We start from the raw sequence: 144,179 nt of genomic DNA on the forward strand, positions 1-144,179 counted from the left end.
AGGGAAAAACAAAACTCTGATTACAGTGATAAATGGACAATTGGAATGGGAAAACAAATTCTATTTTAGAATAGTGTGTTAAATACTTAATTACAGCATGCAAATTAAAGGAAGAATATAAAAAAATAATTCCAGCTAGTACAATTTGGTAAAAAAATTCACAACATAAAAAGCTAATTTGTAACATCAAAAAAAAATAAAAGTAGAAGAGTACAAGGATGGAACCTATATAGGTGAATATAAATAAGTTACTATTAGCATAAAAAAAGACTACCTTATGTATTAGATGTTTTGTGTAAACCTCATGGTAACCACAAAGCAAAAATCTAGAGCAGAGCAGAAACATGAAACATAAAAAAAGGAGAATACACAATCACCATGGAAAACCACCAACTTACCAAGGTAGACAGAAGTAGAAGGGGGTGGGGGGAAAGGCAATAGAGATATCAAATAACCAGAAGGCACAAGATGAAATAGCAGTAGTAAGGCCTTATATATCAATAATCACCCCAAATACATATGTATTGAATTTACCAATCAAAAGGCACAGTAGTTGGATGGATTAAAATAAAAAAGACTCAATTATATGCTGCCTACAGGAGACTGATTTCAGCTCCAAAGACACATATAGTCTCAAAGTAAAGGATGGGAAGGGAACAAAGGGAAACCCAAAGTAGGTAGGCCTAGCCATACTTATAGCAGACAAAACAGACTTCAAGCCAAAAAGAATAATGAGACAAAGAAGGTCATTATATAATGATAAAGGGGTCAATAACATCAAAAAGATTTAGTAATTACAATAAAATATATGTACTCTCAACACCCAAGCACTGAAATACATTAAGCAAATACTGTCAGATCTCAAGGGAGAAATAGACAACAATACAATAATACTGGGAACTTCAATATTCCACTATGAACAATGAATAGATTGTCCAGATAATCAACAAAGAAACATTGGAATTGAACATTTTATAATAAATGGACCTAACGAACATATACAGACTATTCCAAAGCAGTAGACCACACATTATTCTCAAGTGTTGTGGGCCAGGACATTGCTTTTTCACCCATCCTGGACCATGACCTCTGTGGTTGGCATCCACCGAAATGAAACCAAAGAATATCCACTCATAAAAGAACTTCAATTTACAGCTTTTCCACCCAGAGACTGAATAAAGCAGTAAACTGAATGAAGTCCATTACTCATCACAGAATCAAAAAGGTAAAAGATGAGCTCCTCAAAGGTAATCCATAATTTATCAATTTCATACATCAGTAAAACCCTTATATCTGTAGAGCATAAAAGACACTCAATTTTTGTTGAATTAAATCACTTAACAGACCCAATCCTTCATTTTATGTATGAGAAAACTGAGGTCTGGAGGCATTTACAGACCACTGTGTCACCAGAGTGACAGAGCTGAGATGGGGATCCAGAAGACCTGACTTGTAGTCTCCTCCTCTGCCACTGTGTCTGTCTAGGCAGTGACAGTCATGACTTGAAATGCAGTGCCAGTAATATTTGTATTCAACACCTGTCAACTGGGTCAATATTACTTCCATGACTTAATCTTAACTGCCCTAAAACATGGCAGGAGTTTCCTAACCCCTCTTCTTCCTCATCCCACCAAATAAACCTATTGTGGACTCATCTACTTTAATATACTGACTTAGTTGTCCAAGTAAATAACTAAGAAATGGGTGAATTTGTGGTCCAAAACACCCAGGAGAGCATGGCTTGGCCTTCATATTCAATGTTCACTGGATGAGCTTTTATTGACTTTAACTTGTGTAATATAGATAAATATTTCACCAATAACTAAAATTTAGTACATATTTCCAGTACTGACAAGGTTAGGTTGTGACATAGTTACCGTATGGAATTTATTGTCCTGCAAATCATGTTCTGCAATAAAATGAAAGACTGCAAACTTTAAGAAATTGTAATTTTTGGTAAGGGATTGATCCTTTTACCCAAGGCAGCATAGTTCTCAGTTCATCTTTCTGAGGAAATTACTAAGAGTAATTGAATATTTGGTACATATTCTAATTCCCTGATATCTGACAAGGAAACAAATGACCCTCCAACTTCAAGGAACAAAACAACATATATAAATTATACAAGCAACTCCCTTCTTTCTATCTGTCCTCTTAGATCAATATACGACCTGATTGTAATATAAACCCTTTCAGATTATAAAACAATAAAAAACACCATATTTCACAGATCCACTTGTTAGAGTCTCCTAAAATTAATCCTTCCTGATATTTTTTTAATTCCTAAAAGTAAAACATACACTGAAAATTTCTGAGAAATAATGTGAAGTTTTATAAAATATTATAAAGCACTAATTTCATGACCATATATCTTTTTATTATTATTATTATGTTCAGTTAGCCACTATATAATACATCATTAGTTTTTGATGTAGTGTTCAATGATTCATTAGTTACGTATAACACCCAGTGCACATCGCATCACGTGCCCATGTACCCTAACTTTATAATCAACACTTCATCCATTTTTTCTTTTTCTTTTAAAGATTTTATTTATTTATTTGACAGAGAGAGACACAGTGAGAGAGGGAACACAAGCAGGAGGAGTGGGAGAGGGAGAAGCAGGCTTCCCGTGGAGCAGAGAGCCCGATGCGGGGCTCGATCCCAGGACCCTGGGATCATGACCTGAGCCGAAGGCAGATGCTTAATGACTGAAACACCCAGGCGCCCTCATCCATTTTTTTCAATAAGTACACATCTTAAAAATATATTTGACTTTCACTTTGTGGAGCCAGATTTTCTTCCCTGGGCTAAGCCATGTGACCTACTTGGGACCACTGGAACTTAGTGGAAATTATGCAGAGGTTTGGAAATTACTTATGCAAGTGAGCTTGCTTGCTTTTGTGCCTTTCATTGTTATAAACAACCTCAGGTAAGCCTGCTGGACCCAAAGGTAACTGGAGAAATGCAGAACAATGTTTCCACAGAAATGCTCCTCCAGCCCAGCTCAGAACAGATCAGAGTTTAAAGTCAAATCACAGATACATGAGAAAGTCAACTGAATGGCAGCACATGGCTTAGCCCGCCCTAGATTGGAAGAGTCAATCAACCACAGACCTTAGCAGGGAACCCATAACTTGTGGCAATGTCTTGCTTCATCTGCCTGTGTCAGTGGTACCAATTCAGCTTGTGGTGTTAAACCATTCCCTGTCCCAAACCTGCTGATAGGAACAGGCCCAGTTTGCAACAACAGCAATAACTGCAGAACCCAGACTGGCTGACCTAATCACCAACCCACACCAGGAGGCAACAGGTGAACCCCTCTTCTTGCTTTATTCCCTCTCCTGGTGCTTGACCTGGCAACATGTGCTTCTACATCGAGGGGCAAAAAGCAGTAAAGCCCTAGTGTCTTTGGCCCTGACTCAAAGGCAGGGTGCCATCCATACCCAGACACACCTGCATCTCCACCTAGCAACAGAATATGATCCAGGCATTCCACCCAGCACCAGCAAGGAACCAGGACTAGAGTCTCCTGACTCTTCACCTAGGCCCTGTGACTCCTGCCCTGTATCTAGCAGTACAGGGAAACACAGGTCAGCACTTCTCTCGTTCAGTGACACCAGGAGAGATAGACTGGGAAACTCATAAGCACTGGATAATTGGAGATCAGAGGAGCAGAGATATCCTCCATTTTGCAAGTTCATCATCCCTCAAATATGTAATATCACCAAATGACAATGGCAGGAATCCAAGTAGGCTTCAGATGCTAAACTTAAATAGCTAGAAGACTCAAACAGGTTCTAACATAAGCCCAAAAGCCCAGTATACACTTGTAAATGACTCATCATACCAAGAACAAGGAAAATTAAAGAAATGAGAAGTCAATCAACCAATTTCAATACTAAGACGAATCAGCTGTTGGAATTATCTGCAGGTATTATAAATCAGGTATTACAAAAACATGCCAACAACAAATTATAAATAACTGTAAAAATGTAAAAAGTGAACTTCAGTAAAGAAATGGAAGTTATAAAAAGAACCAAGTAAGAATTACAGTGTAAACAACAATAGCTGAAATAAAGCTATTAATATGTCCAAGAGAATCATGATGGCTTAACACTAATGAACATTATGGTAGATCAATAGAATTTACTCAACCTAAATAAGAGAGCGAAACTAGAGCAAAAGATAAAATGAGCAGAACTCAGGGATCTGTAACACAAAAATAAAGTACATAACATTAGCATTACTGAAGTACTGGAAAAAGAGGATGCAGAGGGGCGCCTGGGTGGCTCAGTTGGTTAAGCGACTGCCTTCGGCTCAGGTCATGATCCTGGAGTCCCGGGATCGAGTCCCGCATCAGGCTCCCTGCTCGGCGGGGAGTCTGCTTCTCCCTCTGACCCTCCGCCCTCTCATGTGCTCTCTGTCATTCTCTCTCTTTCAGATAAATAAATAAAATCTTAAAAAAAAAAAAGAGGATGCAGAATGTGGGATTGAAAGAACACTTAAAGAAATAATTGCTAAAAAGTCCCCAAATTTAGTGAAGGCCATAAGCTTATGGGTCCAAAAAAAAGGAATAACCCAAAGAAATCCATGCCAACACATAAAATCATAAAACTTCTAGAAACCAATGATAAAAAAATAGTAAAAGTGGCCAGAAAAACGACAGTTCCCATACAAGAAAACACATTTGAATGAAAGTGGATTTTTCATCTGAAACCATGGAAGTCAGAAGAAAGTGGCATCTTTTTCAAGTCCTGAAAGAAACACCTGTCAATCAGGAATTCTACACTCAGCAAAATTATTAAGGAATATAGAGGATAAGCTAGGAAAATCTGTCCCTAGAAATCCTACACTTAAAGAATGGCTGATGACATCACCTTCATGGTGGCCTAAGATGTCCATCTTTTTGTCCCCATTTCTAACAACTAAGTGGGCCTTTGTCCACAAGAGTGCAGCTGGGGGAGCTATGGGATGCAGGGACACATGGCGAGGGACCTGTGCGGAGGTTCCCCCACTGTGCATGTGGTAATCAGAGCACAGACCTCAGTCTGGGCTGCAGAACCAACAAGAGCTGGCAAAACTGCCCCCAAACTCTTGGCTGCCATCCGGGAAAAACTGGAGAGTGCTGACTCAGGCAGGCAACCTCGAATGAAACAGACTCTGCAGAAGTCCAGCCTTCCCGAGGGGAGACGAGAGTGTTCTGATGGATGAGTTTGAATACACTGGACAGCATAACGAGAAATTTTGCCAGGACTGCCCTTTCCCCGAAGAGCATGGCATTAGCTGAACCCGCGAGAGATGACCTCTCCCACGGCAGGGGCGAGCCCTGGTCACCGCCACTGTGTGGGACACTGCTCCAGACACCTGCTTCTGTCCAGCAGCTCCCGAAGCCAGGCATGCAGGTGACTGGAAGGAGGGAGGAGATAAAGAAAGATGCAGAAGGGCATTAAAGGGACACAGTTCCTGCTCACGGGCCTCCTCAGCAGGAAGCCGACACCTGAGCCCCTGAGTGAACCTCACGGGAGGATCCTTCGCAGGAAGGGCCCTGAGTGACCCTCACATGAGGATCCAATGCAGGAAGGGCTTCTGAGTCAACCCCCAGTGAGGATCCTCAGCAGGAAGCCCAGCCCAAGCCCCTCAGGGAACCTCACGTGAGAAACCCTCCCCAGGCCTGCCAGTACTCCCAATGCCACGTATGTAAATGCCCCATGTGTGAACGTGCATCTTCCTTCATTCTGAGGCCAGCTCCCTGTGTGTGCCCCTGAATGCAGTAGTGAGAGTGAGCTCCAGGAACATCAGACCAGGCTCTGTGGGCAGGTTAGAAACCACAAACCACACTGTGGAGTAAGGACAGGTTTTCAGAAACCAGGTTGGTTAAAACCAAGAAAGACATAAAAAGCTTACCAATTCTGCCACAAGGGGAAGCAAGAAGTGTGGAGTGATCCGTCCATAGAAAATCAGAGAAAGCCACACATCTAACAGGACCAACAGTGTATCCCACTGCCTAGGAAAGTTTTCAGAAGGTGTCTGCTACTTCAGAGGAAAAAAGTAAACCAGCAAACAAAAATTGCAAGGCACATGAAGAATCAAAGGAAACCTGTCAATGCCAAAAGCTAATACTAATCCTCAAGTAATTAAACTTAAAGACAGAAAATGTAGCTTTCTACCAGATACAGAATTTAAAATAGCTGTTGTGAGGGGCACCTGGGTGGCACAGTTGGTGGAGCATCTGACTCTTGGTTTTGGCTCAGGTTGTGATGTCAGGATATGAGATTGAGCCCCATGTGGGGCTCAGCACTCTGTGCAGAGTATGTTTAAGACTCCCTCGCCTCTGTGCCCCCCCCCATGCTCTCTCTCTGAAAGAAATACATAAATTTTGAAAACAAAATTAGCTGTTTTGAGGGAACTCAAGAGCTACAAGAAAGCAAAAAAAAAAGACAATTCAATGAAATCAGGAAGACAATATATGGAAGAATAGTACTTTTGCAATGAGACAGAATTCATAAAAGAGAAACAGAAATTCTGCAGCTGAAGATTTTAGTAAGTGAAATGAACAATGGAATAAACAGCATCTAAAGCAAAGTCTACCAAATGGAAGACAGAATTAGTGGGCTACAGAATCGGAACTTGGAAGTAACCCAATCAGGAGAAAAAATTTAAAAATAAATAAATAAAAATAAAAAAACAGAAAAGGAGTGAAGAAAGACTACAGATGTATGGAACACTAACAAATAAAATGTACAAATAGAATCACTGGAGTTCTGGAAGGAGAACACAAGGGGGCAGAATGTTTACTTAAAATAATAATAATAATTTTTGAGAACTTATCAAACCTGTGAAGACAACTGGACATCCAGGTTCACAAAGCTAATAGATCATCCTATTATATCAATTCAAAACAACCTTCTCTAAGACATAAAATGATGAAACAGTCAAATACCAATGAAAAAAGATAATCTTAAAAGCAGCCAAAGAAAAATATATTGAAACCATGAGGCTATCAGTGGATTTCTTGGCAGAAACCCTAAAGGCAAGAGAGAACTGAATGGCATATTCAAAATGTTGAAAGAAAACAATTTCCAGACAAAACTGCTCTATCTGGCAAAGTTATCCTTTAGATACAAAAGGCAAATAATTTCAGACAAAAGTTGAGGCAAGTTCATCACCACTAGATGTGCCTTGCAAGAAATGCTGAGGGAGTTCTTCAAGATTTTGCTTTATCAACTTAAGTAAAGGAAAAAGCATTATTTTTTTAATTCTTATTTTAAATCCAGTTAATTAACATGCAATGTTATATTAGTTTCAGGTGTACAATACAGTGATTCAACAGTTCTGTACATCACCGACTGCTCATCACCAGTGCACTCCTTAATCCCTATCATTTATTTAGCCCATTAACCACCCCCTTCCCTCTGGTAACTATCAGTTTGTTCTCTACAATTAAGAGTCTGGTTCCTGATTTGTCTCTATTGTTTTTCCCTTTGCTTGTTTGTTTTGTTTCTTAAATTCCACATATGAGTGAAATTTCAATGGAAACAGTGCAAGTGAAAAATAGTATTTTCTTTAAAGTACTAAATTTTTAATAATAAATATGGAATTATTGATCTAGCAAAGTTTTCCAAAAACAGATGCAAATACAGAGACTTATTCAGTCATACAAATGCTAAAATAATTCATCACACACGAAGTACAAGACATTTTAAAAGATGTCCTCCAAAGGGGAACCTTCTTACACTGTTGGTGAGAATGCAAACTGGTTCAGCCACTGTGGAAGCAGTATGGAGGTTCCTCAAAAAGTTAAAAATACAACTACCCTATGATACAGCAATCGCAGTACTAGGTATTTACCCCAAGAATACAAAAATGCCGATTTGAAGGGATATATGCACAGCAATGTTTATGACAGCATTATCTACAATAGCCATAGAGCCCATTGACTGATGAATGGATGACGTGGTGTATATACAATGGAATATCACTCAATCATCAAAAATAATGAAATCCTTCCATTTACAAGGGCATGGATGGAGCTAGAGAGTATTAGGCTAAGCAAAGTCAGTCAGCCAGAGAAAGACAAATACCATGATTTCACTCACATGTGGAATTTAGGAAACAAATGAGCAAAGGGGAAAAAAGAGACAGGCAAGCCAAGAAACAGACTGTAAACAATAGAGAACAAACTGAGAGTTACTGGAGGGTTGGTGGGTGGGGAGATGCATTAAATAGGGGATGCTCCTGGCTGGCTCAGCCTGTTGTCTGCCTTTGGCCCAGGTCATGATCCCAAGGTTCTGGGATCAAGACCCACATCAGGCTCCCTGCTCAATGGTGAGTTTCCTTCTCCCTTTCCCTCTGCCCCTGCTTGTGCTCTCTCTCGCTCACACTATCTCTCTAAAATAAAAAATATATATAGGTCATGGGGATTAAGGAATGCACTTGTGATGAGCACAGGGTTTTATATGGAAGTGTTGAATAAGTGTATTGTACCCCTGAAACTAGTATTACACTATATGTTAACTAACCAGAATTTAAGTAAAAACTTAAGAAAAAAAATAGACCTATTTTGTTAATCGTTTTATGTGCACTTGAGGTGAATTCTACATTTTGTTGTCCTTGGATGGAATACTGTAAATGCCAATAAGGTCAATTTGAGAAAAATAAAATATGTTCTCTAATTTTGAGGAAACTATAGCAGATAGAGGTCAGGATCTATAAAAGGAAAGAATGAAAAACAAGAAAAGTAGAAATAACTATATTTTAATATTTACATATCTTCAGAAAACAATGGGATGTTTAACACAAAATGAGTAATATAGTAATGTGGCTTTTCTAATTTAAGTAAAAGGGAAATGTGTGTCAAGTATAGGGCAAAATCCAGAATATGGGGAAATGGAAGTAAATTACTTGCATTCTTTTTAACTGTACCTGAAGTAATATAATATTACTTGAAATTAGATTATGAAGGATGAAATATGTGTACTATAAACATTTTACCTAAGAATCTATCAGGCAATAAAATGTAATCACACAAAATATTTAATCAAAAACGAGGACAAAATAATAGGAAAAAAGGAAACACAAAACACATAGGTCAAATAGAAAATAAACATAAATGTGGTATATTTAAGTGCAAATATATCACTAATAACATTAAATATAAGTGGCCCACGTGACTCAACTAAAAGACAAAGGTTGTTGGGGCACCTGGGTGGCACAGTTATGTGTCCACCTCTTAATTTCAGCTCAGGTCATGATCTCAAAAACAACAACAACAAAAAGGTTGTTAAATTAGATAAAAATAGACATGATAAAAATAAATATGACCTGGAGTTCCTGGGTGGATCAGTTGTTTAATCATCTGAGTCTTGGTTTCGGGTCAGGTCATGATTTCACGGGTCTGGGCCTCAAGCCCTGCATCGGTCTCTGTGCTCAGTGGGGTGTCTGCTTAAGATTCCCTCTCGCCCTCTGCCCATCCCCCACTTGCTTGTTCACTCTCTCTTAAATAGATACATAAATCTAAAAAAAAAAGTTTAAAAAATAAAATAAACAAATAAACATGACCCAACTATATTCTGTCTATAAGAAACTCACTGTATAGAAACAAACTTACTAAAAAGAAAAGGATGGAAAAATATACCATGCTAATACTAATACCCGAAAAGCTGGTGTGGCTCAGGAATAAAGGGGGCCATTTCAAGATGATCAAACAATTTATCAAAAAAAAAAAAAAAAGAGAGTAATCCTAAATGTTTATGTACTGAATAGACAAGATTCAAATACATGGAGGGAAAACAAAACAAAACTGATAGACCTGGAAGGCAAAACAGACCAATCTATGATTACAAATATTTCAATATCTAGTAATTGATAAAAGTACGAAGATGAAAGTCAGTGAGGATACTGTAGACTTACACAAAATTCTGATACTTAGTAAACATTCCACAAAGCAATGGCAGAATACATAGCTTTCCCAATTTTTCATAGATTGTTTACAAATAGACATTTTTTGCCATAAAATTAAGTGACATGAGCCAAATATAAAGCATTGATCTAGTTTTGATCTTATTTAGCATGAACCTACTGAAAATACCATGAGATGATTAAGGAAATTTAAATAGTTACTGAAATATTAAGGAATGATAGTTAACTTTATTGGCAATAAAATTGTGGCAGTGGTTTTATAATTTTTTTTTTTATTTTGTAGATATACAATGAAATACTTAAGGAAAATATATATTGAAGTACCACCTTACAAACATATTGTTTACTATTATTATTATTTTAATCTTCTGGTTTCCCTTAGCCCGTAGTCAAAAGAAGCCTGAAACCCAGAACTTCATATTGACAGCTGACAGAAAGAGCTCTAAGAGAAGCCATGTATTTCTGTACTGAGAAGTGAAATACAGTACCGTTCAGGTCACAGTGAGTGGGGGAAATTTTTTTTTTTTTAATTTTCTTTTTTGTCCCAGTGCCTAGGCAATCCTGCAGCACCAGTGCCAACAATGCATGTAAAATGGGATACAAGCAGAACACTTTTCTTTGAATACAGGATCTCTGATCCCAATAGTATGGGAAACAAGCGTTCCTGCTGGTCTTTTGTTCCACATTCTCTCATTGCTTGGAAGGGAGACAGACACAGTCATGGGAAGTGCACATCAGAGCAAGGTAACTAAAGTCCCAATTACTAGTAAGAAAACCAGGAAAAAACCCCCTAGGAACATAAAAATGGTGCAGAGGTAGCTGAGATAAGCGAGCAATCCCATGAATTTGTGTATAAACTAGGTTCATATCTGGGCTGCAGATGCCTGAGTCTAAAAGTAAAGAGAATATCCAAATCTCTTAGAACAAAAGTATGCAGAAAACTGCCCCAGAGTCCCAATCATCCACACTGATTCACGCGTGAGATAGATACCATTTTCATTTTATTTTTTTAGTCATGTTAATCACCATACATCATTAGTTTTTGATATAGTGTTCCATGATTCATTGTTAGTGCATAACACCCAGTGCTCCACGCAAAACATGCCCTCTTTAATACCCATCACCAGGCTAACCCAACCCCCCACGCTCCTCCCCTCTAGAACCCTCAGTTTGTTTTTCAGAGTCCATAGTATCTCATGGTTCATCTCCCTCTCCGATCCCCCCCACTTCATTTTTCCCCTACTACCTTTTTTTTGTTGTTAATATATGTTTCAGAGGTACAGGTCTGTGATTCATCAGTCTTACACAATTCACAGCACTCACTATAGCACATACCCTCCCTAATGTCTATCACACAGCCACCCCATCCCTCCCACCCCCCACCACTCCAGCAACCCTGTTTGTTTCCTGAGATTAAGAATTCCTCATATCAGTGAGATCATATGATACATGTCTTTTTCTGATTGATTTATTTAGCATAATACCCTCTAGTTCCATCCATGTCATTGCAAATGGCAATGATTTTTCTATGCGCCACTCCTAAATAAAGTGGCTACCACAGTTCTTGGTGTGCGGCAAAAACTCAGAGGGATATGGTTCAAGCCGCGTACCATACCAAGAGAACAGATTCATATCTCCCTCTCCAATCTGACCTCTCATAGGAGCCAAACTCCCTTTCCTCAATGTGCCTGTGATCATATGCTTTTGTACTAGAAGTACCTGTGTTCACCATTAAAATAATAAGTCGGCAGGCACAGCCAAAGACCCAGCAATCCAGCTTCTGAAAACGTATTCTGCATTGACTTGCACATGCCCAGATGTGATGGACAAAGTTGTTCATCACCACAATTTCAGTCACAAGAGACCAGGCACAATGCAAGTACTTCCCAGTAAGTGTTTGAGTAAACGTAGATTTTTTTTTTATTGGCAAAATGGACATTTTATTAAAACTAAAAACAGCTTTTCTGCCTCAAAAATACCAATGCAAAAAACCATTAAATGCAAAGGGATCATTCTGGACTCAAGGAGTAAAAAGGTGTGACAATCAAGTGTAAAACATGATCCCGGATGGGGAAATACAACTATTAAGAACATTATCGGGACAACTGAGAAAATGTAAACACTCACTAGTATGATAGCATTCTATCAACAGCAAATTTCATGAAATTGTGCCATGACTACATAAGCAAATATCCAAGTTCTTAGAAGACATATGAAGAATTTAAAGATAAAGGAACATAATGTTAGTCACTTACACCTAACTCTCCCCAATAGTTGATCGAGAATAATCATCTATGTCTTGTGTCTGTGTGAGTTTACTGGCTCTGAATCCCGCCTATACATTTAAATAAACTGTGAGCTCTGTGGCGCCCTGCTGCCCAGACTTTCCAGGTCATTACCCAGAATCCTGGGAGTGGGTCCTGCGCATCAGTGTTTTCTACCCTTTCTAGGTTATTCCAAGGAACAGCCACGGTTGAGAATTGGTGACAGAAGTACAGTCATGGAGCTCCTGGTTGATTCGCATGGGTCTACTCTCACCTACTCTTCTCGCTGTCACACTTATGAGGTGTGTGGTTGCTCACACCAAAAGTCTGGTTCGCACTGCTATGCCCCAACCCACACCATCATCCTGAAAGCTGTGTAGAGTAGAAACTCCGTGAGCTGAAGGCCAGAAAGCTGGGGCCTCAGCCACTTGACGGCCTGGGAAAGTCATCTCACTCCCTGGAACTCAGTTTGCTCCTGAGTAAAATGGGGAATCTTTGTTCTGCCTACATAAGCAGGCTGTTGTGAGGCTGACAGGAAATGAACACCAAATTGCTTTGGATACTGGAGAGAACCATATAAATATGGTTTCAGGATATCTGGAGCCTCAAGTTTCTACAAAACACACTGAGGGAGAAAAAGCAAGCTGCAAATGGCCCAACCAGTAGGACATCATGTCGCAAGTCCACACGTCCAACCCAAGACCGTATTGCATCTCCAAGAGTCATAAAACGTTTAATAGGTACACACGAAGGGACAGGACCTGCATGAGAATCATGACCACACTTGGGGCAGTGGTAGCTGGGGAGAAAGGGAAATGCAAGAAGGGAAGTGTGTCCAGAAAGATTACACCACATTCATGTTTTTTCCTCCAAAAAATATTACATCTGAAGCAAGTATGGCAAAGGGCAGCCACCTGATAAAACTGGGTGGATAAATCAGGAAGTACAAAAACAAAACCAAACCCCTGTCGCTTTCCTCTACTCGGTTGCAATGTCATCGAAGACATCTTTGCATGCTCAGCACATGATAGGTCTTTGCTAAGTTGTGAGAAGATAAGAATGAAAAGGAGGAAAGAAGGGGGGGACTACACACATGAATTGGGGAGAAGGGGGATACACACACATGCAACAGGGAGAAGGGGGGACCAGACACATGAATCGGGGAGAAGGGGGGACCAGACACATGAATCGGGGAGAAGGGGGGACCAGACACATGAATCGGAGAGGAGGGAAGACACATATGAACTGGGGAGAAAGAGGGAAGGGGGGGCACACATGAATCGGGGAGAAGGGGGAGAATGGGCAATTCACCTGGATAAAGTCACTCTCAAATATGGGTATATTCTTCAGTAGCAGGTACTCTCCCTTGCCCAGAAGCTGCTGCAGCTTTTCCATGGAGCTGCTGAACATGGAAAGAATATGGCAGCTTTGAGTGCTGCCATCTGGTGACTCCATGCCGCTCTTCAGGGCTCCCTTGCACTAAGACACCTGAGAAGAGGAGGCAGGTTATTTCTTGTCCCTGTTACTTAGAATGTCTCCCTAGCGCCGCCGCCCAACCCCTGGCATGGAGTTAACACATCCTGCCATGGTGTGATTTAGACACAGTGGTCCTCCGCGCAGATGTGGCCTGCCCCGGTTTGTGAGCAGTTAGCAAACAGTGCCCGTGTGGTACCGGAGGAAGGCGCCCTTTGCTCTCGGCCGAGGTAGACCAGCGCCAGGATAACTACACAGCTCAGTAACCACAGTGCAGGCCAAAGTGTGGACCCTTACCCTCGTTCCTCAGCCAGCTTGGGCAGTAAACAACCTCTACAACCTTGTGGACGCCTTGCTGACTCCTGACTCTCAGAAACTCCAAATTTTCGTGCCCCCTCAACGCCCCCAGGCCTACAACAGTTCACTACTTCCACCATGGATTCACTGCATCCAAGAAACGTGGCCATCACTTCTAAGCAAAGACAAACCACTTGATCTGAGCTTTTCACTCACTCTACCTTCTGGAAGCCTCTCCATTTACACCACTGTCCCCTGCCTCCTTGGTCAGGGTCAGGGTCAACCCCACGCTGACCCCAGTCAGGTCCCTACTTTGGTCCAGGGTCCCACGTCCTAGTCAGGGTCCGTGCTGTAAGGTCGTCTCCCACAGCCTTCCTGCGCTCGCCTCCTGGGGGGTTTTCACCCTGAATCCCAGTCCCGAGGAGGTTCTCCCCCACCCCCTTCCAGGTGTCTCCTCCCCGGGGCTCTCCCACGAAGCAAAGGTCAGGCGCACTCAACCCTGGTCTAGGTCATGGTCTTGGCGCGGCTACCCCATTGTCACTACCCGCGCAAGGCACCCCCTCCCTGGGCCCCGCAGCCCCGTGGAGGGGACTGAGGCTGATCCCGTGGCCTCTGGGTGGGCACAGCGAGGCTGCACCAGACCCGACCTCTGCGATTCGAGGTGCAGCGGCCGCCCCAGCTGCCGCGGCGCCCCTCCCCCCCCCGAACGCGCTCCCCACCCGCGTGTCCCGGCAACTCCCGTCTCCCCGCCCCCGCCCAGGCTGCCTTTCAACTCTGTCCATTGTGACCTGGAGCCGTCATACAACACTGTGTCCTCATCCCCAACGCCGACCCCTCAGAAAGCGACATCACTCCGCACAAACACCAACCCACGACGGAAACCGCAGCAAAAGATGCGCAGACGCAGTCGCTGCTCCCTCAGACAAAGGGTAACCCTCCGCGGACGGACGGGGAGAGCGCATGCGCGGACACCACCAGCACCAAGTCCGTACGCTGCTCTTATGTTCAGGGACACGACAGGAGGCGGGAGCGCTTGCGCAAAGGCCGCCGACAAAGTGCTCGCCCCTTTAAGGGTGGGCCAGCAGGAGCGCAAGCGCAGTCTCTGCCTACCCGGAGCCTGGCGGTCAGAGAGCGGTAGGTCCGGGGCGCATGCGCACAAGTAGACTGCACAAGGAGCGGTTGGGATGGTTGGTGCTGGAGGGAGCTGGAAAGGGAGCGTGAGCCGGCTTGGTTTTACAGAAAAGGTGGGGGAGAGGTGCTCCCGCCCCGTCTTTGTCTCCTGCTGGTTTCCATCTCCTCGCATTGTGCACTCAAACTGCAGCAGGTAACCAATGTCAGCGTTCTGTGACCATCTCAAGTAAGGTAAAGGAAATCTCAAACACAGGGACAACCAGGAAAACCAGTAAAGTGAAAGCATGCAAGCAGTGTTTTTGAACAATCAGATATGATAGAAACAATGTATTAAGATGACTTCAGGGTCTTTCTGGTGTCTGTGTGGAAATCAAAAACCCTTAACTTGTACAAAGTGAACAAATTTTACCTTGTGAAGAGCAAGTATTTGGGAGAACTGCTGGCAAGAACTCATAGCCCTTGTCCTTTTTTTTTTTTTTTAAGAAAATCAGTTGGCTTTTTTAACACAGTTTTAGATTTACGGAATTGAGAAGATAGTTCAGAGAGTTCCATATATCTCCCCTCTCAGATTTCCCTCTGTTATTAGCATCATGCTGTAGTGTGGTGTATTTGATTAATGAATAAATATTGGTATATTATTATTAACTAAAGTCCACAGTTTATATTAGATTCACTCTGTGTTGTACACATTAATGGGCTTTGACAAATGCATGTCATATGCCCATCACTACACTGTCAAACGGAATAGTTCCACTGCCCCAAAAATCCTGTGCTTCAAATATTTTATTTTTCACCTTTGCCCTGAGCTCTTGGTGATCACTGATTAGATAGATAGATAGATAGATAGATCGATCATTGGTATTTTTAACGTCTCTGTGGTTTTTCTTTGTCTACAATGTCATATCATTGGGATCCTTACAGTATTTAGCCTTTTTGGAGTAGCTTCTTCTCAATTAGCAGTATGCATTTTAGTTTCTTCTTTTTTATTTTTATTATGTTATTTTAGTCACCATACGATACATCATTAGTTTTTGATGTAGTGATCCACAATCCATTGTTTTCGTATAACACCCAGTGCTCCATGCAGTACATGCCCTCCTTAATACCCACCGCGGGCTAACCCATCCCCCCACCCCCCAACCCCCCTCCCCTCTAGAACCCTCAGTGTGTTTCTCAGAGTCCATAGTCTCTCATGGTTCATCTCTCACTCCGATTTCCCCCCTTCATTTTTCCCTTCCTTCTCCTAATGTCCTCCATGCTATTCCTTATGTTCCACAAATAAGTGAAACCATATGATAATTGACGTTCTCTAATTGACTTATTTCACTTAGCATAATCTCCTCCAGTCCCATCCATGTGGATGTAAAAGCTGGGTATTCATCCTTTCTGATGGCTGAGTAATATTCCATTGTATATATGGACCACATCTTTATCCATTCATCTGTTGAAGGGCATCTCGGCTCTTTCCACAGTTTGGCTATTGCGGACATTGCTGCTATGAACATTGGGGTGCATATGGCCCTTCTTTTCACTACATCTGTGTCGTTGGGGTAAATACCCAGGAATGCAATTGCTGGGTCATAGGGTAGCTCTATTTTTAAATTTTTGAGGAACCTCCACACTGTTTTCCAAAGTGGCTGTACCAACTTGCATTCCCACCAACAGTGTAAGAGGGTTCCCCTTTCTCCACAACCTCTCCAACATTTGTTGTTTCTTTCCCTGTCCATTTTTGCCATTCTAACTGGTGTAAGGTGGTATCTCAATGTGCTTTTGATTTGAATTTCCCCGATGGCTAATGATGATGAACATTTTTTTCATGTGTCTGTTAGCCATTTGTATGTCTTCTTTGGAGAAGTGTCTTTTCATATCTTCTGCCCATTTTTTGACTTGATTATTTGTTTTTTGGGGGTTGAGTTTGAGAAGTTCTTTATAGATCTTGGACAGCAGCCTTTTATCTGTAGTGTCATTTGCAAATACCTTCTCCCATTCTTTGGGTTGCCTCTTTGTTTTGTTGACTGTTTCCTTTGCTGTGCAGAAGCTTTTTATCTTGATGAAGTCCCAAAAGTTCATTTTTGCTTTTGTTTCACTAGTTTTTGGATATGTATCTTGAAAGAAGTTGCTGTGGCTGATGTCAAAGAGGTTACTGCCTATGTTCTTCTCTAGGATTTTGATGGATTCCTGTCTCACATCGAGGTCTTTCATCCATTTTGAGTTTATCTTTGTGTATGGTGTTAGAGAATGGTCGAGTTTCATTCTTCTGCATGTGGCTGTCCAATTTTCCCAGCACCATTTATTGAAGAGACTGTCTTTTTTCCATTGCATGTTTTTTCTTGCTTTGTCAAAGATTATTTGACCATAGAGTTGAGGGTCCATATCTGTGTTCTCTATTCTGTTTCATTGGTCTATATGTCTGCTTTTGTGCCAGTACCATGCTGTCTTGGTGATCACAGCTTTGTAATATAGCTTGAAATCAGGCAACGTGATGCCCCCAGCTTTGTTTTTCTTTTTCAACATTTCCTTGGCGACTTGGGGTCTTTTCTGATTCCATACAAATTTTAGGATTGTTTGTTCCAGCACTTTGAAAAATGTCATTGGAACTTTGATTGGGATGGTGTTGAAGGTATAGATTGCCCCGGGTGGCATAGACATTTTAACAATGTGTATTCTTCCGATCCATGAGCATGGAATATTTTTCCATCCTTTTGTGTCTTCTTCAATTTCTTTCATGAGTGTTTTGTAGTTCCTAGAGTATAGATCCTTTACCTCTTTGGTTAGGTTTATTCCGAGGTATCTTATGGTTTTTGGTGCTATTGTAAATGGACTTGTTTCCCCAATTTCTCTTTCTACAGTTGTGTTGTTAGTGTATAAGAAAGCAACTGATTTCTGTGCACTGATTTTGTATCCTGCCACATTACTGAATTACTGGATGAGTTCTAGTAATTTGGGGGTGGAGTCTTTTGGGTTTTCCACATAAAGTATCATGTTGTCTGCGAAAAGAGAGAGTTTGACTTCTTCTTTGCCAGTTTGAATACCTTTTATTTCTTTTTGTTGTCTGATTGCTGTTGCTAGGACTTCTCGTACTATGTTGAACAATAGTAGCGAGAGTGGGCATCCTTGACGTGTTCATGATCTTAAGGGAAAGGCTTTCAGCTTTTCCCCATTAAGGATGATATTCGCTGTGGGAATATAAATATAAATCCATAATAGATGGATTTTATGATATTGAGGAATGTTCCCTCTATCCCTATACTCTGAAGAGTTTTAATCAGGAAAGGATGTTTTGTTTTGTCAAATGCTTTTCTGCATCATTTGAGAGGACCATATGGTTCTTCTCCCTCCTCTTATTAATGTGTTCTATCACACTGATTGATTTGTGAATGTTGAACCACCCTTGCATCCCTGGGATAAATCCCACTTGGTCATGGTGGATGATTCTTTTAATGTATTGTTGGATCCTATTAGCTAGGATTTTGTTGAGGATTTTGGAATCCATATTCATCAAGGGTATCAGTCTGAAATTCTCCTTTTTGATGGAGTCTTTGCCTGGTTTGGGGATCAAGGTAATGCTGGCCTCATAGAATGAGTTTGGAACTTTTCCTTCTGTTTCTATTTTTTGAAATAGGTTCAGTAGAATAGGTATTATTTCTTCTTTGAATGTTTGGTAGAATTCCCCAGGGAATCCATCAGTCCCTGGACTCTTGTTTTTTGGGAGGTTTTTGATCACTGCTTCAATCTCGTTCTGGTTATTGGCCTATTCAGGCTGTCAGTTTCTTCCTGGTTCAGTCTTGGCAGCTTATAGGTTTCCAGGAAGGCCTCCATTTCATCCAGATTGCTCAGTTTATTGGCATATAGTTGTTGATAATAATTTCTAATAATTGTTTCTGTTTCCTTGGTGTTAGTCATGATCTCTCCCCTTTCATTCATCATTTTCTTAATTTGGGTCATTTCTCTTTTCTTTTGGATAAGTCTGGCCAGTGGTTTATCGATCTTATTAATTCAAAGAACCAACTTCTAGTTTCGTTGATCTGATCTACTGTGTTTCTGGTTTCTAATTCATTGATCTCTGCTCTAATTTTAATTATTTCTCTTCTAATGCATGGCTTAGGCATCATTTGTTGCTTTTTCTCTAGTTCTTTAAGGTGTAGAGTTAGTTGGTGAATTCGGGATTTTTCTGGTTTTTTTTTGAGTGAGGCTTGGATGGTTATGTATTTCCCCCTTAGGACCACCTTTGCAGTATCCCATAGGTTTTGGACTGATGTGTTTTCGTTCTCATTGATTTCCATGAATTGTTTTAAGTTATTCTTTGATTTCCTGGTTGAGCCAAACATTCTTGAGGAGAGTGGTCTTTAGTTTCCAAGTGTTTGAATTTCTGCCCAATTTTTTCTTGTGATTGAGTTCCAGTTTTAAAGCATTGTGGTCTGAGAATAGGCAGGGAATAATCTCATCTTTTGGTATCAGTTGAGACCTGATTTGTGACCCAGTATGTGGTCTATTCTGGAGAAAGTTCAATGTGTGCTCGAGAAGAATGAGTATTCTGTTGTTTTAGGATGGAATGTTCTGTAAATATCTATGAGGTCCATCTGGTCCAGTGTATCATTCAAAGCTCTTGTTTGTTGATTTTCTGCTTAGATGATCTGTCCATTGCTGAGAGTGGAGTATTGAGGTCTCCTACAATTAACGTATTGTTATCAATATGACTTTTTATTTTGGTTAACAGTTAGCTTATGTAGATGGCTGCTCCCAATTTGGGGCATAGATATTTACTATTGTTAGATCTTCTTGTTGGATAGACCCATTAAGAATGATATAGTGTTCTTTGGTGTGTCTAATTACAGACTTTTAGTTTAAAATCTAATTTGTCTGATATAAGAATTGCTACCCCAGCTTTCTTTTGAGGTCTGCTGGCATGGAAGATGGATCTCCATCCCTTCACTTTCAGTCTGGATGTATCTTTAGGTTCACAATGAGTCTCTTGTAGACAGCATATGGATGGGTCCTGTCTTTTTATCCAATCTGCAACCCTCTGCCGTTTTATGGGAGCATTTAGGCCATTCACGTTGAGAGTAATTATTGGAAGATATGAATTAATTGTCATCATGTTGCCTGTGAAGACATTGTTTTTATAGATTGTCACTGTAAATTTCTGTTGTATATCACTCTTGGGGTCTTTCTCCTTTAATAGAACCCCCCTTAACTTTTCTTGCAGGGTCGGTTTAGTGGGCACATATGCTTTCAGTTTCTGCTGGTCGTGGAAGCTCTCCATCCATTCTAAATGACAGCCTGGCCGGATAAAGTATTGTTGGCTGCATGTTCTTCTCATTTACTACCCTGAATATGTCTTGCCAGGAGTTTCTGGCTTGCCCGGTCTCTGTGGATAGGTCTGAAGTTATTCTGATGTTCCTCACTCTGTACGTAAGGAATCTCTTCCCCCTAACTGCCCTTAAGGTGGTTTTCTTGGTTCTAAGATTTGCAAGTTTTACTATTACATGCTGGGGTGTTGGCCTGTTTTCCTTGATCTTGGGAGGGGTCCTCTCTGCCTCTAGGATGCGAATGTTTGTTTCATTCCCCAGATTAGGGAATTTCTCAGCTAAGATTTGCTCAAATACATCTTCTAGTCCTCTCTCTCTCTCTCCACTCCCTCCAGGATTCCAATTATTCTGACATTGGAATGCTTCATGGTGTCACTTATTTCTCAGATTCTATTTTCATGGATTCTGAGTTGTTTTTTCCCTGGGCTCCTCTTTCCCTTTTTATCTATTATATTGTCTTCCAGGTCGCTTATTCATTCTTCTGCCTCACTTACTCTAGCTGTTAGATTATCTAGATTAGACTGGATCTCATTGATAGCATTTTTAAGTTCTGCCAATTCAGCTTTCATTTCTGCCCTTAGAGACTCTGTGTTGCCATTAATTGATTTCTGCATTCTAGCTATTGTCTTCACAATTGCTAGCCTGAATTGCATCTCTGACATCTTGGTTATATCTGCATCCATTTGTAAATCTGCAACATAAGTCATAATCTCTGAGTATTTTCTATTTTGGGGGTTCCTCCTCCTAGTCATTCTGTTGATGGGTGTTCGAGGGAATGTATAGAGTCCAAATTATTGACCAGAACCCAAGCAAGATGCACCTGTTTTCTTGGGAACTTAGGGTTGCTGGCCTCTTGTTTTCCCAGCCTGTCTTCTGGGGGAGGGGCCTGCCGTGGCTGGTCCTCAGGCAACCCTGTTTGGGCGGAGTTGCCCTGCCCACCTGTGGCAGGGAATGAGCTCAATGGGAATCAGTTTTTGGGGCTTTTGTTCTCTGGCGGCTTTCCCTGGCGGCTTTCCACGTCTCTTCCACGAGTCAGAGCAGAAGAGACCGTTTCCAACCCTCTGCCTCAGAGCAGAGAGATCGCAGTCTGTTCTTCAGTGAGCTCTCCGGGCCACACTGTCTCCGTTTCTGTCCATGCTGCTATAAACTGCAGCATCCGGGGTTGTGTGCCCCTCCGCAGTGCTCTCAGTCCTGCCTCCAGGTGAGGGCACGTCTCTGCCCTTTGTGCTTCTAAAACCGCCAGCTGCTCCCAGTTCAAACGTGTGACCCCCGCCACTCTGGGTTTCCATCCGGGGGCTGCCCTAAAGTCCTTTCCCGCCGCTACTGGTCTGCGAGTCTGTGCCCCGTCCCCAGTGTGCGAGGCTGTCGCTTACCAGCGGTGTAGGATCTCCGTGGCCAGGCACCCTCCCTCTGCCATTTATCCTCCAATATCTGCCCACGGAATCACGGTTCCCCGCTTTTTACCTCGAAACCACCCGCCTGCGATATTCTGTTTGTAGAGATCCAGATCTTCTTACATCTCAGGCTGATTTCCTGGGTGCTCAGAATGGTCTGGTAGATATCCAGCTCAATTCCGGGGACCAGTTGAAATAGGGTCCCCTACTCCTCCACCGTCTTTCCTCCTCTCCCGCCCTTGTCCATTTGAATTCATAATCCCGTATAGCTAACAAGTTTCAGCAGCTCTTCACAGCATTCTGAAAGTGTGTCTCTGTGTCTGTAGTCCTCAGTATGATAAGGAATAAAGCATCCACTAACCTACTTTGAGGTTGACTTTACTTCAGAGGACAGTAGGGTCTCATCTACCCACACACAGTCTAGTCTAGAAGACAACAGACCGATGGTGGAGTCCCCGTGCAAATCCTCCCTACAGAAAAATAACGACTCCTAGAGGACCATGCAGAGTAAATCCAAGGAGTGTGGCTTCTCCTCTCACCAAGGAAGGACAAATATAAAGATAGAACTAGCCCAGGCTCAGGCTACCTCTGTCAAAGAGCCAAAGCCCTCTATGGACTCTTCAGACTCTAGGGCTGGGACTGCCTATTGGTGAGGAGTGAAGTTGTCCCCACTTTGCAGTCCCCTAGCCCTCACTGGATCTTCTTCCCAGGCACACCTAGCTGGGGTGGAGGGTAGGAAAGGATGACATCTTAGGGAGCTGGGCCCAGTGTACCCGTTTCACTTTTGCCTTCCCTGATTTTCTCTATTCTTAATTCTCTATTTTATTCATCTTGGTTCTAATATTTTATTATCCCCTTCTTTCTGCTTATGCATTAGTTCTCCAGAATTTCTTTACTACCCGTTACAAGTTTGTATCCTTTAACATCTTCCTGTCCCTGCCCCCCATCCCACCAATGTTAATCACCATTTTACTCTCTAGTTTTACAAATTCAGCTTTTTTAGACTTCATATATAAGTGATGTTATACAGTGTTTGTCTTTCTGTCTCACTTATCCTACTTAGCATAATGCCCTCAAGGTATATCAGTGATGTCCCAAATGCCTTCCTTTTCATACCCAAATGATATTCCATCACATGTAAACACCACATATTCTTTATCCATCCATTCACTGACAAACAGGTTCTGTCCATATCCTAACTATTATAAATAATGCTTAAGTGAATGTAAGAGTGAAGATTTTTCTTTGAGATACTGATACCATCTCCTTTGGCTATATTCCTCAAAATAGGATTACTGCATCATATGGTAGCTCTTTTCTTCCTTTTTTTTTTCTTATTGTTTTAGGAACTTCCAAACTATTTTCCATACTAAATGAACCAATTTACATTTTGCCAACAGTGCACAAGGGTTCCATTTTCTCCACATTCTCCCCAACACTGAATATCTCTTGTCTTCCTCATGCTAGCCATTCCAACATTCCATTTGTGTGAGGCACTATCTCATTGTGGTTTTGATGTGCGTTACCCTGATGCTTGATGATGTTGACCATCTTTTCACTTACCTGTTGCCTATTTGGATACCTTCTTTGGAAAAAAATTCTGTTGAGTTCCTGTACCAATTTTTTTTATCAGATTGTTTGTTGTTGTTATTGAGTTATATGACATATGTATCCCGCTTCATAGGTTGTGTTTTATTTTGCTGATTGTTTCCTTTGCTGTGCAAATGCTTTTTACTTGAATGTAGTCCCATTTACTAATTTTTACTTTGTTACTTGTGCTTTGGTGTCATATCCAAAAAACCATTGTTAAAACCAATGTCAAGGAGCTTCTTTCATGTTTTGTTGTTGTTTGTAGAAGTTTTAAGGTTTCAGATCTTATGTTCCATCTTTATTCCGTGTCTTGTAATTTTTGTGGGTGATAGAAGATAGAGGTACAAATTCATTTTTCTGTATATATGGCTATCCAGTTTTCCCATCACCATTTGTCGAAGAGACTGTCCTTTCTCCATTTAGTTTTCTTGGTTACCTTGTCAAATATTAGTTGACTGTATATGTGGTAGTTTATTTCTTGGGTTTCCATTTGTTCCTTTGGCATCTATATTCATCAGGGACATGGGCTTATATTTTTATTTTTCTTGTAGTGTCCTTATTTGGCTTTGGTATCAGGGTGATGTTGTTCCATTGGCATTCTGGAGTCTCCCCTTGGTGAGTTTGTATGGCTACAAATTCTTTCTTGTCCATGGGATTCTGTTCAAGTCAGTGGTCTCTAGTATTTTCCCAGCTACATCTGAGAGTGTTTGGGGCAGGTTTGGTGAATCTTGCTCTTACTAACACCTTACTAACATCTAATAGCGAGGTCTGTCTACCTGTAAGCGGATGCACAGGTAGGTGAGACTTCTTCCACATCCCTTGGAGTTTAGTACCGGATCCAACCACTTCCACAGAGTATGTCTCTGTATGAATGTCTCATTATTGTTAATAAAAAGAGGGTTGTGAAGGAGGGACATCTCATGCCACCACAATGCTGACTTATATTTAACATAGATTTAAAATTATTTTAATGTGTTTCCATTTTAAGTCATAATAAATAAGTAGAATTAAATACCAAAATTATAATACTGTATTTTATGTTTCTCTTTATTAGAGATATTTATAGCTTCATATGACTTAGAATTGCTATCATCCTTTCATTTCAACCAGAAAGACTCCATTTATCATTTGTTGGGCACATCTACTGGTAATAAAAGTCCTAGGCTCTGCATATTGAGAGAAAAAAAGTATTTATACACATATGAGAGACTTCAAAGGAATGATATCAGGTGGACAATTGGCTATATGGTTCTGGAGCTTAGAGTTGTGGCTGATCTACAGTTAAAATTTTGCAAGATTTTAACATGTAGGTGATATTTGAAAATAGGGATAAATACTATTTTTCAGCAAGAGTGTGTATAACAAATAAATAAATGAGCAAGCACAGGGGAATTCAGAACATAAATTTTAAGTGGAAGAAGAACCAAAAAAAAAAAGAAAAGGGGGGGTTAAGAGGTGGGAGGACATTTATAAGATGGTAGGCAGACTCTTCTGAGGGATGAGAGGTCTCAGAAGGAAGAGGCATTAAGTGTGAATAGTGAGGATTAAGAATTTTCCACAAAAGTTCTCCACACAGATGTACTGTTTTCCTGAAAGGGTGGATTCTTTGGTCTGGGGAAGGTGCACAGCATATTAGTGGCAGTGGGAGAAGAAAATGGTTTTGTAAAGAATTGGAAGCAATTATACATGCAAAAAATTACCCAGAAACCCATTTGTGAAGAGGTGAGAAAAGGTGTGATGTTGAAAGGGTATGTGTGTTTTTGTTAGATGGAAGATTTATTGTCTAGGTGAGTTTGAACACTTGTGGTAAGTATCCAATAATGAACAAAAATCTGGATGTAGTACACAAAGTGATCACTGATAGCCTGAGACTAAAAAGGAAGAGAACTAGGGAAAATGTGGAGATGTCCAGATTCATTAGGAAAAGTATTTACTGTAAGAGGGAAAGAGGATCATTTTAATCTGATGAGCATTTAAAGAAATGGGGGCAAGATAATGTGCCAGATGTAACCTGGGAACTTATGTGGATTACATTTCATCTTTCAATTCTGAGATAATGCTATCAGCTCCTTTTACTGCAAGAGTGAGGATAGGGTTTCAACAAAATGGCAAAGGCATTTTGTACTCCTTTTGGAAATTGAATTGACAACGAACTAAAGACAAACCGTGGATTTGGCATCAAAATTAAGTCTCTAGGGAGTAGGATATGATCAACTTTATTGTGACCCTTTCCTACCTGTTTGTGTACTTTTGTTTAAGATCACTCATCTGTTGTTTGGACTCTGATGCAATATGATGGAAGGCAGGTTGACTTTGGGTTGAGGCTTAGCTCTGTCATCATAATTGGAGATAAGAGCAAAGGAGTGACAATTGTTAGAGTCTCAGATTGTAAAGACGAAACAATGAGATGTCAGTTAAAATTTAAAACTGCTGTTGTCATAGTTATTTAACTCATAGGGATTAATAGAATGTGATATTTTGTAGTTTGGCTAGCCAAATTAGTAACTTACGACATGGTTCCTGGGGCGCCTGGATCGCTCAGTCGGTTAAGTGTCTGCCTTTGGCTCAGGTCATGGTCCCAGGGTCCTGGGATCAAGCCCCACATTGGGCTCCCTGCTCAGCAGGAAGCCTGCTTCTCCCTCTCCCACTCCCCCTGCTTGTGTCTCCTCTCTCACTGTGTCTTCCTCTGTCAAATAAATAAATAAAATCTAAAAAAAAAAGACATTGTTCCATTATGGATAACAACAAAGTCCAAAATATGGCCAAAGACAAATGAGATAAAAAAACAAAAACGACATTATAGAAAAGAGTCAAAAACCTGATAACAAGATGTCTAGATGGATTGCCAAATGGATGAGGCCAAATGGCAGACTTAAATTTGAAAAAAAAAATCATTATTCTGGTGTCATCTATAAAGAAAGTAGCCAGTTTTTAAGTGAATAGTTTCAATGAGGGATGAGTTAGTTTGTACTTCCTTAATATGAAACTTCAAAGATGTTTTCAAAATGGAGTAGGAGAAAAATATTCTCAGCAGCATTAAACACAAGGAGTATATCATGTCCACACATGGCCCTGGAATACAATGGAGAGAGATATTAAGCAGTTCACTTGAGTTAGTCCCAATTTGTTTTTTAATGTTTTACTGTTTCATTTTTTATGATTATTTTATTAATTTTAATTGAAGTATAATTAACATACAATGCTTTACAAGTTTCAAGAGTACAACATAGTGATGCAACCATTCCACACATCACTCAGTGCTCACCACAATAAGTATAGTCATTGTCTGTCACCATACAATGTTATTACAGTATCGTTGACTACATTTCCTATGTTGTACTTTATATCCCCATGACTTACTCATTTTAAGTACAGTGCCTCTCTTCTGGAAGTTTGTAAATATTAAATCCTTTTTATCTATTTTACCCGTCCCCCACCCCCACCTTCCCTCTGGCAACCACCAATTCGTTCTCTGTTTTTAACAGTTTGGTTTTTGTTTATTTCTTTGGTTTTGTTCATTTATTTTTGGTTTTTGTTTTGTTTTGTTTTTTTTAGATTCCACATATAAATGAAATCACGATATTTGTCTCTCTCTTCTAACTTATTTCACTTAGTATGATATACACTAAATCCATCCATGTTTTTCAAATGGCAATATCTCATTTTTTATGCCTAAAAATATTCTATTGTATGTACACCACATCCTTATCATTTATCTATCAGTGGGCACTTGAGTTGCTTCTATATCTTGACTATTGTAAATAATGCTGATACAAACTTGGAGGTGTCTATACCTTGTGAAATAGTGTTTTTTATGTTCTTTGGGTAAATACCCAGTAGTGGGATTAATGGGACATATGGTATTTCTATTTTGAATTTTTTGAGGAACCTCCATACTATATCCACAGTGGCATCCCCAATTTAATTCCCACCAACAGTGCATGAGGGTTGCCTTTTCTCCTCATCCTTGCCAATAGTTATTTCTTATTTTTATTTATTTAAAAAAATTTTTTTTTTATTTTAGTCATCCTAACGTGTAAGACAACATCTCACTGTGATTTTGATATGATTTCCTGGATGATTAATGATGTTGAGTACTTTGATTGATTTTCGTGTATAATTAACATACAGTGTTATATTAGTTTCAGGTACACAATATAGAATTCTATACAAATGTATAGAATTCAGCAATTCTATACATTTCTCAGTGTTGATCAAGATAAGTGTATTCTTAATCCCCTTTATCGATTGCACTCATCTCCCCACCCATCTTGTAAACCACCAGTTTGTTCTCTGTTTTTAAGAGTCTGTTTTTTAGGAGGAGAAGATGGCAGTGGAATAGGAGGACTAGACTTACCTTCTCCCACCAACACAACTAGATAACTATCCAATCATTCCAAATACTCCATAAATCTACCTGAAGACTGACAGGACAAATTCAACAACTAAAAGGGGAGAAGAAGCCACATTGTAGAACATAGGAAGTGTGGTGATGTGGTTTGGGGAAAGATGGATTGCAGGTGCTGTGGAAGGGAGGGTACCATATTTGTGGAGACAGGTAAGAGAGAGTAGAATCCACAGAGGAACACATGAGGAGACCATTTCCCCAGTCATTGGCTGGGAAAATGAGGGGGGCTGATTTTTGTGCGTTCTTGTAACCAGATGGGCTTAAAGCCTGGAGTTTTAAAGGTTAGTGGGCTTGGCTGGGATAGAGCCTTGAGGGTGCTTGGCTGGGATAGAGCCCTGCTCATGGAGAGAAGGCAGGCAGGCAACCCAGGGGTGGATGGCCCTGAGAAGTGCCTAAGGCTTACAGGGGAGGCATTGTTCACTCTTCCTGGAGCACACCTTTGAGAGGTGGCATTCAGAGAGATGCCTCTCTGAGACAAAGGAGCCTGCCAGCACCATTTCCCTCCCATCCCCCTCAGCATAGACTGCGGAAACACCTGCTGAGGGAAGCTAACCCTGATACTGGCATGCTTGCTGCAGGTCCCCAGGCCACTCACTCTGATGCACCTGCCCTTCTCAGTTAAATTTGGTTCAATCCCAGTGTGTCAAGACCCTCTCCAGAAGATCAGCACAGGACTCCACCACAGCACATCCCTAAAGTTTGGAGTTTTAAGGATCAGCAGGCTTGACTGGGATAGAGTCCAAGGTGCACCGTGCTGCTCCTGGCAGGCAAACAGCTTGGAGACAGTGTGAAAATGGAGATCTGAAAAATGCATGGGACACACAGGGAGAGATTTTTTGCTCTTCTGGAAGTACTTCCCTAAGAGTAGCAAGCACAGAGACCCCTCTCCCTGGACAAAGGAGCTGTCTTCTTTTACTTCCCTGGCCTCCCCTCCCCTGCCATCAGCATAAACTAGCTTCAGTAAACAGCACCACACCAACACTGGATTGCTAACCTGATTACATCAAGTCCTGCCCCCCTATGCTCTGCTGCTACTGCTTTTCTGGGGAAAGTGTGCCTAAGCCCCAGCCCAGTGGGTCCCTTCCCTAGAAGACCAGTGGAAACCCCTGCACATACCACATCTCCCAACTAGAGATTTCTGCAAGGATTCAGTTCTAGTGGAAGTAAAATCAGGTCTCATTTAATAAGCAGACCAGAGCACACCTAGTTAAAACTCAGCACACTCTAGCCAAGGTCTAAACACCCCCTACTGCAGGCAAGGAGAGCCTCTGCAGAAGATGGGCCTGAAGGATAGAACAGCCAAAACAATAGAGTGTATCAGGACTCACCAGAGACACACCTTGAAGCACATGCCCTGGGACTTCTTCATAAAGCCATTGCACATAGCAGCAAGAAACATAACAGCCTTTTCTAACACAGAGGAGAAGACTGAGACTTAGTCAAATACCAAGATGGAGGAATACATCCCAAACGGAAGAACAAGATAAGGTCATGGGCATAGATCTAATTGAAACAGATATAAGTAATATGCCTGATGGAGAATTTAAAGCAACAATCATAAGTATACTCACTGGGTTGGAGAGAATGGGAGACTACAGGGACTCTCTTACTGAAGAGATAAAAGAATTAAAAAAAAAAAGTCTGAAATGAAAAATAAAATAACAGATTCAAAACAGACTGGGTGCAATGAGCACAGACATGGAAGAATAAGAGGAAGGAATAAGTGATATAGAAGATAAAATAAAGGAAAACAATGAAGCAGAACAAAAAACAAAGAGAAGAGTTACGGAACAGGAGAATTGACTTAGGGAACACGAGAATTGACTTAGGGAACACAGGTGGCACATCAAACATACTAACACTCCTATCATAGGAGTCCCAGAAAAAGAAGAGAGAAAAGGGGGCAGAACATTTATTTGAAAAATAATAAACTTTAATAAAATAATAAAAAAATAAAACTGTAACCTTCCCATATCTGGGGAAGGAAACAGATATCAAGATCCAGGGGGAACAGAGAACTCCCATCAAAATCAACAAAAGCAAGCCAATACCAAGACATAGTGTTAAATTTGTAAAATATGGTGACAATGAAATATACTAAAGTCAGCAAGACAAAAGCAGTCCCTAACTTAAAAGGGAAGACCCGTAAGTCTAGCTGTAGACCTCTCCAAGGAAATTTGGCAAGCCAGAGGTGAGTGGTAAGATATATTCAGTATGCTAAATGGGCAAAAAAAAAATCTGCATCCAAGAATACACTACTCAACAAGGCTGTCATTCAGAATAGAAAAAGAGATAGAGCTTCCCAGAAAAACAAAAACTAAAGGAGTTTGTGACAACTAAACCAACCCTGCAAGAAATGTTAAAGGGGGGAGTCTTTGAGTGGAAAGGAAATATGAAAAGTGACAAAGACTAGAAAGGTAGAGAGAAAATCTCCAGAAACAATTAAAAAAACTAATAAAATGGCACTAAATTTATATCTATCAATAATTACTCTGAATGTAAATGGACTAAATGCTCCAATCAAAAGGACATAAGACTCAGAATGGATAAAAACAAATGACAACAACAAAAAAAGACTCATCTATATGCTGCCTACAAGAGACTCATTTTAGACCTAAAGACAACTGATACATTGAAAGTGAGGGGGATAGAGAAACATTGATCTTGCAAACTGACATCAAAAGAAAGCTAGAGTAGTGATACTTGTATCAGACAAACTAGATTTTAAACCAAAAAAACTATAAAAAGAGATGAAGAAGGGCACTATTTCATAATAAAGGGAACTATCCAATAAAATCTAACAATTGTAAATATTTATACCCCCAACTTGGGAACACCCAAATATGTAAAATAATTAATAACAAGCATAAAGAAACTCATTCATAATACTACAATAATAGGAGGGAACTTTAACATCCAGTTATATCAATGGACAGATCATCTGAGCAGACAATCAATCTGGACACAATGGCTTTGAATGACATACTGGACTATATGGACTTAACAGATATATTCAGAACATGTCATTCTAAAGCTGCAGAATACTCACTCTTTTTGCATGCCCATGGGATATTCTCCAGAATACATCACAATTGTCACCAACTAGGCTTCAACAAGTACAAAAAGAATGAGATCATACCATGCATATTTTCTGACCACAATGCTATGAAACTTGAAGTTAAGCACCAGAAAAAGTTTTGAAAGACCAAAAACATGGTGGTTAAACAACATGCTACTAAGGAATTAATGGGTCAAGCAGGAAATCAAAGAAGAAATTTAAAAAATAAATTGAAACAAATGAAAATGAAAATACTATGGTCCAAAATCTTTGTGATACAGCGAAAGCAGTTGTAAGAGGGAAGTATACAGCAGTACAGGCCTACCTCAAGAAGCAAGAAAATTCTTATACCTAGAGGAACTCAGAAAAGAAAAACAAAACATAAAGCCAACAGAAGAAGGGAAATAATAAAAATTAGAGCAGAAATTATATAGAAGCTAAAAAAAAAAGCAAAAGAAAGAACACATCAATGAAACGAGTTGGTTCTTTGAAAAAATTAGTAAAATTGATAAACTTTTAGCTAGACTTATGAAAGAGAAAAAGAAAGGACCCAAATAAATAAAATCATAAATGAGAGAGGGGAAGTAACAAACAACACCCCAGAAATACAAACAATTATAAGAGAATATTATGAAATATTATATGCCAACAAAATGGACAATCTGGAAGAAATAGATAAGTTCCTAGAAAAATATATTACCAAAACTGAAATAGGAAGAAATAGAAAACTTGAGCAGACTGATAGCAAAGAAATTGAAAAAGTAAATCAAAAACTTCTCAAGAAACAGAAGTCCTGGGCCAGAAGGATTCACAGGGGAGTTCTACCAAATATTTAAAGATTTAATACCTATTCTCAAACTGTCCAAAAAAATAAAAATGGTAGGAAAACGTCCAAATTCATTCATGAGGCTAGCATTACCTTGATTACAAACCTAGACAAAGACCCGACTAAAAAGGAGAACTACAGGCCAATATCCCCAATTAACATGGATGCAAAAATTCTCATGGGGCACCTGGGTGGCTCAGTTGGTTAAATGTCTGCCTTCAGCCAATGATCTCAGGCTCCTGGGATCGAGCCCTGTATTGGGCTCCCTGCTCAATGGGGTGTCTGCTTCTCCCTCTCCCTCTGCTCCCCACCCTGCTTGTGATCTCTTTCTCTCTCTCAAATTAATAAATAAAATCTTTTAAAGAATCTCAACAAAATACTAGTAAATTGAATCCAATGGTGAATTAAAAGAATTATTCACCATGATCAAGTGTGATTTATTCCTGAGCTCCAAAGGTGTTTCAATATTTGCAAATTAATCAATGAGATATACCACATTAATAAAAGAAAGAATAAGAACCATGTGATCCTTCCAATAGACTCAGAAAAAAAAATTGACAAAGTATAACACCCATTCATTATAAAAACCCTCAACAAAGTAGGGTTTGAGGGAACATGCCACAACTTAATCAAGGCCATATATCAGAAAACCATAGCTAATATCATCCTCTTTGGGTAAAAACAAAGAGCTTTTCCTCTACAGCCAATACCAAGACAAGGATGTCCACTCTCACCACTATTATTTAACATAGTACTAGAAGTCCTAGCCTCAGCAATCAGACAACAAAAAGAAATACAAGATATCTGGATTGGCAGGGAAGAAGTCAAACTTTCACTATTTGTAAGTGATAATTATACCCTATATAGAAATACCAAAAGACTCAACCCCCCCAAAAAATGCTAGAACTGATTTAAATGAATTCAGCAAAGGATAGTAGATTAAAGCACAAAAATCTGTTGCAATTCTATATACCACTAATGAAGCAGCAAAAAGAGAAATCAAAGAATCAATCCCATTTACAATTGCAGCAAAAACCATAAAGTACATAGGAATAAACTTAACAAAAAGGTCTGTGCTCTGGAAACTATAGAACACTTACGAAAGAAATTGAAGAGGACACAAAAAATGGAAGAATATTCCATGCTCCCGGATTTGAAGGACAAATATTGTTAAAATGCCTGTATTACCCAAAGCAATCTACACATTTAATGCGATCTCTATCAAATTGCCACTAGAATTTTTCACAGATTTCTAATAATCCTAAAATTTGTATGAAGTCACAAAGCACCCCAAATAGCAAAAGAAATCTTGAAAAAGAAAGCAAAGCTAGTGGCATCACAATTCCAGACTTCCAGCTCTATTACAAAGCTGTAGTGATCAAGACAGTGTGGTACTGGCACAAAACAAAACATAGATCAATGGAACAGAATACAAAACCCAGAAATGAGCCCACAACTATATGGGCAATTAATCTTCCACAAAGCAGGAAAGAATCCAATGAAAACAAAAACAGTCTTTTCAAAAATGGTGTTGGGGAAAGCTGGACAACAACAAACAGAATGAAACTAGACCACTTTCTTACGCCATACACAAAAGTAAAATCAAAATGGTTAAAGACCTAAATGTGAGGCTGGAAACCACTAAAATCCTAGAGAAGAACACATGTAGTAATCCCTTTGACATCAGCCAATAGCAGCTTCTTACTATATATGTCTCCTGAGGCGAGGAAAACAAAGGCAAAAATAAACTATTGGGACTTCAACAAAATAAAAAGCTTCTGCATTGTGACATAAACAACAAAACTAAAAGGCAACCTACAGGATGGTAGAAGATAATTGCAAATAACAAATGTGATAAAGGGTTATTATCCAAAGAGAATATCATTATCTTTATTATATTTATATTATCTTTATTATGCACAAAGAACTTGTGCAATTTAACACCATGAAAAGGAATAATCCAATTAAAAATTGGGTAGGAGACATGAATAGACATTTTTCCAAAGTAGACATACAGATGGTCAACAGACACATGAAGAGTTGCTCAACATTATTCTTCATCAGGGAAATATAAATCAAATCTGAAATGAGATATCACTTCATACCACTCAGAATGGCTAAAAAATAATTATACAAGAAGCAGCAGGTGTTGACAGGATGCAGAGAAAGGGGATCCCTCCTACACTCTTGATGGGGATGCAGTGTGGTGCAGCCACTCTGGAAAACGTATAGAAGTCCTCAAAATTTAAAAAGAGAACTACCCTACAACCCAGCAATTGCACTACTAGGTATTCATCCAAAGAATATAAAAATACTAGTTTGAAGGGATACATGCACCCCAGTATTTATAGCGGCATTATCAACAATGAAAACAGCCATAGTGTGCATTGACTGATGAATGGGTAAAGAAGAATTGGCATATATGTATGCAATGGAATATTACTCAGCCATAAAAAAGAATGAAATGTTGCCATTTGCAAGGACATGGATAGAGTTAGAGAGTATTATGCTAAGCAAAATAAGTCATAACAAATAGCATATGATTTCACTCATCTGTGGAATTTAAGAAACAAAACAAATTGTCGTGGGGGGAAAAGAGGTAATCCAAGAAATAGACTCTTACCTGTAGAGAACAGACTGATGTTACCAAGGGAAGGTTGGTGGGGTAATGGTTTAAATAGGTGATGGGGATTCAAGAGTGCATTTGTGATGAGTACCAGGTGTTGTATGTAAGTGATGAATGACTAAATTCCACAACTGAAACTAATATTGCACTGTATGCTAAATCGCTAGAATTGAGAAGTGAGAAAAAAAATAAAGCTGGCATACTAAGTAGCAGAAGACTAAGGGAATGAGCTAAAGATATAAAATATTAGTATAAAAATAGTTTTAAAAATCAATGCTTGTTATATACTAGCAGTATTACAATTTCTGATATGAGTCCTCTTTGTACTACTACTGTTAAGAGAAGTTAAAGAAAACTCACTGCTTAAGAACAAAAAAGAACACATTAAGTATCACATAATTAAAATATAAGAGCTATGGATACGTGTATATCAGTAGAACACCTGACAGAAACAGGGTAAATGAAAAGAGAAATAGAAAAATGTACTAAAAATAGAAGAATAAAACACACCTCTCCATGCATGCAGACAAGTGGAAAAAATGTGGCGGTGAAGAAGCAGTAAAAGTAGGAAGTACATTTTATTGATATATATTGAGTTTTACATCCTGAAAATGGAAAATATATCTGCTCTTCCAATCATCACTTTCATCTGTCACTTGGGAAAATTTTATTATGGACTTAGTATTAAAACAAACAACAGCAAACAGTGTTCTGTGAATGTTAAACCTGAGGTGTGTGATATTTGTACTATAGTTATACAGAGGAATGTCCTTGTATTAAGGAACTACCTGCAAATGTGTGTATGGATAGATGATAGATAGATAGATAGATAGATAGATGATAGATACACACATATGTAAAATTTCTTGATGTTTGAAATACATTCTCAAATTTTCAGATAAAAAACATAAAAATTAAATATTGTTTTCTGGAACACAAAAACTGAGCTAATGGTATCAGTTCAAAAATATATATGAAGAATGTTCCCCAAGAAGAATAAAAATGATCCCAGATGGAAATTTAGTGGTGGATATCTCGAGAAATGAATAGCATTATAATAAGCAAGGAAGCAAGCAGAGATGAGTTTGCTAGACCTTCACTTGGTACTTCCTGCTTCAGTCACTCCTCTAGTAGCATGTAAGATGAAGGTGCAGGAATTGACTTTACATCAATATAGATGGTCAGAATTTAAATGGCCATAGAGATTAGTCCTATCTTTTTTTTTTTTTTCTCATTAAACTTTTGTTTTAATGGGTCTCAAAATTCTGTGACAGATTTTTGGTCAAGTTGTTTCCATTAAAAAGTACTGATTTTAAAAACTAATAACTTAAAACTGCCACACACACACACAAAAAACATGGTCCACAAAACATTCTCCTTTCCTTCTGAAGGTTTTACGATGCATTGTTATCATTAACCAGTCTTTTACTATTAAACTTAAATGGCCAATTGACACAAACAGTTCTGAGACCGTTCTTCCACCACTGATTAAGACTGGGGTGGCACGTATTGGGGATAATATTCATTTAGCCTTCTGAGCTTTCTGGGCAGACTTGGTGACCTTGCCAGCTCCAGCTGCCTTCTTGTCCACTGCTTTGATGACACCCACAGCAACCGTCTGTCTCATGTCACGAACAGCAAAACGGCCCAGAGGAGGATAGTCAGAGAAGCTCTCAACACACATAGGCTTGCCAGGAACCATATCAACAATGGCAGCATCACCAGATTTCAAGAACTTGGGACCATCTTCCAGCTTTTTTCCAGATCGACGATCTATTTTCTCCTTCAGCTCAGCAAACTTGCAAGCAATGTGAGCCGTGTGACAATCCAGCACAGGTGCATATCCAGCACTGATTTGGCCTGGATGGTTCAGGATAATCACCTGAGCCGTGAAGCCAGCTGCTTCCATTGGTGGGTCATTTTTGCTGTCACCAGCCACATTGCCACGACGAACATCTTTGACAGATACGTTCTTGACATTGAAGCCCCCATTGTCCCCAGGAAGAGCCTCACTCAAAGCTTCATGGTGCATTTAAACAGACTTTACTTCAGTTGTAACATTGACTGGAGCAAAGGTGACCACCATCCCAGGTTTAAGAACACCAGTCTCGACTCGGCCCACAGGGACAGTACCAATACCACCAATTTTGTAGACGTCCTGGAGAGGCAGACGCAAGGGCTTGTCAGTTGGACGAGTTGGTGGCAGGATGCAATCCAGAGCTTCAAGCAGTGTGGTTCCACTGGCATTCCCATCTTTACGGGTGACTTTCCATCCCTTGAACCAAGGCATGTTAGCACTTGGCTCCAGCATGTTGTCACCATTCCAACCAGAAATTGGCACAAATGCTACTGTGTCGGGGTTGTAGCCAATTTTCTTAATGTAGGTGCTGACTTCCTTAACGATTTCCTCGTATCTCTTCTGGCTGTAGGGTGGCTCAGTGGAATCCATCTTGTTAACACCAACAATTAGTTGTTTTACACCCAGCGTGTAAGCCAGAAGGGCATGCTCACGGGTCTGCCCATTCTTGGAGATACCGGCTTCAAATTCACCAACACCAGCAGCAACAATCAGGACAGCACAGTCAGCCTGAGATGTGCCTGTAATCATGTTTTTGATAAAGTCTCTGTGTCCTGGGGCATCAATGATGGTCACGTAATACTTGTTGGTCTCAAATTTCCACAGGGAGATATCAATGGTGATACCACGTTCACGTTCAGCTTTCAGTTTATCCAAGACCCAGGCATACTTGAAGGAGCCCTTTCCCATCTCAGCAGCCTCCTTCTCAAATTTTTCGATAGTTCTTTTGTCGATCCCACCACATTTGTAGATCAGATGACCAGTAGTGGTAGACTTGCCCGAATCTACGTGTCCAATGACGACGATGTTGATGTGAGTCTTTTCCTTTCCCATTTTGGTTTAGGTTGAGCGGTGGTTTTCACGACACCTGTGTTCTGGCGGCAAACCCGTTGCGAAAAAGCCTATCTTTTTTTTAAATTTTATTTTAACTTAAGTTCTGTTAGTTAACATATAGTGTATCATTAGTTTCAGATGTAGTGTTCAGTTATTCATCATTTGCATTATAACACCCAGTGCTCAGTACATCACGTTCCCTCCTTAATGCCCATCAGCCAGTTACCCCATACTCCCCCATCTCCCCTCCAGCAACCTTCAGGTTGTTCCCCACAGTTAAGAGTCTCTTATGGTTTTGCTTCCCTCTTATATCCACCACTAAATTTCCACCTGGGATCATTTTTCTTGGTTTTCATGGGTTTTATCTTATTTTATTTTTTTCTTCCCTTCCCCCTATGTTCAACTATGCAAATGATGAATCACTAAATTCTATCCCTAAAACTAATAATACAATGTAGTTAACTAAATTGAATTTAAATAAAAAAACAGTGATATCTACTTAATAGAATTAGTAAAGTGAACCCTTGTTTGCACTTTTCAAAAGAATGCTGAATTATTCAGGTATTTAGTTTTTAAGTTACTATATTTAGTTAATGTGAAGCTGTCACTTTGTGATATTTGGCTTATTTATGACCAAGTGATATCAATTAAAAAAAAAAAACAGGTACTTTAGTGCAAAAGTTAGATGAATTGGTTCATTCATCTCTATGGTAACAACTTTCTCTTCTTTACTGGCGTTCCTTGTTTGTGACAATTTAATGTTTCCATTTCCAAGTTCCCCACTTGCAGATCTCAGTCATTCTTTTGCACAGGAAATTACAATAGCACCTCTAATATGACTGAGATCTTGGCATACATGTGCAAATTCTCCAGAAGGCATCTTTACTACACCAACTGGAAAAGCATGTCCTGTTACTCTGAGTTCCATACATGAAAATATATCCAGACCCTGATGCCAGCCTTGCCACTGGCATGACCCAGCCTCAGCCTTGGCCTGACTAAAGGAGAGACCCTAGGGAAAAGTGCCTCTTGACCCAGTAGACTCATGAGTAAGTGCAAAATAAGGGTGTGCTGTTTTTAATTGGGCTAAAATTAGTTAATAAATTATCCCTTATAATCCATAGGATATATAGTGATATTTTTATTTTCTTTCTTAATATTGGTAATTTGTGATTTATTTTTTTTCCTCAATAGGGTCTTATATATTCTGTTTTTTCATAGAATGAACATTTGGTTTGAATTTGTCTATTCTGTATGTTTTCTACTTAATTTTGATTTCAGTTTTTATCTGTATTATTGTTTTCTGTTACCTACTTTTGGTAAAGTATTCTCCTTTTCCCATCATGTAATACTCTTGATTACCTCTTGCAACAATCTTCACCTTGAAATGCATTTTGTTAATATCACTGGTTACTCCACTATCCCTTTGCTTACTAGAGTAAGTGAATAATAGTCCACAATATATCCTTATTCTATACTTTACTTTTTATGTGCATCTTTCTTTTTTTCTTTTTTTTTTAGAGACTGTGTAAATCAAGTTCTTTTTTATCCGACTGACAGTCTCTGCCTTTATTTGGTGTTTGGTGCTTTAAGTCCATTCCTATTTAATTGAATTTCTGTTTCAGGCTTTGAATCTACCTGATTACTTATTTTCCCTTCATCTTGATTGTTACTGCTCTTGTTCCTCAGTTGATCCTTCCCTGTCATTTCTTCTACATGGTGTCACTATACACTCCATATTTCCTCCTTGCCTCTTCCCTCCAAAACCACCGTGAGATTTCTAGATTTCACTTCCTGCACCTTGCTTATACTTCCTTGTCCTATTTCCTATTCCACAAATATAGTAATAGTCAACTTTTATCATATATATTCATTCTGTTTTGCACATTGTTTCCTTGTTGATTTTCTGCCTAGATGATCTGTCCCTTGATATGTGTGGTGTTAAAGTCCCCTACTATTATTATATTATTATCAATGAGTTTCTTTATGTCTGTTATTAATTGTTTTATGTATTTTGATCCTCCCAATGTGGGGGCATAAATATTTACAACTGTTAAATCTTCTTGTTGGATAGACCCCTTTATTATGATAATGTTCCCTTCTTCATCTCTTGTTACAGTCTTTGTTTTTTAATCTAGCTTGTCTGATATATGTATATCTACTCCGGCTTTCTTTTGACATCCATTAGCATTATAGATGATTCTCCATCCCCTCACTTTCAATCTGGAGGTGTCTTTAGGTCTATTATTTTCAGTAGACTTTATATTTGTAGGGGATATATATTCATAGCAGACTTGAGCAGTAACTATAGAGTGCGTGAATGATTATTCAACCCCACACTTCACAGCCTTGCCCATTATCAAACCCGTCAGTGTGGCACAGTTCTTAAAAACCATAGCCCTACATTAACAAAGCATTGCCACCCAAAGTTCATCGTCTACATTGGAGTGTACACTCTGATGTTGTATATTCTTTGGTTTTTGACAAATGACATGGATCCACATTTAAAGTGTGATAGGGAATAACGTCCCTCCTCTCAAAAATCCTCTGTCTTCATCTTGTTCACCCTTCCCTCCTTCCAATGCCTGGAAACCACTGATAGTGTATTGTCCCCATGATTTGGCCTTTCCCAGAATGCCATATGGTTGGAATCCTATAGTATGTAGCCTCTTCAGATTGGCTTCATTCACTTAATAATACATAATTAAGGTTCCCCCATGTCTTTTCTTTGCTTGTTAGCTCATTTCTTTTTAGCACTGAATAGTATTCCATTCTTTAGATGTACCACAGTTTATCCATTGAAAGATATCTTTGAAAGATATCTTTGTCACTTCCAACTTCGGGCAATTATAAATGAAACTGCTATAAGCATCCATGTGCAAGACTTTACTTGAACATAATTTTTTAACTCCTTTATGTAAATACTAAGAGAAATGATTGATGGATTATATAAGAGTATATTTAGTTTCATAAGAAGTTGCCAAACTGTGTTCCAAAATGGTTGTATTATTTTGCATTCCCACCAGCAATGGATGAGAATTCCTATTCCCCACATTCTCACTAGCATTTGTTATTGTCCATGTTTTGGATTTTGACCATTCTAATAGATGTGCAGTAGTAGCGCATTGTTTTTATAATTTACAAACAATTCCCTAATGACATATGATGTTGAGCATCTTTTCGTGTACCCATCCCCCCACATTCTTGTGTTGCTTTGCAGGATTTAAATCCCTTAGAGCCCTCAAACACAGAATTAACTGGAGCCAGAGAATTAATGATACCTACCCTTCCTGGCCCTTGTGACTTCAATCAACTAGGACCCCTACTCTGTCAATTTAGGAAAACTTTACCTCAATCCTACACTAAATTCTCCTTTGCCAAGCCCCTTTATAAATACACATGCACACTTAGCTTAAAACTTTCCCAGTTTTGTTGTTCAGGGAGATACTGCTTTAGGAAATATCCCAATGTGTGTGCTCTCCCTCTCTCTCCAATATATATATATATTTGGTTTTTTGGCACCTGGGTGGCTCAGTTGGGTAAGTGTCTGCCTTCAGCTCAAGTCATGATCCCAGGGTCCTGGGATCGAGCCCTTCGTCAGGCTCCCTAGCTTCTCCCTCTCCTCCCCATTCATGCTCTCTCTCTTTCTCTCTCTCAAATAAATAAACTATTTTTTAAAAATTACAAAATAAATGTTTATTTAGTTGTTTTTTTTGGGGGGAGAGGGAGAGAGAGAATTTCAAGCAGACGCCCCACTGAGCAATATAAAATTTGATATTTTGAAAGTAAAATCCTTCCTTTTCCAGTCTTTGGCTTGCTTATGTCTTTTGGCTTGATGGCCACCAAGAGGTAAACCCAGTTTTGGGTTACAATATAAATGTGGTTGCATACATTTTGTATGATGATAGCAAAACTATCTTCCCACATTGTGTGAGGTCCTATGTGTTCTAACCTCTGTCTTCCATCCCCTCTTGTTTCATACCAACTGAAATTGATGTGTGCACCACTGTGTTCTACTTTAAAGGTGATACCCTGGAGGGTAGATATTAAGCCAGGGCTGGAGAGGTAAGGAATGTTGGAATCCCTATTAGGAGATGCACCTGTAGCAAGTGAGGGAGGCAGGCATAGGCCAGTAGTGAAGCTGCCTCACAATGCATCTGTACCTGAGGCCCTGGGAATTCCATGGAAAGCTAGGGCAAAATTGCAGGTCTTTTTATCCAGTCAGTGGTACAGAATGCCCCTTGGAGGGCATAAACTCAAATTCAGCATCCCAGTGCACAGCCCATAGAGGGATGCAGGTGTGGGCCATCATCAACAGGTGGTTGTTGTGGCCTGAATTGGGAACCTGTATAGAACATCAACATATCCGGGACACCTGGGTGGCTCAGGTGGTTAAGCATCTGCCTTCAGCTCGGGTCATGATCTCCAGGTCCTGGGATCAAGCCTTACCCTGGGCTCCTGGCTCAGCAGGGAGTCTGCTTCTCACTCTCCCTCTGCCTCTCCCCCTGCTCATGCTCTCTCTCTGTATCTCTGTCTCAAATGAATAAATAAAATCTTAAAAAAAAAAGAACATCAACATATCCACTCCATAGAACAGTCCACTAGGTATAGATTACCTAATATATGCAGAGATTCCTCAATGAATTTAAATAGAAACTACTGTGGAGTAAATACTATTTTTCTTCTTTTAAATTTTGAGTTATTTAAGGGTGACATTGATTAAATGGTATATGGCGTGCCATGCTCCTTTGTGTGGAAGAGCTAGAATTTGAACAAATGACTATCTGATTGGTATACAGCATGTCTTTTTGACCACCATGTTATATATTGTGTTCACTTTAAACACTATGCGCTAAATAAATGTCAGTCTAATCAGCCCAACTCCATTGACAGATATGAAAGAGGTTATAAGAAAATAGGTCATTTGGGGCACCTCAGTAGCTCAGTTGGTTAAGCGACTGCCTTCGGCTCAGGTCATGATCCCAGAGTCCTGGGATTGAGTCCCACATCGGGCTCCCGGCTTAGCAAGGAGCCTGCTTCTCCCTCTGACCCTCTCCCCTCTCATGCTGTCTCTCTCTCGTTCTCTCTCTCAAGTAAATAAGTAAATAAATAAATAAATAAAATCTTAAAAAAAAAGAAAATAGGTCAGTCAGGGTGCCTGGGTGGCTCAGTTATTGAGCGCCTGCCTTCAGTTCAGGTCATGACCCCCGGGGTCCTGGAATGGAGCCCTGCATCAGGCTCCCTGCTCAGCAGGAAGCCTGCTTCTCCCTCTCCCTCTGCTGCCGCTCCCCCTGCTGTGCTCTCTCTCTCTGTCAATTAAAAAAGAAAAAAAAGGACAAAAAAGAAAATACATCAATCAAAAGGACACTGTGGGCTGGTATAGGGTTACCAGTACCTAGTCTCTCCTGGTTCTTCTCTCTGGCCCTTCATCTGTGTCTGTTTGTGTGCTGCCTGTTGAAAGTAGGACATAAGTTAAAACCAGGGATAATGTCATAGTCATTGTTCTCAAATGACAGATTTAGGGGTAATTGATCTTCAAGAAAACATTTTAGATCACATGATCACATAAAAATGGTTCAGGATCTAGCTGGAGCCATTGGGGGTTAAAGTCACTTTTCATTCTGTGTTAGAGATAGAAATGATAGAATGTCAATTTCCCTTTTCTTCACAGTCATAACATTGTTGGTAAAGTGGTATATTTAACAAAATTTGATGTTTACATCATAATGTTATTTTTTATTGTATACAGTTAATAGATCAACCAAATGATTAAACAACAACCAGGAAAATTATATGTGTTTCCATTGGTTACATATGTGCTTATAGAAATTTATTTGTAGTAGTAGGTATGGACTTCATTAGAAGTTCCATATAATTTTCTTAGTCCATGCTATAACAAATTTCTGAAATGATTCCTTAAAAATATAATACCCTTGAGTATATCATAGTTCTTGAACAACCGAGAATAGAAGTAAGTAATCAAGAACACAGGTAACAGTGGCCCTTTTAATGCCACAACACAAAGGTCTAGAGACCTTTTAAAAGGAACTGAGAATCAAATTGTGTTTAATTTAAAACATGTTAAATGTACTTCCACTGAAGATGGAGCCTCTGAAATATTCCACGCAAGGCCGGAGTGGTGCCTTGAGAGAACAGTGATAGGCTCATCCCACAAGAGATCTTGAAAAGCTGACAGCCCTGGGTCAGTCACAGTTAAGCCTCCCTTTGGAACTCCTGTCTCTTGTTCAGCCACTTCTTCATGAACCTTATCCCACCTCCTTGCCTGAATGGAAACTGAGCACTAATTGTCTTAAATGGAACTGCTTAACATTCCCTTTCCTTGTATCTCAGGGTCAGTCTATGCACATAATAAACACCCTGCTCTTAAATGATTTGCCTTGGATATTGTTCTTCCACTCCTTTAAAAAAAATATGTTTTAAGGCTCATGCTAAAGAGGTAGTGAACCCACTCTCCCCTTATTGAGACAATTTACTAAATTACTGACTACCTCTCATTTACAAAAGACACCAGTACCATAACTTTTTTTTTTTTTTTTTCTACTGGAGTGCTTGTCCTCAGCAATGTGACCAATCCATCTTTCTTTTCAGGACCTGATTTATCTCACTTATTCTTATGGCCATACTTTTGGCTTTGTCATTTCCTAAAACTAAACCCTGTCTTAAATTATTATTTTAAGCCACTAAACTTCTATGTGTCACTTCCTATCTATACACATAGCACAGATAGTCCTATAACAAATAACAAAATCCTATAACACAATCCCGCTTTTTATTTTTTAAACTCTGGACTTCTGGTCATTGTTTGCTTCACTTCCCTCCTGTATTGATTTATCTTCCTGACAATCTGTGACTCTTAAATCCATTGTGTCTTTGCCTTTATTTCCGACTCCACAGAGCTAAGTCTCAACCCAAAATGAACTATTTTATTGTATGGGCCTGAGCACAAACAGCTGAGTGATCTTAAAGCAGAGTGCACAAGACAGGTAACTCAACATCACAACAAATCAGTGATATCCTACTTCATCTAGGCACTCATTTTTGTTCCCAAATCCACCTGTCTTTAGATATCTATCAATCCCATTTTACCAAATGAGTTTGGAATGACTTTATCACTTTCTTCAAACTTAGACCCGCATTTTCTTTTTCTTTTTTATATTTTATTTATTTATTTGACAGAGAGAGAGAGATAGTGAGAGCAGGAACATAAGCAGGGGGAGTGGGAGATGGAGAAGCAGGCTTCCCGCGGAGCAGGGAGCCCGACGTGGGGCTCGATCCCAGGACCCTGGGATCATGACCTGAGCCGAAGGCAGACACTTAACGACTGAGCCACCCAGGCGCCCCTAGAGCCGCATTTTCTATGGGAAAGGAGAGTTGGTACCTTATCTCAGAAACATAAGCCCTATAAGTCCACAGATGTGGAAGTCGACAAGTCCTATTTATTTGAATACCCATCAGATTGCAATATCCTCTCCCTTCTGCCTTTCACAGTAAATAAATGATTTTCCCTTTCAATGCTCATTTGAGTCACATTTGTCTCAGATCCCTCCCTCTTCAACCTCAGGCTCTCAGTTACCACCTCCATGTCCATTCCTCAAATTTTTGCTCACTATTGGACTCTTACTGGAAGTGTTCAAACTTACTCAGATGCTAAAATCTTACCTCTTTTGAAAACACAATGACCCTTCCAATATAGGCACTTGTATCTCACTCTTTCACAGTTGCATTTCTCAGGGTAATTATTTGCATACACATAATTGCTTCCATTGGAAGCCATTCCCATTCCCATTCCAAAGAAGCTTTGTTCCTTTCCAGGAACAATTGTCACTTCTAGACTGCGCACATTGATAAAAGCCTGCTAATCCATGCTCACCACCTCTTCCTTCCAAAACACTCTTCCCCTGGAAGAGTCTGTATAACCACCTTACAAATGTCCTTCCATTTATGTGATTGTTCCTTCTTAGTTCCCCTTCAGCTTCCTCTTCTCTACTGAAAATTTATGTTTTGTAATTCCTCCATGCTCTGTTGTTTTCAAATAAGATCTATATGTAAAACAAAAATAAAAACAAAACAAAACACCAAAAAAAATTGACTTTCAGCCTGGCTACTACTCTGAGCTCCAGATTTATGCATCCAAGTGCGCATTTGACATCATTTTTTGAAATCTCTCATATGTGGTCAATAATCTTTCTCCCCTTATGCAGAGCCAATTACCTATCAAGTTTAAAATTAGAAAGAAGCTTTTGGTAAGATAACTTAAGTCTGGTTAAATATAAGTCATACTTGATATATTGATCAGTAATGACCATATGAAAGATAAGATATTTGATTGTTTCTTGATATTGTATCCAAAACCCCAGAGCAATGATACTTTCCTTCCTATATCACCCACTTCCTGTCCTATCTCAGATTCCAGTGTATCATTTTCCTTTTATTCAACGTTTGAAACAGATGGATCTGATAAGGACTAACAACAGTCCTCACAGGTCACATTCTGGAGGAAGAGGAAACAAGGTTTGGAAGAAGGAGGGTAAAAAGAACTAAAAACATGTGCCAAAGGGTCAAAGTGCACTTACCCCTAAAGTTCAGGGATTGATGTGGAACACCACAGATGTACTACTGGACTGTGAAAAGACTACAAACTGGCCCTACTGCATGGGAATGAGTGAATGAGTCCAGAATTTTCACTCCTAACCTCACCATCCGTGAGACATCATCAAACCTAAAATCAAGCCAAGCTCCTCTCCCATGTGGGTTACTGCTACGATTCCAGCAACTCTTGCTTTCTTTCACTCTTTTCTCTAAACAGCAGTGAGATTTGCAAATGCAAAATATATCATGTCATTTCCTATTTGATACCCTTTGATAATCCATCATTTGTCTTAGTGTAAAATCTAAAAACCCTAATAGGGCTTTTAATGACCTGCAGGAACTAGTTCTTACCTTTCTCTCCAAACTCATCTCCTTCCTCCATCACCATGTTCCCCAGGCCTCTTCTCATGACATCCATGCCATGCTCTCTACCTGGGATACTACTTCCATCCTTATTCTCCTCATCTGTAAAGTGTACATTAAAGTACAACATAAACATAGAAAGCTTTCCTAACCCTCTATGTTGATTCAGACCTTATTGTTCCATGTAAGTGCATCAGCTTATACTTTATTGTTTCACAGCAAATATCACAAATAGACATAAATCCATTACTCCTTGGATAAGTCATTATATATCTCTCCCTCTGTCAAAACTAGAGGCTCCATTCAGGCAAAATCTTCCTTGGCCATTTCTTTACCATTGTGTCCCTGCAGCAAGAGGACTGGCATATATAAAGGGCTTGAGAATATTTGTAGAATTAATGAGTGAGAATGAGATAGTAGGCAGGAGTAGCAGAGGTCTTCTAAATATTGGCTGAATAAAAGAAATTTTGGCTCCTCTTTTCCCCTCCTTCCTCCCCTCCCATCTGTTTTCCTTCCCTTCCCTTTCCTTTCTTCTTTTTCCCTGTCTCTCTGCTTGCTTTCTCACTCATCCTTCCTTCCTTCCTTCCTTCCTTCCTTCCTTCCTTCCTTCCTTCCTTCCTTCTTCCTCTTTTTTCCCTCTCCACCTGCCCTCTCCCTCCACTTATGTCTCCCTACCTCTGCCATCCTCCTTCTCTTCCTTCCTTTCCTAGAATTTCATTAAATAAAAAGCATTAAAAGTCTAAATTCCTGTAGATAAATCCTTGGCACTTCAAAAACCCTTCTTTGTTCTTGTCACTAGGAGAAAATTTAGGTCAATGATCATTTATATATCTTCATTCATTACACAGACATTTAATAGGCACCAATAGCACCAGGAATTGAATCTATAAGGCCAGTTCCTACCAGTACTTAAATGATGTATAACTTTCTATGTGTATGCTTTATGAACTCAGGAGAAATCCTACTGTAAAATCTGAAAGTAATGTGTGAAATCATCATGCCCTGAAATCACACAATTAGATTCTCATCAGAAGATGAAAGAAAGTATCAAAGGATAAAATTGCCCCCAAAATGATTTGATAGAGGCTGTCTTCTGAACAGTTGTTGGCAAGGGGCCATGATGAAACTCTTTCATTATGGCTTGTGGAATTCAACATGGTGCCAAGGATGACATTCTGGTTTGAAGGCTCCAAACTTGCCACTCCCATAATCCCCAAATTAATCCACTGTGTGTTCTTGTGCTAATTTTTCTTACCTAACAAAGAAACTCCCCTTCACTCTTACTCCATAGATACCACACTTTTTTCTCATGACTTTTCTAACAGCCTCTTTGAATTCTTGGTTCCTCAAGCTATAGATAACAGGGTACAGCAGTGGGGTGACCACAGTGTAGAAGACAGAAATGATCTTGTTGATTTCAGGTGACAGGTGGTCATTGGGGTGAACATACATGGAGATCATGGTCCCATAGTAGATAGTGACAACAGCCAAATGGGAGCCACATGTGGAAAAGGTCTTCATCTGGCCAGAGGCTGAAGGAATTCTCAATATGGTAGATATAATGAAAACATAGGACACAAGGGTAAGAAGAAAGCAAATGCACAGCACTGCAATAGACAGGATAAAGATGACCATCCTGGTGATATACACACTGGAACATGAGAGCCGCATGAGGGGAGGGAGGTCACAGAAGAAGTGATTGATCTGGTTAGGACCACAGAAATCCAACTTGGAGATCATTAGGGAGGGCAGAAATCCTGTGCCAACACCTGTTAACCAAGAGATTGCCACCAACTTGGTGCAGGTCTCAGGACTCATCAGGAAAGAGTAGTGGAGTGGGCTGCAGATGGCCAGATATCGGTCATAGGCCATCATGGCCAGAAGAAAGCACTCAGTAGCCCCAAAGAACACGAAGAAGTAAAGCTGTGCCATACAGGCAGAGAAAGAGATGGCTTGGCCATGGGAGAACAGGTTGGCTAGGAGAAGGGGCACAATGGTGGATGTATACCAGGTCTCCAGAAAGAGAATTGTTTGAGAAATACATACATGGGTGAGTGCAGTCGCTGGTCCTGGCTCACCACTGCAATAATGACAACATTCCCTGTGACTGTGAGAAAGTAGATGAACAGGAAGATGGCAAAGAGTAATGTCTGCCATTCAAGAAGGTTCTGGAATCCTAGCAACTGGAACTCAGTGACACTGGACACATTTGGGGGCTTCATTGCCTGTGGAAGGGAAAATATTTTGTAAAATCACTATATAAAAGTCATGCAAATATTTGTAGCTATTGATCTTTAGCAGTTCAGAGACTAATTTTTTTAAATAGTTTAGATCATTGTGTACAACACTTTATAGGGACAAGCATTTTATAGCAACAATTTCATCTTGTTTTTATAAGAAAACATTTTGATATCACAAGCTGAGTGTGGTTGTTAGGTCTTGGAAAGAACCTCAGCAAATTACATTTCTTGTGTTCTCTGAAATTTAGAAGTCTCAGATCCAAAGATACAAACAAAAACAGAAACAAAAGAGCAAAAACAAAACAAAACAAAAAACTAACAAAATGAAACAAACAAAAAATCTCTGATGGAAAGCAAACTCAGAAACTAAGCATAACAATAATTTTTTTTTTTTTTAAAGCAGGCACATATGGGTACAATGACTTTCTTTTCTCACATACGGGTTTTGTCTGATATAGGAGTCAGGCATAGCATATCTCCTATGCTATATTGGGGAAGTTTATTCATTCTCCTTTCAAACAATATTTACGGATACCTTGCTCTGTGTGTGTGTGTGTGTGTGTGTGTGTGTGTGTGTGTGTGTGTGAAGCTTTGTGCTGAGCTAACCTTCACCTCCATCAGTGTCCTTTCTTGCCCAGTTGGATACCATGCTCTACTACTGAGCATGTATCCTGTATACATTAAATATGTCACCTTCCCTTCACTTTCCTTTCATTCATTGTCAAAGCTAGTCCTGGGTAACGGCAACATCCACCTGCCATACATGAGCTTCCATGCAATAAAGGAGATGAGAGACAACACATAATGTTGTTGTTTTAAAATTCATAACCATTAACTCCAGTGTGTCTTTAATGCTGTGGAACAATGACTCCACCTTTCTTTCATCTATTTACTCTTCCATTCTCCTGAGTGACTAGTTTATACATTTTTTTATTCCTTTTAAAACTTCCAACATTTCCTTGTCTATCTATACCTTCAGTGGAAGTCCTATTGTTCTGAAGAAAAACCTGAAATCCTCTAATGGGAATATCCAGACACTCAGGCTACTAAATTCCCACCTCCCACCTTCAGTTCTTCTGCATCTGCTTCCTACATGTTACTCCAAATTAAAGGTCTATTCCTGGGTTAAGGCAAATCCCTCCACATACGCTTTAGTTCCTACACCCTCCTACATAGTGGAAGTTTTTGCAGGTATTACAATTTCTTACTCCCCTGAATTAACGATGGTCTCTATCTGCCAGATCATTTCCTCAGCATGTAAACAGGCTGGTTTTCTCTCCCTTTAAATAGAACAAATGGGGTGTTTGGGTGGCTCTGTTGACTGGGCATCTGCCTTCAGCTCAGGTCGTGGTCCTGGTGTCCTGAGATGGAGCCCCACATCAGGCTCCCTGCTCAGCAGGGAGTCTGCTTCTCCCTCTCCTTGGGCTCCTCCCCCCACCACCCCTGCTCTTGCTCTCTCTCTCACTCACTCTCTCAAATAAGTAAATAAAATCTTTAAAAAAGAGAGAACAAAAAAAATAAGGTCTTGATGTCATTCTCTTCTCTAAAACCTACTGCCTGCATCTGTCCACTCACTTGTACTCCTTCCCTTCTTGAGGGTATTGTCCCTGTCAACTTCCTGCACCCCCCTTGAATCCACTGTAATCAGGGGTTTTCCCTTACCACTCCACCAAAATAGTAATGCCACATTTCAGTGGCTCTTCAAGCATCCCTAGTGGTCTTAATCTCTTGTCAGCTTGGCTGAATTGATTCCACTGTGTTCCTGGGTCTCCTCTTGTCACTTAACATGCCCAGCTATGTGTCCTCTGAATTCAACTACAGACCTGCCTTTCACATTGTATGCATTTATTTGTTTAGCATCTCTTCACATCCTCCAACCTGTTAATGTAGGCCCTCAGGGTTGAATACCTCTCAGTGTACCCTCATTCCCCTTGAGGTTTGATGCAGGCTCTTGACTGTAAATGCTATCACCTGGCCCTCAACACCAAAATGTGTGTATCAAGCTTGACTATAGCCTCTTGTAAACAATTTCCCTATATGAAAGCACACTGACGTGTCTGATTAGTATCTGGAACTTAACACTAACTAACCTGCATCTCTTTATCACCCAAGAGTCTCCCCTTAGTCTGTCTGCCACATCTCATCAGTGGTTACTCCATCTTCCCAGTGGCTTAGGCCAGAAAACTTGACTTTTGTTTTCCTCACCCCTAGTATCTGATTTCTCACCAAAATCACCTGGCTGCACCTGAAAATATATGCAGAAAACGTGCCACTTCCCCTCACCTGGATTGTTCAGTAGTCTCCTTGTATCTGCACTTGTTCAGTAAATACTCAGTAAGGCACCCCAAATGAAACTTTTAGAACAGAGGGAAGGAGGGAGGGAGGGAGGGAGGAAGGAAGAAAGGAAGGAAGGAAGGAAAAGAGAGAAGAGAAAAAGGGAAAGACAAACAGAGGACAGCATGTGTCACTCCTCTTTTCAAAGCCAACAGTGGCGCCCAGCTTACTGGGTATACTGGGAGCACACAGTGCTGTGAATCATTCCTGATACGTGAGTAAATCAGTGTGGCCAATCAGCTCATGCACACATCAGGAATCAACTGTTCTGTTAATACATTGTTGTTTTAGTTCACTGTTTTTACTGTGTTCTATTTCTTCCTCTCATACTTGAGTGAAATCATTGGGAATTTTATCTTCATTTGACCATGAAAAATTCATATGGAATGAAAATAATATCTTAATAAAATCTATGCACTTGTTATCAGGGATACGATGCTTGATGTCTCTTATACATACTGATCTATGTGGTATGTGATTTCTTAAAGTTTAAGAAAGAAAAGAAAAGCCAAAGCCTTCCCAGTGTAGCAGGCCCTACTTTTTTCCTCTCATCTCCTCGTCTACTTTTCTCCTATCCCATTCTGCTCCCAGTGCTCCAACTCCCTTAGTATTGTGCAGACAACATAGGTCTTGACTCCTTTTCTATTCAGCACACTCAGTTCCCTGAGATATTATCTCTATATATTTCTAAGTGGCTCATACCCTAGTCTGCTCGGATAGCACCTTCTCCATGAGATCTTCTCTGGCTACTCTGTAGCCATTCCGGGAGCTCAGGACTTCAATTCAATGCTCAATGCTAGAAGTACCTTAATTATACTGAGCTAAAAAATAAAACAAAAACCAAATCAAAAGAAAATGAAAACATCTACCTCCCAAAATGCTGAGTCTACTTTAGTACTAGCGCAACCAGCACATCCTCAGATCTAATTTTGGAGCTTTCTTTGAAATTATATGAAAATAAACATTAAAAATGTGATTATTGCAATCTTGCCTAGAGTCAACTACACACCTTTGACTTCTTAAAAAATCTTTCTTGGTTACTTTTCAGTTACTACAGATTTATATGCTAAACAATTTAGGCAAAACCATTTGCTTAGTTTTCACATAGAGCATCAGCAAAGGCTAAAATTGCCTTGATAATGAGGAAGAATTTATTGAAGTCTGTGTAATTTTAGAATTCAATGTCAACCAACAAAGCAAACAATACAACAAAATTTATGTCACTTGACACTAAAACGCACCACGTTGATTTCCTTCTGAAAACCTTTGGGCCTGTCTCCATGAGCCTCTCCTACCTGTCTTTTTTTCCCAGCATGGAGAGCCCTAAAGCGTCCCTGCTCCAGGATCTGCCTTGCCCTCCTTGAACCCAAAAGTGGGCTGTGCTTTCCTCATGCAAGTGGAAATTTGCCATCTCTTCTGCTGGGGTTCGACCCTGGAAGAACCAGTCTTCTCCTTTTAATAACTGGGTTTCTTGGGGACCTGGCCCTTCTAAGAATCCTGGTCCCCAGATATTTTTTTTTTCTGTAATTTGTCAATCGAGGTAATAAACAATGGAACCAATCTTCTGAGCTTCATCTCTACCCACTGAAGCTTAGATGTCTATAACACATTCAGGATAAATGAATTTTCACATTCTTTTGGAGAGGTATTTTTTTGAAATTAGGATTGGTCTCAAAAATGTTGAGATAAAAATTGAATCAAAAAGAGCGTTTTTCTAAAATATAGCAAGCAGGCAATTAGTGAACCACCTATCCTGAGAACTGGATATAGGACAGCTGCTTTTTCTTGAATGGCATTTTGCCATCATATTTTAATTGAAAGTATAACTAAATGAAAAAAGAAATTATGACTGAAAATTAATTTGTGCAGTGAGAGCACTCTGTGCCTGAGCTCATTCTAAATGTGAATCTGTCAATTTATCAATGAAAATGCAATATCTGAGTTTGTCTGAGAGGCTGTTTAGTTTGAGTTTTGGAAGATGAGTTGGAAAAGAAAAGGTTCTCAAATCATCTGTAATATAGCCATATTAAAAACAAAACAAAACCAAAACAAGAACACACAGAAAAAAAAATAAAACAAAAATTCAAGTGTATGAAAGGTCATTATAATCTGATGCATTGATGTTTGTGTTAACTAATATCATTTTTTGGAAATAATATGATTCATGTGTATACTTTTTAGAAAACTTGGAAATAGAAGTAGACAAAAATATCAGTACATTTATTTTGGTGTGATATACATAAATGGATATTTATTTTTAACTAAACAACATAATTGTTAATTAATATGCAATAAATTCTAATAAAAATATTTTGTGTGAAAACTGTGATGGAATAAAATATATAGCAAATGGCCACAACTGTATACAGTTTCTTAGGATATGTTGTATACTACAGCATCAGAAGCCATCATGCTTATAGGTAATAAAGGCTGTTGGGAAGAATATTCGGATTACTTGGGGGTGGGATCCATAGTACTGTCTCCCAGAGTTAGGCACTTGATGTCTTACCTTCCAAAGTTTTTGGTAGTTCTACATATGGGGTGATGTAATTAGGTTACTACTGTATAGTAGTACCACTGTATCCGGGCTATTTTTATAGCTAATTATATAGCCTGGATCATTTTGGAATTTTTTTGCTATTACTTTTACAACTACTTTCCATCATAGGTCTTTTTTTATGCTATTAGATTTGGGGGAACAAAATTAAATGCCATTGATAGACTACATGGTAGTCTTGTGTGAGGGGGACTTTGCATATCTAATCTCAAATCTAGATTTGTAATTCCTGCATATTTGCAGGAAAAAAAATGAAAGGCAGAATAGGGTCTGCACAGCAGATTATGTACTTTGACAGTTTTCTCTGGTACTTTCATCTGTACACATCAGCCACAGCTCTACTCATGTTGATGGGAGGGTGTCCATGCCTACAAAGATCATCACTTCTTACACATGAGGGACAGCCAGCCAGAAGGCACATGGAACATAAGCAATATATATATACATACATACCCACAACCAGAAAGTGTCAGGCTTCACAGATCAGCCTGGCTTCCTGGTGAGAGCAAACCATGGGAGGTGGGGGGCCCCAGGATGCTTCCCTCTAATATTCAGGCATGTGGTGACAAGGGTGGGTGTCTCTTCTCTGGCAAGAGAAAATATTAGAGCACATGTAAATAAACATCACCTTTTAAACTAAGCTGGATAATGAGGATTAAAAACCTATCATGAGATAGCAGGAGGGGAAGAATGAAGGGGAGTAAGTTGGAGGGGGAGATGAACCATGAGAGACGATGGACTCTGAAAAACAAACTGAGGGTTCTAGAGGGGAGGAGGGTGGGGGGGATGGGTTAGCCTGGTGATGGGTATTAAAGAGGGCACATTCTGCATGGAGCACTGGGTGTTATGCACAAACAATGAATCATGGAACACTACATCAAGAACTAATGATGTAATGCATGGTGATTAACATAACAATAAAAAAATAAAAAACCTATCATGAAATATATGAATTGCAAGCTATGGTGCACATTTGTAGGTTTGGAAGGCTATTAATGACATAAACACTTAGAAACCTACAAATGTGTACTATATAGAACATAGCGCCTCTCCTTCATTGGGTCATCTTTTCCACACTACTCCCGGTCATCAATTATCTTGGGTATTCTTTCCAATAGCTTTATATTTCCCATGAGCATCATGGCTTCTGATAGTGCAATATGCAGTCTATTGTAAGGAACGTTCATAATGGCCATTTGCTCTGTATTTTATTTCACAGTGTGGCAATTCTAATTGATTTCTTTTTTTTTTAAAGATTTTATTTATTTATTTGACAGAGACAGAGATAGCGAGAGCAGGAACACAAGCAGGGGGAGTGGGAGAGGGAGAAGCAGGCCTCCCGTGGAGCAGGGAGCCCGATGTGGGACTCGATCCCAGGACCCTGAGATCATGACCTGAGCCGAAGGCAGATGCTTAACGACTGAGCCACCCAGGCGCCCTCTAATTGATTTCTTATTTCAAACATTATAAACTTATTTTTACTAAAGTTTATTGCATATGCATATTAATTAAGAATTATGTTATTGCATTAAAAATAAATATCCATTTAGATGTATCACATCAAAACAAATTTACAGATAATTTTAAATATTCAAATTTTCATTTCAGGAATTTTAAAATTCCTCTTTTATATTTCTCAGTAAAGTTGATATTTTAAGGTTTTCTTCATTATATGATGAATCAATTTATCAGTGCACAGAGATATTTGAAATTGGATAATTATCACTATGATAAGGATTATATAAAAATTATAGATATTTAATAGTAAGCTTAAATCTAACCAAATATTGTGGAAAGTCATTTCAAATTAAGAGAATTGATAGCATTTTATTGTACTAACAACCTAATTTCAGTGTAACATGCAAAATAATGATACTCTTATTATAATAATGTAGCCAACATTTTTTGAGCATTTATTTAATTGCAGTCATGGTGCTTTACATATAGTTCTTCATCTTGTGTTTACAACAGTTGTACATGTTGGGCATCAATCTACAAGTAAGAAAGCTAAGTCCTAGAAAGTAAGTGATTCTTTCAAGGTCACTGAGCTCAAGGTTACTATGGAACCATTAGCTCCCCCCAGAATGTCTGGATATAGAGGCCGTGTTGGCACAGAATTCTTTCCTACTGCTCTAGGTAAGAGTGGTAGAGTCTTGTCTTACCAAATATACTTGTTCACAAAATAATGGGGGGGGGCGGAGTAACTGCATGCCAATCAATAGAAGTCTCACACAGTAAGCATGGGGACAGACAGCTTCATCTGCAGCCTTCCTCGAGCTCACTGCCATCACTTTTGAGGGCCGTGCTTGAAAAGCTCCTAGCTAATGTGGTATGTGCTCAGTGGAGGATGTTGTGATGCTTTAGAATTATGCCAAGAAAAAAGTAATGAGGGGCACCTGGGTGGTTCAGTCGGTTAAGCATGACCTTGGGTTCAGGTCATGATCTCCGGGGCCTGGGATCAAGCCCCACATTGGGCTTCCTGCTCATTAGGGAGGCTGCTTCTCTCTCTCAAATAAATGAATAAAATCTTTTAAGAAAAAGAGTTAGAAAAAGTAAAGAAAAAGAAGTGGAGGTATTTCTTCTGATTTGAAGAAGATAAATATGGATGATTTTATAGATTAAATAGTTTTTTTTAATATTTTATTTATTTATTTGACAGAGAGAGACACAGTGAGAGAGCGAACACAAGCAGGGTAGGGGGAGAGGGAGAAGCAGGCTTCCTTCAGAGCAGGAAGCCTGTTGCGGGGCTCGATCCCAGGACCCGGGGATCATGACCTGAGCTGAAGGCAGACGCGTAATAACTGAGCCACCCAGGTGCCCCGAAATTCGTTAAATTCTTAATTGTGGTAAAGTACATATTACATAAAATTTTGATAGGAAGGGGTAGAGCTGACTGGAAATAGACTCACCCCTCCTTCTTCCCTCTCCCACCTACCCCACATAGGTGGGCCAACCATCACAATAAAAAGTTGTCACTTAGTAAGAAGAAACGAGTCAGTTTAGAATTTTTTTTTAAGATTTTATTTATTTGACAGAGAGAGACACAGCGAGAGAGGGAACACAAGCAGGGGGAGTGGGAGAGGGAGAAGCAGGCCTCCCGCAGAGCAGGGAGCCCGATGTGGGCCTCGATTCCAGGACCCTGGGACCATGACCTGAGCCGAAGGCAGATGCCTAATGACTGAGCCACCCAGGTGCCCTAGATTAAATAGTTTTATGAAAGAAATTAAAATTGCTATATTTCATCTTTAAAGGAGAGATGCCATTAACAGATGGTGCCTTTAGGGAAATATATTTTGGTCCAATAAAAAGACATTCTGAAACTCAGATTTGATATTGTTCAAACACAGGGAATATCATCTCTCGCTTAGGCATTATACAGGCAAATAATTACTGAATATAGATAAGACAGACATCCAAGTGTTTTGGGAAATGTAATTCTGTGACCTCATAGACAAAGAGTTATTCTGAATTAAATCAGGGGCACCGTTTGCTGACAACATCTAAATTTAACTTTGCCAGTATCATACTGTCTTTGTAGAACTGTAGAAATGAGGTGGTTCCCGAATGCATTCATCACCGATCCTTATTTCCTTTTTTAAAGATTTTATTTATTTATTTGATAGAGAATGAGAGATAGCACGAGAGAGGGAAGAGGGTCAGAGGGAGAAGCAGACTCCCTGCTGAGCAGGGAGCCCGATGTGGGACTCGATCACGGGACTCCAGGATCATGACCTGAGCCAAAGGCAGTCACTTAACCAACTGAGCCACCCAGGCGCCCCACCGATCCTTATTTCCAAAGTAGACTCACCACCTCCCTCAACTCCCCTTCTAATCCCTTAACACTGCTCACCTCTGTTAGGGACTTAATGTGTGATGGGTGGAGACAGAATTCTAAGTTCATGAATTTAAATTATATGCACAGTTATTTTCAAATTCTACTTAAGTTTTTTATAAAGGAAGAATGAGGATCATCCAAACATTGTATCTCATTGCTTGCTGCATTCTCTACATATTTATATGATGTGGTGGGGCCATTATGGGTATAAGGAATGCTTTGTGCAACCTGTGCCAAACAATGATTGGTCATACTGTATTTTTTAGAAATCTTTAATGTCCAAGGACAAACTTGGGCAATGCATTATTTTTTTTTTTTATAGAACTACCCTCTAGAATCAAGTAACTGAAAAACTGATGAAGTAATTGAAACAACCAGCTGAAGATAATACCCAATGTAGAAATCAATAATTATTCTTTTCAAGACAGCCATGTTTTGAAATTAGCAGGTAATTTGCTATTATTTTGATAAACCCCCTGGCATATAATTATGAAGAAAACCTTCACTTTTGAACATTTCCATGTTGGACACACAGTGGAAATAAGGAAATTCAGAACAATTAGCCCCTGCACACAGTTGAACAGATGATGTCCCCAGCAATTTGCATTTTCCTTTCTTTCTCTCGGGTGCATTGTATGACTGAATGGTGAAGGCTTTGGACAAGCATTTGTTGAATATGTGTTAGATGCCAGGCACAAAAACCCATACAAGCCTTATAAAAGAACCCGTTTCACCCACAAAGACAGGTTTACATAACTCACCAGGGTCACCTGAGGGTTTTTGAAGGACATAATATCACTCACCAGGGTCACCTGAGGGTATTTGAAGGACATAATATCACTCACCAGGGTCAGAGCACCAGTGTTTGAATGCAGGTCTATTTCAGCTTCAAATCCACTGTCTTTCAGTGTCATGCTCTGCTTTTAGGGCAATTCTGGGAATTGTACATGCTATTTCAGTGGAATCAAGCTCAAAGAACACCAAAGGAAATGAGTAAATGTTAGTTATACTAATGATAGAAGGTTTGTTATCCTGCTTGGTAATTCAGAAGCTAGCACAAGAGACAAATGAGGGAGAGACTTATTATACCTGCATGAAAGAAAATTCCTACCATGGAAGTGGTGGGGTGGGGTCTGAACAGGATAGGTAGTTGGGAAAATCCTCCTCAGGGGACTAGGAAGAGTGTTCAGATGTAGTACCTGGGCCTGATACCACAACATTGATCTAGGAAAACCTGCTTTCCAGAGATATTTCACCTTATAACTGTTTTCGGTCTTTTAAATTTTACTCTTAAAAGGCCCAGCTCTGATATTACAGGTATTCCCCACTTTTTGAAAGTTTGAATTGCTACATTTCACTTTTATGAGAGACTTACATTAACATCTGCTTTTACAAACCAAAAGAAATCTGACGAGGATTTTTGCTTTTACAAAAGAGGTGGAAAGCAAAACTAGCATTCAGTGTTTGTTTTTGCAGAGAGCAGTTTCAGAGGGGGTACGCGCCCTGAGCAGCAAGGGTAGCCCCACAAAGCTCACTCTCCAAGACCTACACTGGGCATCAGGCCACCATAGCTTTGCACTTTGTGAGCATCTGTGCTTTATCTTGATTTGTTTTGTGCATTTGTCAGCAAAATGCATCCCTAGGTATCAGAAAAACCTAGAGGTTGTTTTGGGGTCTGGAAATGCTCAAAAATGTTCTGTGTAAGTTAATGACGTTTGCTTCTTTTTATTTTATGTATCCACTTAACAATGTTTTTATTAACTTCAGTTAGGCAGCATATAGTACGTCATAAGTTTTTGTTGTAGTGCTCAATGATTCATTGGTATGCATTTTGGTTCACAAAAGGTTTCATATGAACGCTCCACTTTGGGGAAGAACGTATAACTTCTTTATTTATACTTTGAGGATGTATTTGCTTATTTAAAAAATAAGGTTAAACTTTGCAATTTTTTTTTTCTTTCTTTTTTTCTTTCTTTCTTTTTTTTTGTAATTGAGTGCTTTGTGTCCAGTCTTGGGAAACCCTTTTCAAATATCACCGTGAATTCTTCCAGATTTCTCTCCCAACCTGCCACTAAGTAAAACAATGCATATGCCCTTTTCTCTTTCTTTAAATCTTTTTTTTTTAAGAGTTTATTTATCCATTTGACAGAGCAGGGGGAAAGGGAGAAGCAGACTCCCCATTGAGCTGGGAGCCCAACATGGGGCTCAATCCCAGGACCTGGAGATCATGACCTGAGCCGAAGGCAGACGCTTAATCATCTGAGCCACCCAGGTGGCCCTCTTTCTTTAAATCTTATAGAAAGCAGGAAAAATTCTCCTCTTTGACTCATGCTTTTCCTTTTTACGCTATAGTGTGTTTGTAGAAGACTCTTGAAATCACAGACATTCTTAGCGTGGGGCATATCATGATGTGCTAAGCATCAAAGCCTATTTTGTGTCAAAGCAATTTACAACAATAGCACTATAAGAAACACTAGATTCCATACTAGGCCATTAATTGCAAATGTGTGAAAGTCTATATATATATGGAAATGCCTCTGCTTTTTCTTAAGTATTTTACATAGACTGGAGATAGAAAAAGGAGTCAAGATATTGCACTCATTGAAGAGTCTTTCACAGGCCTGGCTTGGAGGTATGGCCCGAGAGGCCTAGAAGATCTGTTTTTACATTTATTGGATATACAATAATGAGATCTATATAAATACAGTTGCGTTCAGGCTACCTCTACAAGCTGGGAGAAATTCATATGTCCCATTTTACCCCATACCCCCAGCCACACTGGAACATCCCTGAGGATAGGCAAAGCCTCTAATTCACAGTGACCCTTAGGGCTTCAAAACCCAAACCACTAGGAAAGACAACCACAGGGTATCACATTCTGTGACAATCACTGAAAATCTGTCATCAGTGCCCATTTCCCACAAATAAAAATCTAAACATATTCATAGAACATGCAAAACTGGTCATCAGCTGGTCTTTTCCCTGGTCACAGCTGGACCAGGAACCACGTCAAAGTACTGGACCTTCTGAGACACACAGTGTTCTTTCACACCTCACTGGGTTTTGCACTTGTGTTTATTCGGACCAGAGACCCGTAGAACTACAGAGGCTGGCTGGCCATTCCAGATCTCCCTGGAAACTATATTCCAAGAGGAGCTCCCTTGTGAACCTTTTCTCCACATGCTTCATTCTGGTTGGCCCATTTGTCCACCCTCATGGGTGCATCTGGGAAATTCTGCCACTACCTTGTTATTCGGTCCACGTGCCAGTTCTATCCTATGGCTGGATATAAGCTCTGGGGTCTTCTTCTTAATTAGCTCTGCATTTGATCCCAGTACCTGGTGCCTAGCTCCTAAAACCATTTGTGAAAGGAGGAATACCATACATGCACTGGTCTGCAGAGCACACTAGGATCATCACCAAACACTAGACATGGAAGTTAAGACAGGGTCTGTTTCCATTCCTTGCATTTGTTACATCTCAAATTTCTCATATCTAATATATGCATGGGGTTTACAATATTTTTTTTCAGAGAATGATTGCAGATCTCACATGGGACATTGTATTTATTTATTTATTGCAGAAGCTATACTGGACCCTTACTCTGTGCAGTCTGAGTGAAGGACTTTGGAATAAAAATATGAACAGGGTACATCTTTTGTCCTTAAGTCCCTCAAATTACTCAAAAGAAGATTCTAATGTAAATCACTTTTTAAATGTAGCATTACTACATAAATCTACCTTTGCACATACAGGGAATGGAGCTCACATGTGCGGGAAACTGGCCAAGGGGTGGCATTTCTCCCACTGCACCATCCAGTGTCTCCGACACCCTTTGTCCTCCCTTAGAGTCATGAGGACCTTCTCTGGTTTAACTCTTCCCGGATTCCCTCCATGGAAACAGAGGTGCACTGGATGCAGGTGCCCCTTACCTAACTAGGGAAAGTTGAGGCTGTGTTGACAGAGGACGTTTGAAAACCTTAGCTCAATAAATCACCAATGCAGTCTCTGGGGGAAAAGAAACAATAATAATGCAGAGTGTAACTGCTGAATGAAAACCAACCAAGATCCTTTTAAAAACCACAAACAGGAAGGAAAGTGCTGTGTCAGCGGCTGTTGCTTTTGATGTTTGAACTTTTTTTTTTTTTTTTCCTGTGGAGTAGAAGGAGCTTGGGTGGAGGAGACTGAATCCCCAGAGCTGAGGCGAATGGTGAGGCCCAGGAGAGCTGAGAGTCTTGGTGAGAAGGACAAGGGACTCGGCTAGGGAAGAAAATATGGATGCCCTGGAGACAGGAAAGGTGAGCAGAGAGGGCTATTCAAAGGATGGAGGATCTCATGGTGTCAGAGAAAACAGGACACAAATGGAGAGGGGGACTAGAGAAGGAGTATTAGTGAAAGTTGGGGTGGATTTGGAACTATGCAAACCTGAAAAAGTCAGAGGTAAGAATCTAGGAGGGAGTGCACCAAAATAGGTTTGCATTGACACAAAGAGGTGTTCTATTCACCTTAGAAGAAAGATCATGAGAAAATACAAATTTCAGTTAAAGCAACCCTACTAAACAAAAAAGTGCCACTTTTTTGGTCACTTTCCATAGTATTTGTAAATACAATGAAATCAAATTATAATCCATTCCACTAGTTACCTGCACAGGTGGGCTGCAAGGGAAGCAAATATTTTTCTAAGAACAATGATGGGCACAGACCTCATTCCCCAGCTAACAAGTCTGGAGACAAAACAGAGCTTAAACGCAGCGACCCTAGCATCAGCTGGGGAAGAAATGTCCTCTGATGTCAGCTCACTCACTCAGCCTCACCCTGCTGAAGACTGCTGCGACCCCCAAACCGGAAGCCAGCAAGCTCCTCTTAGCCTCTAGGAATTAGGAAATCTACATTCACGTGAGCTGTGGTATCAATCCATCCATACATCTGAGCACATATATGGCTTTACTGTCTCCCAATAAAATAGAGATGTTTCCATCATTGAGAGTCTCGGGGATATCAGTAAAAAGCAAAATCGTATGTGTAACATGTAGAAAAATACAGATCTTTTGACATAATATTGTCATCTTTGAAATCCCTTCATCCATTAGCTTCTAAGATAAACCGCACTGATTCTGCTCATTCACTGGTTATTTATTCAACTAGTACTTACTGGGTGTCCAAATATGCAGTCACTCCTCAAGGTCCTGGGGATACAGCCTTGAACAAAAATGAAAAAAAAAACTCTGTCCTAATGCCGCTTCAGTTCAGTCTCATCTTCCATATATCTTGCTGTTTTTCTTTAATTAAATATACTTCCTCCTGCTAGACCCTGTATCCAGTGTGTGGTATCTGTGAGTCCGTCTCACCCTCTGAACAGCAGTGTAGGAGTGGAACTAGCAACATCCTCCTATCTTAGAGGTGGACATGGCCTCCCCTAAACCCCCTTAGCCACAAAGTGGCACAGTCTTCAACCTGGGCCAGCGTCTGCTTCTCTACTGAGGAGCCCTGCACCCTTTTACTTTCTGTTCTAACTTCACATCTTTGCTGCTTTGCTCACACCTGCATGTTTGCTCTCAAAAAAATCTAGTTTATTTATCCACTGAGCCTTTGGCACATGACCTCAAGCCTTTCAGACCCTGCACACCACCAGAGCTTCAGGCCAAGCCCTCATCCTTAGAATAAGGACCCACAGGGGTGCCTGGGTGGCTCGGGAGGAGAAGCTTCGGACTCTCAGTTTCCACTCAGGTCATGATCTCAGGGTCATGAGATCGAAACCCCCTCCTCGTTGGGCTCCTCGCTCAGCGGGGCTTCTGCTGGAGATTTCCTCTCCCTCTACCCCTCCCCTCACTCACTCACTCTCTCTCTCTCAAATACAGAAATAAATCTTTAAAAAAATAAATAAGGACCACAAACCTCACAGGAGCTCCAAAGACCTGAGTCATCAGTCCCCGCCTCTGGGACCTTATCTGCTGCTACTCATCCTCATCTGGCCCCACACACAGCCCGCCTGGAGGGCTCTGGTCACAGGGTGAGTCCTGCTCCCTCCCACCACAGTTCATGTTTGTGTCCCTGTGACCTCTGGCTGCTGTGTTGCTGGCTTCCCTTCCTGCTTCCCCTCGCACCGGGCCCTTTAGTTGTTAGCTCAGGGACTCCCTGGGACCTTCACCCTAACCCTGCAGGCTAGTTCAGAGTCCTTTATTATATACTCTTGTAGCATTGCTGAGCATCCTTTCTCCCAGCGATTACTTTGTAATTGCCTGCATTCTCCTGATGCATCCTAAGGCTCCTCGAGAGCTGGGACGTAATATGTCTTTTGCGTACCCTTGCGTCTGGGACTCTGGCTACCAACAGACCTTTGCTGAGGCCAGACTGGATGGTTTGGTATAGGCATACGCACCATCACTTCAAACTCAACAAAATGGAAGTTACATTTTGCTCAGTGACAGACACTCCCTGCATTTGCCACCTTTCAGGTGACCTAATGACCTCACCATATTTACTCTGAATAGGGATCACATCCTCTCTTCAAATTATCTTGCTCCTTATGTGTCTTTCTCAGTCTCCCCCACCTCAGAGGTGCGGCAGCGCTGATGGGCCATGCTTGAATTACTCCTTCTGAGGAAAGTGGTAACTTACAGCCTTGTCACCTCCAAAATGTGCTTTGCAACAGTAATAGCAGGCATGCAGTCCTTACAGACCCTCTTTGAATTATGCCAAATATTTATATTCCATATAGTTGCTGGGTTATACTAACCTGTCATTATTCTACATGTATCTATCCAGGCATCTCCACATCAGCTCATCTACTCAGTTCTTTATCATGAGCTAATTAATGGGGGGTAGAAAATTAAAGTTTGGAAAATATTTTAAGAAATTATTGTGCCATATAAAAGCGCCTCGGTGGCTCATTTGGTTAAGCGTCTGCCTTTTGTCAGGTCATGATCCTGGGGTCCTGGGATCCACCCCCACATGGGGCTCAGCAGGAAGCCCGCTTGTCAGTCTCCAGCTCCCCCTGCTCGTGCTCTTTCTGCCAAATAAATAAATAAAAATCTTTAAAAAAGAGAAATTATTATGCCATATAAGGATAAGAAGGCCCTGGGGTAGTTGAGCGCTGTGAATTGTGTAAGACTGTTGAATCACAGACCTGTACCTCTGAAACAATTACTGCATTGTATGTTAAAAAAAAAAAAAAAAGAAGATAGTAGGAAGGGAAAAATGAAGGGGGTAAATCGGAGGGGGAGACGAACCATGAGAGACTATGGACTCTGAAAAACGAACTGAGGGTTCTAGAGGGGAGGGGGTTGGGGGGATGGGTTAGCCTGGTGATGGGTATTAAAGAGGGCACGTTCTGCGTGGAGCACTGGGTGTTATACGCAAACAATGAATCATAGAACACTACATCAAAAACTAATGTATGGTGACTGACATAACATAATAATAAACAAAAGATACAGTATGAGGGATTCCGTTACAAATGTTCCGTTTCCTAGGAGGCCAGGGTGACTAAAATGTTAATTTTATCCTGTAACTGAGGGTTGTCTGAGTTGTAACTTCTCGCCGGGAGTGGCTCATTTGGACTCTTGAACCAGAGCCAGTGGCTAAAACCCATCCTGTGCCTGCTTGCCCTGAGGCAGTAGGGTTCCTCCCTTCTGTGCCAGACAGCGAGGACAGATAGTGCGGGCCGCTGGGGAAGGCAGCGCTGCTATCAGCCGGGCCAGGCGAGGCCAGGCCGGCCATGGCCTCGGGGGCGCCGGGGGAGCGGCTGCGCGAGGAGGCCAGGTGCCCCGTGTGCCTGGATTTCCTGCAGGACCCGGTCAGCGTGGCGTGCGGCCACAGCTTCTGCCTCGGGTGCATCTCAGAGTTCTGCGAGAAGTCCGACAGCGCGCAGGGGGGCCTCTATGCCTGTCCGCAGTGCCGGGGCCCCTTTGGGCTGGAGAGCTTTCGGCCCAATCGGCAGCTGGCCAGCCTGGTGGACAGCGTGCGGCAGCTGGGGCTGGGCCCGGGGCGCATGGGGGTGCGCCAGTGCGCGCGGCACGGCGAGGAGATGAGCCTCTTCTGCGAGGAGGACCAGGAGGCGCTGTGCTGGGTCTGTGACACCACCCCGGAACACAGGAGCCACCACACGGCGCCGCTCCAGGAGGCAGCAAGGTGTTACCAGGTGAGAGCCCTAGGCGCGCTCCGCAGGCCGCAGGTGGAGAGGCCGTGGCTGGGAGTCTGGAGGTGCGGCCCAGGCAGATGAGCGGCCGTGTTAATGACTTGCCTCGGGACAAGCCCATATGATACCATCCTGACCTGAATGACTCCGCGCCCTTCTCGCCCCCCTCTCCCTCACAGCTCACGTTCAGGTGGGAGGTCTTCTTGCCCTACCCTGTGGGAACCCCCTTCTGGGACTTCTGTTCAGGAGCTCAAATGCACCTGGTTCATTTAACCAAATTACTTTAGACTGTCCCTTCCTTCCCCAACCCTTCACTTTGTTCCTGGTTTTCTTCTCCCTGATGCTGATGTTCGGGTTCCAGATTAGAGCTCTAGTGTGGAGCGCTGGGTTATCCAGTTACAGGTGTACAGGTGTACGTTGGTTACAGGTGTACATCTTTATTGTAAATGCTTCCTAATAAGTTGTCTAATGCCTGGTTTTCCGTGGTGCTTATCTCTATGTTAGTCAGTACTGTCACCAGAACAGCCCTGGGTTTTGGACCTAGTGTCTGCGGAACACACAGCTCTGACCGCCTTTAAAGCTTGCAGATGCATGTGCACCCTGAAGTAAAAATCCAGTAGCTAAGTCTGTTCAGCACATATCCAGGGACTGATCCTCAATAAAGAGGTGACTCATATTGGAGTATTTGGCCCCCAAAAGTGGCATCTGTGAAACTCTAATAGAATTCTCCCTACTGGTGCTCTTCAAAAGTTATGTGACATATTCTGATCACATTTAAATTCCCAACATCTGGAACAGCTGTTACCACAAAGGAGGTGGGAGGTCTTCAATCTACCTGCATGTTTAACTGAAGTACTGTCACAATGAAATACATTGTTAACATTGGACTTTCTAAAATTATTATTATTATTATTATTTTAACTTTCATTGTTTTAAATCAAGGTTTTGGGGTATTTCCTACCTCAACTTCCTTCTTGACATACCTGGAAATATCTCTCAGTTTTGTTTTTTTTCTTTTGGTTGTCATCTACAAAATTCAGGTGCCACTTCCTTTCTAGCTACACTTTTGAAGCATGCTATCCCTGCTTTCTTTTTACCCAGAAGTTACCTAAATGTAACATGGCTATATGTAATATGTCTAAAGAAGTTCTTTGTATTTCATTAATCCTTGATTAAATAGCAAATAAATATCTGTTAAACTCCTTAGCCTGTCAGTCAAAACTTCCTAGGGCCCTAAGTTCTATTTCTATACTTCTTGTCTCAGCCAAACATGAGATCCAGCAAAACTAGCCTAATCACTGTTGCCCCCAAACATGCCATATCTTTTTCACCTCCTTGCCTTTGATCACAGTTTCTTCTGCCTAAGGGAGCTTTTTCTCTGTCTATAAGTGTCAGAGTTCTATTTCTTGCAAACATTAAGAAAAATGCCACTTGCCCTATCTTGTCAAATACTTCCATAAATTCTCCTGCTAGTTTATGTGCAGCATTATGGAGACGCTTATAACAGTCTCTTTTAAAGGCAGTTGTTGTGTAAGACTTATTAAATGACTTTGGGAAGAGTTTGTTTCCCCCCCATTTTTTTTCTTAAGATTTATTGAATGACTTAGGGAAGAATATAAAAATGTGTGTATATGTGTATCCATATGGTTGTTCTCTATAGATAACATATATGTGTTTACTTCTAGCAGGGGTTGTAGGGTTGAAAGGAGATTTAGTTTTGTTATTTTTTAAATTCCTCACAAGGTTTATGATATTGTGTATCTTCTTTCCACTTAACAATTAGTAATTTACAAGGTTTCATTTTACCAAATACTAATAAACAATTTTCTTATTATAAAGCAATAAATAATTTTTAAAAGTTCAAATATATAGATATAAGGAATAGCATCACTTGCAACCAAGCACTAGCAGATGCAGTTTCATCTATTGAACATCTGTTGCTACGTAGTTTTTTTATGTATTTATTACAAGCAGTTTTTTTCAAAATTGGTGCCATATTACATAAAATATACTTAATTGACTTTATAATCGTGAATGTTCCTTGTCATTCAGTATTCTGCAGCATCTTATTTTAATTCCATCATGTTAATATAAAATACATTTTTCTCACTCTCCTATTTTTGACATTTGGTAAGTTACTTCTATTTTAAATAATGCTGCAGTGAACATATGTTTAGATAAATCTTTGATTATATCTGGCATTAACATTTAAAAATACATGCATATTTTACTAATCATTAAAGAGGTTGAACATTTTTATGTGCTTAATCGATCTTTGCATTTCCTGATATCCCTGGTTAATATCAGGTACTGAGTTTGGGCATCTATAATGGGTTCGGCACATCTTTCCAAACAGGCAAAGCTCCAGATGGCCCTGGAACTTGTAAGGAAGGAGATAGAGGAGACCTTCACTCAGGAGGCCAACGTAGGGAAGAAAATTGTCATTTGGAAGGTAAGAGAATCTTGGGACTTTTGACAGATCCAAGTTTGGATCATTAAATTACTATTCATCCATCTTCCCTGCTGTACACTTTTGTCTATTTACATAGCTCTAGGGAAACATCTGCGTCATCTTGGATCATCGTGTCCCCTCAGATTATACCACGTATCTGTGTTCTTTATCTCTATTAATACTACCCCAGTCCAAATTATAAAGAAATAGTTTTACTGATCTTGATCGTACTATAACTCACTGCTCCATTCCTAGTACCTAGAGGAGAATCTCATACTGTCATTACTAGTTTAAAATGTGTGTGTGTGTGTGTATTCATTGGACGAATGACATAAATATTTCACAGGATTTATATATATGAAATATACCTAATATTGATCATTTTACATATAGGAGGATAATCTGAGCTTTCAACCTCTTGTCAGTAATCCATATGCATATCTTCTTTTTTTTTAAACTTCATCAGCTTTTTCACTTACCTATTTACACACACACACACAGCGGTTCTCAATCTGTCACTGAACTTCCCCTCTGCTCATGCTCTCTCTCTGTCAAATAAATAAATAAAATCTTTAAGGTTTCACGATTACCATATTACTAAGTAATGTTCATGTTTGTAATCTCTAAACCTTTTTTTTTTTTCACATTTACAAATCAGGTCTCTCTAATCTCTCTTCATAATGATTCAGTTGTTTCCACCCTGTTCTCATTCTAGTGACTACTTTAATGATGTATTTTAACTTCCTTGGGCAACTATTCTATGCTAGTCACTCTGCTCAGCAATTTAATGGATATTTAACCTTAATCCCCATACTCCTTTTCCCCCATGATTTAAATATGGTACAAAAACTTGGAGTGCCTGGGTGGCTCAGTCGTTAAGCGTCTGCCTTCAGCTCGGGTCGTGATCCCAGGGTCCTGGGATTGAGCCCCGCATCGGGCTCCCTGCTCAGCGGGGAGCCTACTTCTCCCTTTCCCACTCCCCCTGCTTGTACTGTCTGCCAAATAAATAAATAAAATCTTAAAAAAAAAAAAAAAAAAAACTTGCCTGTAAAACAGCCTTGCCCCCATGGCCAAATGAGAACTCAAATCCAACTGTCTTTCTTAAACTCTAAATCTGAAGGCCACTTGTCCCATAGAGTGGCCTCTGGTTTCTGCATGTTGCTAAAAACAGCTAATCTGTGGACAGAGCTAAGGCTCTGAGGTCTCTCTGGACATTGCCATCAGCTTCCCTATCCCACACCTGAAGCGCCCCCTGGTGATGGTTGGATCCCCTGTGTCACTCCAGGAGAAAGTGGAAATGCAGAGGCAGCGCTTCAGGCTGGAGTTTGAGAAGTATCGTGGGTTCCTGGCCCTAGATGAGCAGCTACAGCTGAGGCGGCTGGAGGAGGAGGAGCGAGCCACCCTGCAGAGACTCCGGGAGAGCAAGAACCGGCTGGTGCAGCAGAGCAGGGCTCTGAGGGAGCTGGCTGAGGAGCTGGAGGAGAGGTGCCAGCGCCCAGCGCTGGGTCTGCTGGAGGTGAGCCTGGGTCCTCTGCAGCTGGGTCTGCTGGAGGTGAGCCTAGGTCCTCTGCAGCTGGGTCTGCTGGAGGTGAGCCTGGGTGCCTCAGCAGCTGGGTCTGCTGGAGGTGAGCCTGGGTGCCTCAGCAGCTGGGTCTGCTGGAGGTGAGCCTGGGTCCTCTGCAGCTGGGTCTGCTGGAGGTGAGCCTGGGTGCCTCAGCAGCTGGGTCTGCTGGAGGTGAGCCTGGGTCCTCTGCAGCTGGGTCTGCTGGAGGTGAGCCTGGGTGCTCTGCAGCTGGGTCTGCTGGAGGTGACCCTGGGTGCCTCAGCAGCTGGGTCTGCTGGAGGTGAGCCTGGGTCCTCTGCAGCGGGGTCTGCTGGAGGTGAGCCTGGGTCCCTCAACAGAGCACGGGCAGTGTGGGAAACCACGGTGACACACAGCTGCTTGCAACCACAAACCACTTACCACCCTCATGCTTTTTAGGAAAAGGGCACCCTGGCATCTGTTTGGAAAGCGCCTTAATTCTAAGTCCTAGCATCAGAATGAGAAGGGACTCTTGAGAATTGTCTAAAATAGTTCATCTTAGAGACCAAAAATTCATATTTTTAAGAAGATATCTTACCTATAAGGTTAAACAAAAAATGGGCAATCGATGCTATGTTGCCTGGAAAACACTTCTTAAAACCTCACAGTTAATCTATCTGTGGGATAAAGGGCACCCTGGCATCTGTTTGGAAAGCGCCTTAATTCTAAGTCCTAGCATCAGAATGAGAAGGGACTCTTGAGAATTGTCTAAAATAGTTCATCTTAGAGACCAAAAATTCATATTTTTAAGAAGATATCTTACCTATAAGGTTAAACAAAAAATGGGCAATCGATGCTATGTTGCCTGGAAAACACTTCTTAAAACCTCACAGTTAATCTATCAATGATGCTATGCCAATTCCAGAAGTCTTTGGAATCCCATTCCCGTATCAGTAACTAAACATATGAATAATACCTTAAATTGTCCAGCTTGAAGTTTTCCTGTTAAATTTTGTGGCAAACACGGATTTCCTTGTCCATACTGCATGCCCATTCCAGGCACAGTGGGGAGGTATTAAGTGGGTTCCTTGCCATTTGCTCACAGTCTGTTTAGCGGTTCTACAGCAGAGAGACAAAACAGGAAAAATGGAATATTTATTTGTTTTTAATCCTCCAGGAAGTCATCAAAATTCCAAGTGGATTGAGAAAGCCATTGTTGATAATGCATGCATATTATCATGATAGAACGCACTGCAATAGAAGATTTCTGGGTACACTTCATTCTTTCTCATTCCGAGTGACTCATTCAGGAGATTCTCAACTAAGTAATCCATATCCTCATTTAGCAGCTGACCCCCAGATTCTACCTTGAGTTAGCTCCAGACACTGAAAGTGCCATGAAATCTTCATATTAACTGTCTACATAATGTTTACAAGTACAGTGAGTAAACAGCCCTGGTTACATAGTTGGGAGTTCATTAAATAACTGAACTTACAAAGCATTTTTATTTATTTTGTCATAATTCATTTTGTCTTCAATCTCTCTCTCTCTGTAAGCAACACTTAGGTTTATTATTATTATTAATTACTAGGCTCATTTCCATGTGAGCGAACTAAGCATCAGAAAGGAATTAATTTTCTGAATTTCAAACAGTGAATATACACAGAACTTTAGCATTTTCAATAATGATATCCCCTTATTTTACTTTGTTTCCAAAACACAACATTGGAAACAAGCATTTCTTAGCACCAGATAATGTTAAAATGATTTACATTACAAATTTTAGGGAGAATATATTCTAAAATTATTTATTTTTTATTTTTATATCCACCTTTCCCTTTCCTCATCAGTACCAGTAAGCAGCGTTTTACCCCCAAAGGCCAAAAACAAGGCCTGCCGTCCCATAAAAAGTAGTCAGTTATTTTCCTCCTTTTATGCCTTCTCAAAATTTATCTGACAGGAGGCTATTTTTAGAGGGAAAAAGGAAAATGTGAAGCAGGTGGTTTATTTAAATAATCTCCTTTGAGATAAAATGTTGCTGTTAATTAATGATATCCTTTTTTATCCAGTTAGGTAACCCACTCACACATGATTTCATAGCTATGATGTGTGGTGTTTCATAGCATGAGGAATTTGGGGTTTTCTTACAGAGACATTGGGAGTAACATTTTCTGTCTATACCTTTCTCCATCCCTCAAATAAATTCTGAAGATGTTTAAACTCTATTTTTACCTTAATTCCATCTACGCTTGTTACAGAATATAAATCTTTGTTAATATATCCAAATGTCAGAATTACCAATTCAGAAAAATAGTTAAATTGGTTGATATCATTGGAATTAATCTAAACTTTGAGTAGCCTGATTCCATTGTAGTAGAGGCAAACTGATTCTAAAATTATGAGAAAATTCAAAAGCGAATTTTTGGATTTTGTTAAGAGAGATTCTTATCTCCTATAGTTTTATCTTCATACTTAATTATTTCCAATCATTCCTAAAGAGATGTTCATGTTTGTTTTTTCTGTTTGTTTGTTTTTACAATCCGTCAAAAGCATTATGGAGGTGTAACTCACACCTGCTTATATTTCTCTTTTACTTTCAGGGTGTGAGAGGAGCCTTGAGCCGGTATGTTTACTTTCTGAACCAGGGACTGGGTTGGGGGAAGACAAGGAAGTTGGTGGATAAACCCTACTGAGAATTATTGGTTCTGTGCCCTTCTCAGAAGTAAGGATGTCACACAGCTGGAACCGGAGACCATCCCCATGGAGCTGAGGACAATGTGTCGCATCCCTGGGATGAGGGAAATGTTGAGAAAGTTCCAAGGTAGGCTTTGTCTTTGAGCCGGGAGAACTACAATGCCTATGGTTTGGGTGTTACTACAGTTTGTTACTGTACAAGTCTGGCTGCAGTAACAAAACCGAAAGTTTATTTTTCATTTTTTAAGATGTATTTATTTGAGAAAGAGAGAGTAACCCAAGCAGACTCTTTGCTGGGGTGGAGCCTGATGTGGGGCTCGATCTCACAACCCCGAGGTCAGACCTGAGCTAAAACCAAGACTGAGCCACTAGGCACCCCAGCAAAGGTCTATTTTTAGATCATATCATTGGTTTACTAGTGGATTGTGGAGACTTTTTATTTCACCTCATTTCCCTCTGGGACCCGTGCAGATAAAGCCCCACCTTTCTATTGCTGGTCGCTCTGGGAAAGGGTTAGGTTATGGTGGATTAGGCACTGGTCCTACACTAAAGTGGCACACTGGGTTCTCTGAAGATTTTATTAACTACTGTGAGTCACATAATCATGCCAGGTTATAAGGGTGGATGGAAGAGGGCGCTGTTTTCAGAAGAAAGAGAACTGGGATATTTGTGTAAAGTCATAAAGAGTATCAGAGTTACTAACACCCATTTTAGCTACATTTAGTTAGGCTTGAAAGAGTGGTTCATAGCTTATTAGCTGTGATATGAGTAACATTAGTTCCAATAAATATTAATTTCCCTGTTTATAAAATGCTGAAAAAGTGTATTGTTTGGAGGACTAAATGAAACATATTTGAAAACATAGAAAAATCATCAATATAAAAGCATTGCTTTATATCAAATTTATTTTATTATCGTAACTTGATGGGTTGCTTAAATTAGGTAGTCAATAAAGCCAAAAATATTCAGTCAGTTATTTTTATGTAGGAATAAGTGTGGTGACATAAATGAGTTTGTTAGGTCTGATTATGCTGTTCTTCACAGAGTATGGATTCAACATTTGTATTTCTTTTTTTAATCCAAATTATACCCAGCAATGCACACAAACTGTGGCTAAGTACTGGTTTCATTACTTAGAAGGAAGCTTCAGCCCACAATGAGAAAAACCCATTTTAGCCATCCTGTTCAATAATGAGCAGATTAACATATACTAACTGCATGACTTGTTGCAATTTATTACACTCCCATAATCAGTATTCTCTTATTCCCATTTTTTGATGAATTAAATAATGATGGATTAATTCAATAAATATTCCGTATTTTGTCCAGACACAAAATTGTAAGTATTGAAGTATATTATCGAACAATAACAAAAAAAATCCTACAAATCCATAGCCTCGTGTTTTCATGTGTACATATTTACCGAAATTATGCAAAATGCACAGAATGTTGGAAGATGACACAGAATACTGAGAAAAATATTGAGAAGAATATTGAGAAAAAAATAAAGTAAGGATGGCCAGAAGTGTTCAGGTTAGGGCATCTGATTTTGAATTTGACATTCAAGGAAGGCCCCTTGGGGTTAACTCATCAAATATCTAATGTGGAAGAAAACATTCCAGGCAGCAGAAACAATGAGTGTCCAGGCCTGAGATAGAAATATAGAAGATGCGTTCCAGGAACTATGAGGTCTGTGTGGTTGGGTAAGAGTAAGAAAGGGCAGAGTCAGAGAGGCCAAGAAAAGACCAACTAGCACAGGGTGCTATGGGCAGGTCAATGTGACCAGGATGCTTTTACCTTTGAGTGAAATAGGAAGTCGATGAAAAGTTGTAAATGGAGGAATAACATGATTAGATTAATGTTTTGAGAGTCTTACTCTGTATGTTTTATTGAGAATAAATTCAAAGGGGTGAGGCTTTAAGTGGGAAAAGCAATTAGGAGCCTTTGCAATAATTCATAACATGGTAGTATTATCAGAGGTGCTGAGATGTGAAATGTGGACAGAATCTTGGTATATTTCAAAGGTAGAGCTGCGGGTGTCTGGGTGGCTCCGTCGTTAAGCATCTGCCATCGGCTCAGGTCGTGATCCCGGGGTCCTGGGATCGAGCCCTGCATTGGGCTCCCTGCTCGGCGGGAAGCTTGCTTCTCCTTCTCACACTCCCCCTGCTTGTGTTCCCTCTCTCACTGTCTCTCTGTCAAATAAATAAATACATAAATCTTAAAAAAAAAAGGTAGAGCTGGCAAAATCTGCTGTTGGATTAGGTATGAGTTGTCAGAGAAAGAGAAAAATCAGAATGATTCCAGAGTTTGAATCTCCAGAATTGGCATAATGAAGTTGTTAACAGTGATGGTTAAAGCTGCAGGTGTGGGAGAAGAAGGGAGTTGGGTTTTGAACATACCAATATTGTGATGAATGTTAAATATCCAAAGTTTGATGTCAGGTAAGCAGATGATTCTGCAAATACAGTGTTTCAGGAGAAAGGTCTAAGGTAGAGATATGCATTTGGAATCAGTAAGCACATGAATGGAATTTAATTAAAGCAATGATCCAGCCAGCCCAGGAATGCATTGAGAGTGACCTGAGAAAGAAAGAAGAGGTCCCAGTCCTGAAACCATTGGATGGAGAAGAGAGGAAAACAGCAAAGGAGACCAAGAATGAGTGATGAGTAGAGAGGGAAGGAGATTGTGATGATCAGTGTCTTTGGGAAAGAGAAAGGAGGTTTTCCAGGACAAAGGGAGTCTCAACAACATTGAATGCTACAGAAAAGTAATTTAAGGTGAACTCTAATGACTACTCACCAGTGTGGAGGTCACTGGGAAGTTTCCTTTGAGTATTGTTATATCATGATGAACAATTGAGTACGGGAGAGGGGTGGGGGAGCAATTGGAGATAGACCATATTAACAACCGTTTCACAGATTTATTTTCTTATAAATGGATCAAGGAAGTGTGCTAGAGTGGAAATGATGTGTAAAGACAACATATGTTAAGTAGGCCTAGCACAGTTCCATGGAAACCCACATTTCTGTCTGTTACTTATGACCTCTAGAGTTGGGGGAAATTACATAAACTCTGACTCTGAGTCTAGTCATTGATAATGTGGGGTTGATAACAGTCACCTTGAGGGTGGTTAAATGGGTTAGCAGCGATGATATATTACATACATGACCCACTCAGGGTAGGGTATCAACACAAGACCACCAGAAGTGGATTTAGAGACAAATAGTAATAAGGGTCATTGTAATAGTATTTGTTATTATTATGATATTAAAAATAAAACCATATTAATTTATTATTTTTGAATGTTTATAAAATAAAGACACTGAATATTTTACATCCTGCCTTCTTCACTGAGGAGATTTTACACATAAATGTATTTATTAATTATGTGTATAAGTAAAATTTCACACCAATCTCCCTGGAACTTCACAGTATCAATATCGGTTTTCTGTTGTTGTGTAACAAATTTCTACAGACTTCACTGCTTAAATCCACATGCATTTATTAGGTCATAGTTATACAGACCAGACATTCATGTGGGATCAGCTCATTTCTCTGCTTAGGTTTTCACAAGATCAATATTAAGGTGTTGGCAGGCTGGGCTCCTCTGAAGAGTCTGGGGAGGAATCCACTCCCAAGCTGATTCAGTCTGTTGGCATAATATAGTTATGGTGGTTGTAGGACTGAGTTCCCCATTTCCTTGTTGGCTATCAGTTGGAGGTCACTGGCCTTTCTTCTCATGTGGCTCATTCTGTCTTGAAAGACAGCAAGGACACATTAAATTCAAATCTCTCTGACTTCCTGTTCTGCCACCAGCCCAATAGCCAGAGAAACCTTTCTGATTTTAAGGGTTCATGTGATTAGATGAGACTCACCCAAATTATGTTCCTCTTGTCATAAAATATAAACATGAGAGTAGCACCAGTGTCTATAGGTCATGGGTCTTACCTGAGAATTCTGTCTACCAGAGCAACATAACATCAGAAGAAAGTGGTAGATTTCAAATTAACAAAATTTTTCTATGGATTTTGAGAAAAAATAAATGCATAAGATCTTCCTAAGAGCACCCAAGTGTTCTGAATGTAGGTGAAAGGAATCTAAATAATTATGCTTATGGTTCATCACATCATCAGTGGTTATGCTTTTATTGGGGTAATAATGAGTCCTGAATTATGCACAAGGAAGTAATGAGGAATATACTAGTGACCCACAAGGCAAACTATTATTTCGCTTTCTCTAGGAGTTATTTGAGAGAGGAGGATGAGGAACGGTGGGATTATTGTACATAACATTGTGCTTCCTGTGTTTTTACCAGTCTTCTCTGACCTTTCACGTGTCCCACAAAATTCTTCCCACAGTTGATGTAAAGCTGGACCCTGTCACAGCGCACCCTAGCCTCCTCTTGACGGCTGATCTACGCAGTGTGCAGGATGGAGAGCTGTGGAGGGATCTCCCCAACAATCCCGAGCGATTTGACACATGGCCCTGTATCCTGGGTTTGCAGAACTTCTCCTCAGGGAGGCATTACTGGGAAGTCATAGTGGGAGAAAGAGCAGAGTGGGGCTTAGGTGTCTGTCAAGAGACAGTGCCAAGGAAAGGGGAGACCACACCCTCTCCTGAGAATGGAGTCTGGGCCATGTGGCTGCTGAAAGGGAATGAGTACATGGTCCTTGCCTCCCCATCAGTGCCTCTCCTCCACCTGGAACGGCCTCATTGCATTGGGATTTTTTTGGACTATGAAGCAGGTGAAATCTCCTTCTACAATATAACAAACGGGTCTTACATCTATACATTCAATCAACTGTTCTCCGGTATTCTTCGACCTTATTTTTTCATCTGTGACACGATTCCTCTTATCTTGCCATCTGTGACAGATATGGAGTCAGAAAATTGGGCATCCAGGGGTCATCTTGACTCTGCTTCTAATGTGAGACACGATCATTCCTAAAATTCTGTTCCTGAGAATTTTATGCCTAGCAAAGAAAGATTCCTGGGGTGGAATGAGGATGCAAACGTGCTGAGCCCCAACAAATGCCTCCATTCAGATCAGCACTTTAATCCTTCCTGCTATGGACATTTTTACATCAGGACAAAACAGAAAATATTAAATATTTACATTTGGAGGAGAATTATAGGGCATATATATATATATATATAAATTTAACCAAATGGTGCTGCACATTTTCTTGATGAGGCTTTGTCCAAGTCAATGGACCTTTTGTTAAGGATTTCTATACATTCATTATAATTTCTCATTCTTTTTGATCTCCTTTCGTTCCAACTCATATTAAGAATAAGAAATGAGTTTTTTGTTGTTGTTGTTTTTGTTTTTGTTTTACAAATGGCAAGTCTTAAATTGGTGAACAGTCCGATATCACTCCAGCATCAATCAGACACATAATTTTGTTTCTCTTCCTCTCTCATTCTGTCTCTCTCTGTCTGCCTCTGTTTCTTTCTTACTCATGACTTTATTTTTTGCTTTATACCTATTATTGATAACATTCCATTTCCTTCTAGATTAACAAATTCAGAACGATTTCTTTTTACATTCAATTTTCCTATGACTATATTCATTTACTTTCAAAATCCTCTTTATACTGGACTAATTTCTAAGGATTATGAAATCCATTCCTCTGATTCTAATATAACTGATTGACTCCAGACACATCTAGGACTGCAACTTTTTCCTTTATTTTTAGAGACTTTTTTTTAGAGTAGAAATTACTCAGAATTCTGATTCAACTAGTTCTTTGACTTAGCCATTTGCTAGTGGCAAGACCTCAAACAAATAAACCCTTTGTCTTTAGATCTCACCAACTTAATATGGTTCCTATAAGTGAAATAACGATATGGACCTTACAATGCTATGACAAATATTTAAGATCATGATTGATACGATCGGTTTTAATTAAACTTTTCTACTTAAATACAATATAAAGATGATGATGATGATGAACCGATAATGATATTTGACTTATTTTTAAAGTGTACTCTGTAACTTCCTAAAAAAATTCTTAAGTCCTTGAAGGGTAACTTTGCTGCTACGTTTCTCTATATCTGTGTCTAATAAATAATTGCCAGACAAATGCTGAAGTGCTTAAATGCTAAATATTTAAATACCATACAATTATTAGTTAAGGGGAACTTTAGTTAACATTACTTTAATAATAATCTGCCAACACTTTAATCCTCCACTTTAACTCTACCTTGAATTTAACGTATTTTTCTCTTCCTGAAAGATCTCTTTGACTAAAATCTTTCACATACTTTCCAATAACATCATTAACATAGTTTTCTTTCTAGAGTTTTTCAACATTTTTCTTTCCAGGCTTTTTACATTTGGAGGACTATCATGAAGTATAATAATTTTAGCAATGTAACAATCTCATAAACTGTATTTCCAGATGGCTCTATATACTTTATTGATGAGCCCTTGTATTAAAGATTTCTGTACATTCATGTGTGATACATTTTTGTTTGATCATAAGCAAACAAGTCCTCTTTCCATCTCTCCTTTCCAAATGGAGGTGATAATGTATTCTTATATGCCTCTTGTTGATATTTTATAGACCACACATACCCGAGGCCTCTTCCTTGCATGGTCTGAGTAGAGAAGAGGCTCATGCCCTGGATTACCATTCATCTTCCCCATCATTGGGGATTAAGTGAGCTGGCAATGTAGTATATACCTATTCATGTCACTGTAAGGCCAGGGATCCATGACAGGAGACCATATGGAGAACATACACTCACAGCAGTAGAGACCCTTCCCCATGGGCATCAGGAGGGATGGAGTCACTGCTCTGAGATTATACCTCCCCAGGGGCTTCTACCCATTCACTTAAGCTTAAGAAGCAGAAGGACACCACAGCAAAGCCTCAGGCCTTTCACCCTCTTCAAGGCATGAACAGAGAATGACTAGTCCCTAGAGAAAGTTAACATCCTGGTTTCCACTGTCTCCCTCCCATCCTGTTACCTCACTTTGCATCTTATCATGATTTATGTCAATTATTCAACCAACTTAAGTCTTCCTTCATCCCTTGCTTTCCAAACTTCACGAAGTTTTGTGCATCTGCTATTATGACCCTTTTTCCTTTCCCTCCCCAATTCCTGAAAGGTGTCTTCTGTTCTCTCTGGAATTCCGGTTCATCAACAGCTAACTTTAAATCATCTTTAAAAATCTTTCCTGTTCGCTGAACTCTCCTTTACTTTCTTCTCTGTCCTTTCTCCTAAAACACACACACACACACACACACACACACACACAGGCTTCTCCATCTCAGTGGAAGGGAACTGTGTCCTTTCAATTGCTCAGGGCAAGAATCTGGTTGACTCCTCTCTTGATTTCTTTAGCCCTCACCCAGCCCATCAGCAAACCTTTGGCTTTACCTTCAGAATACACACAGTTCAACCAGTCCTAACCACTCTGCTGCTCTAACTCTGGTTTGAACTTCCATCGTCTTCCCCTGGGTTACTATAATAGTTTCTTAACAGTCAACTTGGCTGTACTCCAGCCCCTCCCATGTCCATTATCAATGCACAGTTGGGCTGATCCTTCAGTTCCCAAGACAGTAGTTCCAGTGCAATGACTTTACATTGAACTTAAAATTAAAGCCATAATCTTTACAGTGAGCCTTCAAACTCTGGAGTATCTGAACACCAGTTCCTTACCTAATTCTGATTCTGTCTCCATCCACATACTGCTGGTTTCATCCTCCTCCTCCTACTCTGGCATCTAGGCTGGGTTTACACTAGACCAGGCACTTCCCACCATGGGACCTTTCTCCGAGCTGTGCCCTCTACCTGAAATTCCCTTTTCCCACATTTCTGCTTTACTCATACCCCCCCCCACTTTTTCTTCCCATTAAACCTGCTCAAACCCAGCTTCTCAGTCAGAACTCTACAGTCTGAACAACCTCAGAGTCCACCCAGAGCCCACACTCCCAATGCTTTTTTTCCAGTATTATACTTAACAATTTCTAAATGTATTCTATTATATTGTTATCTTATTTATTGGGTTTGTTTTTGTTTGTTTGTTTTGCCTTTTCTTGGTAGAATGCAAGCACTCTGAAGGAAGGGATCTTTGTCTATTGATAACAGTATTTTCTACATATCTCAAGCACCTCAAATACTGCCTTGTACATGGTTATCACTCAATGCATATTTGTTGAATAAATAAATGATTGACTTTCAGGGGACAGATTTCAATGGTGGGTCTAAAAGTGTTTTGCGAAATACAATATATTATTACTATTATTTATAACTATTCAACCACTGACCAATAAATTTTAATGTCAAATGCTAAATGAGTAGAATCAATTTTTAGATATAGAGAAAATTTTAATAAAAGGATCAATTTGAGCTAGTAGTGTCCAAGATGGCAGAGTAGTAGGGGGACCCTGAACTTGCCTTGTCCTCTGAATACAACCTTTAACTCTTTTGAATTAGGAGAAGGATCAGAGAAGTACAGAAACAATCTGCACATTTGGAGTGAGTGAGTTTGGCAGAAGCAAGATTCAGAGCCATGAACTGGGGGACTGGGAAGCTGCAGGGCTGGGAACGGGAGGAAGCAGTTTCAAGGAGCAAAGCCAGGAAGAGGGAGAAAGTTGGAAAGAATGCAGTGGATTTTGACCCCACAATAAGCTGTGGAGAGCAGATCCCTGGGTTGTTCAGAGAGAGATCGCTTCCCTTCCTGGAGGACACTTGAGCACATTTGTCCTCTCCAGAGACAGAGGAACAACTGGGGAGCCAGTGAGGGGAGCCGCACAGCGGGGTCAGAGGGGCATGCAAGAGGGCAGAAAACCTTTTAATTTTTTGGTGTGAGCTAAAGTAGGCTTGAACCTTTGTGCATGCTCCAGGAAGCCACTTTTCTGGGACTGGCTGAGTGCAGAACAGAGACTGGAGTGGATCACTGCTAACCTGGCCACTGCTTTTGCTGTCTACCACAATAGATTCAAGCTTCTGCAACAGCTTTCCTGGCACAAAGGAGAGTAGGGGACCGAGTAAAGTGTAGATGACTGATACCCTGGCTCCATCTTTTTGCTGAGTATTAAAATAAACTCTAGCCTCTACATTTGCACTGTGTGAGGACTTTTTGGGGACTGGCTGATTCTGGGCAAGACCTGAGCCTCCCCACCTGGGGACAGGAGTGGGTGCTCACATATTACCAGGCTCTTTAATACTTGAAGTTTTGAATCCCAGCCACTGGCCAGAGATAAAATGCAGGAGATCTGTGGCTCTGGGCATGCTGATGACCCGGACACAGACAGGTTTTCTCAGGGAATTGATGAGGGCCTGGGCCAGAGGAGATTGCTTGCTTTTCTGGGAGGGCCTCCTGAGAAACAGCTGCCAGGAGTTCAGCCCCCAGGGACAAAGAGATGAGATGATGCCATATTCTACCTCCTCCACAACCAACCCCTTCTCCTGTCCACCAGTACAGACTCCAGAGAGAAACACAGTGCCTCTAGTGGACACTGGAATCCCTTACACTAAACCCTGCACCCTGACCTGGTAGGAGCATCTTTCTGAGGGCAAGTCAGCTTGTGAGCCAGCACAGCAGGCCTCTCCCTCAGAAGACAAACACAAAAGTTCATTTTTGCTTTTGTTTCACCAGCTTTTGGAGAAGTATCTTGGAAGAAGTTGCTGTGGCCAATGTCAAACAGGTTACTGCCTATGTTCTCTAGGATTTTGATGGATTCCTATCTCACATTGAGGTCTTTCATACATTTTGAGTTTATCTTTGTGAATGGTGTTAGAGAATGGTCGAGTTTCATTTTTCTGTATGTGGCTGTCCAATTATCCCAGCACCATTTATTGAAGAGACTGTCTTTTTTCCATTGCATATTTTTTCCTGTTTTGTTGAAGATTATTTGACCGTAGAGTTGAAGGTCCATATCTGGGCTTTCTCTTCTGTTCCATTGGTCTATATGTCTGTTTTTGTGCCAATACCATGCTGTCTTGGTGATCACAGCTTTGTAATATAGCTTGAAATTGGGCAACGTGATGCCCCCAGCTTTGTTTTTCTTTTTCAACATTTCCTTGGTGATTCAGGGTCTTTTCTGATTCCATACAAATATTAGGATTGTTTGTTCCAGCACTTTGTAAAATGTCATTGGAATTTTGATTGGGATGGCATTGAAGGTATAGATTGCTCTGAATCTAAATGTTAAAATAAACATTTAACAATGTTTATTCTTCTGGTCCATGACCATGGAATATTTTTCCATCTTTTTGTGTCTTCTTCAATTTCTTTCGTGAGTGCTCTGTAGTTCCTAGAGTATAGATCCTTTACCTCTTTGGTTAGGTTTATTCGAAGGTATCTTATGGCTTTGGGGGCTATTGAAGATGTGGTCCATATAGACAATGGAATATTACTCAGCAATCAGAAAGGATGAATACCCAACTTTTACATCAACATGGATGGGACTGGAGGAGATGATGCTAAGTGAAATAAGTCAAGCAGAGAAAGTCAATTATATGGTTTCACTTATTTGTGGAACATAAGGAATAGCATGGAGGACATTAGGAGAAGGAAGGGAAGAATGAAGGGGGTGAAAAACATAACAGTTAAGAACCTTTGGGATGCAGCAAAACCAATACAGTCCTTTCTCAAAAAACAAGAAAAGCCACAAATACACAAGCTAACCTTACACCTAAGATGCTGGAAGAAGAAAAACAAATAAAGCCTAAACCCAGCAGAAGATAAATAATAAACATTAGAGCAGAAATCAATGAAATAAAAACCAATAGAACAGTAGAACAGATCAAAGAACATAGGAGCTGGTTCTTTGAAAGAATTAATAAGATCAATAAACACCTAGCCAAACTTATCAAAAAGAAAAGAGAAAGGACCCAAATAAATAAAATCACAAATGAAGAGGAGAGATCACAACCAACACCAAAGAAATGCAAACAATTACAAGAACATATTATGAGCAACTATAAGCCAACAAATTTGGCAATCTGGAAGTAATGGATGCTTCCTAGAAATGTATAAACTATTAAAACTGAACCAGGAAGAAATAGAAAATCTGAACCAGCAAGGAAATTTAAGCAGTAATCAAAAAACTCCCAACAAACAAGAATCCAGGGCCAGATGGCTTCCCAGTGGAAATCTACCAAACATTTAAAGAAAAAATAATACCTATTCTTCTGAAGCTGTTTCAAAAAAATAAAAATAGGACAACTTCCAAACTCATTCTATGAGGCCAGCACTAACTTGATCCCAAAATCAGACAAAGTTGAATTACAGACAAATATACCCGATGAACATGGATCCCAAAATTCTCATCAAGATAATAGCCAATAGGATCCAACCGTACATTAAAAGGATTATTCACCATGACCAAGTGAGATTTATTCCTTGGCTGCAAGAGTGGTTCAACATCCACAAATCAATTAATGTGATACAATACATTAATAAAAGAAAGAACAAGAAACATACGATCCCCTCAATTGATAAAGAAAAAGAATTTTACAAAATACAGCACCCTTTCTTGATTAAAACCCTCCACAGTGTCAGGATAGAGGGAACACATCTCAATATCATAAAAGCCATCTACAAAAAGCCCACAGTATCATTCTCAATGGGGAAAAAAAGAGAGCTTGTCCCCTAAAGTCAGGGACAAGATACGGATATCCACTCTCACCACTATTGGTCAACATAGGACTAGAAGTCCTAGCCTCAGCAATCAGACAACAAAAACAAATGAATCTAAATTGGCAAAGAAATAAATCAAATGCTCACTCTTCTCAGATGACAAGACACTTTATATGGAATACCCAAAAGACTCCACCCTAAAATTCCTAGATCTCATACATGAATTCAGCAGCATGGCAGGATATAAAATCAATGCCCAGAAAACAGTTGCATTTCTATACACTAACAATGAGACAAAGAGAAATTAAGGAATTGATATTATTTTCAATTGCACCAAAATTCATAAGATACCTAGGAACAAACAACAAAAGAGATGAAGGATCAGTACTCTGAAAACTATAGAACACTTATGAAAGAAATTGAGGGAGACAAAGATGGAAAAACATTTCATGCTCATGCATTGGAACAACAAATTTTGTTAAGATGTCTATGCTACCCAGAGCAATCTACACATTTAATGCAATCCCCAGCAAAATACCTCGACATTTTTCATAGATCTGTAATAAATACTTCTAAAATTTGTATGGAACCAGAAAAGATCCTGGATAGTGAAAAGGAATGTTGGAAAAGAAAACCAAAGCTGGGGGCATCACAGTGCCCGAATTCAAGCTCTATTACAAAGCTGTAATAAGACAGTACGGTCCTGGCACAATAACAGACACATAGATCAATGGAACAGAATAGAGAGCCCAGAAATGGACCCTCAACTCTATGGTCAACTAACCTTCAACAAAACAAGAAAAAATATCCAATGGAAAAATGACAGTCTCTTCAACAAATGGTGTTGAGAAGACTGGACAGCCACATTTAGAAGGATGAAACTGGACCATTTTCTTACACTACACACAAAGATAAACTTAAAATGGTTGAAAGACCTAAATGTGAGACAGGAATCCATCAAAATCCTAGAGGAGAACACAGGCAGCCACCTCTGTGACCTCGGTGGCAGCAACTTCTTGCTAACATGTCTCCAAAGGCAAGGGAAACAAAAGCAAAAATGAACTTTGGGGACTTCATCAAGATAAAAACCTTTTGCACAACAAAGGAAACAGTTAACAAAACCAAAAGACAACCTACAGAATGGGAGAAGATATTCGCAAATGTCTTATCTGATAAAGAGGTAGTACCCAATACTTATAAAGAACTTATCAAACTCAACACCCAAAAAACAAATAATCCAAACAATAAATGAGCAGAAGACATAAACAGACATTTCTCCAAAGACAAACAAATGGCCAACAGACATATGAAAAAATCCTCTACATCACTTGGCATCAGGGAAATACAAATCACAAAACCACAATGAGATACTACCTCACACCAGTCGAAATGGCTAAAATTACAAGTCAGGAAACAACAAATATTGGTGAGGATGTGAAGAAAGGGGAACCCTCTTACACTGTTGGTGAGAATGAAAGTTGGTACAGCCACTCTGGGAAATAGTATGGAGGTTCCTCAAGAAGTTAAAAATAGAGCTACCCTATGACCCAGCAATTTCTCTACTAGGTATTTCCCCAAAGGATACAAGCATTGTGTCCTTAAGAGGCACCTGGAAGCCAGTGTTTATGCCAGCAATGTCCTCAATAGCCAAACTATAGGAAGAGCCCAGATGTCCATTGACAGATGAATTGATGGACTACTTCTTGTTTATCAAATATCTATATACTCAGCCATCAAAAAAGGATGAAATCTTACCATTTACATTGACATGGATGGAACTAGAGGGTATTATGCTGAGCAAAATAAGTCAATCAAAGAAAGATAATTTTTACATGGTTTCACTCATATGTGGAATTTAAGAAACAAGACAGAGGATCATAGAGGAAGGGAGGGAAAAATAAAATAAGACAAAATCAGAGAGGGAAACAAGCCATAAGAGCCTCTTAACTGTAGGAATCAACCTGAGGGCTGCTGGAGGGGAGGTAGGGGTGTTTGGGTAGCTGAGTGATGGGCGTTAAAGAGGGCAAGTGATGTGATGAGTTCTGGGTGTTCTATGCAACTGATGATGTTCTGTACTCTACATCTGAAACTAATGATATACAGTATGGTAACTAAATGAATTTAAATAAAATAAGTTTAAAAATAAAAATAAAGATCAGTTTATAAATATAATGGGTTCTAGGAACATGATGACTTACCATGCCCAGGTAATGGTCCCACTGAAAGTCCTGTAGCTTTGATGGCAACACAACAGGACTTTTGTATCATGCAGTACCTCATAAGCACTCTGTATGCCACATCTTGTGCCCACTAAAGAATGTGGGGATCATTCTATAAAATTATATGCACTAAAACTTTTTTTAAATTTTTTCATGCTTTATGAGGCCCCTTCATCTGAGCTGTAGAGGAGAGTCACCTCCCACACCTATAGGACATCTTGGGTCTCCTCTTCTCTCCATCACTTCCCTCCTGCTGTGCATCTCTCTGTTATTATACATTGGACTTTTTTTTGAACCCAAAGCGTTATAAAGAATTACCATAATCATAAAGAATTATTAAAAAGTCAGCTACCAACTTCAGATTATAGTTTTTCTGAATCTATAACTTTTCAGAGCTATGTTCACAGATTAACACAAGACTGGTAAGTCGAATAACAAAGTTGGTCATTTTCCTAACCAGTCAGGTGACTGTTTTGTCAAGTGAATTACCTAAATAAGCTAATGATTCTAACATGTTAAAAAGGCCTTGAATAAATGAAACAGGGAAGAGAGTGATATGTGGGCCTGGTTGGGAGCAGGTAATAAAATAGCTGTGTTAGCAGGAAGAAAGAACTTCACAAATTTAGAGTGGTGATTTCAACTCTTAGTGTCCACAAGGGCAGAGAAATTGGGAACACTGGGATTTATTAAACCTGTCTACTCTTCAAGCATGGACTCCTCCATGCAGGTTTACTGGATGCTACTGGGGATTTGTTATATAAGAAAAAGGGAACAATGGAGGTGGTCTGAATATATATGGAACACATTCTACAAACGTACAAGTTATACATATTGATTTATATGGAATATTCTCTTTATCCCTTGATTCTCTAACTGTATGTATGCAAAAGTACCCAAATCATCCTATTGATAAATTCCCTTGCTAATTGACTCAGACTAGTCTGATTATTCTCTGATATTGCTTGGCTGATTGCAGGGACTCAATTTCAATTTATTTACTTTATCATTATTTTAAAAAATCTAGCCTCATGATGTCATATTTGCTTCTACAAAAGCTTTAAAAACATGGTCATATGCACACAATCTAACAAAATTAGGAGTTTGTGATGCCTGATTAATTTTCCTCTAGTTTTAAAACTTGAAGTATAAATCAATAGATGCTGACATCTTCCTTTCAGATCCAAAAATAAACAAATAAATGAAATAAAATAGTTCACCCAATTAGCTCCTTAAATTAATAACAAAATACCTATTAATCAATGCACCTATGTCATTTTTTTCACTGAGACAATGGGTTCTTTCTTATCATACATTAAATTTTTAGTAAAAAGAAAAAAAGTCAAAATACTTTTGCCCTATGTTCCATAGATCTAAGGAGAGAAATAAAAATAAAAGGAAAAGATAAAGCACGATTCTATTCCAGGTTGTATGGGACTCATTATGCCTCATTTGTTTTTAAGACACAGAAAAATTCTTGGTAACAGGGGAATGGCCCATCAATATTTATGTTTATAGAACAACAGTGGATTGAGTCCCCAGTTTTACATATATGAAAGAATAAGTCATTTTTATATCAAGGGACAAATTCTCCTGGTCCTCATTTATTGTCTAAACCCTATGGGAGATTGAACAGTTTGATATGATACATGCCTACAGCACAACTCAGTGTATATACTAATGACCCCTGTGGGCTTAGAGGTTCCCCAGAGCTTGGGGCTTTGATGAATCCAGACCACCATTTTAATCCCTCCCAGAGTTTCTCCTCAGGAGAGCTGCATCATTCTGTCATTGCCCTCTGCACAAATATTGTAGTCCATTGCATTCATAGAGTTATGGGCCAAGCAGAGGACAGGTGCCTTCATTTCCTCCCATATCTGGAATTGCACCTGGCTACAGCACCTATGTGAACCCATAGTCAGGGAGAAGACATTGCATAATCCCATGGGGGTCCTCCAGCTAGAGCTGCACCTTCTGACTTCTGACTTTTAGTGGTACCTGGTGCATACAAGTAAAAATGGTGAGTAGATTTCTGGATTTAGGAGTTCAACTCATAAATCTGTACTTCTCTTTTGGTTTGTTAAAAAAAAACTGTATGAAATGAATCAAAGGAACAGAAAAATAGGAAATGAGGAGCATTGTCCTTGCTGTTGGAAGGTTTATGGATTATGACCAACATACCAAGACAAAAGCTGCACACATACATCACAACCCATGTTATTTAATTATAAAAGAGCAATAAATCTACAAAAGCAAAATCACTCTAAAGGATTACAAGTGAGTGCCTGGGTGTCTCAGTCAGTTAATTGTCTGCCTTCCACTCAGGTCATGATCCCAGAATCCCAGAATTGAGTCACATCAGACTCCCTTCTTCTCCCTCTGCCCTTCACCCTGCTTGTGCTCTCTTTTACTTGTTCTCTTTCTCTCTCAAATAAATAAGTAAAATATCTTAAAAAAAAATAAAAGATAACAAGTAAAAGTGCTAATGGCACAAAATATGAAGAAACAAAACATGTGAGTTCTTTTTTTTTTTTAATGTTGGAATTGGTGTTAATAAGGAATACAGATTTGTCAGGCAGACATGAGGAAATGAGATCTGAGATGTGGGTTTCATTTTGGAAAAAGAAAAAAAAATTGAAAAGGGTGTTCTCAGCTTCCTGGAGGGAGATGGGGCAATGTCAGCCTTTGCCCGGAGATCTAGGCTTGCCCCACCCCATCCTCAAAACATCCATCGCATTCCCTATCATCAGCCATTGTGACCACACTTCTTGTGAGCTTAAAACTCTTTAATCTTTAGATGAAAAATACTTGGGAAATAAACTAAAATCTTTGATCATATGACCATGTGCCCTCCAGTAACTGAAAAAATGTACATTTCTTTGACTTGTGGTTTGAGTGTGGGTATTTCTGCAGTAGAATAGTGCATTTAGATGCAATGGCATTCCCAGTGTTTGACCAACACCTACAGGGAGAAATGTATTATATCTTTTGGTACCTAGTCAGGACACACGCTCTCAAATACACAAGCTAAACAATTCTTTTACAAAGTAATAGTCTTCGTTCGTGCAGGCAAGCTACTCTTCTCTCTCCAATTCCACATAGAATCGTGTCTGAAAAACCAAGTCATCAGTCCTTGTGTTAATTTCCTGACCTTTCCATGAGTCACTACCCACATGTGTTGGGAGAGGTCAGGTCTTTCTAGTTTGATATGCCTTTCAGTTTCTCTAGCTTTGAGCAATGGAGAAGAAATGCTTCCCCAAGGTAGGGCAAACTAGAAATGCCACATTAATCAATTCATTGTTTATTCTTTGAGCTACTATACTGGGTCCATGTATAAAAGATAAAATGATGGATGTTTGCCCAGTCTCTCCCTCACCAAGAGAGTAGTGACAAATTCGCATGACATTCAGTAAAATTTGCTCTGTGCAGAAACAGGTGCACAATTTGGTTGAGTATGAAGATATTCACCGTGGCTCTAGGGGTATTTATAAAGTGTAACCTGTGTGTGGGGACATTATTAATGCTGAACTAGTGTGCTGAGAAGGATCTGTACAGAAAGAAAAAAAATATTATATTCTTTCCAAAGTTTGAATTTAAGAGAAGAAAATATGTGTCCCTTCCCCAGAATCATTCAGAAAATGACTGTATTCCATATTCCCCATGGGAGACCGGTTTTTTCCATGGAGAGAGGCCTGTGCTAGCAGCAGGACTCATGCACACTCCCTCTCAGAGCCCCAGAGGCAGGACAAGCAGTAACTCCTGTCATTCCAAAGACAAGACAAGAGGGAGCTTCTTGGTTAAGAGCTGGCAAGATGAGATATAACAACATTAACTGTGTCTTTGGGTTTTCGCAAATCTTCGTGTGGAGTCATTCTTACCTCCACACAGAAGTTGTGAAAACAATTCAGAAGGAGATTGGAACTTACATTATCCTGAAAGATAAACTCATGCCCTTTCACTGCATTTGGATTATTTTCAGTTCCTCTTTCTTACTTTTATTTCACAGGATTCATAATTATAGGGCCATGAAATTGAGCAGCAGTTTTGATGTAAAACGCTGACATTATTATGGTGATTGAAAATGTGTTTTCAGTGTTATTTGCCTCCCTATCTTCTGACTTTCTTGTTACATTTATGCCCTTTTTGTTCACTAATTAATGGAACAATGATTCCTGTAAAGGAGGAATATCAAAGTTAAAAAGACATATTAACAAATTCAGAAAAAAATTATTCATAGGGGAATTTCCTAAATATTATACTGTATCTGTATCTGTATATATATATATATATATCCTTTTTAATTTCATAATACATGATTATTGATTATATTTAATAAAGAAGGAATCATGTAAAATTAGTGTTTAAAATCCATCACACTCTCTAGAAGTAAGTTTTTTAACAGTTCAATGTATACTTCCAGATATTGTTTCTATTTTAATATAAATATAATATATAGAACAGTATTTTTTAAGATTTATTTACTTATTTTGGAAAAAGAGAGAGAGTGCATGAATGGGGGGGGAGGGATATAGAGACTGGGGAAGCAGACTCCCAGCTTAGCAGGGAACCCTGCTGAAGGGCTTGATCCTAGGACCTTGAGATCATGACCAGAGCTAAAACCAAGGGTCAGAAGCTTAACCGACTGAGCCACCCAGGCAGTCCAGAGAAGCATTTAATTCTTAGAGAGTTTCTCACCAAAAAAATGGTATCAAGCTACATATAATCTCATTATATATTATATTTCACTTTCCACTTGTTTGCAATTGATATGGCTTTTGAAAAAAATTGCAGATGAAGTCATGTACATGTATTTATTTCTAACTTTAAACATATATATTTTTTCTGAATATTATCCATTTCAACCGAAGCTACAATGAAAATTCTTGATTTTTATTTACATACTGTGGGTTAATAAACACAGGATAGTTTCCTAGATACACACTGATGAGTAAAAAAAAAAAAACATGTAATTTTGAATTTTATAGAAGATAGGTGTTTCTATTGTTAAAATGACATGTAAAATGTCAAGATAAATGTATACACTTTATTATGTTATTTTAATCACCATACATTACCTCATTAGTTTTTGAGGCAGTGTTCCATGATTCATTGTTTGCCTATAACAACCAGTGCTCCATTCAGTATGTGCCCTCTTTAATACCCATCACTAGGCTAACACATCCCCCACCCGCCTCCACTCAAGAATCCTCAGTTTGTTTCTCAGAGTCCACAGTATCTCATGGTTGGTCTCCCCCTCCGATTTCCCCCTCTTCATTTTTCCCATCCTACTATCTTCTTCTTCTTCTTTTTTTTTTAACATATAATGTATTATTAGTTTCCGAGGTACAGGTCTGTGATTCAACAGTCTTACACAATTCACAGCACTCACCATAACACATACCCTACCAATGTCAATCACCCAGCCACCCCATCCCTCCCACCCCCACCACTCCAGCAACCCTCAGTTTGTTTCTTGAGATGAAGAATTCCTCATATCAGTGAGGTCATATGATACATGTCTTTCCCTGATTGACTTATTTCACTCAGGATAACACCCTCCAGTTCCATCCACGTCATTGCAAATGGCAAGTCCTCATTCCTTTTGATGGCTGCATAATATTCCATTGTGTATAGATACCACCTCTTTATCCATTCATCTGTCGATGGACATCTTGGCTCTTTCGGCAGTTTGGCTATTGTGGACATTGCTGCTATATACATCAGGGTGCACGTACCCTTTCAGATCCCTACATTTGTATCTTTGGTGTAAATACCCAGTAGTGCGATTGCTGGGTCATATGGTAGCTCTAATTTCAAGTTTTTGAGGAACCTCCATACAGTTTTCCAGAGTGGCTGCACCAGCTTGCATTCCCACCAACAGGGTTGGAGGTAGGAGGGTTCCCCTTTCCCCACATCCCCACCAACATCTGTCATTTCCTGACTTGTTCATTTTAGCCATTCTGATTGGTGTGAGGTGGTATCTCATTGAGGCTTTGATTTGGATTTCCCTGATGTCGAGCGATGGTGAGCACTTTTTCATGTGTCTGTTGGCCATTTGGATGTCTTCTTTGCAAAAATGTCTGTTCATGTCTTCTGCCCATTTCTTGTTTGGATCATTTGTTCTTGGGTGTTGAGTTTGATAAGTTCTTTATAGATTTTTGATACTAGCCCTTTATCTGATATGTCATTTGCAAATATCTTCTCCCATTGTCTTTTGGTTTTGTTGACTGTTTCTTTTGCTGTGCAAAAGTTTTTTATCTTGATGAATTCCCAAGAGTTCATTTGTGCCCTTGCTTCCCTTGCCTTTGGCGATGTTTCTAGGAAGAAGTCCCTGTGGCTGAGGTCGAAGAGGTTGCTGCCTGTGTTCTCCTTTAGGATTTTGATGGACTCCTGTCTCACATTTACGTCTTTCAACCATTTTGAGTCTACTTTTGAGTGTGGTGTAAGGAAATGGTCCAGTTTCATTCTGCATGTGGCTGTCCAATTTTCCCAACACCATTTGTTGAAGAGACTGTCTTTTTTCCATTGGACATTCTTTCCTGCTTTGTCAAAGATTAGTTGACCATAGAGGTGAGGGTCCATTTCTGTGCTCTCTATTCTGTTCCATTGATCTGTGTCACTATCATACTGTCCATTTCTGGATTGTCTATTTTGTTCCATATTTTCTGTGCCAGTACCATACTGTCTTGATGATGACAGCTTTGTAATAGAGCTTGAAGTCTGAAATTGTGATGCAACCAGCTTTGCTTTTCTTTTTCAACATTCCTCTGGCTATTCGGGGTTTTTTCTGTTTCCATACAAATTTTAGGATTATTTGTTCCATATCTTTGAAAAAAGTGGATGGTATTTTGATAGGGATTGCATTGAATGTGTGGATTGCTCTAGGTAGCATTGACATCTTCACAATATTTTTCTTTCAATCCATGAGCATGGAATGTTTTTTCCATTTCTTTGTGTCTTCCTCAGTTTATTTCATGAGTATTTTATAGTTTTCTGAGTACAGATTCTTTCCCTCTTTGGTTAGATTTATTCCTAGGTATCTTATGGTTTTGGGTGCAATTGTAAATGGGATCAACTCCTTAATTTCTCTTTCTTATGTCTTGTTGGTGTATAGGAATGCCACTGATTTCTGTGCATTGATTTTATATCCTGCCATTTTACTGAATTCCTGTATGAGTTCTAGGAGTTTTGGGGAGGAGTTTTTTGGGTTTTCCACATAAAGTATCTTATCATCTGCAAAGAGTGAGAGTTTGACTTCTTCTTTGCCAATTCAGATGCCCTCTATTTCTCTTTCCTTTCTGATTCCCGTGGCTAGGACTTCTAATACTATGGTGAATAGCAGTGGTGATAGTGGCCATCCCTGCTGAGTTCCTGACCTTAGGGGGAAAGCTCTCAGCTTTTTCCCTTAAGAATGATCTTTGCTGTGGGTTTTCCATAGACAGCTTTTATGATATTGAAGTATATACCCTCTATCCCTGTACTCTGAAGAGTTTTGATCAAGAAAGATGCTGTACTTTGTCAAATGCTTTTTCTGCATCTATTGAGAGGATCATATGGTTCTTGTTCTTTATTTTATTAATGTATTGTATCACATTGATAGATTTGCAGATGTTGAACGAACCTTACAGCCCTGGAATAAATCACACTTGGTCGTGATTGCAAATCCTTTAATGTACTTTGGATCTATTGGCTAGTATTTTGGTGAGAATTTTTGCATCCGTGTTCATCAAGGATATTGGTCTGTAATTCTCCTTTTTGATAGGGTCTTTGGTTTTGGGATCAAGATAATGGGAGCCTCATAAAACGAGGTTGGAAGTTTTCCTTCCATTTCTATTTTTGGAACAGTTTCAGAAGGATAGGTATTAATTCTTCTTTAAATGTTTGGTGGGATTCTTCTGGAAGGCATCTGGCCCTGGGCCTTTATTTGTTGAGAGACTTTTGATGACTGTTTCAATTTTCTTAGTCATTTTAGGTCTGTTCAGGTTTTCTATTTCTTCCTGGTTCAGTTTTGATAGTTTATACATCTCTAAGAATGCATCCATTTTTTCCAGATTATTTAATTTGCTGGCCTATAGTTGCTCATAATATGTTCTTATAATTGTTTGTATTTCTTTGGCGTTGGTGTGATCTCTCCTCTTTCATTCATGATTTTATTTATTTGGGTCATTTCTCTTTTCTTTTTGATAAGTCTGGCCAGGGGTTTACCAATCTTATTAATTCTTTCAAAGAACCAGCTCCTAGTTTTGTTTTCTGTTCTTTTTGTTTCTATTTCATTGATTTCTGCTCTGATCTTTATTATTTCTCTTCTCCTGCTGGGCTTAGGCTTTATTTGCTGTTCTTTCTCCAGCTCCTTTAGGTGTAGGGTTAGTTTGTGTATTTGAGTCCCTTCTTGTTTTTGAGAAAGGCTGGTATTGCTATATACTTTCCTCTTAGGACTGCATTTGCTGTACCCCAAAGATTTTGAACAGTTGTGTTTTCATTTTCATTGGTTTCCATGAATTTTTTAAATTATTCCTAAATTTCCTGGTTGACCTATTCATTTTTTAGTAGGATGCTTTAGCCTCCATGTATTCAAGTTCTTTCCGACTTTCCACATGTGATTGAGTTCTAGTTTCAAAGCATTGTCATCTGAAAATATGCAGGCAATAATCCCAAACTTTTGGTACCAGTTGAGACCTCATTTGTGACCTAGGATGTGATCTATTCTGGAGAATGTTCCATGGGCACTAGAGAAGAATGTGTATTCCATTGCTTTGGGATGGAATGTTCTGAATATGTCTGTGAAGTCCATTTGGTCCAGTGTGTCATTTAGTCTTTATTTCCTTGTTGATCTTTTGCTTAGATGATCTGTCCATTTCAGTCAGGGGGGTGTTAAAATCCCCCCACCCAGTATTGTATTCTTGTCAATGTGTTTCTTTGCTTTTGTTATTAATTGCCTTATATAATTGGCTGCTCCCATGTTAGGGGCATATTTACAATTGTTAGATCTTCTTGTTGGATAGACCCTTTAAGTAGGATATAGTGCCCTTCCTCTTCTCTTATTATAGTCTTTTTTTTATAATATAATTTGTCTGATATAAGGATTGCCACCCCAGGTTTCTTTTGGTGTCCGTTAGCATGGTAAATGGTTGTCCACCCCTTCACTTTCAATCTGGAGGTGACTTTGGTACAAAAATGATCTCCTGCAGACAGTATATTGATGGGTCTTGTTTTTTTCTCCAATTTGATAGCCTGTGTCTTTTGATTGGGGCATTTAGCCCATTTACATTCAGGGTAACTATTGACAGATATGAATTTAGTGCCATTGTATTATCTGTAAGGTGACTGTTAATGTATATTGTCTGTGTTCCTTTCTGGTCTGTTGCCTTAGGCTCTCTCTTTGCTTAGAGGACCCCTTTCAATATTTCTTGCAGGGCTGGTTTCATGTTTGTAAATTCGTTTAGTTTTTGTTTGTTCTGGAAGCTTTTTATCTCTTCTTTTATTTTCAATGACAGCTTAGCTGGATATAGTATTCTTGGCTGCATATTTTTATCATTTATTGCTCTGAATATATCATGCCAGTCCTTTCTGGCCTGCCAGGTCTCTGTGGAAAGGTCTGTTGCCAATCTAATGTTTCTACCATTGTAGGTTACAGATCTCTTGTCCCGAGGATTTTCTCTTTGTCTCTGATACTCGTAAGTTTTACTATTAGATGTCGGGGTGCTGACATATTTTTATTGATTTTGAGAGGGGTTCTCTGTGCCTCCTGGATTTTGATGCCTGTTTCTTTCCCTAAATTAGAGAAGTTCTCTGCTATAATTTGCTCCAATATACCTTCTGCCCCTCTCTCTCATTCTTCTTCTTCTGGAATCCCAATTATTCTAATATCATTTAGTCTTATGGTATCAGTTTTCTCTCGAATTCTGCCCTCATGATCCAGTAGTTGTTTATCTCTCTTTTTCTCAGCTTCTTTATTTGCCATCATTTGGTCTTCTATATCACTAATTCTCTCTTCTGCCTCATTTATCCTAGCAGTTAGAGCCCCCATTTTTGATTAATAATTAATACCCTTTTTGATTTCGACTTGGTTAGATTTTAGTTCTTTTATTTCTCCAGAAAGGATTTCTCTGATATCTTCCATGCTTTTTTCAAGCCCAGCTAGTACCCTTAAAGTCATCATTCTGAACTCTAGTTCTGACATCGTACTAATGTCCATATTGATTAGGCTGTCAGTACTGCCTCTTGTTCTCTTTTTTGAGGCGATTTTTTCCATCTTGTCATTTTGTCCAGAGGAGAATAGATGAATGAGAAAACAAAATGGTAACAGGGTAACAACTGCCCCAGAAATATATACACTAAACCAATCAGAAGAGAGCTTCCAGAAAGTGGTCGCTTTTCTGTTCTGAGAATTGTTGCTATTCTTTTCTTCGATCTCCTGTTGAGTTCGTAGGTGTTCAAATGGTTTGATCCCTATCTAGTTGAATTCCTGGGACCAGATGAAATTTAGGTCTCCTACTCCTCCACCATCTTTCTCCTCCTCTGATAAATGTATACTTTTAATTAATGATCTTTATCCTTCCAAAGATATTATTCCTATTTAATTCCTATCAAAATTTAATGGGTTCATTTCCCAATACTTTCCCAGTTCTGTATGTAAGTCACAGATAAAAAGATCACCACATCCTGGTGTCCCGGCTTGACCCCCACCTCCACACTCCCATGTACTTCTTCCTCACCCACCACATATTTAAAAAAAATCTAAAAAGTAAATAACTTTATATTTATATTTTAAATACTTAATCATCAGTGAGAATGATTTTAATATTTTTAAATCACAGTTCTGTAAATAATTTGTTTTCCTGCAAACTAGTTCTTCAAGTCATTACCTATTTCTCATTACATGTTTTCGCTCCAATTTCTTGAAAAAAAAATAGTAAACAAGGTATATTGTCAATTGTCACGTTGATTTGCTCTATTACTGTCATTATTCTTTAGGTTTTGTTAGTAGTAGTTCTTACAGATTTTTTTTAATATGCAATCAAGTTTATTTGTATTTTGCCTCATAGCTTTTGAGAATTGCAACTTGTTTTGTGAGATCTAACTAAATCCAAGATAATCAGGAAAATAAAAAAGAGAACAACTGCCATTCTTTCTTATATAGTAGTTGTGTTTGATTTGAATTTGTTTCTGTGACAGGAGTGAGTTAGGGATCCTCAGTATCCCCACTCAAATTCCTTGTCAATGATCCTGTTTTAATTATTATATTTCCATAGTATGTCTGGATGTACATTAAAAGTAGTTTCCTTTCACTAGATTTTTTTTTTTTTTTTAGAATTTCCTTGCCTAGTCTCATGGACTTCTTTGTCATTCCATGTTCATATGACTTATAACCTTTATGTAACATCCATAAAGACTTTCACATATACCAAATTTTTTTCATATTAAAAAAGATTTCAAAACTTACTTGTAAAATAAATAAGGTAGTTTGATTATTACCATTTTTGATCAGAAAGCTATGAGGAAGGTGAAGGAACTTTCCAATATTTCAAAATTGTCTCTTGTTGGTTAAAGGATTGTAACAAGGGAGATTGGAGCTGTAGCCCAAGATATTTTACATCTCTTCCTCTGCATTGATCTGCGAACATTTGTGGTTTATGTCATAAAACATGCTCTCCTTTGATTGTGATTCATTCTTGGAACTTAAGTTTGATAGATGTTTCTGCACATATATGTGAATTATCACCTTAAAGTTTTATTATCTGTTGGATAATGTTGTGATACATTTTTTCCCTCAAACACTATATAATGTTTTGAAAGGAAAAAAAAAAAAAAACCTCTTATTTCTTTTTTTTAAAGATTTTATTTATTTGAGAGAGAGAAAGTGAGTGTGAGAGCATGGAGGGAGGGGCAGAGGGCAAGGGAGAATTGGGCACCCCGCTGAGCAGGGAGCCTACGCAGGGCTTGATCCCAGGACCCCTGGATCATGACCCGAGCTGAAGGCAGACACTTAGCTGACTGAGCCCCCAGGCACCCCAAATACTCATTTCTTGAATATCATCCCCAATTGAGAGAAGGAGAGAAAGAAGTGTGGAGGGGTAATTTTATGTGTATATTGCTTTAGTAATATTTTATTATCTCATCATTATTTATCTATTCAGGTACTTCAAAATCATCTCAAGAACAACAAAAAAATTAAATGAGGTTTGTCTTTTGGATAAAGAGTTGATAAAGTATTCTACATATAATGGATATTCTCTAAATACTATTAAGTGGTTATTCTGGGGCTCCATTTGGGGCCTCTGAGGTTTGAACAAGAGCTTGGCAAGTTGGCTCCTGAGAGGAATCCATGGTCGGACCATAGCAGCATTTTCTTTCCAGTCATTGGAATTAGAATCTGTTCTAGCAGTAAAGGAAGAAGATTCTAAGTTCCATTTCCTGGATTCAAAATCAGCTCTGCTCCTTTCTAGAATATGATAATTTGCTTAACAAACATCTGTCTCAGTTTTCTCTTCTGTAAGTCACAGTTAAAAAGAACGCCAACTCCATATCACTGTTGTTGGGGGTTAAATGACTAAATAAGTGTAAAAAGCATAAAAGAATGCTTGTGTCATTGTAAGTGTTCTGTTATAATGGATGCTACTATTATTCGTATCCATTCCTCTTCAGGTACAGTAGAGATGGATGGGACCAATGAGAGCACCCAGGGAAATTTCATCCTTTTGAGGTTTTCTGACAGCCCCCATCTGGAGAGGATCCTCTTTGTGGTCATCTTGATTGCATATCTCCTGACCCTTGTGGGCAACACCACCATGATCCTGGTGTCCCGCCTGGACCCCCACCTCCACACTCCCATGTACTTCTTCCTCACCCACCTATCCCTCCTGGACCTCAGTTTCACCAGCAGCTCCATCCCTCAGCTGCTCTATAACCTGAATGGGCGTGACAAGACCATCAGCTACACAGGCTGTGCCATCCAGCTCTTCCTATTTCTGGGTCTGGGAGGTGCAGAATGCTTGCTTCTGGCTGTCATGGCGTATGACCGGTTTGTTGCAGTCTGCAAACCCCTCCACTATGCGGTGATCATGAATCCACGCCTCTGCATGGGCTTGGTGTCAGTGGCCTGGGGCTGTGGGGTAGCCAAGTCCTTGGCCATGTCCCCAGTAACCCTGCACTTACCCCACTGTGGGCACCGCAGAGTGGACCACTTCCTGTGTGAAATGCCTGTCCTGATCCGGATGGCCTGTGTCAATACAGCTGCCATCGAGGGCACTGTCTTTGTCCTGGCAGTTGGCATTGTGTTGTCACCTCTGGTGTTCATCCTGGTGTCCTACAGTTACATTGTGAGGGCCGTGTTACACATTCAGTCATCCTCAGGGAGGCACAAAGCCTTCAACACCTGTGGCTCCCATCTCACAGTGGTCTCCCTTTTCTATGGAAACATCATCTACATGTACATGCAACCTGGAAACAGCTCCTCCCAGGACCAGGGAAAGTTCCTCACCCTCTTCTACAACATTGTCACGCCACTCCTGAACCCCCTGATCTACACCCTCAGAAACAAGGAGGTGAAGGGGGCCCTGAGGAGGCTGCTGCTGGGTAACAGAGAGGTAGGGAAGGATTAAGAGTGAGTGGGAGATAAGCATCTCCCTCTGTTTGTCAACTTCTTCAGAGGTTAGTGATGGCATCTGGAACTGTTGGATCAGACCTGCTCTTAACCTGTCTTTCCACATTTATATAACTTTTCCTAAACTTCTACAACTGTTTCAGTTACAAATTATGTTTTAATGAGTGAATTGCACAACACATAGCATTCAAAAACTCCCAAATGATCTGTAATACAGGTCTGAAGAATGAAGTATGATGAATAGTTATAAAGATTTTCACAACTTATACCAGAGTGCCAAATAGGATACTACTTTTCTTAATCAGAATTTTGCCTTTTTGTTGTTTGTTTTTAATTTATTAACAACTTTCTGGGTCTTTTGGTCAGAATGATCATGAACTGATAACTTCTCTTAGCTGACATCCATCAAACATGGGCTATTTTAACACATTGGGTATTTTTTTTTCAAATACTCATCCAAAGCCTTTCATCAAGTCATGCTTTTTTTTTTTTTTTCCTACCCCTTTGTCCCCAACCTTTAGCATTTCCCCCAAGTATGGCTTAAATTGTAGGCAAAACAAGAAATTAACCTATACAAATGACATATGGGTCATTTTAGTCTTAATGCATCATTATTTTTTAGGTATGCTTTTATTTCATTAGTGAGAAAAACTTGATGTTTATTAATCTCCTGATGTGAGTCAGTTGCTCTTAAATCATTTAATCCTCTAGGCATTTGTCAGAAATCAGCATGATTTTCTTTGTCTTTATTTTACCTATGTGGTACTTGAGGCTTCACATTAAATCACTTTCTCATGAAGAAATGAACCAGAGATTCACTCCAAGTTTTGTCTGACTCCCAATTCCTGCTGTTTCTACTGCTCCATTAATTTTTAAAGAGCAAAAATCCTTAAGCATTTAAGTAGTGTCAAAGCCCTTTAGGTCTAAAGAGCAGGACATACTGTCATTCCTTGCATAATACAGCACAGAGTGTAGAAGATTAAAAGGTTTTCCTGGACCCTTTTCATGTCCTGACCGGGTCTGAAAATTAAAGATATATTAATTAGAGAAAAGCATACAACTTTGTTTAATATAAGTTTACATGACATGGGAGACTTCATAAGGAGATAAAAACCCTGAAGAATGATTGTTACACTAGATTTGATGCAGAGTGGACAGTGATGGAGAAAGATGATAGGACAAGTGGGGATATAAGCAAAATGTAATAAACTGGGGTAAACCTAGCAAGGCCTGTGTCATCAGATTCCTCTCAGGGTCCCGGAATAAAGGTGTTCCTGTCCCCTAGGAATAGGGAGCAATCCCACATGAGGATTTTATGACTTGCTTCGGGGAGATCAGAAAGTCCTTCCTGTACATACCATTCACAATTCCTTCATCTCAAAATATTCAGTACACCAAATGATGCACTCTGAGGTAATGTGTACAAATCCCATCAAGGGCTTCTTCCACTTAATGTGCAAATGAATGATCTGTGATCTTGTTAACATGCAGATTCTGATCCAGTAGGTCTTAGGAGGGGCTTGAGATTCTGCATTTCTGCAAACCTCGCAGGGGGTGCTCTTGTTCACAGCTGGTCCTCAGACCACATTTTAACAACATAACATATAGATTACCCTCAGCTCTCTTTGCAAGTATTTGAAGGGTAGACACATTCTAGAATATGCTGAGATGGGATACATGGACCAAGAGGAGATAAGGTGGGGAAGGAATGAGGAAAAGAACCTGGTTAAGGGATGTCATCATTTCTATTCTCAGTGACTAAGCTTAATAGTCTCTCCTCTTTCACAATGGTCCTCTATCTTCATCCTCCCTTTCTAACCTCCTTATTCCTTCACCTTGCCTTACCTCAAATGGCACCAGCCCCAATGAGATCATTTAATTGCAGACAATCCAGGGCCTCCTGAAAGAAGGCATAACATGTTTCAAGGTGACCCTGATCTGAATGTTCAAAACTGCTGTTTTAAAGATGTAGAGATGTGAATGGGTTGATGAGAGTTACCTGTATGACAGGGTTTCCTCCAAAGAGTTATAAAACTCCACAACACCTCCTTAATGTACAGCCTATTGGGCAGTGCTCCCAGGGCTTCTACAAACCCATCTTCATTTTGAAAAGAAGTTGCTTTGATGCCCTGAGTAGACCTGAGGTACAGCCACATGGGCTCTGAAGTTGCCAGTGTTTCTATTTCTGGAAAAGTGTCACAGAGAGAACAAAGAAGATTTGCATAACTCTAACAAATAAAAGTAGTTCTATGGACTGTGGTGAGTAGTTTGGTTGTTTCCTCTGTTAAGAGCAAAATCCAACTGAATAAATTTTAAAGATCTTATTGCTTTATTCAGTGATTCATAAATTGGGCAGCATTCACTCTAACAGTTGGAAAGGAGCCCTGGAGAGCTCTACAAAATGAAAAGCTTTTATAGCAGAAGGGAGCAGGAACAGGGAAGTCATACTAGGCAAAGGTGAACTCATTATTGCAAGGTTGCTTTCCTTATAAAAACCAAACTTCTCACAATGGTCAACCTCATATTTCAAATTCTGTATCCATTAATTCGACTCATCTACTGGAGTCCACCAATTTACTCTTTCATTTTATTTGCCCTGTCCATCATGTTCCTACCTCAAGAAATTTTTATTTGCTACTTCTTTTGCCCAGAATATTTCCCCCCCAGAAGATTCTTTATGAAGTATCGATTTGAATTATTTACTCATCTCAGTTAAATCTTTGACCAAATATTTATAGTTGCCACTTCATGGATTATTTTATATAAAATTACAAAATTCTCTGACTTTCCTTTTTTTTTAGGATTTTATTTATTTATTTGACAGAGAGAGACACAGCGAGAGCAGGAACACAAGTAGGGGGAGTGGTAGAGGGAGAGGCAGGCCTCCCGCGGAGCGGGGAGCCCGATGCGGGGCTCGATCCCAGGACTCTGGGATCATGACCTGAGCCGAAGGCAGACGCTTAACCGACTGAGCCACCCAGGCGCCCCATAAATTCTCTGACTTTCCTTATCCCAATCTCCAGCTATTTTCCCATTAATTCCTCTTATTTTAAATATTACAGTTTTTTTCATATTTATTTTAATAATTTTATATCTCCCCACATTGAAATGCAAACTGAATGAGATCAAAGTTTTCTGTCAGTTCTTATCATTGTTTACTCCTAGATCACCAATGCCTATACCAGTGTCACAAATAGTTAAAACATTAAATCAGTTGTTGAATGAATGCATAAATGAGTGAATTATGTACTTTGCTCTAAATTACAGTATATATTTACATAGATCCTTTTGATGGTACATGCTTGTATAGATTATATCTCCTTTTCATTGTGTTTCAGATATTAAGGAGGATATTACAAAATATTTGTTGTTGCATGTTGACATGCAAATACTGAGTTGACATGCATGAAATCTATTGCTTTAGAAGCTAAATAATGTTGACAATAACACAATTTTTCCAGCTTACAGATTGGAAATGCATCCAGTTTCAAAAACTATCTTTAAGCCATTCTGAAACCAACAGGATTCATGGTATTTATCAATTTATTTATTTCATAAATATTTCTGAGAGTTTATACATTCCAAAACAGTATTCCAGGCAAAGTGATCTATGTGGTTTAATCTCAATCAATAAGGATTTCCCAAAGTGATATCTCCTGTACAAATATCCATTATACCAACAGTCTTCTCATGGTCCCAATAACCTCTTTATTCCTCAGGCTGTAGATAAATGGGTTCAGAAGAGGTGTGATGATGGTGTAAAACACTGCCACTGCCTTGCCCTGTTCTGGGGAATGCAAGGAGTGTGGTCTGGTGTAGGTGGAGAGAGCAGTCACATAGAACAGGCTTGCCACAGTCAGGTGAGAGAAACAAGTGGAAACAGCCTTTGTCTGTCCTTTACCTGAGCTCACCTGAAACACCACAGTAAGTACACAGGCATAGGATGCTAGAATGGCCAAGAAAGGCAGCAGCAGAATAATAAGCCCACTCAGGAGGACTGTATACTCATACTGGGAAGTTTCCTGACAAACCAGTTGTAATAGAGATGGAAGTTCACAGAAAAAGTGGTTGATGAGCCGTGATCTACAAAATGGAAGATGAAACACATACAATGTGTGTACTAGAGCATTGATAGATCCACTGGTCCATGCACATGTGACCATGATCCAACAGATCTTCTTGCTCATGAGCACAGGATAATGCAAAGGGTGACAGATGGCTACATATCGATCATAGGACATGAAACCAAGGAGAAGGGCTTCAGTCCCACCAAGGACTATGAGCACAAATGTTTGACTCTCACAGCCTAAAAATGTAATGGTCTTACTATTTGACAGAAAGTTAGTGGCCAGCTTGGGCACTGTGGTGGTGATGTTCATTATATCCATGAAGGAGAGCTGACTGAGTAGAAAATACATTGGAGTGTGGAGTCTGGTGTCCAATTGAATGAGAAGGATCAGTATGATATTCCCCATCAGAGCCACTGCAAAGAGGATCACAAGGGCAACAAAGAGGAAAGTGTCCATTTGGCCATATTGGAAAAGACCAGAAAGTATAAAATCTGTTTTGATCCTGTCTTCATAGTTTAATCTGAAATATCAGAGCAGATTGTATCTAAAGATTCCATGTAAAGACAATGACTGCACTTCAAGAGAAAAGAAAATGATTATTGTTAAATGCCTTGAATTGCCTCCACACCATTGCCCTAGCCAAGTAAAATATACAGACTGGACACTGCTTTCATTTTCTTTGCAAAATGATTGGAAAACAATGTATCTTATTCCAGTAACTTTCAGAGAATAAACCCTGGATGATGATAACTTAACCTATCTCTTTACACACAAGACAACTTGTAGAGAATGTATGCATATTCAATTTCCCTTGGCTCTATTGATTATCAGAGGTATTACTCACACTCAATTACCCAGTGAATTTATGACAGTATTAAAAGCACTCTGAATTTCTGTCCAGTTTGAAAAATACATGTTTTATCCTCTTTTTCTCCTTTAAATACAGAATTCTTAGGCCTTTTTAAGCACATACAAAGTTATCTAATCATTTTCCCTCACCTCTAACTCTAAAGGGTAATACTCTGGTAAGTATTAAAAACACTGAATGGGACACCTAGGTGGCTCAGTCAGTTAAGCAGCTGTCTTCGGCTCAGGTCATGATCCCAGGGTCCAGGGATGGAGTCCGCATCAGGCTCCTTGCTCAGTGGGGAGCCTGCTTCTCCCTCTGTTTGCTGCTCCCCCTGCTTGTGCTCTCTGTCTCTCTCTCTGACAAATAGATAAATAAAATCTTTTAAAAAATAAAAATAAAAACATTGAATGCTGTAAAAATATTTTCATAACGTTCAGGAAATTAATTTTAGGCTATGCCACATTACTGTATTATAAATAAAAAAAATTCACTTTATGGATGAGGAAAAAGTACAAACTTCATGTTAAGATGAGAAGACCTAAAAGATATCATGCATCTTTCCACCAAGAAAGAAATTCTCTAACACCCAGACACCTCCTCCAACTTCCAAAAGCATTTCCAGTTGTAGATAAAATTCTAAATGTCAGTTCAGTTCACATTAATATAAAATAAATATATTGAGGACTGAGAACTTTTATGATATGTTCATCAATATAATTTAAAAATTACAATTCCCAACCTTAAAACAATTGTAATTATCATGTAGCTCTGGTGCACTAAGTACTGTCTTGGAATTTCAAGTTGAAGTAAAAATATTAAAATGATATCATCTTAAAGTTTGTTTTAAAACCAAACTGGAAACGTGGCAAGAGAAAGGAAGCAATATTAAAGTTCATATTTACCATGCTGGATTTCAGAACAAATTATATGTTATTAGGTCCATAAAGGTTGAAAGTCAAAAATTCCTACCTAAAAATCTTTATCAAATAAGCAATTACATATAGTTATTTTCATCATAATAAAAGCTCATGATTTTTATCATAGTCCACACATATTTTTTAATTGTTTGTTTCCATATTTCCCTTGAATTTTGAATTCTGCATTTATTAAAAATCTTTAATGTAAAATTTATTTAAGTAAAGTTATTAGGTAAATGATATCAGGAGATAGAAACTAAAGAAATGAATAGAAATGGAAGCCACACATATAGAAAATGTGTTAGCACCTCCATATTTTCAGTCAGTAATAAGGTAAATATAAAAATGGAATTATTAATAATAATCAGGACTTGCATGGAACTATACAATTTATAAAATATTTTACTTTAATGAAGGGGGGGTATCCAAGGGGGACATGAACCATGAGAGATTATGGACTCCGAGAAACAAACTGAGGGTTTTAGGGGGGAAGGGGGTGGGAGTATGGTTTAGCCTGGTGATGGGTATTAAGGAGGGCATGTATTGCACTGAGTACTGGGTGTTTTATGAAAACAATGGATCTTGGATCACTACATCAAAAACTAATGATGTACTGTATGATGACTAACATAACAATAAAATTTAAAAACAAAACAAAACAAAAAAACTAAAAAGAACTGCATAAAATTCTCAACATGTTTTTTTTTTTTTACTTCCTGAAATACTTTACCTGTTTTAAATATTTTCATTATTTCAAAAATATTGTTGGATATAAATTTGTGCTTAATATAATGCAAAATGTTATGGTTTAGAGAAGAGAGAAACAAAAATGTTCACTAGCCCCATCAAGGATACAAGGATGTTCCAGGGTCATGCTCTCATACACAGAAGTACACACTGCTACCAGACTCTGGCCCTATCTCACTGTGACAAGGTGGTCTTCATCCCCTTTGTCTTTTAAACCTGGGATGACTCATATGTGATATAAGACCAAATAAATCTCAAATACTTAACTCTATATTCTTTTCACATAAATCACTTATGCAATATGATGATAATATAACCACCTAAGAAATAGTCCCAATTGAGAAAATGCATGTCAGATACATAATAGAATTCACACTACATAATCATCAAAGTGAAATGTATTTCTTTAAATAGAAATTGCATATTTTCCTTTTCAATATAAGTTGTAGGAAACTCATCAAAACACTCTAATTTCTTTTTTTTATTCTTAATTTAATTTTATTATGTTAGTCACCATACATTACATCATTAGTTTTTGATGTAGTGTTCCATGATTCATTGTTTTTGTATAACACCCAGTGCTCCATGCAGTACGTGCCCTCTTTAATACCCATCTCTGGGCTAACCCATCCCTCCAACCCCTTCCCTCTAAAACCCTGTTTGTTTCTCAGACTCCATATTCTCTCACGGTTCATCTCTCCCACCAATTCTCCCCCCTTCATCTTTCCCTTCCTTCTCCTAATGTCCTCCATTCTATTCCTTATGTTCCACAAATAAGTGAAACTATATGATAATTGAATTTCTCTGCTTGACTTATTTCACTTAGTGTAATCTCCTCCAGTCCCATCCATGTTGATGTGAAAGTTGGGTATTCATCCTTTCTGATGGCTGAGTAAAATTCTACTGTATAAATGGACCATATCTTCTTTATCCATTTGTCTGTTGAAGGACATCTTGACTCCTTCCACAGGTTGGCTATTGAGGACATTCCTGCTACGAACATTGGGGTGCATATGGCCCTTCTTTTCACTACATCTGTGTCTTTGGGGTAAATACCCAGGAGTGCAATTGCTGGGTCATAGGGTAGCTCTATTTTTTAATTTTTTGAGAACCTCCACACTGTTTTCCAAAGTGGCTGTACCAACCTGCATTCCCACCAACAGTGTAAGAGGGTTCCCCTTTCTCCACAACCTCTCCAACATTTGTTGTTTCTTTCCCTGTCCATTTTTGCCATTCTCACTGGTATAAGGTGGTATCTCAATGTGGTTTTGATTTGAATTTCCCTGATGGCTAATGATGATGAACATTTTTTCATGTGTCTGTTAGCCATTTGTATGTCTTCTTTGGAGAAGTGTCTGTTCTTATCTTCTGCCCACTTTTTGACTTGATTATTTGTTTGGGTGTTGAGTTTGAGAAGTTCTTTATAGATCTTGGATACCAGCCCTTTATCTATAGTGTCATTTGCAAATTTCTTTTAACTTACCTCAGAGGACTCAGCAGATTAAACACCTATCTGATAGCTGAGTGATTGTTACTGTGAAGATTCTTTCCCTCCACCAAGACATGTCTCTGAAACTAAAGAAGATATTTCCTACTATATACAGCAAATTTTTCCAACCACATATCCAGCCCAATGCAATCACATCACTGTTCATGGCTGACTTCCTCCCAGCTGGAGGGTAGACTCCCAACCTTACTTAACAAATGCCTGTTTTTCTACCACATGAGACACAGTTTGAATCCACACATTTGGGTGTCTGAGCCCAAAAACCGTACCAAGAGAAAGTCAGGAGATCACTTTAGATACAGATGGCCCTTTAAATTCACACAAATAATAACAATATAGACATGGAACAGTATCTGGTTTCCTTTGATCAAGTCCTAGGAAGGGAATAAGAGCAGATGTGTCATGAGAACAGATTAGATAAATCAGTATATCTGATGACATTCTTTCAGGCATACTAACACCTTGCTGACACATCTGTCCCTTGAATCTTGGACAAAACATCAAGACGGTGGGCTAGAATGTGCCAGCCCTCATTTCCCACAGACACTCCATAAAGAACAACATATGGACAAACATAGTTTTGTCAGAACTCCAGAAACCAGCTAAAAAGTGCAAAAGCCAAGTGAATCCTTAACCAAGAAAAAGCCCTTACTCAAAATGTTGGGAAATTTTGTGGAATTGTGCCTCCCCTTGCCATACCCCCAGCTGGAGCCATGTGGTTTAGTCAGGAGGACACTTCTTAATTCTCAGTTCCATCGTTTAGACAAAAGAAGTACGTACTTGCTTATAACGTGCTGACTTGTGGAGGGCTCTCCATATGATTTCTGTCTGTCCCTGGCTCCGAACAGTGATGGGGAAAGTGGCATAGTTGGGAGGCCTCTGATGGCAGGGACAGTTGCAGTGGATCATTAAAGCAACAGTGAGCTACAATTTGTGGGGGAAGCAAGACATTAACAAGAGACATTTAATACAAATCCAAGGCTTCTAAAAAAAATGCAAGGATGAGACTCTAAGGAAATTTAAAAGTGCCTTGTATGTGGGGAACTTGACCAAACACACAGAAGTCCACCTTTACTTCTTTTATAAGATTTGAAAGACCAAACCTGAAAATTATTATAAATACATATTAATGGGCCCACACATACAAAAATCTCATCTATGATATCAGTAATGTAACGTGTTGTAGAAATTGTTTTTTTGTAATCCACATGTGTTGTGGACTGAATTGGGTCCCCTCTTAATTCAAATGTTGAAATCTTAACCTCCATTATTTTATAGTGTCTGTATTTGGAAATAATACTTCCAATAGGCAATTAAGTCAACATGGATCATATGGGTCACCTTCCTCCAATATATGTGATTTCATATAAGTGGAGTTTAAGATACAGACACTTGTAGAGTTACAGCCATGCAAAGACAGACAGAGAAGATGGATGTCTACAAGCCAAGGAAAGGGTTCCCAACAAAATTCAACTCTGCCAACCCCTTGACATCCATCTTGTAGCCTTCAGAAAAGTGAGAAAATTAACTATTATTAATTACAACCCAGGTTGTGATACTTTGATATGGCAGCCCCAGCAAACAAATACACTATGGTAACGACAAATAAAGTATCAATAAACTACAGACAAAAGGAAATAGAAGGTAAATAAAAGCATCCCACTATTAAAAAATCAATAAAATGAAAATGAAGGCATTAAAAAAGGTAACGAGGGACAGCAATAGCTATAACAAGAAAACACTTAACAAAAAGGCATTGAGTTATTTTCCTACCAGTAATCATATTAAATGTCCCATTCAAAAGATAAAGATTGACAGAATGGAATGGATTTAAAAAGAGAAAATAACTATGCTGCCTACAGGATACTCTCCTTAGTTCAAAGGACAGAGATTGATAGATTGTTAATGAAACGAAAAGAAAAAAAAAGACTGTGCTGAAGTAGTAACTGATTGATTTATACTAATTTATATTTATACTAATTTCACACAAAAATAAAACTGTAAGAAAGGAAAAGCACACATAACAATAATAATGACACTTCACAATTATAAATATATGTATACCAAAACCCAGAGATATTAAATATATATAGAAATTTTGGCATAATTTCTAAGGGAACATGGAACATTTTCCAAGATAGAGCTTATATAAGACCAATAAACATTTATTAACATTTTAAGAAGGATAAAGTCATACAAACTAGCTTTTCTTATCATAATGAGATAAAATTAAAAATTTAATTTTGCTGAAGCAAATTTAAGATTGCTGAAGCAAATCTGGGAAATCGAGAATATACGTGAAAATTTAATTACATACTCATAAACAACAAACTGGTCAAAGAATTAAACACAAGGGAAATTATAAATTATCCTGACAAAAATGAAAATAACACAATGTACCAAAATTTATTAGATATAGGAAAGATAATGTTAAGAGGGAATTTAGAGTTGTAAAAGCTCACTTTTAAAAAGACTGCCAACTTAAGGCTCTATGGAGATGGCAGAGTGGGAGGATCCTGAACTCACTTAGTCCCAGAGACACACAAGATAACAAACACATCCATGCAACTACCTCTGAAAACAACCCAAAGATTGTCAGAACAAACTCTCTAGTTACTCATAGAGAGGAGGCCACATAAAAAATGTCAGGAGAAACGGAGATGCAGTTGGAAACCAAACCCTTCATGAGACTACCCACAAGCAGGAGGTACACTACAATCACGGAGAAGAGAGAATCAGAACCCTCGGCAAGCGCCTCAAGGATGGGTCACCCACATCAGGATCATGGGTTCCTGTAATATATGGCTTTGAAAAACAGTGGGGCTTAACTTTCTGAATTTTTACAATCAGCTGGGAATCACTTGGTATTTTAAAAGTTAGCAGGCTTAACTCTGAAAGATCATGAGGGCAAGAAGAAACTGAGTCCCTGTCCCTAAAGTGCTAGCATAAGAGCATATGAACAGCATTTTGAGCAGCACCTGGGACATAGTAAAGGAGATTTATTTACCACTTCCAGAACACGCTTGGGTGTATGTGTGTGTATGTGTGTGGGTGGATCTATAGCAGACTTCTCCAAGAACAAAAGAGCTGACCAGTGCCATTTCCTCCCAGACCCCAAGCCAATATAGCAGCACATGTGCAGGAACAAGTGTAAACACTCTTCATCTATCTAGGTAGCACCATGAACTCCACCCCCACATTCTCCTGCAGATCCACACTACCCAATCCCTCCCATTACACAGGTGTCCATCCAAAGCATCTCCTACCACAAAACATGCTGCAAACAGCCCCAACAGTGAGATGCGACACTCCAAACTGACTCTTGCCCTGGGGAGAGGGACAGATACACATGCACACAGGTGGGTCCACAGTGCCAGCAGGCAAATATTGTCTAGTAGCACAGAAAATGTGGACTGCCAATCGGTGCAAGGGCAGCCCTAGCAGGTATGACTGCTATTACTGCCCACTTTGGGAGCCTCAAGGCACACGGCAAGGATATCATCCTTCAAGTAGCCCCTGCACATGAGCTTAGGGCAGGCATTTTGCTGACTGCTGACACCTTCCAACTTCTAGCACATGGTGGAGCAGGCTGGTCCCTTCACAGCACAGGGTCAAAAACCTTCTTGGTGTAACAAGCACAGTGGTCAAATGCAGCCAAACGGACTGAAGGAAACTATAGTCAGTCATGATAGTAAAGTGCACACAATCCACATAGAGACCTCCTTAGAGTACCTGGTTCTGGTGAACAGGGGCATTGTGCTGCTGGACACCACAGGACCTCTTCTTCAAAAAGCCATGACTGTTAAGGTCAAGAAATGTAGCTTATTTTCCAAATACATAGGAAACAAGCACAGAGGGTTACACATAATAATGAGGTGGAGGAATATGTCCCAAAAGAACAGGGACAAAACTGCATCAAATTGCTAAATGAACAGAAATAATCAATATGACTGTTATAAGATCAAAGTAATGGCTATAAGATATTCATGGGATTTGAGAAAAGACTATAGGCTCTCAGTGAGACAAAGACAGAACATATTGAAAAGAGACCCAGTCTTAGATAAAGAACTCAGTAACTGAAATAAAATACAGTAGGGCGCCTGGGTGGCTCAGATGGTTGAGCGTCTGCCTTCGGCTCAGGTCATGATCCCAGGGTCCTGGGATCGAGTCCCACATCAGGCTCCCTGCTCAGTGGGGAGCCTGCTTCTCCCTCTGCCTCTCTCTCTCTCTCTCTCTCTGACTCTCATGAATAAATAAATAAAACATTTAAAAAAAATAAAACATTTTGAAATAAAATACAGTAGAGGGAAGCAATAGCATATACGATGAGGCAGAGGAATGGATCAGGGAGCTAAAGAAGGATTAATGGAAAACAACAAAGATGAACAGCAGAAAAGAAAGAAAATAAGAATAATAAAGTATGTGACAAGGTGAAGGGAACTCAGCATATCATCAAGATTAATAACATTCACTTTATAAAGAATCCTGAAGGAGAGAGAGAAAGAGGGGCAGAAAATTTATTTGAAGAAATAATAGCTGAAAATTTCATTAATTTGGGGAAGGAAAGAGGTATCCAGCTCCAGGAGGCACAAAGAAACCCTTCCCCCAAAAAATCAACGCAAGGAAGTGCAAACAAAGACACCTCATGGCAAAAAGTAGTGATAAAGAGAGAATTATTTAAAAAAGCACTAGAAAAGAAGAGTTACATATAAGGGAAATGACATAAAACTATCAGTAAATTTCTTAGAAACTTTGCAGGCCAGAGAGGTGTGGCATGTTACATTAAAAGTGCTGAAAGAAACAAGAAAACTTAAAAAAATATATTTATGCACACAATATAGGAGCACTGAAATACATAAAGCAACTCTTAAGAGCCATAAAGGAAGGTAATCACAGTAATACAATAGAGGACTTCCAAGACCTCACTCACATCAATGGATAGATTATCTATCTAGCCAGAAAATCAACAAGGAAACAATGACTTTGAATAACACGATATACCAGATGGACCTACTGGATATATTCAGAACATTTCATTTAAAAAATATTGGAATACACAGTCTTTTCCAGTACATGAAGCATTCCCCAAAATGGATCCTATGTTAGGCCACAAAAAAGTCTCAAATTCAAAACGATTGAAATTGTATCATGCATTTTTCTCACCACAATAGTATGAAACTAGGAAGTAATTGCAAGAAAAAAAGATGGAAAGAACACAAATACATGGAGGCTAAATAACATTCTACCAAATATTGAATAGATGAAACAAGAAATAAAAAAGGAAATCAAAAAATATATGGAGAAAAATGAAAATAAACTACAATGATCCAAAATCTTTGGAATGCAGCAAAACTATTCTAAGAGGAGACATTATAACTGTACAGGAATACATCACAGAGCAAGACAAATATCAAATAAAAAACATAACATTACACTTAAAGGAACCAGGAAAACAAAAACGAAAACCAAGCCAGTAGAAAGAAAAAAATAAAGATTAATCAAAAACAAATGAAATTTAAACTAAAAAGAAACAAAATCCAAGAAGACCAAATTAATGGTCTGTTTTTGGGAGCTGTTTTTGTTTGTTTGTTTGTTTGTTTTAATTTTTATTGTTATGTTAATCATCATTAGTTTCTAATGCAGTGTTCCATGATTCACTGTTTGGGCATAATACACAGTGCTCCACGCAGAACGTGCCCTCTTTAATACCCATCACCAGGCTAACCCATCCCCCACGGCCCTCCCCTCTAGCACCCTCAGTTTGTTTCTCAGAGTCCATCGTCTCTCATGGTTCCTCTCCCCCTCCGATTTCCCCCCCTTCATTCTTCCCCTCCTGCTATCTTCTTTTTTTTTTTTTTTCTTAACATATAATGTATTATTTGTTTCAGAGGTACAGGTCTGTGATTCATCAGTCTTATACAATTCACAGCGCTCACCATAGCACATACCCTCCCCAATGTCTATCACCCAGCCACCCCCTCCCTCCCACCCCCCACCACTCCAGCAACCCTCAGGCTCCTGGGATGCATGAGCCCACATAGTGCGTGGCCACTTTGGCCTCAGGGCCTCCGAGACCCCATGGTGTTTGGATGGAGCACTGCCTCAAGTATGGGGGTGGGGGGCGATGGCCCATGTGTTGCTGGGTGGAAAGGCGAGGACCAGAAGGAGGACTGCGGGAATGGGGACAGTGAACAGATTCGGTCCCGGGAGGCCCCGGGGCCAGATGGTCACCTAGGGCGTGCCCTGACTTCCCAGCCACGTCTCCTAGAGCCTGGGGTCTGGGTGGAAGGAGCAGGCTTCAGGGCTGCCCAGGCCTACCCCGGTCCTGCCAGGATGGAAGGGGAGGACCAGAGGGAGGACAGACTGGGCCGCAGTACGCTCAGGCCAGGGAGGAGGACCCTTGTGGAGAAGGAGCCCATGCCTCCTATCTGGAGGCCCACATGTGGCTGCTAGAGACTGAGGGCCTGTGGTGAGAAGGAGCGGGCCTGGGGTGTAGCGGGCCTGTGTGTGTTTGAGGGTGGAGGGCGGGGTCGGGGGGAGCGGGTCACAGGTCCGGTTGGGAGTCAGGGTGAGGACCCTGGGGGAGGACTGGCCGTACCCCCTCCACACCATCTCAGCAAAGAAGCAAAGTGCACCGGAGTCTGGCCGGGCCCGATTCAGGGAGGATCGGTCAGCGGGGGCCCAACCTGGCACCCATGCTCACTTGTCTCATGGGCCAGAAGGCGGGAGTCCTCGGGGAGCAAGGTCTTGGTCTCAGGGGCACATGGCTTCTGTCTCACGTTGGGGACCTGGAAGAAGGGCAGGCCCTCCAGGAAGAAAGAAGATTAGCGTCCTGGGGGCCTGAGGGCATCCCCACCCCAGGACAGAGGGGCCGGTCCCTCTTACCGGCCCTTTGGGATCTTGCCGGGGGGCTGAGGGTGGGGGATGGAGACGTGGCCGTGGACGAGGACATGCTGGCTCCTCACCCTCTTCTCGGAGCTCTCAGGGAGGTGAGGACCATGCTGGGAGAGGTCGGGGTCAGGTCAACTGGGGGAGCCCATCTGGGAGACACACAGGAGTCCCTGCTCCTGTCGAGAGTCAATGTGGGGACACCCGAGGGAGGAGTGAGTGACTCCCCACCCACCCCTCAGGACAAGGAAGGGATGGCCCAGAAATCTGTGCAGCCCTTACCTGGCTGCCCTGGGAACCCTGGGTGCGGCCTGTCAGGCTGAGTCCCTCCTCCTCTCCAGATCCTTCCTCTCAGGATGGGGAGGGCCCGAGCCTGAGGGTCTGGACTCAGGTAGCAGAGGAGGCAGGTGCCCTGCCTCTGGGTCTGGCCCTGATGGTGGGGGGGAGATGAGAAATGAGGGGATGCCTCCCACAGCAGGATCCCTAGGGCCCAGGCCTACCCTGCCGCTTCTGCCAGCCCTGGGGAGACGGGCGATCGGTGGGCCAAGTTACTGCTCCTGACTTTTCCTTCTGATGTCTCCCAGAGATGAGGCCTCGGCACCAGGAGGGTGGCCTCAGGTCAACACAGGGAGTTTTCCCAGGCCTTCCGTGGGGTCAAGGTATAGACGGAGAGGTGCGCCATCCCAGCACAGACGGAACCCGAGCTTGGCCATCCCTGGGATTCCGTGATGAGCCGTTAGACCTTTGGCAGGCGTGGGCAGAGGTGGGCCCCCTCGCTTACCTTCTGTGGAGTCTCAGGAATTCGTGGTCTTGCTGTCACCCTGTGGCCTCAGGCTGCGGGGGTGGGGCCCAGGTCCTGCAAGGGCAAATAGCAGTCCCCTGAGAGGCCAAGGAGGGGACCGCCCAGCTTGGACTGATGGCGACCTTACAGAGTCCGCCCCAGCCCTCCTTCCCCACTGAGGGCCGGGGGCCGTGCTGTGTCTGCACCCCGAAGTGACTCCTCCTTTGCTCCTCCAGCAGCTTCAAGAACTCAGAGTTGAGGCCTAGCTCTGAGGCAGGAGCCTCTAAGTTCCCAGAGCAGGGGAGGTGCAGGTGAGTGCGAGTGGTCAAGGTGAGGTACTTGCTCTGAGCATGGAGCCAGGGGCTCGCCCATCCCACCCAGAGGGGACCCCTCAGCACCCAAGTCCGATGCAGTGCACTCTCAGCTCCGGGACTTCAGGCCTCTGCTGCCTGGGCTGGAACCTGAGGATTCATCGCACCTCTTTCTTCAGGTTCAGCGGGACACAAACGCCATGCCCCTGGGTCAGAGGAATGCGCTCTGGAAGCTGGAGGAAGACCCAGGCCCGGCCCAGGGCCTGGTGGAGGCACAGGTGTCGGAGGTTGGGGAGGAAGAGGCCCCCCGCGCCCCCTCCTCCTCCTCCACCTCAGCCTCCTCCCAGTCCACCGCCCCATCTGTCTCCTGCTCTGCCCTGTTTCTGGTCCCCTCGGAGGAGGGGTCTGCTGCTGGGTTCCAGAGTCCCCCCCAAAGCTCTCTGAGTGCCTGCCTCTCCCCCACTGTCCTGGCAGCCAGTGCCTGGAACCAGCCTGACCAGGGCTCTAGCAGCTCCGATGAGGAGGGGTCGAGCACCTGCGAGGAGCCCAAAGAACCCCAGCCGGGGCTCCAAAACATAATCCAGGGGAAGCTGGCCGACCTGGTGGAGTTCCTGCTCCTCAAGTATCACACCAAGGAGCCGACCAGCCAGGCAGAGATGCTGGAGATCGTCAGCAAAGATGACCAGGATGCCTTCCCTGTGATCTTGGGCCAGGCCTCCGAGTGCATGCAGCTGGTTTTTGGCATGGATGTGAAGGAAGTGGACCCCAACGACCACTCCTACATCCTGGTCCCCGTCCTGGGCCTCACCTATGATGGGATGCTGAGCGGTGAGCAGGGAGTGCCCAAGACCGGCCTCCTGGTTTTGGTCCTAGGGGTGATCCTCCAGCATGGCGACCGTGCCCCCGAGGAGGAGGTGTGGGAAACGCTGGGGGTCATGGGGGTGTATGCCGGCCAGGAGCATGACATCTATGGGGAGCCCAGGGAGCTCCTCACCAATGTCTGGGTGCAGGAAGGGTACGTGGAGTACCGGCAGGTGCCCGGCAGTGACCCTGCCCTCTACGAGTTCCTGTGGGGTCCCAGGGCCCACGCCGAAACCGGCAAGTTGCAAATGCTAGAGTATTTGCTCCGGGTCAATCTTGGGCAGTCGGCTTCCTCCCTGGCCCTGTCTGAAGGGGCTGTGAGAGATGAGGAAGAGGGGGCCTGAGCCCCGGGGTTCGCCAGGCCCTTTCCAGGCTTTGCTGGGTTCGGCAGCTTCTCCTGCGGGGTGCTGGGCATGAAGTGAGGCCGCTTGCTGGTTCTTCCCTACGTGTGTGTGTGTGTGTGTGTGTGCGCGCGCGCGCGTGTGTGTGCACAAGTGTGCATGAAGACAGAGCCCTGGGCGTTTGAAGGAGTGCAGGGCCATGGAGGGTTGGGAGAAGAAAGCAGGGCAAGGAGCCTCCTGGGGTGGGGGGGTTGTTCCCTGGGATGACTTCCACATCCAGAGCTTGGTGGCTTTGAGGAAGCTCTCCTGTGGGGTTCCTTGCCATAGAAGGTTTCATCCGCTTCGGCGGCTGATTGTGTGAGTGACATCCACCCCGCAGCATTTGTTCTTACCCAGTTCAAGAGTTAAGAGTTTTATCATGTTCTGGGGGCGCCTGCATCCTCTGTTGGTTAAACATCTGCCATCGGCTCAGGTCATGATCTCAGGATCCTGGGATCGAACTCCACGTTGGGCTCCCTGCTCAGTGGAGACTCTGCTTCTCTCTCTCCCCGGGTGTGCTTTCTCTTTCTCAAATAAATAAATAAATACCTTTAAGAAAAAGTTTTTTTTTTTCATGCCCTGGACACCAGCCTGGACACCTTGCCTACTTCTTTGGGCTCTGGACCGAAATCACAGGGCATTGGTCTAGGGATGGTTTGGAAAGGCATAAGAACAGAAGAAGCAAGGGACGGGGTTCAGAAGCTGGAGAGATAGAAGTTTGTTGGTTCTTGCATCTGATGCCTTCCCGACCATCATTGTGCAAATGCCAAAGGCAAGCACGTGCACACATCTGCTCCTGCATTGGTCTGGTTCTTCCAGAATGGAGGGGAAACCACCTCCCAGCAGAGAGGGAGCCCTGCTCACTGGCTCCTTGAGTCCCTGTCATGGGCTGAGCTCTGCTCTCTGGAAGGCCCTGTGCATGAGCAGTGAGGACACTTGGAGAAGCAGGACACGTCCCAGCCATAGGGGACTGAGTCTAACGGCCGCACTCCTGGCAGGAAGGTGGGGAGTGGTGCCCTGAGACCTACAGAAGAAGTGGAGCCAGGGTGAGGGGGTGTGGCTCCCGGGGCGAGCACTGCGGTGGATTAGCCCCCGGCCCAGCCCATGGAGGGGGGTGTGTGAGGTGACCAAAGGGTCTCCGTGATTGCTTCTGTGCAACTGGTCACCGGCAAGCTGGGTGGCGACACTTGCTGGACTCCAGTGTCTGCCTCCGTGTCAGGGAAGGCGGGGGACAGGGTGCGAGGCTATGTGTGGGGTGCACAGGCTCGGGCTCAACAGGGTGCCGGGGGTGGGGCCCCCCTACCCTCCGGGGCGGGGTCCCTGTGAAGAGCCCGGGGAGGACCGAGGGACCCCCGGCCTGCCCGGTCCCCTCTCCTGCCCCCACGTAGCCCACCCCGGAACCCATCTCCGCCCGACGTGCTGTCAGCCCTAGGGGACCCCTTCCTATGGGGTCCGGATGTGACGAGGGCCGACTTCCGCCTCGGAGGCCTGAGAGACGACAGGACCTCCGTGAGTGGGAGCACGGATCTCGGTCGGGAGAGGCCAGGCGTGCAGGTAGACGCACCCGTGAGGGAGCACAGAGTGGGGGGGACTCCCAGGAGCCAGGTCGCCCATGCCGGCAGCCCCGAGAGACCCCGGCAAGTGATATCGTCGTCCCGCTGAGCCCCTCCCGCCGGGGCCCGGGGCACTGGACACGGGTCCCCAGATGGACGGGCCGGGCCCTCCCTGGGGCGGGTTCCGGGGCAGAGCGAGGACTGTGGGGGCCACTCTTCCCCGCTCAGGTCCAGCGCTCGGACCCTGCCGCGGCCCAGCCCTGAGGGCCCCCCCGGGGAGGGTGGCCACCGGTGGCGTCGTCCGGTGAAATGCGCCTCGGAGGTCTGAGGGAGCTTAGGACCTTGGTCGGAGGGGAAGGATGGCAGGTCGGGAAGCGGCAGGGGCACAGGCAGCCCCAGGGAGTCCGGGTGGGGATGGGGTGGGGATCGATCGGGGGCAGGACCGAGGGAGTCAGGAGCCCAGGACAGAGGGGACCTCACCGAGGTCGGGCCCCAGGGTGAGTCCGGAAAGGCCGCTGGGCGGGATGGGGCCAGGCGGCCAGCGCCGCGGGACCGGTGCATCCGGGTCTCCCGAGAGACCAGGGGCCTTGGCAGAAGGGGCAGGGTCTCCCTCGGGTGGGCAGAGGGGCGGGCTCCGGTCCTGCTGGGCTTCACGCTGAGGATGCAGAGGGAGGACTGAGGGACCCCGCACCCCAGCCCAGAGTCAGTCACAGAAGGTGTGAGGGAGGATGGGAGCAGGTGGTGAATCCGTGCTTCCGCATCCGGGTCTCAGAGACGCTGGGGGCATTGGCAGAAGGAGCAGGGCCTCCCTCAGCTGGGCGGAGGAGAGGGCCCAGCAGTAACCGGAGTCAAGGTAGGAACTCTGAGGAAGGACAGAGGAGGTCTCCCAGAGGTTGGGCCATAGCGTCTGTCTAGGAAGATCTCTGGGGTATGGGGATGCGTCGCGGGTCCGACTTCAGGTTCTGGGTCTCTGAGTCAGGAGGTCTGGTGTAAGGAGCAGGGCCTGTAGTTGGCAGGCGGCGGGCGGGGGCAGGAGGGCCCAGGTTCTGTCAGGAGTCAAGGTGAGAACCAGAGGGAAGAAGAGGAACCTTGGACCCAGTAGGGAATCAGTCCTGGGAGGCCTCTGGGGGAGACAACGGTGACCTGAGGCATGTCCTGACTTCTGCTCTGGGTCCCAGAGACACTGAGCGTTTGTTGTGAGGAGTGGCCCTCAGGAGCAGGGATGAGGGCACCGGCCATCCAGGGAGTCCAGATGGGGAGCAGAGATAGGGCTAAGGGACCCGAAGGACCCATCTCGGGGAAGCCCTGGACTTTGTAGCCTGACGCGACGTCCCACAGTCCTTGCCCGTGGCTCTCAGGGCAGTGAGGGCTTTGGTCGGAGGGAAGGGGCCCGGAGACAGCAGAGACAGGGTCACCAGCGGTGCTGCGGCGCATGCTGGGCTCCCTGAGGGAGGGCTCAGGGAGGGACCTGGACTGCAGAACAGGGACAACGCACTGAAGCCTGCCCCTGCTGGCCGCCCTGGGAGGCCTGTTTGTGCCAAGTGCACAGGCGGTGTGCCAGGACGTCTGCATCCAGGTCTGACAGAGCCTGGGGGCCTGGTTTGAAAAACGGGGGGTCATCACTGATATGAGGAATTCTTAATCTCAGGAAACAAACGGAGGGTTGCTGGAGTGGGAGGGATGGGGTGGCTGGGTGATAGACATTGGGGAGGCTGTGTGCTATGGTGAGAGCTGTGAATTGTGCAAGACTGTGGAATCACAGATCTGTACCTCTGAAAGAAATAATGCAAGATATGTTAAGAAAAAAAATGAAGAAGATAGCAGGAGGGGAAGAATGAAGGGGGGGAAATCGGAGGGGGAGACGAACCATGAGAGACGATGGACTCTGAAAAACAAACTGAGGGTTCTAGAGGGGAGGGGGTTGGGGGATGGGTTAGCCTGGTGATGGGTATTAAAGAGGGCACGTTCTGCATGGAGCACTGGGTGTTATGCACAAACAATGAATCATGGAACACTGCATCAAAAAAAAAAAAAAAAAACCTGGGGTCAGGAGCTAATGGGACTGGATGTGAGGACCCGGCGGGAGGACATGAGTGACCCTGGACCCCAGAACAGATCGGTCCTGGGAGGCCCCTGAGCGGGAGGAGGACGAGTGGCGTGTCCAGACTTCCACATCCAGGTCTCAGAGAGGCTGGGGGCTCGGGTAAGAGGCAAATCCTCAGGTCAGCAGCAGGGAGGACTCAGTTCCTGCTGGAATCCAGGTGAGAACACTCAGAACTGAGGGGACCCCGGGCCCCAGGACAGAGTCATAGATGGGAGGCTCTTGAGCAGCTGTCCGCCTGAGTCGCACCCCCGAATTTGGCCTTGGATCTCAGGGATGTGCGGCGTGGTCAGAGGGGAAAGGACTCGGGACAGCAGAGGGCAGGAGCCCAGGTCTTGATTGATCCAGGAGGGATGCAGGCTGAGAGTTGAGGACCTTAGAGCCTGAAACAGACAATGATTTTGTTGCCCTTGGGCTCCTTCTTTGAAGTCCCCCAAGGTGGGGGAAGCAGCTGAAGTGTTTCCTGACTTCTGTACCCAGGGTCTGAGGGAGGTGAGCCTTGGTCTGAGGAGTGTGGCCTCAGGTCAGCAGAGGGTGGAGTCCCAAGACCCTGAGAGAGGACTGAGCAGACACCCACCCAGACATAGGGGTCCCAAATGAAGTCCTGCCCCAGTGGTCAGTCCTGCGAGGCCAGGCCAGGTGTCAAGAAAAGTAAATGTCCCACTTTCTCCTCTGGGTCTCAGTGGGATGGTGGCCTCGGCCTGCAGGATGCATCCTGTGGTTAGGAGAAGGGATAGTTCCAGGTCCTGCCAAAAGTAAACATGAGCACCTTGAGAACAAAGAGTGGACTCCCGCCCCAGGACAGAGGGGCCAACCCCGATCTCACTCTTGTGAGAGAGAGAGTAATTGTGAATTAGGTGGGATGCAGGGGGAGTGTTTGGATTGCTGCCTCCTCACTCTCCTCTCGGAGCTCTCAGGGAGGTGAGGACCATGCTGGGAGAGGTTGGGGTCAGGTCATCTGAGGAAGCCCGCCTGGGAGACACACAGGAGTCCCTGCTCCTGCCGAGAGTCAATGTGGGGACCCCCGAGGGAGGAGTGAGTGGCTCCCAACCCACCCCTCAGGACAAGGAAGGGATGGCCCAGAAATCTGGCCAGCCCTTACCAGGCAGCCCTGGGAACGCTGGGCAGGGCCTGTCAGGCTGAGCCCTCCTCCTTCCCAGATCCCTGGTCTCAGGGAAGGGAGGGTCTGGGCCTGAGGGTCTGGACTTAGGTCAGCTGTGGAGGCAGGTGCCTTAGCTCTGGCTCCTGCTCTGGCCCTGGCGGGGGGAAGGTGAGAAATGAGGGGATGCCTCCCACAGCAGGATCCTTAGGGCCCAGGCCTACTCTTCCACTTCTGTCAGCCGTGGGGAGATGGGGGATCGGTGGGCCGACTGATTTCTCCAGACTATTCCTTCTGGTGTCTCCCAGAGATGAGGCCTTGGCACCAGGAGCGTAGCCTCAGGTCAACACAGGGAGTTTTCCCAGGCCTTCCGTGGGGTCAAGGTATAGACGGAGAGGTGCGCCATCCCAGCACAGACGGAACCCGAGCTTGGCCATCCCTGGGATTCCGTGACGAGCCCTTAGACCTTTGGCAGGCGTGGGCAGAGGTGGGCCCCCTCGCTTACCTTCTGTGGAGTCTCAGGGCTTCGTGGTCTTGCTGTGACCCTGTGGCCTCAGGCTGTGGGGGTGGGGCCCAGGCCCTGCCAGGGGAAATAGCAGTCCCCTGAGAGGCCAAGGAGGGGACCGCCCAGCTTGGATTGATGGCGACCTCACAGAGTCCGACCCAGCCCTCCTGTGTGCACTGGGCTTCTGCGGCCATGCTCTGTCTGCACCCTGAGGTGCCCCCTCCTTCCCTCCTCCAGGGGCTCCAAGAACTCAGAGTCCAGGCCTCTGTCTGAGGCAGGAGTCTCTAAGGTCAGAGACCAGGGGAGGTGCAGGTGAGTGCCAGTGTTCAAGGTGAGGTACATGCTCTGAGCATGGAGCCAGGGGCTCGCCCATCCCAACCCAGAGGGGACCCCTCAGCACCCAAGTCCGATGCAGCGCACTGTCAGCTGCGGGACTTCAGGCCTCTGCTGCCTGGCCTGCACCCTGAGGACCCGTCCCACATCTTTCTGCAGGTTCAGCCCGACACAAACGCCATGCCCCTGGGTCAGAGGAGTGAGCTCTGGAAGCTGGAGGAAGACCCAGGCCCGGCCCAGGGCCTGGTGGAGGCACACCTGTCCGGGGCTGGGGAGGAGGAGGCCCCACAGGCCCCCTCCTCCTCTTCCTCCTCCTCCTCCTCCCCTTCCTCCTCCTGCTCTGTCCTGTTCCTGATTCCCCTGGGGGAGGGGTCTGCTACTGGGTCCCTGAGTCCTCCCCAGAGCCCTCAGAGTGCCTGCCCCTCCCCCACTGCCCAGGCAGCCAGGGCCTGGAGCCAGCCTGACCAGGGCTCCAGCAGCCTAGATGAGGAGGGGTCGAGCACCTGGGAGGAGCCCGAAGTCACCCAACCCTCTCTCCAGGACAAACTCCACGTGAAAGTGGCTGCCCTGGTGGGGTTCCTGCTCCTCAAATACCGCAACAAGCAGCCAACCCGCCAGGCAGAGATGCTGGAGATCGTCAGCAAAGATTACCAGGACGACTTCCCGGTGATCTTGGGCCAAGCCTCTGAGTACATGCGGCTGGTCTTTGGCATGGACATAAAGGAAGTGGACCCCAGCGACCACTCCTACGTCCTGGTCAACGTCCTGGGTCTCACCTGTGATGGGATGCTGAGCGGTAAGCATGGCATGCCCAAGACCAGCCTCCTGGGGCTGCTACTGGGGGTGATCCTCGTGGAGGATGACTGTGCCCCTGAGGGGGAGGTGTGGGAAGTGCTGGGGGTCATGGGGGTGTATGCTGGCAAAGAGCACATCATCTATGGGGAGCCCAGGGAGCTCCTCACCAAAGTCTGGGTGCAGGAAGGGTACCTGGAGTACCGGCAGGTGCCTGGCAGCGACCCTGCCCGCTACGAGTTCCTGTGGGGTCCCAGGGCCCACGCCGAAACCAGCAAGTTTCAAGTGCTGGAGTATTTGCTCCGGGTCAGACGCGGGCAGCTGGCTTCCTCCCTGGCCCTGTCTGAAGGGGCTGTGAGCGATGAGGAAGAGGGGGCCTGAGTCCCAGTGGCGGCCAGGCCCTTTCCAGGCTTTGGTGGGGTCGGCAGCTTCTCCTGCGGGGTGCTGGGCATGAAGTGAGGCCACATTTTGGTTGTTCCCTGTGTGTGTGTGAAGAGAGAGCCCCGGGAGCTCTAAGTAGGGCCGGGCCAGGGAGGATTGAGGGAAGAAAGCAGGATGAAGAGCCAGCCTCTCTGGGGGCCTGTTCTCTGCGGTGACTCTGACATCCAGAGCTTGGTTTTCTCGAGGAAGCTCTCAAATGTTGTTCCTTGGAGTAGAAGTTTTAACCAGCTTTGGCGGGTACATGTGTGCGTGACTCCATCCCACAGCATTTGTACTTACCCAGTTCAAGAGTTTTAAGAGTTTTGTCATGTTCTGGAAATAAGGTGGGACATCTTCCCTCCTTGTTTGGGTTCTGGAATGAAATCACAGGGCATTGGCATAGGAATTTGTTGGAAAGGTGGAAGAATGGAGCAGTCAAGTGACGGGGTCAGGAAATAGGGAAATAAAAGATGATTCATTTTTGCTTCTTACTCTTTCTTGTCTGTCATTCTGCAAAAGTAACATAGATGTGTGCGCCTTCATTCACTTAGTTCTTCAAGAAAGGAGGAGAAATGACATCTCCCCACGGAGGGAGCCCTGCTCATTGGCTCATTGGCTTCTTGATTCCCAGACATGGGCTGAGCTCTGCTCTCTGGAAGGCCCTGTGTGTGAACAGTGAGGACATTAGGAGAAGCAGGACATGTCCCACCCTTAGGGGACTGTCTAGCAGCTGCACTCGTGGCAGGAAAGTGGGGAGAGGTGCCCTGAGACCTGCAGAAGAAGTGGAAGAAGGGTGAGGGAGTGCAGCTCCCGGGGCAAGCACTGCAGTGGAAGTGCCCCTGGCCTGGGTGGCTCAGGGTGTCGGGTCACCGTGCTTCCTTCTGTGCAGCTGATCACCGTGAACCTGGGGGGTGACAGTGGCCCTCCTTGGAGACAGTGTACCTTAGAGGTGGCAGCAAAGTCTGAAATGGATAATTGCTCTGAGAAATTCCCTCTGGATCATGGACAAACCAGAGAGAAATCTCCTCCTGGGGCAGGAAAAGAAGGTATCCTGCACTCTCATCCCAAGGCAGTTGAACACAGTGCACAGACTAGGTGTTTTATATCCGTCATCTGCAAGTATATCTGGAGGAATACAGTGATATTTCTTTGAAGTGGAGCCCAGAAGACTCTAGACTGGCACTCTTGTCCTAACCATGCAAAGCCAGAACCCACTGCATTTAAAAGTCATTTTAGTTTGATTATCTGGAGTGTAATTTGGACAGCTGTAAGTAAGCAAGGTCTAGGTTTTGGTGGGGGGAGAAATGAATGAAAGGAGTGGTTTGGTGGAAGAGCAGCTGGGAGAGAGGGAAGGAGCTGGTCTTTGACTCACATTCTGGGAGCTCTGTATTGTGTCCAGCTGGGACGATTCCCTCACACCTGAATGCCACACATATTCTCATATATCTCACGTATATCCTCTGATTTAGAAAATGGATTGAGTTTTACTTATGAAGCACCCTCTTTGGCTGATTAGCTATTCCATGTCCTATTGAGCTGCACATTCTCTAACATGACCTGGGTAACAAAAAAAAATACCCCAGAGGAGAGAGTGGAAGGCTCTGGGATCAAAACAACATTTGAAATCACTGCCATTCATCAAAGTTCCAATATGTGCCAGGCACTGTGCAAGGTGCTTTCCATATATTACATGCATTCCTGCAGTCCTGCAAGACGGGGCTTATCAAACTCACTTAACTCACTCACTTCAGAAAGAACCTGAGGCTCCTAGGACTTAGTCATTTTCCCAGGATCACATGGCTAGTGAGTGACAGGGCAGAGACTAGAACCCAGGTCTGAATTCATGTAGAGTCTATGCTGTGCCCACTCACTGCAGCCTGTGGCCAACCTTCTGAGTCCTACATCATTCCTGAGGACAGCATGGTGTCTTCCAGGTGACAAAAAGAAGGATGCTGTGGCTAAGGTACTAAAAAATCTGTTGCTAAGGAAGGAAGGTGACAATGAGAATCAAACAGGTTTTGGGTACTGTCTGTGGGCTTTATTAACGTAGAGTTCTTCTTCCTGAACCTCAGAGTTCTTTGAAAACTGACTGCCCGGGCGCTGGCATTTTTTCCAGACCTGGCACTTTCCCGAATTACAGCAGCCTTTCCCTGGTATTCCCCTGTGTGCTCCTCTGTCTAACTCTTGTACCTGGCCTGCTAATGAGCTCATCACTGGTCCCCATGGAACAGCTAGGAATCACCTTCTCTCCCCCAACATAGAACCTTACTCTCTGTAGTAATCCTCTGGTCACTAAATGAATCGTTTGAAAATTAGGTGTCATCCTGTATTTGAAAGTATCTGTCACACAGGAGATGCTTGAAAAGTTCAAAGAATTCCAAGGCAAACTGACCTCAAAAACTCCTCCCCTGGGATGCCTGGGTGGCTCAGTCAGTAAAGCATCTGCCTTTGGCTCAGGTCATGATCCCAGGGTCCTGAGCTTGAGTCTCACATCAGGCTCCCTGCTCAGTGGGGAGCCTGCTTCTCCCTCTGCCCACTGCTCCCCCTGCTTGTGCAATCTCTTTCTCTCTCTCTCTCTCACTGACAAATAAATAAAATCTTAAAAAAAGAAACTCTTCCCAGCAATAAAGTCAGTCATAACAAATTATAATAGTTGCATTTGGTTAAGCCCCTACTGTGTAACAATACATGGGAGAAACTTTAATGTTCATCCATATTGTGTCTTGCTTTCCTTCCAGGATACAGGGGACACCACCTTGCCAGTCCCCTTGTAGTTAGGGAGGGTTGTGTGATGACCCTTTGCCATGGAGATGTGAGCAGAAGCATTGTTTCTCACATCCAGGCGTTTGCGAGCCAGTATGTCCATTCCATGCTGTCTCCCTTGATTCACCAGCAAACATGGTGACCCCGTGTTGAGATAGGGGAGCCACAAGATGAAAGCAACCTGGACCCAGGGTCTAGGAAAAGCAGAAGGCCCCTGCCAAACTGTATCAGAATTTGTGTGCCCAAAGATGCACTTCTGTTGTGTTAGCCCTTCAAATGTCACAGTTTGTTGCATCAGTTAACAGTTACTTTCATGCAGCCGCTTTTTTTGTTGTTAGGCTTATCTAGCAATTTTACTTAAGAAGGTAGGAGTACATATCTTCCTACTGCAAAAAACTTCTAAAAATACAGATGAGTCACAATATCCACTTTTCAAAGTTCCCCCACAATTCAGCCTCCTCCTCAGAAGTCACCATGACTAACAATCTAGTGTGTGTTATTTTTATTTTTTTAATTTAAAACATTTTCTTTTCTTTGAGAGAGAGAAAGAGTGTGTGAGTGGAGGGAGGGGCAAAGGGAGAGAGAGAGAGAGAGACTCTCAAGCAGGCTCCATGCAGAGCCCAACTCGGAGCTTGGTCTCAGGACCCCGAGATCATGACTTGAACCGAAATCAAGAGTCGGACGCTTAACCAGCTGAGCCACCCAGGCGCCCCTAGTGTGTGTTATTCTAAAGGTGACTATGGCTTTTTCATAGATATGCTCTACAAATATATTGTTTTTATTCAACCTAACCCATAATACTGTGCATATTGATCTGCCACTAGCTTTTGTCACTTAATAAAATGGATGCAGGATCTTCCCATAACAGCACATATAGATCTACCTCACTTTTGAAAGTATTCCCTGGAATGTTAAAGTTTGTATATACCATAATTAATCACATAAACAATTTTTTCCTGGTAGAAACAAGTTGTTTTCCCTTTATCGTATGATTAATAAAATGAAAACAACATCTTTGACTATGAATCCTTGGGTAGATATGAATGTTTTCTAATAAGATATACATACTAACATAGACATTGGGTTAGAGTGGAGAGGGTGTGAATTGTTTAACATTTCATAAATGCGTCTGAAATTTTATTCCACAAGTGCTATACCAGTTTGCGTTCTCATAAAAATTGGAAATGATTTAAGATTCTGCAATATCAACAAGACGTTTCCCCCTCTACTTTGAGAAAGAGGGACTTGGCCAGAATGATCAGCAGCCGGGGAGGAGACCAGCCAGGACACCCCCAGCTAGTGAGGGGCACTGAGAGCATCCTGGGGAAAGTGATGGCCAGAGTCCATGAGAGAAAACGAGTACGAAACCAAGTCCAGAGAGCCCCAGGCAGGCTGGCAGTCAGGGCTCTGAATCTAGAGTTCAGCTTAGGGGGAAAGGGACCAAAAGGAGAGACGGTGGAGAGGCGGAGGGATTCAGGAGAAAGAACGTGGATGGGCTGGGGAAGCCTCTGAATCCTTATCACCAGCTGGAAGTTGTGGGATGGTCTGACAGGGCAGGTCTGTTGCATGAATGGATCAGCAGCATGCCAGACACCCCACTACTGTAGAGTCCCCCTACCTCTGTCAGGAAGAGTACATTTGTCTCCCTGCCCCTGAATTCAGGTGAGCGACATCTCTTGACTACTCTAGTGGTCCAGGGCATCCTTGCCAGGGTCCCAGGGCTGGGAGCTGTCGTGATGCCTGCTGGAGTCAGGGGGCTTTCCCCCTGGGTGGAGTGCAACCCCACATAGAGGGTGGGGCTATGTGAGTGAGGGGTGGGTGACCGAGGAAGGACAGCTGAGATAGGCCAGGAATACCCAGGAGCAGTGGAAGGGAGCGTGCTGCTAGCTGCAGGCAGGGTGAAATTGGAAGGAGAAAGCCCTGGGGCTAATGACCTCAGACTCTGCAGATAAAGGGCTGGGCATGGACACACTTGAAAGCTGTCCAAATGGTGTCCACGGCTCAGACTGCCTTCCCGGGCTCCTGAGGTCGTGGCATAGCAGGGGCGGGGGTCCTGTCCTGTGGCTAGGATGGCTGGCCTGTGTTGCCACCAGTTTGCAGGGTGGGCGGAAAACCTGTGGAGATGGCTTTTTCTTATTCAACTGATAAGAAAGTGTGGGCTCCAGTGCAGGACAAGGAGCATAAATGGGTTGGGGAAATCTGATAGACCATGTTTCCTAGGAAGGAAGCACCACGGACCATCCTGTTGAGAGCATCCCCACCTCCAAGATGGTGTTTGGACCTGGGGAGGAGACGTCCATGGTGACACCCTCAATAATAGTTTCCCATAGGAATTCTGAAGTTACTTGAGCAGTTGGAGAACTGTGGGTTTCAACCATGCAGGTGGAAGGCCCAGGCAGGGGGCAGGCTCCACATTTTGAATCAGGGAATGGCACCCTCCAGCAACTTGATTCATCCAGCAAACATTTACTGAACATATGCTGAGAAAGAATATCAAGTAAACAAAACAAAATAACATGACAAAGCACTTAATTCAGCCTGAATGGGAGGATGGTGAGAGATGTGATGTACAAGAGTTTTAGGAAGTTAGGAACTTTGAGATGGCAGGTAAAGTCTATAATGACCCTGAATTCCGAGATTTCTCCATTGGCAGAAGCTTTTGCTCTCATCTGAGATTGAGTATCAGGGAGAAAGAAGTGGTAGTAAGTTAATGAGCAAAGGTGTGGAGGATGCAGTCAGTGTGAGCCATGTAAGCAGTGAGCTTCTGCCAGCTGTCCAGGTGGGGCTGTCCAGTGGGTAGTAGGAAACATGGGTCTAACAGGAGAGGAGCTTGGGCTGGGCATTTTTAGGTTGCATCAGTAGGGGTAATTTGAGACCTTAGGTTTAGGTTTAAAAAAGTGTTGCATGGATAGTGGCCTACATGCTCTAGTAGGCCATCTTCTCTCCAGCAAACACAGTTGGAAACTAAAGGCACATATTAAATTTAGGAAAGACTTTAATGGGAGAAAATATCCAACCGGAAAATCAATTACAGAAAATTTTTATAAAATATATATTCTGTGTATTTGTGGCTCCTATGTATAGTTTTACAATAATGACCTTTCAATTTCACATCTGCTGTGTCAGATCACTTTTAAGGAATTTACTCTTGACAGCCTTTGGCAAAACTGAGCTTACTCTCTGCCTCCCCCAATATCCAGACACTATCTTTTCAAGTCTGGTGTGTGAGTTTTAGGCAGTTGGCAGCTCTTCAGTAACAAAAGTCGCTCATAATAAACAGATCAGGGGTCTGGAAGCACCCTTCGACTCAGATATCTAGAGGCTGGGATTCCATGATGTGTCATTTATCTAGTGGACAGTGGTCATCAAAATTTTAGGTGTAGGACCTCTTATTTCCTTCCACAGAAGAATCCCTTCCACAGAAATCCACTTCATGAACATGAGCAAGGTAGAGCACTCTTGTTGAATGGTTGAAGTGAGGACTATAATCCTAAAGTCCTTCCTAAACCCTCAAAGAAGTGGACCTTGCCACCCAGAAACAGAATGCTGTGGTCCTCCTGATCACAGATGGGAAAGCTGTGTGCCAGAAGACCCTTCTTCAGACATGGACTCCCTCATGCTCCTGCACAGACACCTATCTGTGTGGACTCCAATGCGCCCAATGCACTGATGGTACTTTTGCTGTCTGGGTTTCCAGCGCTGCCAACAGCAAAAGGTGCCCTAACCACTATGCTCTCAGCATAACTTATCATCCCATTTATTTTCCAAACTCCTCATTGGCCACTGCTCCCCTACTCCCACTCCAATCCAGACACACATTGGCACACATTATCTTTCTACCCACTTGACTATTCTCTATTCTCAGCACGGAATTAGCTGCCCTCCCTCTAACTCACCAAACCTTCTTTCCAAACCTGCCTTAAATTCTCATTTGAAAAGAGGCCCTTACTAGTGCTTTACCTGGTAGCTCTCCACTCCAAGAAACACAGTGGGCCTTCTTTACCTTCTTTTTCATGCTTCCTTCTTTTAAACGTATCCTCAGATCACATTCAAGCACCCTCAACGAGAGTATGGAACTTGGCTCATTTTATTTCCACCTATTGCTTCCGCTTCCCCAGAACACTGCAAAGATGTTTTGTTTATTTCTGTCATTTACCCAGAGAGGAGTGTTGAATCTCCAAATGTAATTGTTGATGTGACTATTTCTTCTTTCAGCTCAATCAGATTCTGTTTCTTATATTTTGAAGCTCTGTTTTTAGGTGTACACACTTAAGATTGTTGTATTTTCTTGGTGAATTGACTCTTTTATCATGTGATGTTCCTTTCTATCCATGGTAAATTTCCTTCTTATAAAGTCAACTTTTTCTGATATTAATATAGTCACTCTAGTTTTCTATTTTTCTTATTTTTTTAATTTTCAAACTAAAATTGTTTTTTCTTTTGGTATATGGCTAAAAGTGTTATATGGATTCATGTACTCACAACCAAGATACAAAACTCTTTCATCACGCTCCCCCCAAAAAAACCTCTCATGTGCTATTCATTATAGTCATACTTTCCCCTGATACCTAACCTTGACAGCCACTCATGTGTTTTCTATCACTGTAGTTTTGTCTTTTTCAAAAATGCTATAGAAATAGAAGAACAGAGCATGTAATTTATCGAGCCTGGTTTCTTTCACTCAGGAAATTGCATTTGAGGCTCATCCAAGTTGTATGTATCAATAGTTTATTACTTTTCTGTTGCTGAGTAGTAACCCATTTTACGGGTGTACCACAGTTTGTTTATCCATTCATCCATAGAAGGACATTTGGGTAAAAACAAACAGATTTTAGCAAATATGAATAGCTGCTATAAACATTCACAGGTATGTTTTTGTGTGAACATAGGTTCTTATTTCTTCCAGGAGTGGCATTGGTGAGTCATATAGTGTCTATATGTTTAGAAGAAATGACCAAATTATTTTCCAGAGAGGCTGTACCATTTTACATTCTGACCAGTAATATATGAGAGTTCAAGTTGCTCTTTATCCTTGTTAACATTTAGTAATGTCAGTAATTTTTAAAATTTCAGTCACCCTCAAATGTGTGTTGTGTTACCTCATCTTAATTTTAATTTGCATTTCTCTTCATTGATGTAGAACAATTTCCATGTGTGTATTTGTCATCCATATGCCCACTTTGGTGATGTGTCTATCAAGATCATTTACCCATTTTTAAAAGCCAAGATGTCCATTGACAAATGAATAAATAAAGAAGATGTGGTATATAAATATACAATGGAATATTACTCAGTCATCAGAAAGGATGAATACCTACCATTTACATCAGTGTGGATGGAACTGGAGGGTATTATGCTAAGTGGAATAAGTCAATCAGAGAAGGATAATTATAATATGGTTTCACTCATATGTGGAATATAAGACACAGTGCAGAGGATCATAGGGGAAGGGAGGGAAAAACAGAATGGAAAGAAATCAGAGAGAGAGACAAACCATGAGAGACTCTTAACTATAGGAAACAAACTAAGGGTTGCTGGAGGGGAGGTGGGGGACATGGGGTAATTGGGTGATGGGCATTAAGGAGAGCACATGATGTGATGAGCACTGGGTGTTATATGCAACTGATGAATTATTGAACTCTACATCTGAAACTAATTATGTACTGTATGTTGGTTAATTGAATTTTTTAAAAAAGACATTCAAAAGCCATGAAAAAAATTAAAAATGGGTCATTTGTTTGCTAATTTTTGAGTTTTGAAAAACTTTTATGTATTCTGGATACAAGTCTCTTGTTGGATATATGATTTGCAAATACTTTCTAACAGTCTGTAGCTTGACTTTTTATTCTGTTTTTCTCAGAGCAAAAGTTTTTAATTTTGAGGAAGTCTAACTCCGGGTCATGAGATTTTCTCCTATGTTTTCCTTAAAAATTTTATAGTTTTCACTTAGCATTTAGATCGATGATACATTTTACCTTGATTTTGTACTATAAAGTGTTAGGTTTAAGTAGAGGTTCTTTTTGTTTCTTTTTTTAAAAATATGGGTGTCCAATTGTTCTATTACCATTTATTGAAAAGACCAACATTTCTCAATTGAACTGTCTTACTCCTTCATATAAAGCTCTACTGGTCCTCTTTGTGTGGGTCTATTTCTGGACTCTAATCAGTTCTACCAATCTATGTGTATATCCTTTAGCTAATACCACACCATCTTGATTATTATAGCTTTATCTTAGAATCAAGTAGTGTGATTCTTCTGACCTTATTCTACTTTTTCATAGTTGTTTTAGCTATTCTATTTCCTTTGCCTTTCCATAAACTTGTTGAATCAGCTAGTTTATATCCAAAAACATCCTGCTGGAATTTTGATTGGATTGTTTTGACTGTATAGATCAATTTAGTGAGAATTGACATCTTCACTATGTGAGTCTACCAGTCCATGAACACAGTATATCTCTGTACTTACTACTTAAGTCTCGATTCCTTTTATCAGCATTTTGTGTTTTCAGCATACAGATCCTGTGCATATCTTATTAGATTTATACCTAAGTATTGCATTTTTGGAGCTATTGAAAGTAAGATTTTAATTTTGGGTTTCCAATTTTTTTAATTTTAGTTTTATGTAAATACAATTAATTTTTGTGTATTATCTTGTATCCCGCAACCTTGCTGAACTTATCGTTTCCTTGTGATATTCCCTAAGTGCCTCCCAGGCTATCTGATATGAAAAGATCCACTGAGTGCCTGCCAATTCAGCAAATGTGCTCCATGCCTTCCTAAGCTGGCTAGAGGTTCTTACTACTCACTACTAGCAGTTCTTCCAGGTGCCACAATGCCAAGTGCCTCACCCTCTGAAAAGACCATGGACTGGGACGTCTGGGTGGCTCAGTTGGTTAAGCGTCTGCCTTTGGCTTAGGTCATGATTCCAGGATCCTGGTATCAAGTCCCACATCGGACTCCCTGCTCCATGGGAATCCTGCTTCTCCCTCTGCCTGCTGCTCCGCCTGCTTGTGCGCTCACTCATGCTCACTCTCTCTCTCTGATAAATAATAATAATAAAAAGACCATGGACTGGCCAGACAGAGACCTGTCCACTCAGCCTAAGCCCTTTGACCCCAGGAGGTAGAGCTTAGAGTCATGATACATTGTTTGCACCAGAGAGGTGACTTAGTGCAGCTGTGTCCAGTACCCACTGTGTGCTAAACTCTGGTGCCCAAGAAGGCTGCTAGATGTTGGGGGGAGGCAGAGTCAAGCCTGCCCTTTGACTAAGGCAAAATCCTGGGGTATTCCATTCCCACCCATTCTGGACCCACTGCAGCCACAGCCTCCACTTTAGTCAGCTTCCATGCAAAATAGTGGGAAGAGAAAAGTGGTAAAAGAAAAGAGGAAGGAAGAGTAGACCTGATCTCTAGGCTGCAGAAATAGGCCAACTATACAGAAGCATTAGGGAAGGAAATGAAAAGCAATCCCTTTGTATGTAAGAGGGAGCTGATAGTCTCTGCTGTGGTTGTATTTCAAATACAGAAAACTGATTAAATAGCATTCTGAAGGTGCTGCAAAGGTGAAAGTAAGGATCTCTGACAATCAGAGAGACAGCAGGAAAGCCAGAACTGGACAGTTAGCCCAGACCTGGTTCTCTAAACAGAACACACGCCCCCAAGTTGGGGAAAACATTACTGTCGGGGTAATATCATCCTGCAGGGCACCCACTTGCCTAAGGCCCCATTTGCCTTCTTAGGACTACCTGCAATGCAGCAAGACTTCAGGCATTAATGGATGGGTTTCTCCACAGCCCCTACCCACATCACGTGCTCTTGAAGGTTTCTTCTCTCCCTTCATCCAACAGCTAGACACGAGTCACCCCCTAAATAATCAGAAACAAAGACTGCAAATACAAGATAGACTATTAAGGAGAAAAAAAAAAAAAAAAAAAAAAACAGCGGTCTTTGATCCAAGCACCAGACAGAATGACTTCAATGCATACTTCCCACTTTGAATGTAAAGACACTCAACTCTGAGGAGAGGAGGAAATAAGATTAAGAAACCAAGACACTCAGTTAGAAGGTGCAGAGCCTCAGACCTGTGTGGAATAGTAATTGCCTAACCCTCTCCTACTCCCATTCTTGCCTGACTTTCCCCTATCTCCTGCCAAGTCTGCAATCCTCACTGCCTATGATGCCTGTAAAGCAAACCCCAGAGGATGAACTGGAGACTTTGAGGAATGATGAGGATTAAAGGGAGAGTCAGGCCTTGATTACAGTAGACTATAAAGAACTGGTTGAAATCACTCCCTGAGAAAAACCTTGTTTTTTTAAACAGGAAGGAAGGGGAGGGAGGAAAGAAGAAAGGGAGGTAAGGAGGAAGGAGAAAAGGGAGGAAAGAAGGGAGGGAAGGAAAAGAAATTACTTATAAATTCAAGAAGCAAATAATTGACAGGGCTTATTTGGGGGGGGTGTTGGTGGGCGAAAAGAAGGGGAAGCAGAAGAAAGTAAGAAGGTTAATGAAAAACCATCCAGTGACAGAAGCCTTGGACAAAGGGTTAGGAAATTCACGTTCTAGTCACTGCTCTACCACTGACTTACTAAGTTACAAGTGCAATCCCTTCTCTGGGTCTCAGTCTCTTCACCTTTGCACCGGGGGTATGTGGAGACAGTGCTGCCACCAAGGTTCCTGCATGCTTTGCGGTCATGGGAGAAAGGTAGACCTGCTAACATAGAATTAGGCTATCAGTGGGGATATATAACATTTACTCAAATTAGTAATGGAGTCAGTAAATACAAATGTCAGCTGTTTATGAGAGGTTTCTAATACTCCCAACCACCCACTACTTTACATAAATCTCATCATATTGCTCATATTATGCTGCAACTTGCCCTTTTAAAAAACAGCTTTATTGAGATACAATTCACATACCATAAAATTCACGCATTTAAAGTGTACAATTCAGTGGTTTTTAGTACATTTACAGTTATGCAACCATCACCACAGTCAACTTTAGAACATTCCCATCAACCCAATAAGAAACCCTTTGCCTCTCTCTCTGTTTTCCTCTTATTTTATTTTTCCTTCCATTCCCCTATGTTCATGTGTTTTGTTTCTTAAATTCCACATATGAGTGAAATTATATGGTATCTCACTTTCCATAACTGACATATTTCACCTAGCATAACACCGTCTAGTTAATCCACGTGGTTGCCAATGCAAAGATGTCATTCTTTTTGATGACTGAGTAATATTCCATTGTGAATAAACAAATGGCCAGCAGACACATGAGAAAATGTTCAACATCACTCAGCATGAGGGAAATACAAATCAAAACCACAATGAGATAGCACCTCACACTGGCCAGATTGGTTAAAAATAACAAGACAGGAAACAACACATTTTCATGAGGATGAAGAGAAAGGGTAACCCTCTTACAATGCTGGTGGGAATGAAAGCTCATACAGCTACTTGGAAAAGGGTATGGAGGTTCCTCAAAAAGTTAAAAATAGAACTACCTGGGGCTCCTAGGAGGCTCAGACAGTTAAGCATCTGCCTTCGGCTCAGGTCATGATCCCAGGGTCCTGGTATCAAGCCCCACAATATGCTCCCTGCTCAGTGGGGTGTCTGCTTTTCCCTCTTCCCCTAAGCCGCTCATGCTGTCTCTCTGTAATAAATAAAATAAAACTTAAAAAAAAAATAGAACTACCCTGTGAGCCAGCAACTGCACTACCAGGTATTTATCTAAAGGATACAAACATAGTGATTCACAGGGGCACCTGTTTCCCCAATGTTTATAAGAGAAATGTCAACAATTGCCTACGTATGTAAGGAGCCCAGCTGTCCATGGGCACATGAATGGAGAAAAAAGTTGTGATACATATATTCAATAGCAGTTTTAAGCTCATCTTTCCTACTTAACAGTTCATTCCACCTGAGTATAGCAGAATCCAACCCATTTGGATGCTCCAGAGATCTCTCTTCTCTCAATTCTTTCTCCTGATTCTAGGGTTCTAGGAGGAACAAGTGAAGTTGGCATTTTTAGCATCTGGTGTAGGACTAAATGCAGTCATAGTCTGTATTACCAAGACTGAAGAACAAACTCCAACGACCACCAGCTGTTTCGCTCTTTACCCTTTTTTTAAGTTAAGAGGGGGGACTAGAAAACACCAGCACATGCCCCATTACACATATTTCAGCTAAGGACTGAAACTTTTGGAACCTGCCCCCAGCACTTTTTACAACAGCTACAACCAGAAGACAATGGCAAAACTAGTGGAGACCAAACAACCCTGAAGTGTGAGTCCTGGGCATGGAAGTGGTCCTGTCTCCTGCACTGACCAGGCTGGCTGCATCTGGCTATGGTAGGCAGTAGTCTCAGCAGTAACAATGACCAGATCTACATTGTATTCAGTTTCCCCCTGAGGTCATAAACAGTAAGAATGTCTGCAGTGGATAAAGGCACAGATAAGGGAAAGTACATTCCATGAACTTTCATCAATGACTAGGGGCTGTAAAAGGCAGAGGACGACCCCAAGGGAGTTTTCCCACCTCTGGAAAAGACTAACACCAACCAGGCAGGTAACTGTGGTGCTGGCCCAGGTGTACCCAGGTCCTCTGTCCTTCTGCCCTGCCCATCTCCCCAGAGGACAGGAAGGGAGGCGACAGCTAGTGCATCCCTGGTGCAGTTCCTGGTGTGGGGGAGGAGCTGGTTAACCCCCTCAGAGACTGGGGAGATTCCCCCCACATCTTGAGTACTTCCTCTGCTCAGGTTTGGGCACGGGTCAGAAGTTGGGGGGCTGGACCGGGGAGGAAGTGGGGTGGGGTGATTTAGTGCTCCTGGGTGTCTCTGCAGGAGCCCAGTCCTGACCCACAGGACAGATGTCCCAATGGGGAGCAGTGGGCAGATGGGGATACCTGCCCTGATCTGAAACAAAAGCTAAATGCCCACTGCCAGCCAGCCTTGTGTCCTGATAGTCATTCAGGACCTCCGGGAGTCCACCCCTGAGCCCCACCCTGTGCCTGGGCTGACTGGGCTCCTCTCAGCAGGGCACACCCTACCTGAGGGTCGATAAGTTGGGCAGAGCAGGCATGGGGAGCTCAGAGCACCTGCAGGAAAGAGAGAAGGAATCGGTGATGGCCCCATTCCCACCATCCCCTGGCCCACCGTCCCCTGTGCAAGCCCCTTGTCCAACAGTGCCCAGCAATCCCTGGCACCAGCTGTGGATGCTCACTCCAGTCCACACTCACCTCTCCAGCCACGTTGTCCTCCTCACACCAGCCAAGCCCCTCCAGGCCACAGGCCTAGCTGTGCGGGACCTGAGCAGGGCAGCTCAGAGGCCCACTCTGGGGAGCCACTGACCCTGGTCCCAGCTGGAGGGGCTCAGGGTGTCCGCGCGGTGGGTTCTCGGGATCCTCCCACACTGCCCCAGGGCTCAGGGTCCTTTGGCCCCTGCTGCTCTACTACCACCCCAGAGCTCACGCTCAGCTGGGACCTGCTGTGCTGCTTGCCTGCAGGGCTGTTGGGCTTGCATGTGGGAGGGAGGTGGCTGTGGCTCTCTTTCTAAGTGCATCTCTCTCCTTTTTTGTTTCCTGGGAAGGAACTCCACCGGACTTGGCTGCTTCCTGCCAGACCCCTCCCCACTCCCACAGTGCTGTCCCAGCTGAGGGGTCATCTTCCAAGTACTGTCCTCTCTCTGCATTCCTCTCTGCCCTGCTTCCTCTTCTGGTTCTGCAACCTGCCCTGGGGTGCCCTCTTCTGGCTCTTGACTTTGCTACTTGCCCGTCCTTGGGTTACTGGGTCAAAATAAAGAAAAATAAATCCATAAACACATCCATACAATACATACTAACTCCTTCCCAGCTGGGAGAACCAGTATCTGCTGACCTGCTGCTCTAGCTGCTGGAGATTGAGTGGGAAGCAACAGCTACTGAGCTCCTGTCCTCACGGAACTTCCCGTCCTCCTGGTTCATGTTAGACTTTCACAAACTTTGTCCCAGATTACAGATGCACTAATGAAGTCACTTAGTGTGGTTTATAATTGAATGTAGCTGGTAATTGACGATTGTATTCTGTGACTTTCCAATTGATTTTACTTTGATGGAGGTGTCTTTTTTTTAAGGTTTTATTTATTTATTTGACAGAGAGAGACACAGCGAGGGAGGGAACGCTAGCAGGGGGAGCAGCAGAGGAAGAGAGTGAGAAGCAAGCTTCCGGCTGAGCAGGGAGCCCGATGTGGGGCTGGATCCCAGAACCCTGGGATCATGACCAGAGCCTAAGACAGATGCTTAATGACTGAGCCACCCAGGCGCCTGATGGAGGTGTCTTATTTATAAATTCACAACTGCAAATAATAGCTGGAAGGTACAGAATATCATTTTTTTTGCTTCAGCAAGAAATTCAATAATTAAACATGATTAGCAATAATAATTTCCAAAGTGATCTTTATGGTTTGCTGTTGACTAACGTAAACCAAGAAATGAATCAGTTTTGTTTTCTCAGGTTAGACTGGTTCTTTGGTAGAAGCATAATTTGGTGTTACTCTCAGAGGGAGAAGTAGAAAACACTTTGCTGAAGCAGTTTTTCAGTTAGGAGCCATGATCACAGCCACATATAAAACCAACACACACAGCCTGTGTCAGATGCCCTAATCAGTGAGGAACAGTGATGTGGGGCAAAGAGAAAAAGAAAGGGAAGCACGAAGGACCTGCACAGAGGAGGCATTTAAACACATCTAAGGACGTGTGTAAGGAAGTGCACTGTGCACTTAGTTTCATCCCATTTTCCCGTGTTTATGCTCAAGATGTTACAGCCTGGTGGTGAGTTTCTGTGACAACAGCACACCTCAGGGGACCCCTTGACATACCTGTCCCCCAAAGGTACGAAATTTGAGAGGGAATCAGTGGGTGGATGAGAAGTCCCCTCCCTGTACTGCTCTGAGCACAAACAGCATTTCTGGTGAAGGACAAGTGCTTCCGTCACTGCCCTGTAACCCCAGTCCTGCCCAGTGGTGCTCATCGTGAAAGACTGTCAGTCTCAGTGACTAAACTTCTACGTGTTCCCAGCACAGAAAGAGTGAAGGGCATTTCCGTTTTCACCAGGACCCATAAAAAATCACCATTTATCATGACAGATTCCTGGGCTCGGTTTAACTAAGGGAAGTGTTGTACCAATAAAACAGGTGACCAGGCCAGGGAACCTCATCCTGGACCACTTAAATGGAAATCTATGGGTGCCCAGTGCTGACCACAGCATAAGATTATATGCAAAGTGTCTGGCATCTCTTTTATTGATTTCTTTATTTTTAAAGATTTTATTTATTCATTCGAGACACAGAGAGAGAGAGAGAGAGAGAGAGCAGGAGCAGGGGGAGAGGCAGAGGGAGAAGCAGGCTCCCCACTGAGCAGGGAGCCAGACGTGAGGCTCGATCCCAGGACCCTGGGATCATGACCCGAGCCGAAGGCAGATGCTATACCATCTGAGCCACCCAGGAGCCCCCATTATACCCAAATAAATCTGAAAAGAAAAGAAGAGTAATTACAAGACTGAATGGGATAATTTATACTGGATTTGTCAAATGTGATTTGCATGAGTGACCAGTGAACAGTGGCTGTGATCTTTTTTGCCATCTTCATCATGGATACTAAAATCAACATAGTTACCATCAGACACTTTTATCCACTCTTGTCACTCTTGGATTTCTCAGGGACATTGTTCCCCAAAAGTTTCAAAGCACTAACTGATTTTCACAAAGCGTCCTAAGTTGCTATCACAGATGTAATTATTGTTGCACTGGAAAGTTAGTGACGGGCAAAGAAAATTTTATTTTTAAATGCAATAGTTCACACAATTTGGCACAATTTGTGTTAAGAAGTCATCATAACAAATCACTATCCCTATGAATGACTGAATTCTTTCTAGAAGGTGTCATTTACATTCAGAAAATATTCCCTCTATACACAGATAGATTTAGTCATTACTTTTGACTATTATTGTAAATTCCATCTTATACTTTTGAATAAAATATAGGCAAGAAATCATTTGATTAGAAATGACAGTTGCATAGAAGGAAAAACCCTGCATAAGCAGTAATGTTTATCCTGGAAAACGTTTAAGCACTTTTGCTCATTGGCAAAATAGCCCCCACCCCAAATCCAGGAAAGAAACAGGAAATGCTTATTATCTACAATCACTATTGATGATTTGGACCCCTACATGCTAACTTTATTCATTGAATTTCATGTGAGCCCATCTAAAACCTATCCCAATATGACACAACCCTGTCTCTTACAAAGACCCTCATTTCCTTCCCATCCAGAGAGCACAGTTATGAATTAGCTCCTCAACTGTTTTCTCTTGTCAACAGTGCAGCTATGGGCACTCAAATTCCGGTTAAAATTTTCTACTTCCAAAACTGACCAACAGTTACATTGTTTACATCACTCATTTCGTTAACTGACAACCTCAAATTGGGAATGATTTCAGTCCAGTCAGTAATCTACAATGCCGAAAGAATTAGCCCAATAGGATCAATAGCTATGTGATCACATCACATGCATGCATGAAAACAGCTCTACTTCTGTAAAATAAAATTTATGCTACATATGCCATACTAAAGCATTCTTTATGTAGCAGAAAACTCCCCCATCTGCATGGGGTCCATTACAGGCTCTGGACTCAATGCACCTTTCCTTTCTCAGTGGGTAATATGTTCGCTTCAAATTAAATTATTTTTCTAAAAATGCCTTATTTCAGAAAAATTCTCACATTTTCCTGTTCCATTTGCATTCACATATTTAGTATATATTTTGTCAGAATTATTATTTTTAAAGTGACCATATTTTCATGAATATAGTATCATTGAGTGTACACCTTAGTTTTACTTACCGTAAATCCAGAAAAGAAGTTCATAGATGCTCATAGATAATATCAGCCATTGATTAAAATATCAGTTCCACCATATTTACTACTATTTCACCATAGATTATAAGGTACAACACCAATTCTTTCAAGAATTCTATAATTTTTGTTTTAGGTTTAAAGAGAGCTTCATGGTTTTTTTAAGTACACAAGGATGTAAGCAATCTTTTTATCTTTTTACTTTTAATTGTATATCTAATATAAAATGAAATATATAAAAATATATATTTTAAAATCAATTTTATTCAAATAAATTTTCCCTTTGAATTTCCATGGTTAATTAAATGCTTGAATATATCAACTGTTTATTCTAACAGTTTATTAAAATTGTTTTTATTAATTCTAATCAAAATTATCTTAAGCATTTGCAGAAGTATCTCAACCTTAAATGAAAACAAAACCTATAAATAAAACCATATAAGTGTGGGTTTGTTTCTGAGCTATTTTGTTGTATTGATCTACGTGTCAGTTTCTGTGCCAGCACCATATTTATTATTATTATTATTATTATTATTATTAATTTAGTTTTGTAGTAGTTTGAAATCTGGAATTGTGAAGATGACCTTGGCTATTGGCATACCACTCTGTTTTGTTTACTATTGCTTTATATTTAGTTTTCAAAACAGGAACTCTGAGTCTTCCCATCTTATTCTTTTTCAAAGTTGTTTTGGTGCATGAAGATTCCTCTATTCTGTTACTGAATATAATGTGGTGCATTATATATATTTACTCTCCTATGTTGAACAATCCTGGCATTCCAGGATTAAATCCAACTAGGTCATAGTGTATCATACTTTTCATGTACTGATGAATTCAGAGTGCCAGTATTTTATGAAAAGTTTATATAAAGACTGATATCCAGACCAATATCGTTTCTGGCCTTGGTACCAGGACAATGTTGGCCTCATAGAATGAGTTAGTATGTATTCTCTTCTCTTCTGGTTTTTGCAAGAGTTTGAAAAGGAATTGGTATTAATTTGTTTCTGTACACTAGGAAAAATTCACCAGTGAAGTCATTTGGCCCAAAGACTTCCTTCGTTGTCTGGATTTAATTACAAATCAAGTTCCTTACTAGTTACAGGTCAACTCAAATTTTGTATTTCTTCATAACTCAGTCTTGGTAGCATGCTTGTTTCTAAGAATTTGTCCATTTATTCTTGGTTATCCAACTTGATAATGTATGTTCATTCATAATTGTTTTATATCTATAAAATTTATAATGTTGTACCAATCTCATTGCTGATATTGATATTTTGAGCCTCCTGCCTTTTTTTTTTTTCTTGGTTAATGTGGCTAAAATTTTGTCAATTTTCAAATAACTCCACTTTAGTTTTGATGTTTTTCTTTACTGCTTTTTCTATGCTATTATTAATTATCTCTGCTCTAATGTTAATTATTTCTTCCCTTTCATTAACTTTGGCTTTAACTTTTTTTTCTTTTTCTGGTTGATTAAGGTAAACATTATTTTTTGATTTGAGAGCTTTTTTATTTCTTATTTTATCTTTTTCAGTATAAGTAGTATTTAAATTCAATTAGCCAAGGTATAGTACATCATATTATTTGATATAATGTTCAATGTTTCATTAGTTGAGTATAATATCCCAGTACTCATCATATCATGTGCCCTCTTTCTTGTTTTTTAGATGTAAATGTTTACTGCAATTAATTCTTCCTTAGCACTGCTTTATTTGAACTTCATAGCTTTCAGTATCTTTGTTTCTGTTTTCATATTCTTCACGTTGTTTTTTAATATCCATTGTGATTTCTTAAACCTCTTACTTTTTAATAGGGTATTGTTTAATTTCCATATAACTATGATTCTAGTTTTTCTTCTGTTATTCATCGCTAAGCTTCATTACATTTTTATCAGAAAAGATACTTTAAATGTTTCAACATTTTAAACTTATTACAACTTATTTCATGGCCTAACATATGGTCAATCCTGGAAACTGGTCCATATGGATTAAGAAAATTGCATGTTCAGATGTTGTTTAGGGAAGTGTATATCTGTTAAGACTGATTAGTTTATGTTTTAAAAGACGACCCCCCCCTTTTATTTAATTTACTTCTCTCTGGTTGTTAGGTGTATTATTGAAAGATGGATACTGAAATTTCCCACTATTATTGAGGAATAGTCTCCAACTAGTTTTCCATTCAGTTCTTTCAATATTTGCTTTCTGTATTATGAGAATCTGATATTTGGTGCATATATGCTTATAATTGTTGTCTCCTTAGGTCAAATTAAACTGTAAATAATATATAATATGTTTATTTATTATGAATATATTTTTTTAAAGATTTTATTTATTTATTTGAGAGAGAGAATGAGAGATAGAAAGCACGAGAAGGAAGAGGGTCAGAGGGAGAAGCAGACTCCCTGCTGAGCAGGGAGCCCGATGCGGGACTCGATCCCGGGACTCCAGGATCATGACCTGAGCCGAAGGCAGTCGCTTAACCAACTGAGCCACCCAGGCGCCCTATTATGAATATTTTTGACTTAATGTCCACTTTGTCTGATATTAGTACAACTCCATATTTTTCTGGCTATGCTTTGCATGGATTACCTTTTTTTATATCCCTTTATTTTCATGCTACTGATCCTTTTAAATATAAGTTCAATGTCTTGTAGAGAGCATGCCAATTTATATTTATATATATATATATGTATTCTGACAATGTATGGCAAAATTCGGATATTTAATTCAGTTACGTTTACAGCAATTTCTTTTTTTTTTTTTTTTTTTAAAGATTTTATTTATTTATTTGACAGAGAGATAGAGTACAGGTAGGCAGAGAGGCAGGCAGAGGGAGAGGGAGAAGCAGGCTCTCCGCTGAGCAGGGAGCCCGATGTGGGGCTCGATCCCAGGACCCTGGGATCATGACCTGAGCCGAAGGCAGACGCTTAACCGACTGAGCCACCCAGGCGCCCCTACAGCAATTTCTAAGAAATATTGAATACAATTTGCCATTTTCCCATTTGTTTTCTGTATGTCTTATAACTTATTTGTTTCTTAAATTCCCCAGTACT

The 144,179-nt window shown here is 41.5% G+C and overlaps 6 protein-coding genes across 15 annotated transcripts; 4 read left to right on the top strand and 2 right to left on the bottom strand.

Annotated features, from left to right (window-relative positions):
- Positions 1-14,990: 14,990 nt before the first annotated feature.
- TRIM58 (tripartite motif containing 58) lies at positions 14,991-80,245 on the top strand. Of its 10 annotated transcripts, none has more exons than XM_027606476.2 (11): positions 14,993-15,089; positions 57,470-57,595; positions 61,311-61,445; positions 63,006-63,157; positions 64,764-65,287; positions 67,641-67,736; positions 69,022-69,252; positions 70,436-70,529; positions 71,810-71,882; positions 71,980-72,080; positions 76,312-80,245. In XM_027606476.2, the coding sequence occupies exons 5-11, from the start codon at positions 64,865-64,867 to the stop codon at positions 76,899-76,901; spliced, it is 1,608 nt and encodes a 535-aa protein (XP_027462277.1). In that variant the 5' UTR covers positions 14,993-15,089; positions 57,470-57,595; positions 61,311-61,445; positions 63,006-63,157; positions 64,764-64,864; the 3' UTR covers positions 76,902-80,245. The 10 variants fall into 10 exon arrangements, with proteins under 10 accessions (XP_027462280.1, XP_027462277.1, XP_027462282.1 ...); XM_027606477.2 differs by lacking the exon at positions 14,993-15,089 and adding an exon at positions 15,126-15,279; XM_027606479.2 differs by lacking the exon at positions 57,470-57,595 and having other exon boundaries at positions 14,991-15,089.
- LOC113929529 (olfactory receptor 11L1) lies at positions 47,433-48,403 on the bottom strand. The gene is given in 2 exon segments (XM_027606488.1): positions 47,433-48,211; positions 48,214-48,403. Coding segments are annotated over 2 exon segments (969 nt in total).
- Positions 80,246-98,424: 18,179 nt separating the features above from the next.
- LOC113929556 (olfactory receptor 2W3) lies at positions 98,425-99,369 on the top strand. Its single transcript, XM_027606535.1, has one exon. The coding sequence runs from the start codon at positions 98,425-98,427 to the stop codon at positions 99,367-99,369; it is 945 nt and encodes a 314-aa protein (XP_027462336.1).
- A 3,673-nt stretch (positions 99,370-103,042) lies between these two features.
- LOC113912192 (olfactory receptor 2AK2-like) lies at positions 103,043-111,217 on the bottom strand. The gene is made up of 2 exons (XM_035727707.1): positions 111,195-111,217; positions 103,043-103,961 (listed from the first exon to the last, which is right to left on the bottom strand). The coding sequence occupies exons 1-2, from the start codon at positions 111,215-111,217 to the stop codon at positions 103,043-103,045; spliced, it is 942 nt and encodes a 313-aa protein (XP_035583600.1).
- A 4,425-nt stretch (positions 111,218-115,642) lies between these two features.
- LOC113912231 (melanoma-associated antigen 8-like) lies at positions 115,643-116,647 on the top strand. The gene has a single exon (XM_027575132.2). It carries the CDS (start codon positions 115,643-115,645, stop codon positions 116,645-116,647), a length of 1,005 nt encoding a protein of 334 aa, XP_027430933.2.
- Positions 116,648-118,135: 1,488 nt separating this feature from the next.
- On the top strand, positions 118,136-123,938 carry LOC113933932 (melanoma-associated antigen 9-like). The gene is made up of 3 exons (XM_035727744.1): positions 118,136-118,237; positions 122,179-122,253; positions 122,434-123,938. Exon 3 carries the CDS (start codon positions 122,455-122,457, stop codon positions 123,445-123,447), a length of 993 nt encoding a protein of 330 aa, XP_035583637.1. The 5' UTR covers positions 118,136-118,237; positions 122,179-122,253; positions 122,434-122,454; the 3' UTR covers positions 123,448-123,938.
- Positions 123,939-144,179: the final 20,241 nt, after the last annotated feature.

This window comes from Zalophus californianus, chromosome 5 (assembly GCF_009762305.2).
Source record: "Zalophus californianus isolate mZalCal1 chromosome 5, mZalCal1.pri.v2, whole genome shotgun sequence".
NCBI classification, from domain to species: domain Eukaryota; kingdom Metazoa; phylum Chordata; class Mammalia; order Carnivora; family Otariidae; genus Zalophus; species Zalophus californianus.

Bases quoted from the DNA above. Each gene is read 5' to 3' on its own strand.
- TRIM58 (XM_027606479.2), top strand. From the start codon at position 64,865: ATGGCCTCGGGGGCGCCGGGGGAGCGGCTGCGCGAGGAGGCCAGGTGC. The intron at 65,288-67,640 runs GTGAGAGCCCTA...CTTTCCAAACAG, and splicing joins AGGCAGCAAGGTGTTACCAG to GCAAAGCTCCAGATGGCCCT. The intron at 70,530-71,809 runs GTACACTTCATT...ATCCGTCAAAAG, and splicing joins CTGCAATAGAAGATTTCTGG to CATTATGGAGGTGTAACTCA.
- LOC113929556 (XM_027606535.1), top strand. From the start codon at position 98,425: ATGGATGGGACCAATGAGAGCACCCAGGGAAATTTCATCCTTTTGAGG.
- LOC113912192 (XM_035727707.1), bottom strand. From the start codon at position 111,217: ATGCCCCTGTTCACCAGAACCAG. The intron at 103,962-111,194 runs GTACTCTAAGGA...CTGATATTTCAG, and splicing joins CCCCTGTTCACCAGAACCAG to ATTAAACTATGAAGACAGGA.
- LOC113912231 (XM_027575132.2), top strand. From the start codon at position 115,643: ATGCCCCTGGGTCAGAGGAATGCGCTCTGGAAGCTGGAGGAAGACCCA.
- LOC113933932 (XM_035727744.1), top strand. From the start codon at position 122,455: ATGCCCCTGGGTCAGAGGAGTGAGCTCTGGAAGCTGGAGGAAGACCCA.